At 36.1% G+C, this 144,179-nt stretch overlaps 1 long non-coding RNA gene across 1 annotated transcript; it reads left to right on the top strand.

Moving 5' to 3' along the window:
* The first annotated feature begins 63,903 nt into the window (after positions 1-63,903).
* On the top strand, positions 63,904-84,080 carry LOC147917414 (uncharacterized). The gene is made up of 3 exons (XR_015551697.1): positions 63,904-64,026; positions 66,715-66,828; positions 83,672-84,080. It is a non-coding gene; the product is annotated as an uncharacterized LOC147917414 (long non-coding RNA).
* The last annotated feature ends 60,099 nt before the right edge of the window (positions 84,081-144,179 follow it).

The raw sequence follows: 144,179 nt of genomic DNA, 5'->3' as shown, positions 1-144,179 counted from the left end.
TTCCTTTTGGTCCAAGCTGGTGGTGTTTCTGTTGGAATAAAGTACTTAAGATCCTTGTAAGTCTCCTGTCTATGTCATAGAGATTCATGTCATTAGCAAGAGGCTTGTCCATAGATCTTTCCTAGATAATCTCATCCCCATTTTCGGCTTTTGCTGAGATGGCTGAGGGACAATGCCCTTCAGCTTCCTGGATTCTTTCAGGTTTAAATGAGATCTGTGATCCACTCTTAGTCTCTTCAAAGATCCTTTTATGTAACTGAATACGCTGACCTTTTGATCTTTCTGAGGTACAGGCAAAAGTTGTACAGCCACACCGTTGGCTTTTTGTGTGGAGCATGCTTCCTAGCAGTGAACCTGTTCATTTGAGCATCTTTTGCACTCTGGATAATCTCAAAATTTCTCATATCCTCAAGTCCTTGTTTCTATTCATTTAACAATTTTTCCCTAAATGTACCTCTTTCTTCTCACTTTTTACTATAAGTATCAAGAAGATCATCCAACACTTGTTTGGAAATCTCCTCCGTGAAATGTCCAAGTTTATCACTTACAAGTTCTACTTTCCACATAACTGCAGAACACACTTCCACTAAACTTTCTGCCCCTGTAAAACAAAGGATCGCCTTTCTTCCACTTTCCAAAAACGTTTCTCATTTCCTTCTGAGCCCTCACTGGCAGTACCTTTCACGTCCATATTTCTAACTGTTTATTCATGATGATTCATATATTCTCTGAGGCAATTTGGATTTTTTTTCTACTGTGCTCCTCAGTTTGTTATGAGTCTTCAATAACAGAGTTACTAGCATCCATATTTCTTATCATAGTCTGTTTAAATCAATCTAGGCATTTTTCTGTCATGCTCCTCATGACGGATGAGAAAAGATACCTTAACAAATTATAAATTTAAAAAACTTGGGAGGCGGAGTCAAGATGGCGGCGTAGGCAGACTCTGAACTCACCTCCTCCCGTGGACACAGCCAATTTACAACTACTCGTGGAAAAATTACCCCTGAGACAGAACTGAAAACTGGATAAGAGGAACTCCTGCAACAACGGACAATCCTAACTGGGGTAGAAGAGGCAGAGACTCCCTTCTGGAGAGAAAAACGCCGCCTTCACAAGCCGCCAGCTTCACGGCCGCCGGGAGCAGCTCATAGGTACGCAGCCTCCCTGGAGGCGCGGGGCCCTGAGCCGGGGAGCGCCCCCACTGGGGGCATTTTGTGGACCCAGCACAATCGAGACCAGCAGCATAATATCTGACTTTGCCTGCTACTAAAGCATTGGGTAGCACCCCCAGAAAACCCGGTTCACAAAGAAACTAAAACTGGCTCTTAAAGGGCCCGTGCACAAACTCACCCGTTCCAGAAAGCATCCTAAAATCACCAGAAAGAAAGGTGCACAGTGCTTCGGTGACAAGAGACTCACCTAATAGGCCCTGAGTGCATCTCGGTGAGGGGTGAGACCTCTCCAGGGACTGGGACATTGGCGGCCATTGTTGTGGCCTGGTGTGAGCGTGCTGACACAGACGCCATTGGAGTTCTCCCTGAGACCTGCTGGCCCAGGGTCTGCTCCACCCGCTAGAGCACCGATTTAATCCAGCTCAGCCAGGGCAGGCAGCCCACCCTAGAGACTAGCCCCACCCAACAACAAGCCCTCAGGCAACGTGTGGGCCTGCATAGATTGGTGACTGGATTCTCTGCAGCCTGGCAACTGAGCTGACTTGAGCGGGGCAGGGTGTGCACAAGGAGCGGGTGGAGAGTGTGGGGCGGTGGCAGAGTGTGTGGGGCTCCCGCCTTGGAGAGACTGGGTCCGCTTGGGGAGGTCGGGCGCCACACGGGCAGGACTGTGTTGACTGTGTGTGTGGACCTGTGGGCGGCAGGGCTTCTCAGCCACAGAAGACTTGTACTTCTCAAAGACCCACATAGGAGGTTTGCTCCACCTTCCAACACCTGAAACAATTGGGTGCTCCTGTGCCTGAGGCCAGCCCCACCCAGCTGCAATCCTCAGAGAGCTGACAAGAGACCTAATAGGCTAGAGGCTTACAGCAATTGTAAGGCCCTGAGCCTAACAACCTGCCACGGTGGGGGCCTACTCACTTAAAAGAAATACTGCAACACAAATGTGGTATTAGAACTTGCAGCCAACTGTGCTGGAGCTCCCACAGCTGATAAAGAGACTGAAGGGCCCACAACAACTACAAGCAGCTGAGCATTACAACAGCTGGCCAGGAGCATAACTCAGCCTCCTGGGCGCCTACAGGGAGAGCAAACAGGCCACAGCAGAAGGATACACGTAGCCCACATAGGGGTCACCCTGGAACATTGAGAACTGAGGGAAGCACACTGGAAGCCTCCTAAGCCATCACTTACATAAGGTCACCTATCCAAGAGCAGGAGACGTAGCTGACCTACCTAATACGTAGACACAAGCACAGGGAAAGAGGCAAAATGAAGAGGCAAAAGAATACATTCCAAGTAAGGGAACAGGACAAAACCCCAGAAAAGGAACTTAGTGAAACAGAAATGAGCAACCTACCTGACAGAGAGTTCAAACTAAGAGTGTTAAGGATGCTCACTGATCTGGGGAGAAGAATAGATGGACTCAGTGAGAATGTCAACAAAGAAATGGAAGATATAAAAGAACCAATCAGAAATGAAGAATACAATACTGGAAATGAAAAACTCATTAGAGGGACTCAAAAGCAGAGTAGAGGATACAGAAGAACGGATCTGTGAGCTGGAAGAAAGACTAGAAGAAAGTACCCAAGGGGAACAGGGAAAAGAGAAAAGAATTAAAAGAGTGAGGACAGTCTAAGGGACCTCTGGGACAACATCAAGCGCACTAACATCCGTGTTATAGGTGTCCCGGAAGGAGAAGAGCGAGACAAGGGGCCAGAGAATCTATTTCAAGAAATAATAGATGAAAACTTCCCTAACCTAAGGAAGGAAACAGACATCCAGGTACAGGAGGCACAGAGAGCCCCAAACAAGAGAAACCCAAAGAGGCCCACACCAAGACACATCATAATCAAAATGTCCAGAATTAAAGATAAAGAGAGAATCCTAAAAGCCACAAGAGAATGTCAAGTTACATACAAAGGAAACCCCATAAGGCTATCAGCTGACTTCTCAGCAGAAACCTTACAGGCTAGAAGAGAATGGCATGATATATTTAAAGTGCTAAAAGAAAAACTTACAGCCAAGAATACTCTACCCAGCAAGGTTATCGTTCAAAATGGAAGGAGAGATCAAAATTTTCCCAGATAAGCAAAAATTAAAGGAGTTTGTCACCAAGAAACCAGTGTTACAAGAAATGTTAAAGGGACTGATTTAAGGGGAAAAGAGAAGACCACAAATAGGAAAAATTATCTATTTCCACGATTAGAACGTAATGGATACAAATGCACAAAAAAGAGGTTGCATATGATATCAAAAACATAAAAGGAGGGAGGAGGGGAGTTAAAGAGTACAGCTTTCAGACAGAGGTCAAACTAAAGTGACCATCAATTCTGTATAGAAGAAGTAAGGAACAGAGAAGGACTACTAAAACACTGAGAAAAAAAAAAAAGTTAAACAATGGCAGTAAGTACATACTTATCAATAGCTACTTTAAACGTCAATGGACTAAATGCTCCAATTAAAAGGCATAGGGTGGCTGACTGGATAAAAAAACAAGACCCATATATATGCTGCATACAAGAGACACACTTCAGACCTAAAGACACTCACAAACTGAAAGTGAAGGGATGGAAAAAGATACTCCACGCAAATGGCAATGAAAAGAAAGCTGGGGTAGCAGTACTCATATCAGACAAAATAGACTTTAAAACAAAAACTGTAAAACGAGACAAAGAAGGGCATTACATAATGATCAAGGGAACAATCCAACAAGAGGATATAACACTTGTAAATATCTACGCACCCAATGTAGGTGCACCTAAATATATAAAGCAATTATTAACAGACATAAAAACAGAAATAGACAGTAACACAATAATAGTAGGGGACTTTAACACTCCACTTACACCAACGGATAGATCATCCAAACAGAAGATCAATAAGGAAACATTGGCCTTAAACGACACACTAGAACAGATGGACCTAGTAGATATATACAGAGCATTCCATCCAAAAACCGAAGAATACACGTTCTTTTCAAATGCACATGGAACGTTCTCCAGGATTGATCACATATTAGGCCACAAAACAAGTATCCATAAATTTAAGAAGATTGAAATAATACCAAGCATCTTTTGTGACGACAAAGGTATGAAACTAGAAATCATCTATAGGAAGAAAATCAGAAAAACCACAAATACATGGAGATTAAACAAAATGCTACTGAACAACGACTGGGTTAATGAAGAAATCAAAGAAGAAATCAAAAAATACCTGGAGACAAATGAAAATGAAAATACGACATGCCAGAATGTATGGGATACAGCAAAAGCGGTTCTAAGAGGGAAGTTTATAGCAATACAGGCCTATCTCAACAAACAAGAAAAATCTCAAATAAACAATCTAACAATGCACCTAAAGGAACTGGAAAAAGAAGAACAAACAAAGCCCAAAATCAGTAGAAGAAGGGAAATAATAAAAATCAGAGCAGAAATAAATGAAATAGAGACTAAAATACAATAGAAAAATTAATAAAACCAAGAGCTGGTTCTTTGAAAAGATCAACAAAATAGACAAACCTTTAGCTAGACTCACCAAGAAAAAAAGAGAGAAGGCACAAATAAGTAAAATCAGAAATGAAAGAGGAGAGCTTACAACAGACACCTCAGAAATACAAAAGATTATAAGAGAATACTATGAAAAACTATATGCCAACCAATTCGACAATCTGGAAGAAATGGATAAATTCTTAGAATCATACAACCTTCCAAAACTGGATCAAGAAGAAGTAGAGAATTTGAATAGACCAATCACCAGTAAGGAGATCGAAACAGTAATCAAAACCTCCCCAAAAATAAACGTCCAGGCCCAGCCGGCTTCCGTGGTGAATTCTACCAAACATTCAAAGAAGTCTTACTACCTATCCTTCTCAAACTCTTCCAAAAATTGAGGAGGGGGAAGCTCCTAACTCATTCTACGAAGCTGACATTACCCTGATACCAAAACCAGACAAGGACAACACAAAAAAGAAAATTACAGGCCAATATCACTGATGAACATCGATGCGAAAATCCTCAACAAAATCCTAGCAAATCGCATACAACAATACGTTAAAAAGATTATACACCATGATCAAGTGGGATTTATTCCAGGTATGCAGGGATGGTTTAACATTCGCAAATCAATCAACGTAATACACCACATTAATAAAATGAAGAACAAAAATCACATGATCATCTCAATAGATGCAGAGAAAGCATTTGACAAGATCCAGCATCCATTTATGATAAAAACTCTGAATAAAATGGGTATAGAAGGAAAGTACCTCAACATAATAAAGACCATATATGAGAAACCCACAGCTAATATCATCCTCAATGGTGAAAAACTGAAAGCTATCCCTCTAAGAACAGGAACCAGACAAGGATGCCCACTGTCACCACTCCTATTTAACATAGTATTGGAAGTCCTAGCCAGAGCAATCAGGCAAGAGAAAGAAATAAAAGGGATCCAAATTGGAAAGGAAGAAGTGAAACTGTCACTATTTGCAGATGACATGATTTTATATATAGAAAACCCTAAAGAAGCCACCAGAAAACTTTTAGAAGTAATAAACGAATATGGTAAAGTTGCAGGATACAAAATCAACATACAAAAATCAGTTGCATTTCTGTACACTAACAACGAAGTAGCAGAAAGAGAAATTAAGAATACCATCCCATTTACAATTGCAACAAAAAGAATAAAATACCTAGGAATAAACTTAACCAAAGAGGTGAAAGATCTGTACACGAAAAGTATAAAACATTTCTGAAAGAAATTGAAGAAGACACAAAGAAATGGAAAGATATTCCGTGCTCTTGGATTGGAAGAATTAACATAGTTAAGATGTCCATACTTCCTAAAGCCATCTATAGATTCAATGCAATCCCTATCAAAGTTCCAACAACATTTTTCACAGAAATAGAACAAAGAATCCTAAAATTTATATGGAACAACAAAAGACCCGAATAGCTAAAGGAATCCTGAGAAAAAGAACAAAGCTGGAGGTATCACACTCCCTGATATCAAAATATACTACAAAGCTATAGTAACCAAAACAGCATGGTACTGGCACAAAAACAGACACACAGATCAATGGAATAGAATCGAAAGCCCAGAAATAAACCCACACATCTATGGACAGCTAATCTTTGACAAAGGAGCCAAGAACATACAATGGGGAAAAGAAAGTCTCTTCAACAAATGGTGTTGGGAAAACTGGATAGCCATATGCAAAAAAATGAAAGTAGACTCTTACCTTACACCATACACAAAAATTAACTCCAAATGGATTAAAGACTTGAATGTAAGACCTGAAACTGTGAAAGTTCTAGAAGAAAACATAGGCAGTACGCTCTTCGACATCAGTCTTAGCAACATCTTTTCAAACACCACATCTGACCGGGCAAGAGAAACAATAGAAAAAATAAACAAGTGGGACTACATCAAACTAAAAAGCTTCTGCACAGCAAAGGAAACCATCAACAAAACGAAAAGACAACCTAACAATTGGGAGAAGATATTTGCAAACCATACATCTGATAAGGGCTTAATCTCCAAAATATATAAAGAACTCTTGCATCTCAACAACAAAAAAACTACCAACCCAATTAAAAAATGGGCAAAAGACCTGAACAGACATTTCTCCACAGAAGATATACAGATGGCCAACAGACACATGAAAAGATGTTCAAAATCACTAACTATCAGGGAAATGCAAATCAAAACTACAATGAGATATCACCTCACGCCCGTCAGAATGGCTATAATTAACAAGACAGGAAACAACATGTGTTGGAGAGGTTGTGGAGAGAAGGGAACTCTCATACACTGCTGGTGGGAGTGCAAACTGGTGCAGCCACTATGGAAAACAGTATGGAGATTCCTCAAAAAATCAACGATAGAACTACCATATGATCCAGCTATTCCACTGTTGGGTATTTATCCAAAGAACTTGAAAACACCAATTTGCAAAGGTACATGCACCCCTGTGTTCATTGCAGCCTTATTCACGATAGCCAAGACTTGGAAGCAACCTAAGTGCCCATCAAGGGACGAATGGGTAAAAAGCTGTGGTATATATACACAATGGAATACTACTCAGCCATAAGAAACGATGAAATCCAGCCATTTGTGACAACATGGATGGACATTGAGGGCATGATGCAAAGTGAAATAAGTCAGAGGGAGAAGGTCAAATACCGTATGATTTCCTTCATTAAGTAGTAGATAATAACAACAATAAACAAACACATAGGGACAGAGATTGGATTGGTGGTTACCAGAGGGNAAGGGGAGGGGGAGNAGGGTGAAAGGGATAATTGGGTAAGTGTGTGTGGTGATGGGTTGTAATTAGTATTTTGGTGGTGAACATGATGTAATCTATGAAGAAATAGAAGTACAATGATGTACACCTGAAATTTTTACAATGTTATAAACCAATGTTACTGCAATAAACAAAAAATTTAAAAAAATAAAAAAAAAAAAAAAAAAAAAACTGACAAATATCTTAAAATCCTCAAAATCCAGAGAGTTAGCGTACTATTTTTATTAATGAACTGCCTGAAAAGCCTCTATAATACTCCCCTCCCTCCACTTGCTAACCTACTCTTTGATTACTTCATTGCATTCCAATAATTTTGTAATATATATTTTATTAGAGGGAAGAAAAGGATAGTTTGGTTATTCCTCTAATAGCAATGATTGATTTTTTTCTTATTTTGCTACATTAGAAATGTTTCTTTATGGTTCATAACTTGTTATTGGAAATGTCATGTAAAATTTGGTAAAACCTTTTTCAAGTATTTTCTTACCTGAATTGTAAGATTTCAGGGCACAGATGGTTTTCTTGTGTATTCTCCAATCTTAAATACTATTTGCATTGTTCATGGTCATTAATCAGTTTGTCATTGATTCTTTATTACAGCTATATATTATGAAGATTTTTTTGTTAATATCACTATTTTATGTCAACTGGGAAATAATGTTAAATATATTTCCCATATGTTAATATGATTTCACTTCTCTTCATGAATTGGATTATCAAAAAATACAACAGCCTATTCAATACAACAACCACTGATTTAGTGATGAATATGTATATATATATAGGAGCTTTATCATTGGAGCACATGTTTTTCAGGCCATTTCAGTTCCAAGATGGCATTTTTGTGAACCGTTTCAAGGCTCTGTGAGACTTCATGAGAATAAGATGCAGCAGATATACTAAGATATGATCTGACACATTGGAATGCATAAAATGTGTGACCTTACACAGACATACTCCCTCTTTGTAGTATTTCTACAGATACAGAAATTCTGATAAATTCTCTTTTGTATGATTCTCATAGCATATTTGTTGTGATTATAATTGTATAAACGGCATCACTGAGTGTTACTAGAATAGAAGAGAACTCCTGTTTTGACTAGCTGGCAATAAGTATGGAATCTTCTGCTAACAATCTTATACACATGATTACTAGAAGAAGTGTCACAGGCTAAATTCTGGTTTAGTACATTTCAACTCTTCTTTCTCCTTTATTACCTATAGTTTTATTCCTGGATGCCATGGAGTATGTCCATTTGCAACCCCTGACCCTGCACCTTTGTGTCACTATGGCAGATGAATCATCACATCGCTGGTAGGAGTATAGGAGAATGGCTAGCAATAACTTAGCCATACTCAGAAGTGATACATATAGCCTATTAAACTCAACCTAATCATATTCTCAATTTAAATTATCTTAAGTTGGGTCTCAAAAGTACTTGCAGCCATTTCAGCACCACCAAACACAAGAAGAATTATGAGGAAGGGGAAGACAAAGAGAAATGGCAGTCAGCTGATTTTAGTTAAAATGTCTTACTTTGGCAAATTCTATAGAAAGAAAATGAACACGTGAACATAGTTTTAAGACCTCTCTCAGGTCTTGGAAGGGGCCCATGCAAATAAGGGGACATAAACCTTCAAGGAAAATTCCTTCTACTAAGAAAACTTATTCATTTTAGGTCTTCTGTAACTCAGCTGATGGCAACTCCATTTTTGAAGTAACTCAGTTCAAAAACGTTGGAGTAATTTTGACTTATCTCTTTAATTCAGGTTCTATATCCATTAGTAAATCCTTCAAAATATACACAGACTCCAAACACTTCTTCCCATCCCACTCTGTCACTGTGACCTGAGCTACCATCAACTCTCATTTGTGTTATTTTAATAACCTGCTACCTCACATCTCCTATTTTGCTCTTACTCTCCTTTAATCTACTCTCAACATGGCAGTACGAATGATATATTTAACACTCGCTTATATGTACTAAATGTGCGTCTGATAGTGGCGCTTCTCTGCTCAACACCTTCCCATGGCTTGTTCTCTTACTTAAGTAAAAGCCAAAGTCATTATCATGGCCTGTAAGGCCCCCTTGGTTCTTGACCTCATTTCCCTTTCCTCTCTCCCTCCCCTTTGCTGCTGCAGCCACACTGGCCCCTTCCCTTCCTTGCGCATGCCCAGCATTTATACAGCTTGTGGTTTTAACCCTCATAGTTAGTTCCTGCTGGCTGGAGGGACCCTGTCTGTAAGTTCCTAGGGCTTGTTCTCTCACTTCCTTCAGGTCTTTACTCAGAAGTCACCTCAAGGAGGATTTCCCTGGCCATCTTATCTGTAATTTCACCCTTGTTGGCTGCCACAGATTCTTCAGATTACTTTTCTTGCCTTATTTTATTTTTTTAATAATTATCATTTCCTAACGAGTGTGTGCTCTATTTATGTTTGTTTACATGTTTATTTTCTTGTGTATACTCTATATCTACCACTAGACTGTAAGCTCCACGAGGCAGATGTTTGTCTCCTTTGTTCATTGTGTCCCTCAGTGCCCGGAAAGGTGCCTGTCACAGAGCAGATGCTCAGTAAATATTTATCAATGAATATTCATTACAAAAGAATGAATTTTTGACCCGGGAAATACACAGTCATCTTTTGTTTATCAACCTCTTGGATTGTTCCCATAATCCCAATGGTATTGTACTTAGTTAACTTTCTTCTTTACATCATGAATTCTCTTAAGTCAGGGTCTGTGTCAGGATCGTCTTTGTATTCTGAGTGTGTAGTGTATTGACTGTAACATAGTAAGCATTTGAATAATATTCATTAAAATAATCCTCAAGCTAAATGAACATATTGGCTAAATGCCAATAATAAATTTTATTCTGAGACAGAGAAGTAAAAGTTGTTCTCTCTTTAAGGGAGAACTCCAAATAAAAAAAGAGTTGACAGACCAAAATCTTTAATTGGAAAACCCAAGTCAAAGGATCCTTGGAGTTCTATGTTCAGCAAGAAAGTAGCACTTTAGTAGCTACAGATGTTACAACCAGAGAAGAGTCCATAAAGGATTAGTGGATTAAACCAGCTGTTTGCAAATCCTGAAGCCTGTCATACAAACACTCTTGGACCTAAGAGGCCTTTTAGTGTTTTTCTTGTGAGTGAAAAGAGGAGAATAACTTGAAATGTTTAGGAGATCCTCTTCATTTGTGGATTACATTCCAGAGAAGCATCTCTAAAATGTATAAAGAAAATTACGTTCATAGGATATTAATAAGATTAAGTGTAAAGAAACAAGAAGGACCTATTAGGTGAAATAAAGTTAAAATGATTTATTTACCACAGGATTTCTCCCAGCCTTTAATATGTGTTGTGATTCACCAAGGAGTGGGTACAGAAGCCCGTATTTTCCAAAAGTTGTTGTTTACAGAGCCCTTTTATTTTTATTTATTTTTTTCCTTCAGCACCTTTATTTTGAGACACGTTTTAGAGGTAGCCCCATGAACAGAAATCCTGATGTGGCATATGGTTCTGTGGAAAAGGTGTCAACGACAGAGTCCCTTGCTTTAGGTAATGTTGACACCATGTGCTGTGGCAAGGTACCAGCAAGACCACCTTCATATCACACAATGCCTAACAGTCATGCTGTTAAGTTCCTACTACTGAGGTACTGTATTTCATTGGAATAGTCAACACTTCTTTTTTTTTTTTTTTTTGTGAGAAAGATCAGCCCTGAGCTAACATCCATGCCAATCCTCCTCTGTTTTTGCTGAGGAAGACCAGTCCTGAGCTAACATCTATTCAATCCTCCTCCTCCTTTTTTTTATTTTCCCCTTTTTCTCCCCAAAGCCCCAGTAGATAGCTGTATGTCATAGTTGCACATCCTTCTAGTTGCAGTACGTGTGACGCGGCCTCAGGATGGGCAGAGAAGCAGTGGGTCGGTGTGCGCCCAGGATCTGAACCCGGGCCACCAATAGCGGAGCGCGCGCACTTAACCGCTAAGCCACAGGGTTGACCCCTCAACACTTCTTTCATTTAGGAAGACGTGTCAGCTGATAGTCCACAGGATCTTCAAGTGCACCTTGCGATGAGTTATTCTGAGAAACTACTTTGTTTATACCAGAGTAGTTCCCCTCTGGATTCTGATGGTCTGAAACTACTGTAATTGTTTTGCCAGCCACTGTAAGTATTTTCAGGCACAGTGATGTGGTCAAAATACTTTGCAAATGTGAAACATTTTTCTGCTAACCTTGTTTGGGACTATCTGCATTGCCGCTACATCATTAGCAGAGGCTGCTTTTTCCAGTGGGATATTCCCTGTGTCTGAAATATTGCACAAGATGGTACAGCAGCTGTGTGAAAAGCTGGTTGATTTCAAAGTGATCTCTCGTGATTGTCCAAGTTCCAAAATAGAATGTGTGTGATTACAGCCTCAGTAAAAGGTTATGGGCTATAGGAGGGCTGGCTCCAAATCAAATGCCAAGTAATGCCACCATGTATTGTAGTTTAGACTTGTCTAAAGCTGAACATTTGGGAAACACTTGATTTAATTCAATAAATATTTATTGAGCATCCACTATATGCAAAATAGTTTGTTTGATGCTAACCGCTGGAGCAAAGTAACAGCCTCAATTAAGCATTTATTGGACACCCAGCAGGATGGTCCCTTCAATATCGCTGTAATTCCATGCAGTGAACATTCAGCCAGGCCATGTGAGCAACGAGTGAAGACAGTGAGTGAGTGTAATTGGGAGAGGGTCACTAATGCTGACAGCCCAGTCACTCCAATTCCACATCAATTCTCCTGCTGATGAATCTGTATAAGGCAAGTAAGACATGTGGTTTCGACAAAGCTGTATCCTGACAGAGGAATATGCCAACAATTTCACCAATTATGGATTAATTTACAATGAATTGGAAACTGAGGGATTAAAACCAAACAGAGAAAAGAGTGTATCTAAGCCAAGGCTATCATTTCCAAGAACCAGGAGAGAACACAAAAGCTAAATCCACTGTCAGCAAAGTGAGAGCTCAAAGGAGTAGAGGTGTGGAGGGAGCGAGACCTGTGTCAGACTTCGTGACTCAGTTCAGGACAAGGTCCAGGGCTGGAAATGGAGTCAAACCACGCTTGATATTTGATAAATACCAACAAGAGATGAACTCAGGTTAGGACTGGAAACCAAATCAGACAATCCAAAAAAAAAATTACAGAAGAGAACAACATGGGCAAAAGTTAACGTGGTGGTTTGGATGCTAGGAGAAGAGGGACGTAGAGAGAGGAAAACATCGGAGTTTACCGTTTTGCTTTCATTTAGAGATTAATGCAGAGAAATGTCAGGCTTCGGGGACTCCTCAGAAAGTTTAGATTCAAGACTGATACATGTGATTTTTTTTCCTTTCTGAAAATGGGCCCCTGAGAAAAGCAATCTCTGTGGTGGTAGCCATTCCATCATCTACGCAGGAGAGAACTATCCCATCTGCTCCAGTTCACCTGGAGGTGTGAAAAAGATCATTCTAGAGAACTGAGGGCAGGAATTCCCACTCAGCATCCCTTCCCCACCTATTTCTTGGTGCTTGTCCTCGTTTGGGCTGCTGACCACTTTTTCTCGCTTTATCTACTGTAGTGGAGGTAGGTGGCTCTGTGGTGGCGTAGACAGATGCTTGTGGGAGAATAATAAGGATCGTCTTAGGTTTAATTTCAACTGTGTGATCTAGAGTCAAAATAAATATTGCACCCAGATCTATTTTTGGTGACAAAGCTTATATTGTTGCCAAAATACAAAGATTGTATTGCCGACGTATAATATTGTAAATGTTCTTAGTAGCCAAGATTTCACATGATCTCTGCATTCAGATAAAGCTGAGGGATAAAAACTTTATTGAACTCCTTTAGTATTTGATTAAGATATATGAACGCAATTCAAGAAATATTAATCGATAGCCCTGGAAGACAAGATGCACATTTCCCTCCATCATAGAGTTTACAGTTTAGCGTAAATACAGATAATTAGTAACAAGTACTTAAGTGTTACAAAAGAAGGCTTATTGAGAGATTGACGTCTCCTTAAGATGCTTAACCTAGTCTAGTGAGTTAAGGAAATCTTTCCTCAGTAACTGAAACTTAGGAAGTCTGGTAGTTGGTAACAAGAAGCTGCAGTGGTGCACTTTCTCTAGGACAATACAGTGAACAAGCTGAGCAAAGAAAACGTCCTGGTGTCAGGAAACCTCCATGATAGCATTTGTGAATAAAAATCATAGGAAGAGAGTGTGATAACAGGTGGGGCAAGCTGATAGTAACTATCACTCATGGACGCCTGCAATGTGTCAGACGTTTCTCATACCTTAATTCATTTAATCCTGCTCATCGCCTGAGAAGATGGATACTCCCATCCCCTGGGAAGACCGATGGAATTGCCCAGTCCTGAACATCTAATTAGGTAGGGACTGCTTTCAAATACAGGTCTGATTTCAAAGCTCATAACATCTTTTATCGCAAATCCCTTCATGAGCACCTTGCTGCTGCTTAAACACACATGTAGGGAGATGTGAGGAGTTGGATGGTTGTAGCAGATGCCGTTTCAGCCCTGCATCGCATCCCTTGGCCGTTTCTGATTTGAGCCACACCTGGAGCCCAGTCCCGGTGCACACCAATTGTGCAGTTCTAGCACCCAGAGCATACCATCTTTTTCTGCCTCAGGGCTCCCCCTGAAGCTGTGGGGATCTTCTCAGCCTGGGTGAGTTTGTGGGGGTTATAACAGCCCCTGAAGTAACCTTTACTCAGTGGAGGAGGGTAGTCTGGTAGATCAAGGCCCCCGTCTTCTCTCCTTCAGGACAGTTCTGAGGCACCTTCTGTGTGGTTCCTTAGAGGGCCCCTGGGGGACTGAGACCCAGCCGTCCACAGAGGTAACGAGCTCGAGAAGGCGCACTTCATTTTTCTTGCTTCCCTCCCTCGTGGTCCCCACTCCTTTTCTCTTGCTTCCTGAGATCATTGCCCGAGTAAGTCACCTGCACCCCAGTCCTTGTCTCAGGTTTTGCTATCAGGGAAATTCAAACTAAGATCACAGTTTTAAGCATTGAATTTTTAGTCACAATTTTATACTGCATTCCTATTGGAATCTGTTAGATCTCAGCAAAAAGTAATATGATATTCTGCTTGTATTTTACTATTGTATGGGAGTCCGCAGATCCTCCATTTTTTAAAAAAATACAAGAACAAGACATGCATAAAACATGGCATAAAATCTGAAGGAAGAGGATCATTGGAAACATCTATTCTAGAAACTAAACTACAGAGTTAAAAATATCAAAGGCCAAATTCTAAAAGTGCTAAGTATATTTATGAAGCCACCATTGTATCTGGAAAAATTATTGGTGCCAATCCCACTGAGTTTGTGTAATTGCATTGATATTTATTTGATCATCTCACTGATGTTATAAAATAAAGAGTAACTTCCTATAGCCATTTTTAACCGATACCTCTTGTAAATGACTTTTAAAATGTAATTTGTGTTATTTAATTCAGTGTGTTGTACTGATGGCACCAATGATTTAGAATTTACCTGAGGTAAGTGAAATACCTCATGATCTAGTTTCCTTACAAAATGCCACACATTTTTCAGAAAATAGTCTTCTAAGCTTTCTTTCTGTCACTCACATATACTTCAGAAGCAATTGCTGTCGTAAAAGGTTAGTCTTTGAAGGGTTTCTATGTTTTTCTGTCTCCTTTAAGTGTCAAATATGGGAACATAGAAAAAGCAGACATCTTGTATTGAAGGATCTATCATTCATTGGAAGGTGAAGGATGAGGCCAGACTCATTCAGGTGATAAATTGCCATCCATTTTCTCAGAAAGCTTTGTGACATAGTTTTGGAAGTCCTCCCGTGATGTAAGATATTACCTCCTCCTTCCTGTTGTTCCTCTTTCTCCGTTTCCTCCTCCCTGTTCTAGAAGGCAATGAGAGTTCAATTACATCTAAGACCTTTTTAAAAATCAAACACATCTGATATATTCAATGAAAGTCAATGCCTTGATAATCTAGAACTTTCCAAAGAACATAAGTTACTTTATGAGCTTCTTCCCGTAAAATTCATTAAAATGAGTTGGAAGCAAAGGTAATTATTTGTTCGACACACTGAGAAACAGGTGTAGATGCTATTTGGAGATCCAAATGAACATGCCCCTTAGTGCATTAGGTTTATGTGCAAAGGTAGGCTCACTTAATTGTCATGTCTGAGAAAATTTGGCTCTTTTATAAAGTAGGTTTTGGAAAATAACAATGCTAGTCATGCATGAGCTATGGTGATAGAATGCTAATGGGCGAGCAGAGAATGTCCACACACTGCATCTGCATTTGGACTTTTTGGAGATGACAAATTCCCCATGCCCTGGGTTCTGCTCCCTCCATTAACACTTTGCATGATTACTTGTGGCACACGGGTCTTGATACTGCCTGGAGCACAGGACCGCAGACTGTCAGTTCTGACAGAGCATGTATGTGTAAGTGATGGGAAATATAGAAAATTGGATGTGATATTTTGGAGGAATTTGGGAAGACAGGAAAGGGCAGGAAAGCAATGCCTCCAAGATCTGATACCATGATTGCATTTTAAGAGAAAAAGCAAAATTAAGAAATATTTGTCTTAAATGTTCTCTGCTAAGAATTAACACCTGACTTTGTTTTCTTTTTCTTACATTTTTATAAATTTTAATCTAATGGAAGAGAGAGAGGAAGGAGGCTAACTTTGTGAATGCTGTTGTCTGACATGTGAATTGTGATCTTTTTAGGTCAGGAAGAATATAAATGTTCGAGAGAATGATATTCCATGAAGCAAGCAATATGTAAAGCACTTGATTATCTAGAAACATCATTTATGCCATGTAGGCTATTACTTGTGGTACTACGTTGGCAATCTAGAAGGAGCTTCTGTTATGAAAAATGCTGATGCTCTCACAACCCAGCCACTTGTTTGAGCATCCCTGTGCTTTGCTTAGATGAAAAGTTTATAAGGTGTGTAAGGGCTGTCCTCGCAGTGATGGGAAAAGACATGTCATTCTTCCCTGAACAAATTATATCAGTTATAAGGACTAGTTTTGCTCAGAGCTATATTGCTTCTGCAGAAAATAATTTGAAATAGTTGGTTTTTTTAAATGTGATTTTTGATAATACAGATATTTTGAGAAAACTAGTTGTAAAAGAATAGAAGAACAGAACATACTAGTAGAAGTTAATATAATGTAATTCCTACTGCTCAGGGAGGTTTAGAAGCCGGTACACCTACAAGTTGTTAACTTGGCCTGTACACGAAATAGTCAACTGATATTTTAGAAAGATTTACTACTTACTATGCAGAATGTTTTTTCATTCAAAAATATTGCTTATGCATCTCTTTTACTACATCTTGGAAGAAATGAAATTAAGTTCAAATCTATAATTGGCTCTGCCATCCCTTAAAAAGCTTACAATCTAGTTGTGAGGACAAGGCATATTCACAAGAATAAAACAGGGCAGCTAAACAGAAGACACTAAACTATGGTAGCAGGCTGTGCAATGCACATACATGAGAAATATAGTTATTTTATGTGCAATTAATATTCTTTTCAGGGCAGTTTTTTTCTCATCTTCTCATAACTTCTTCAGTGAAACAATGATGATCCTCTCTCTTTATTCCTATCATCATTTGACTAACTTTTTGATATTTCTTAGCAAAAGAAAAGAGGGCTTTTGTTTTACTCAGTGTTGATGGCTTGCTTACCATAATCCTTTGGTCTAATTAACTGCATATAGAATGAGAAGAGCTTAGAGGGCCGTTATAATAAACAACCCAATATAAACTATCCTGTTTAACGTCTCTAATGAATGTATTTTTGCTTCCTCCTTCTAATAGTGTTCCTTAATCCTCTTTATTTTACGTATATACTTTTGCTTGTTGGTTTTCTTGGCTTGGAGTTAAGTCCAGGCTTCATAGAAAGGAAATATTTATTGAGAAGCTAAAAGAGTAGTGTGCAAAATTTGCAGAGGGTTTTACGTTTGATATCAGTGATATACTTCATTAAAGACAACAGGTCAGATTTAAATAGCCATTCAGTCTATATTAAAACTCTATATGAGATCTGAATGTTGATAGCATTTATTAGCCATATTCTAGAGTCAAAAGTAAGCATTTTTGAGAGACATAACTTTGTTCTCCTGGTATAATAGTCCATTTTGTTAGTCCTAGGCTCTCAGCTGCTTCTCAATGAGATACAAGCATAATTCAGAGAAAAATAGACTTAAGAAACCAAGACTATTAGTAGCAAATGATGTAATAAGAGTTAGAGGGGAAAGAATATGAGCCACAAAAGGATTTTTTACCAGGCTACTCTGTGGTCCATTCTCATCGCAGGCAGACACAAATCGAGACTCAGCATTACATTCAAAAGTTACCAACTGTTAAATTGGCAACTTTATGACGGAAAGAGAGGAGACTTAAAAATTCTTGTAGCTCTGAATAAAAGTCATCTTTACATTGATATCTGTAGCATTTTAATTTTTCCTGAATAATTGAAAAGATTTTTGGTGCAAGTTCTTTGAATTATGATTAGTCATTAAGTCCAACAGATAAGTTGGAAATAGTGTAATTTTTCAAATGTTATAAATTGAATATTTTATCTGATATTTTCTGGATTTTTTAGTATGTAATCACTCACAGGTTAGATTTAATACTTAGCCAATGTCAGATATATTTTAGATGCATATATAAATTGCCAAATAGACAAGCAAACAGTATTCTAGTAGATGGGTAGAAGGGTGTCTACTCACCTGAAAGATGCTAGAGTAATCCATCTCTCCTTTTGTTGAAGAAAGTCTTTTCATGATAATCACCCAAAGTATTTAGTGCTCTGAATAACAGCGCTTGGAGGAATTCACTGGGCATAAGCATTCGGTGCACAATTAGGTTAGCCCTGAACAGGTCCTGTGAGATATTATAGATGGCTGGTCACAAGGAAATTTCTGCCTTTCAAATTATGATATTGTTCAGTGGAATTATGATAAGAAACAATTTCACCTGAAAGAAAAAGGTAAATACACAATGAACAGAAATCATGTAATCCATTTTTATTAGCAAGATATTTTTTAAATGCATTAAAAAAGAGCATCTAGATACTCATTGGTTTTCTCAGGAGGCTATGCATTCTCTGTGAAAAAATATCAATGAATAACCCATTAGAAGTAATGTAAATTATTAAAGTGAAAAAAATTTGTCACATTTAATAAAGAATGTGTGTAAGTGAAAACTATTGTTGCTGTATTTGTCACATATAAGATCGAAGGTCTCTTTTATTTGAGAGTATTAACTTAAATTGATAAGTAAAAATGTTCCGTTTCTCAAACTATTCCCATATATTCCCACACATTAATTAGCATTCTTTGTAAGCTTAGGTGAGTCCTTTAATTTTTCTGTACCCAGTTTCTTTTATGCAGAAGATACACCAGTCTGGCATGAAATGTCATTCAATTCATCCTTATGCAGATAAGCAGAGTTTTACTTTCAATTTCCAAAACGGATGATTGTTTTCTCTTCAAGGTCCCTAGGATGGAGCCGGCCTGGTGGCTTAGTGGTTAGGTTCGCCCACTCCACTTCAGTGGCCTAGGGTTCATGGGTTTGGATCCTGGGCGTGGACCTATGCACCGCTTATCAAGCTATGCTGTGGCAGGTGTCCCACATATAAAGTAGGGGAAGATGGGCTTAGATGTTAGCTCAGGGCCAATCTTCCTCGCATACACACACACAAAGTCTCTAGGATGGATTTTTTTTTTAAAATATGTATTTATTTATTTTTCCCCCAAAGCCCCAGTAGATAGTTGTACATCATAGCTGCACATCCTTCTAGTTGCTGTATGTGGGACGCGGCCTCAGCATGGCGGGAGAAGCTGTGCGTCAGTGCGTGCCCGGGATCCGAACCGGGGCCGCCAGCAGCGGAGCACGCACACTCAACTGCTAAGCCACGGGGCCGGCCCTAGGATGGAATTTTTAAGATCCTTTTCAATAGTAATTTCATTTTTTAATCACCTTTATACAACGTATATATTTTTTCATCTTTGCATCTAATGTTAAAAAATGTATGTTATAGGTTCAACCATTTTTCTTTAACTCTGATCTTTATAGGTCTATGAAATAGCAGTAGAGGCCCCTTGAAATTACTCTTCAAGTACTTTGCAGACAGTTCTGCTTCCCTTCAGGTGAAATGCTTCTGTCAGGATGACCATTTTTTATGAAATAGCCCTGCGTTGTTTCAGTATATGTTAAATAATTCATTCAGGTAGTACCTCTGGTTCTGAAAAAAAATATCCCTAATACGACAACTGCTTTTCCTCAAGCACAGGTCACCCTATTTGAAACAAGCCAAGAAAAGCTGAGGAGGTGTTTGTCTAGAAAGTTAGGTTTATGAAATCATACCTTAAATAATTTCAAATCTTCATTCTTTAGTCTCACTTAGAGACGTTATTCTGATTAATGAGGTAGCTTATTAAAATGGCTGTACATGTTACTTAGACCTGGTCACCTTAGACCTTTTGGAAATCAGTCAGTTTGGAAATCAGTTCACCATAACACTGACACAGACTTCCTCAGGTCTACGTTCTACTTATCACTCTGACACCTGCATGACCTTGAGTAAATCTTGAGATATGCGACCTTGAGTAAATCTTTTCAAATTTAGTAGCCTGTGTTTCCATATATTTAATGAAATATTAATTGTGAGGCTGTGTGTGTATGTGTATGTGTCCTTGAGAGTGGTTTTGCTTGTAAAAATTACTTAGTAGAAATTAGTTTTGGTTTAAGACATTAATCTTCAATTTTTGAAGTTCTAAACAAAAAGCTAATCCTTAAACATTAAGTTTGGACAAAATTTTTATTATTCTACTTCTAAAATGTAACATATTCTAGTAATTACTGCCAAAGATGGCTGAATAATATTTGGTCCCATTCAAAAATTAATATTGGTTCTTTAGGACTTAAAATAATTTTGATATTATGTGTAAATATAATATATTGAATTTCTCTTAAATATTTCAATTTTATGATTGACGAACTCTCTAAAGCACTAAATAATTCTTATAAATCTAATATATGAAACCTATAAATATGGTAAAATGTAAGTTCATTTAATGTTCTAATAGTTAAAATTGGTTCAATTTCAGCTTAAAATCACAAGTTTAAGGAAATAATTCAATTACACATTTTAAATTAGAGTTATTAAAGCTATTACTCTAATATTCAAAATTCTCTTAAATACCCAAAAACAAATATTCATATATTTCTTAACTTAAAATATTGCTTTGATTTTTAAATATTTTTATAATTAATTATAAGTCTTCCTTTGGTTGAAAGATGGTTAACTATTATAGAAATGTATATTATTTCAACCAATTTTGGGAGTACTTCCCATATAATTTTGGGGTAACCTCTCAATTTCAAAGGATTTCAAGGACAAAGGCTGGATTCTTATTAAAGTTACTCTATAACTTCCAGATGGCGCTGGTCACATGTTTGCATTCAACTTGTAGATTGCTTACATAATTCCTTTTCTATCCATAACCTCATATAAATTGCTCTCATGATTTGATTGTTTTGTTTCTTTGACTCTTAAAATATGTAAATATATTTTCCAGCTAACTCTATAGACATTGGGACTTGTTGAAATCTTTAATATTTTCCTATTTCTAGAACCACACTGATTTTATAGATTTTATAATAATAAATGATTGAATTTTAGATATCTTTCATTGCTTCAGATAATTAATTAGTTATAACTTCCAGGATTATCCTAATGTCATAAAAGAAGATCATTTAGCAACATTTTCAGCATTAATATTCAACTCACTTAAAAATTGATTGTGTTTGTACTATGCAAAAGAACGTTTCTAGGAATTTGGAGAAATAAAACGTTCATCAGGATCTGCTCTTTCAGGGAGCTAAGATCAAAGAGGAAATAAACAAACCCCTTAAAGTAGAATTCAAGCACAACAAAATACATGGTGTTCCCATAGATATCAAAAGAGTACTAACCGAATTTTGTGGAAGGAGCATTTACTATTGACTAGGGAAAACTAGGCAGGCATCTTAGAGAAAGAAGTTTATGGCTGAGCTTTGAAGAACTGACAGACAGAGAAGAGGGTGAGAGGTGATGTTATGGAAAACTTGAAAGTAAAAGACCTTGAACAAGGCCAAAAAGTTAAAAGATCATTAGATATATTGTGGGAACAGCTGTATAGAGAAGGGATGAGAATGAGGTAATACTAATGAAGCATGTAGATACCTCTAATGAAAATAATATTGAATACCAGGCAGTCTGAACTTCATGCTGTATGCACAAGAAACATAGCTCTGACAATAATGGATTGGGTAGGTTTGAGATTGATATGTACCCAGAAACTAAGAGCTCAGGAAAGAAGACAGTGGTAAAAGTATAAAATGAGGGAACCATTCATATTAGGCTTGTATCTAGGTAGTAGAACTTGGTGATTTTGCAAATAATTAAGTGGTGAAAGAGAAGAGAGATCTGATCCTTAAGATTCAGGAAAAGATGAGCAGAGCAGGAGGAGCCAGGACAAAGGTCTATGAAAAAGTAACCAGATTTGAAGAAAGACAACCATGCTTCAGAGAAGCGTAGAGAGAAGGGAAATATGAGGGGTGGTTGTTGAAGGTATTTAATGCTGTAAAAGTGAGATAACACTTTTAGACAGATAGTATCAGAACTCAACTTCATGGGTGGAAGAGAAAAGAGAAACAGAAGAAGCAGAATCTATAAATGCAGTGTTCCCTTTCAGTAAGTTTCGTATTGAGGAAAATGAAAGGGATTTGACAGGAATTTGAGGGGGTTCAGTAATTTGGGGAGTCATGGGGTAATGTGAGAATATTAGGAGATGAGACCCAAGGACCCAGTGAAAGGGAGTGATGGGACCCCAGGAGGGAAACATTCATGAGTAAACCCAGGAGAAGACACGGAGGGATAACTGTCTAGGTAGAGGATGTGTGAGGGTGGAGAGGGGGCTGGAGGAGTGGTCTGAGACAGGATACCCAACTTCTCCTGAGACAGGAGGAAAAGAATGAAGAGTAGATCCAGATTTCAAGGAATTTGAGGTAAAAAGAAGAAGAATAATTTAGGGAATTCATATTAGTTGCACTCAGTGCTGTGAGTGATTAGTCAGAAGAAAGGCATAGGTAGGATCCTTTTCCTTTCTAAGCCTCTTGTGATAACTGTGTTCTGTTATCACATCTAGATGAAGATGGTATTTAAGGTGGTGGTTTTGGCCGTTTTGGTGAGTTACTCAGTTTTCCTTGGTCTCTCCCATGTATAAAGATTATTAAACTTTGATTTTCTCCTGTTCATCTATCTTCTGTCAATTTAATTCTTAAACCAGCCAGAGACCCTAAAAAGATAGAGGAGAATTTCTTCCTCCTCTACAACTTTTTGTATGTAAGTTCAGCTAACTTGAGTCTGAAAGTTACATTTGTCCTTTCTATCTTATCTGAAGACAGAATAATGTGGACAGTAGAGATTTTGAGAAATGAGTAGTATTTTACAAATCTCCTTAGTAAGACTTATGGAAGTAAGTTTCTCCATCGCTATATAGACAATTAGGGATATCTCAGATATGAAACATGAAGAGAAAAAACTTTTTTGCCAAGCTTTGATTCAACCTGAAAATAGACATATCGTGATCAAATATTTTTCTATTTTATTAGTGGGGGCTGTAGTGGAGCAGAATTTGCCACCCCAGAATACATCTCTTTGGCATAAGGATTATTTTAGACTGGTTGGTTTTAAAAAACAGACGTGGGAGAAGCTCTGAAAACCAAGTAGAAGTTACCCTTTGTAAAAGACATTTACATTTATAAGGGAAATCCCCGTTTGTATGAGTGTCTTCCTCACTGTACCAGGAGGGGGATGACCTTCTCTATAAACTCTTATCAATGCAGAAGGCAATGACTTAAATCTGCATAACAAACTTACCCTTGTTCACTGCACCTTTCCTGGTCACCTCCCATAACTGACTCCCCCCACCCCCAACATCTTTTTCTATCTTTAGCTGAAGGTGGTATTTAAGGTGATGGCTTCAGCCATTTTGGAGAGGTACTCAGTTTTCCTGGGTCTCTCCCCTGTATACGGAAAGTATACATGATTTTAAACTTCTGTTAGATTTTTTCCTGTTAATCTGTCTTATGTCAATTTAATTCTTAGACCAACCAGAAGAACTTAGAAAAGGGTAGAGGAGAAATTTTTCCTCTCTGATAGGGTAGTTAAATCAAATCTATTTGAACATATTTAAAGGGGCCTTTCAGCTTGGGGTCCCATCTTCTGTCCCATCTTTACAGTCTTGAAAGGGTTAGGCAATAGGAGTGTAAGACATGCATTAGAAAAATCCTTGACTAGGGTTTTAAAGTTTTCTCATGAATGTAGGATTTTAATTATTTTATCTCTGTCATGATAATGTAGCAGGAAAAACCTGGGACCCTGTCACTGTAGCTGAATCAAGGAACACAGTGACCAAGAATCGAGGAAAAGAAAAATGGTTTAATTTTGCCAGCAAAATGAGGCTGTGGTGGTCTCATGCCCCAAAATCCACAGTCCTCATGAGGCATTAGGAGTTGGTGTTTTTAAAGGAAAGTCTGTGGGAAAGAATGTATCGTTGGTGACTGTGATTATTTGTTGGAGGAGGGATCCCAGCCCTCTGGCACCAAGCCAGCTGTCATCTCTATCTACAGCAGGAGATTTAGGGCTCCATCAATCAATCTCACATCACCCCAAATTTGGCCTTGGGGAGTGGACGGCGACTGCCACCAATTAAAGATACAAAATTTATAAGGTTGTAAATAGGGGAGGGGGTGCTGTGGCTTTGCAGTCCCGTATACTTCCATCAGCCTGCGTTTAGCCGAGATAAGGGAAGCTGCAGGTGTCCTCTGTCTGTCTGTCCCTGTGATGATGGTGGATTTGGAGCCAGGAACCGGGAGTTGGGGAGCTTCAGCTTCTTGATGATTTTGAGATCTCAGTCTCCCTGTAACAAACCTCAATAACTGATAGTTAGCTAGAATTTCAGTTTGTAGCCACCTGGGCTTTTAACAATTTATTACCTCCATTTGCCTTGTGGAATTCAGGGGCTTAGAGAAGCAGGGAAAAGGAAAGGGAATGAGTGCTTTTGGTTTTTAACCCCATATATGTTGGGTTCAATGTAGGGGAACAGATATCAGGGCCAGTATCAATAATAGACTGAGCAGCTGAGTTTGTATGCAGTTGGACAAAAAGGTGAACTGAGAAAATAAAAATCAGTTTTACTATTGATAAGTCTGGGGTAATACACATAGATAAAGCCAGATTCAAGGTTAATAGGAAACAGTATTTCTCCCAAGAGCATGCTATAGTTATTAAGTGTCATAACTACCTCCTTCTTTGAATGAGTATTGCTTTCTTACTCACTGAGAAATGTTGTTCTCCAAGATCTTAGGCTGTTAGAAACTTTGCTGTTTGAAATTATATCAATATGAAAGAAACATCTTATTGCCAGGAGCCTCTAAGTCACTTTGACATAGAGAAATAACTTTGATTTACAACCCAAATGCACAGCTTCAGAGAGAGAGTTTCTGGACACTACATTCCATATCTATGTTAACTTTGTAGTTTATAAGGAATAGGACCAGGGACCAGGTTCTTTGGTAATTTTCATATTTTGGGTTATTTTTCCATTTCATCTAGGTTGTTAAATTATTAGCATTAGGTTATACATTCCCTTGTTATCCTTCTAATGTAGGTAGGATTAATACTGATGTCTCATCTTTCAAATTCATTGATTTCTTTGCTTATCTTCATTATTTTCTTCTTTCTTCTTAACTTGGCTTTAATTTTCTTTTTATTTACTAGTTTCTTAAGGTGGACACTTAGATCTTTCATTTGTGAAATTTATTCTTTTTTAATATAAGCATTGAATGTTATAAATTTCACTCTAAAGACTGCTTTAGCTTCATTCCAAACAATTCGTTTTAATACTTATGTTTCCGTGTTCATATATTTATACTTTTTATGACTTCAAATCTCTTAAATTAAATAGCCATATGTTATGGCTTAAAATATGGTCAATATTGGTGAATATTTGTGTGCATTTGAAAAGAAAGTTTATTATGCTTTGTTTGGTAAATGTGCCTTATGGTATGTTCTGTAAATGTCAGTTAGGATAAGTTGGTTAAAGTGTTGTTTAGTTATTCCACATCCTTACTGATCTTCTGTCTACTTCTATCAGTTGTAGAGAGAATATTGTTGAGCTCTTCAATTATAATTGTAAATTTTTCTCCATTGAGGTCTGTCCATTTTTGCTCCATGTATTTTGAAGCTCTGGTATTGAGTGGATACACATTTAATATTGTCATGTCTTCTTGATGCATTGACTTTGTAAACATTAACTAATTTCCTTCATTATCCATGTTAATAATTTGCTCCAAAATCTATTTTATCTGATAGTAAAATAGTCATTCCAGCTTTCTTTAGTTTAGTGTTAGTCTAGTACATCTTTTTCCATCCTTTTAATTTTTTCCTTTCTTTAACTTTATAGTTAAAGTGAGTTACTTATATACTGCATGTTGCTGGTTTTTGCTCTTTATCAAGTCTGACAATCACTGTCTTTCTTTTGGAGTATTTGGATCATTTACATTTCATGTAATTATTGATGTAATTGGGTTTCTTGTCTCCTTGTTGATTAACTTAATGTTATTTAATGTTACATTTTATCTCCATTATTGAATAACTCGTTTCTTGGGAGTTTGTTCTAGAGTTTACACTATCAATTTTTAACTTATCACGGTCCACCTTGAAATGATATCATGTGACTTTGTATATAGTAAGAAACTTACGACAGTATCCTGTACCCCTCCTCACACTTGTGCTTTTCTGTCATACATTTTTCTTTTATATGTGTTCCAAATTACACAATTCACTGTTATGATTTTTGCTTCAGTTTGCTGTCTGTTATCTTTTAAACAATATTAAAATGAGAAAATATTTACATTTACTAACACATTTATAATATCCTGTGCTTTCCATTCCCTTGGGTAAATCCAAGGTTTCATCTACTATCCATTTTATTCAGCCTTAGAGACTTCTCTTAACATGTATGGCAATGTAAGTCTTCTGGAAAAAAATATTTTCATCTTTTTTAATTTTCATATTTTTAATTATTTTTGCTTGAAATTTTTTTCTTTCACATTCATTTTTGAAAGATTTTTTTCTCTGAATATAAAATTCTAAGTAAAGAGGTTTATTTTAGAAATTCAACACGTTAAAGATAACATTCATTGCCTTTTAGTTTTAATTGTTTCTAATGAGAAATCTGTGATCATTCTTTATTCTGCTCTATGTAATATTTTTTTTCTGTCTACTTTGAAGATTTTTTTCTTTATCTTTGGTTTGTAGCAATTTGATTATGGTGAGCCTTGTTGTGTTTTATTTTGTGTTTATCCTGCTTTAGAATCTGTGGGCTTATGGTTTTCATCAACTTGGGAGTTTTGGGCCTTTGTTATTTCAAATATTTTCTGCCTTCCATTCCCCAGGACTCAAATTGTACATATGGGTTAACTGCTTGATATTGTCCACTCAGTCTCTGGTTTTTCTTTTTCAGTCTTTTTTCTTTCTATGCTTCATTTTGTATAGTTCCTATTTCTATTGCTTCAAGTTTACAGATTTTTTCCTTCTGCAATTTTTAATCTGTTGTTAAATCCATCCAGTGTATTTTTATCTCAGATATTGAATTTTTTATCTCTCGATCTTCTATTTAGATCTTTTAAAATATCTTCCATTTGTCTCCTCCTCCTCATCATTTCTATAATACATTCTTAAACATGAGAAGAGTATTCATGAGTTGTTTTACCACCCTTGCCTGATAACACCAATATCTCAGTCATTTGTGTCTGTTTCTTTTCCTTTTTTAATAACTAAAGAATGTTTGTTTTTCACTAAAACTTTATCTTGAGGACATAACCATATCACCACCCTTCACCACAACTTGAAGAAGAGTTAATACAGTGAATGTTATAAAGCAGATATGAACGGTTTGAAGGATTAGAACCAACAATAGCTGACAAAGATCACCTTCCATCTAAATCATCATAAAAAGGTTTAAGGAAAAAAAAAGGGAGGGCAATGGGGGTTTCAGGTTAAACAAGATCCTCACATTTCATCTAATACATTCAATCCTGGCTAGAGTGTACCAAAATAGAAACAGGATTTCTATAATACAAAACTTCCACTACAGAACACTGTACACACCTGTGTTCCAGCCCACCCCATTCCCCTAATACTTCCAACTCAACTATTTCCCACCCTTTGCGCCTGCTGATGAAGGAGCATGTAGCTCTTCTCTTTTTTTTTTAAAGTTATTTTACTGGGGTCATATTGGCTTATAACATTGTGTAAATTTCAGGTATATATCACTATATCTCAGTTTCTGTATAGATTGCATCATCTTCACCACCAATAGCCCAGTTTTTATCCAGCACCGTACATATGTGCCCCTTTACCCCTTTCATCCTCCCTCCAACACTTTCTCTTCTGGTAACCACTAATCCATTCTCCTTATCTATGAGTTAGTTTGTTTATCTTCTCTTCTCCTTAATCCAGTCTTTGTTATAAGGCTGGTATGTCTGGGTATCAGTTTGGTGAACAAGGCAGCTGAGGTCAGGCAGATCATCAATAAAATCAAACAACTGACTGATACCATATGTGATAGAGGGGCTGTTGATATCCATTCTCTTCAGATGTTCTTCATCCATTTTACAAACACCTTTCATGCATTCTTTCACAGATTCATAGTCAGCATAAGTTCTGCCCTCTGGCCTCTGGGTAGGCTGTACCAGCAAAATGGTGTGAGACATCTTGCTGTTGACATCACGTTGGCACACCAGCTTAGGCCCAATGCTGCTGACAGCCGATCCCTACAAGAGAAGCCCTGTCTGTTTCTATTGCTTATTTCCTGCTAATGGATCATATTTTCTGCTTCTTGCATACTTCAAAACATTTGGTCAGATCCAAGGCATTGTGATTTTTATTTTGTGTGTTAGAGATTTTGTTATGTTTCTTTAATGTTGGTTATTATTCTGGTAGGCAGTTGAGTTACTTGGATCAGTTGTGGTCAGCTTAGAAGACATTACTCTTGGCCCTTGGTGTAATTAAACCCCACTACAAAGAAATATCCTTCTGTGAACTTAACTGGATGCCCATGTCTTATGAAGCCTCACCACTCTGGCTGATAAGAACACAAACTACTCCTAGCCTTGTGTGAGCTTTGGGAAATTTTAGGTTTCCTCATTTTGGTTGTTTTTCAGATTATGCAATTTCCACTTACAGATGTGTGGATCTGTACTCAGCTAGACTTGAGGGAACTCTCTGAAGATCTCCAGAACTCCCTCTGTGAGGCTCCCTATTCTTTGGTGCTCTGCCCCGTACATTCCAAATAGATTGACCTCTCGAAATCTGATCTTTGACCTTCAGCTCAATGAGATCAACCAGGCTTCATGTGGGTTCCTCCTCCCTTTGTCGAGGCCTGGAAAGTGACTCTGGGTAATAAACTAGTATAATTTTAGGGTTCATCTTGTTGATTTTCCTTCTCACAGGGAATATAGTCCTTAACTGCTTATTGTCTAGTGTTTGAAAATCATTGTTTTATATAGTTTGTCCAGTTTTCTAGTTGTCTAAGGTAGGAGTGTAAATCTAATTTTTGTCCCTTCAAGTTGGCTGGAAGCAAAAGTCCTCCAAAATCCATTTTAATTCTGCTATTAACTTTCACTTTTCTTAATTCTTTTTGTGTCATCATTCTCCATTTAGAATTTTCTATGATCTGTAATTCACAGTCTGTTCAATCCTTAGAGTTTCTTCTCATTTAATTAATGCAAAGTCTTTTTTGCTTTTTAGGATCTAGGATGCACATGAGGCTTTCAAAAAATCATGGTGTCGGGGTAAAAGATTACTAATTTTGAAAAATAACCAAAATTCTTAACAACTCAAGCAAAAACACTTATATCAGATTATTACCACAGACTCTGTCAAGGACTGACACCATAATTCTGTATAGGTTCTTACTGAGGTTAAGAGCATTTAACAAATCAAAGGCTATTTTTCTCTGCCTGAATGTGTTTAAAGGAAAAACCAAGTCCTTGCTTTCAATATTCATGCCTTGGTTAGTGCTATGTGCCACTGTTGATGCACAGGGTTGAACTTTTTAAAATACTCAAGCTGTGAACTCACATCATATCAGTGGTTCTTATTCCGGACATGGTCCATGGATGCGTTTGGGGGCTACTTGAAGCCTTGTAAATTGGTAGAACATTTTGTGTATGTACATTAGTTCTAAACCTCCCTGTAGCGGTATAGGGCCCAATAGTACAAAAAAGTTTAAGAACTGCAAATGATATTATAAACTAGCTGTTACTTATGCATATATTGGATCTGAAGGAATCACTAGAAAATTTAATGAAATTTTTTATTTTACTTTATCTTTTCTTTTATTCACTGCTTGATTTTTTAAAAAATATTTTCTGTATATTTAGAATTTGTAATTACAAAGAAATGATTTGCAGCTCTCAGGGCTTGTTAATCTTACTCAAGGCTTCAGAGATGAAGATGACAATTTTTTTTTTTTTAACTTCCATTAGGAATGTGATCCCTGTTATTATTTTAAGGAATGGTTGGGAATAATGATTGGCAAAAAATAACTAAAAATTGTATTTTTTCACTAGAATTTCTGAGCCTTATCAGAAGTTTCTGCTACTTCTCTGAAATCTCAATATTATTCAGGGGGAGATAACTATGAATAAAAAGTCTCTATTCCACCATATGCTTTTTCTCTAGTAATGATGATATAATGGTGATATTTCTTAGTGTGCAGGGCATATTGATTCAAAGGAAATAATCTGTTAACTGCAAAATAATTGCAGTAAAGAACTTTAAATCTATGTTTCACAGAACATGTCTTTGTATTAAAAATATCTTTTCTTAAAGCTTTTTTTCTTCTCAAATTGACACAAAGGAGTTTGGCCTTTTTACCATATTACTGAAATTAAAATATGGATGTTTGGTATAATTCAACACATTTATTGAGGCATAATTTAATTTACATACCATGAAACGCATGCATTTTAATTGTACAATTTAATGGTTTTTAGTAACTTTATAGAGTTGTGCAACCATCATTACATTCCAGTTTTAGAACACTTCTATCATCCCCAAAATTCTCTCATGCTAGTTTGCAGCTAATTCTGCTCCCATCCCCAGCCCTGGGTAACTCCCAATCTGGTTTTTAGCTCTAGATTTGCCTTTTCTGGAAATTTCATAAAGATGGAACTATAAAATATGTAATTGTCTGCATTTGAATTCCTTCCTTTAGTATAGCGTCTTTGAGTTTCATCCATATGGTAGCATGACCCATAGTCTGCTCCGTTTTATTGTTCTGGGGTACATTCTAAATCAATCTAAAGTCAATAATTGCCACTAGCAGGATATTTTTGTCAATTCATTTTCAAAATATTATACATGTATTATGTAAGGATTTATTTTCCATGAATATGAAATATTTTAGAGAATACCTTTGAAAATATTTTAAGAGGATTTTTACATGTAGCTTAGTAAATAAAGGGAATTGTAGGTAACAAGTATTTATGACATACCCACTCTGCTATAGACAATGGGATTACATAGATATTTAAGATGTTATATCTACTTCCCTAAAGTTACTCTACAGAAAAACACCATTTTGCACACCATTTCATATCCATTTATTTCTTGCTGTGTAACAAAACACTCTTTATTAGTAGATTAAAGCAGAGTTCACAAATTATAGCCCATGGGCCGTGATCTGTGGCCTGTTTTTATGTGACCTGTGAACTAAGAATCATCTTTACATTTTTAAATAATTGTTTATTACTAAAAAAACAGAGAAGCATATGTGAGAGAGACTGGATGTAACTTGCAAAGGCTAAAATATTTATTATATGGACCTTTATAGAAAGACAAAGTTCTGTCCCCTGGCTTAAACAAGTATTATTACCTCTCAAGCTTCTGTGGGTTGACTCAGTTCAGGTGGGTGGTTCTTGCTTTGAGTCTTGCCTGTGGTGGCAGTCGGCTCTTGACAGGGGCTGCAGCCATTGAACTTGGCTGATCATTCACTTGGCTGGCAGGTGATGCTTGCTGTCACCTGGAAACCCAGCTGGGACTGTCTACCAGAAACTTACACTTGGCCTTTCATGTGGCTTACACTTCATATTCTCACAGCATGGCATCTAGATTCTTAAATGGAGCATCCCAACAGTAAACAATCTAAGAGATCTATGCAGATCTATGCAGAAGCTGCAAGGATTTTTTTGGAAGTCATGGAGTATAATTTCTGCTGCAATCTGTTGAATACACAGCATCAGCTAAGATTCAGTGTGGGAGCTGCTTATCACCTTGGAGAGTGAACACTGGGAGGTGTGGTTCATTAGCAGGGCTTGGGAGGGGGTCTTCTTTGGAGACTAACTTCCCCAGTCCCCTCTGGATCCCAATGATTCTCTTTTCTCCCAAGTGCAAAATATACTTGGCCCCTCCCAAGACTCCCAAAGTTTTGTCTCATTATGTTATCAGGATCAGGTTTAAAGTCTAGAATTTCATTATCAATCAGCTGAAGGTGTGAATGAAACTCTTCAAATAAGATGCTTCTTAATCTGAAGATCTGTAAATCAAAGAGACAATTTACCTGCCTCCTACACACTCAGCATTAATGGAGGGACTTGAATAATGCTATAGACTTATCCATCTAAAACAGGAAACAGAAGGCACATAGAAGTCATTGTTCTACAGCAATTCTGAAACCCAGCTGGGCTCAGGTGATAATTCACCCTGCTTTGGGTGTAGGAAACCTATGCTGATTAAGGGCCAGTTCTGCCCCCTGGGATTTGTTTACTTCTGGGTTTGGCTCCATCCTCTGGGCTGTCTGCTCCAAACTGAGTCATTCCTTCTTTTCCATAAGAAATACTCCAGGATGGGCTGGCCTGGTGGTGTAGTGGTTAAGTTCGCTAGCTCCGCTTTGGCAGCCTGCAGCACTGGGTTTGCAGGTTCAAATCCTGGGTGTGGACCTACACACCGTTCATCAAGCCATGCTGTGGCAGCATCCCACACACAAAAGAGAGGATGATGGGCACAGATGTTAGCTCAGGGCTAATCTTCCTTAGTAAAAAGAGGAAGATTGGCAGGGGATGTTAGTTCAGGGCCAATCTTCCTCACCAAAAAAAAAAAAAAAAAGAAATACTCCAGGCTTTCTGCTGAGTAGCTTTCACAGCTCGCTTCCTGCTCACAGAAATTTGAAGGGCCTGAGACAGCTTTTCATTTTAACTGTCTGTCCCTTTCAATACAAGCTGGTATAATTATTTTAAAATTTTGTTCATTTTTATATATCATCGTGGTATATAATTTTGTAAGTTGGCCCCATTAAACTAGGCTGACATCTGCATTTCTTTCTGAGACAGTCCCTTCTCTAGCTTGGATCACCTGCATGATTTTTAATAGTCCTTGTCTAGTAGAGGCTCTACTAGAGGTAAGTCCCTCTGATTCATAGCAGACGTTTTCTCTAAGCAGGAAAGACTAAGAAGCGTACACTTAAGATCTTTGGAAAACATTTTATCTAGTTGAGAGAGTCTAGAAGGCATGCCCTTATTATTCTTAGAAGTCATTTATTTTTCTAGTTGAGAAGATTGCAAGGAGGTCCCTTAAATCTTTCTGAAGCCTTAACAAAGTGTCTTACAGAGGCTCTCTCAATCTGAAATTTATCCGGAGGCCACATTTTACAAAAAGAGCCCTGAATTTAATCTTTGCTCACATGCCATTTCTTACTTTGAGAAACTTCTGCTGTCTGGAAAGACTAGGTATGAGAAATAACCCTGCATTTTAAGCAAGTGATGGGGTTCAGGGCAGGCTGCCCTAAGATGTGCCACTTTGGCATGTGGAGTATTTTGAGCTGAGGGCAATCGAGGCCTTGAGGGCTCAAGGGAAACTTTTACCTCTCCCTTCAAGAATTTAAATTGAGAGCCTTGAACATAATGAGGGTTATTATCAGAACTAACATTTTATGACCTATCTGTATGATAGGGCAAATATTTAATCACTGAACATCTGTTCTTCTTATTGTCCTGTGAATTGCCATCCTCCTCTCTGAAGCCCTGGGGTCCTAGCCCATTCCTTGGCTCAAGATGGCATATAATATAACTCATTTTGCCTTTCTGTCTCTGACTCTCTTACATCTGTGGGGTTCCTGTATGTACATAATAAATTGGATTTTCTCCTGTTAATCTATCTTATGACATTTTAATTATTCTACCAGCCATAAGAACCAAGAGGAGAAAGGCAGGAATTTTCCCCTCCCCAACACAAGCAAGTTTTTGTTTCTTATATTTCCTTTAAATTCTGATAAGAACTTTAGCGGTATCTTCTATAGCTCCACTTTCTCTGTCTACGTTTTTACATATTCAGCTACAATAAAATAAAATAAAATAAACCAGGTGGCACTTTTGATATTCTGCCAAAAAAAAATCTCCTGAGCTATCTAAAATATCTTGTGGAAAACTGACATAAGTGGAGCCATTTTAAAATAGAACCGGCGCAGCTATTCCAGAGGAACTGCCTTGCTCGTCTTGTTCCTTGAAACTTGGACTGGGCCAAAGCGGCAGTTGTTTTACAAGCAATTGTTTGAGAAGTCAGCAGGAGACCAGACATCCTGATCACAAGACTGGTGATTGTGGAATTTCTGAAGATAGAATCAATAAGCAATCATGGATAGCCAAGAGTAGCTTAGCGTGTCAGCCCCAATGAACTCTTCTTAAAAATGTCTCATGTTATCCTCCTCCTTTTTCCCATAAAAACCCTGAGCCCCTCTCCTGTAATTGGGACATTATTTGGCTTTCTACCTGAGTCTGTGCTCCCTGAATTGTAATTTTTTGATCCCAAATAAGTGCTTTGCCTCTTGAAGTGGTTTCTGAGTTTTACAGGTTGACAATCTCATTAGGTTTCTTGATACCACAAACAGTAACGCATCATGGGGAAAATGGTCAGGGAAGTCCACCCAGAGTGCAGACAGTGAAGGAGTACATTATCAGTGGAGAATTTAAAAATGATACTGAAAATAACTAAAAGTAATTCTTCTTTATGTTATCCCCTTTGAGCAGCAATTCTAAAAATGTCACTGAGAAATTTCTCCTCTGTGCTGGGGCAGACCACTCCACTACTCTCCTGTGGTTATGTTGGGAGAGCACTTCCATGATTATATTATATGGCAAAAGGGATTTTGCAGATGTAATTAAGGTCTCCAATCAGTTGAGTTCATCAAAGAGGTAATATCCTGGGTGGGACTGACCTAATCAGATGAGCTCCTAAAAGAGGATATAGAGGTTAGAAACAAGAAGTCAGAGAGATGCAATCCTGCTCACCTTGAAGAAACTCAGTCATGTTGTGAACTTTCTATGAGGGCCAGGTGATTTCAGCTTTGTGAAACCCTGAACAGAGAGCCAGACATAACAGGTATTGTGAGATAATAAATAGGTGTTGTTTTAAGCCACTAGATTTGTGGTAATTTGTTACACATCAATAGAAAATTAGTACATTTGGGTTACAATTGTTATGCTATAGTTTCCTATGGGAAAATGGTTAGGAAATGTGAGATGATGGTAAGTAATAAAATTAATTGCACTATGACATAAATAGTTAAAAACTATTTAATTGCTAAATGTTTCTAAAGTAGAGCAAAGGTGCTCTTGGAGGTAACCGTAATGTTCCTTGGAAATACAGAAGATGAAGCAATTGCTTATTCCTGAAGGTCTGAGGCAATCTGCATCATGTTGACATTTGAATTAATTAGGCCTTGAAGGATGAGTAACGGCTGGGCTGACAAAGGAGGAAAGGACTTTCTAGAACGAACAGCATGAATTGTCCCCCTGAGTAAAATTTAGATGCTTGAGATTATGGAAAAGAAACAGATCGAGCGTTAAAGTGGTCTTAATGTACAGTTAACGTCATTGTAAATAGTCTAATTTTAGAGGATAAAATATTTTGTTTGAGTTTATGGATAAAAATAATTTTTAAAAAATGTAGATCCTTTCAGAAAAAAAGCACTGGGAAAGATTAAAATAAGTCCTTGTGTTTCTGGACTTTCTTACTGGTTAATAATATCTAAAGTGTCAAGCTGGGACAGGTCAAAGAATTTGAAACTAGAAATAATAAACATTTACTCAGCAATGACAATAGGCTTCACACAAATGATATTTATACCCAACTTTAAAGGGCTGCATACTTTCTATAGGTATATATGCTGTCCCATTAAGAAGTTTTATAAGAAATCATGAGATTTATGGTATATGAGATGCTGTTTTACATTTAAAATGTTGTGTCAATATTAAACTATACATACTCTGTGTAAACATATCATAACCCATAATGAAATTATTCTACGTTTGACCATCTCTTATGTGATTTATAAAGTAATGCATTATTTTCATAAGAAAGCCATTTTGGATTAATAGGAAGTTTGAAATATTTCTATTGCTTATTTCATTGTACATCATTTTTATGTGAAATCAATAGAAAAAACACAGCAAAAAAAATTCAGTGACAAAAAATTTAATGAATTTTGGACATATAACAACAACATGAGATACTAAGCTAAAAGTAACAGACTATTATTGTGCTTTTTCCCCTCTAATTTAACAGTGCCGCAGGGATGAGACCAGACACGTGAACAACCAGAGTAAGAAAAGCACGAGCTAGTGCTAAACTTAAAGGTTAAGTTTTCATAATGGATGTATCTAGTGAAGCTTCTAGAACAGAGCTCATATTTTTTCTCTCTTCATCTCCTTTTTCAACTTTAAACTTGGCTGCTTTACTTCTTAACTACTATGGCTTCTTCTTTCTCAGATGAGGAAATTGAGGCTCAAAGAACCTCACAGAATCACAGAATCTCATCTTTGGAATGGAAGGCAGAGGTCATCTCAGCTACTCCTCCCCTGGTTTATGTCTCCAAGTCATAAGAACCCATAATATTCAGAGTGACAGCCTCTGAATATTAAAGATGGCATTACCTCTTAGAGGTAGCCCTTTTAGGCTTGATATCTAGAAAGCATCCTCTTCTTGAATCAAAAGACCTTTGGAGGCACACAAATTAAGTCTAATGTCTTTCGCATAAGACAGCCTATCAAATATTTAAAGATAGCTCTCATCATTGAAGCCACTATCCACTCGGTTAGTTCTTTGAGTAGGTTAGTGGTTGAGGGGGGTTAAAGTTCAAGTCTCATTCTTCCCATACTTTTTTTACCTCCTTGTACTATCTAAGGAGCAATTCAGGCTGTGTAAGTGGGAAAGGTAAGTCATCATTGTCTTCCATGAAAATCTTCTCATAAATTTTTACTAATATTTTTATATAGTTGAAGTTCCAAAAAATGCTATACAAATGTTTACATCCAGAAATTGCAATAGAGATCGCATGTGATATTAAAGTTATTTTAGGGCTGGTCCCGTGGCTTAGTGGTTAAGTGCTCGCGCTCCGCTACTGGTGGCCCGGGTTCAGATCCCAGGCGCACACCGGCGCACCACTTCTCCAGCATGCCGATGCTGCATCCCACGTACAGCAACTAGAAGGATGTGCAGCTATGACATACAACTATCTACTGGGGCTTTGGGGAAAAAAAAAAAGGAGGAGGATTGGCAATAGATGTTAGCTCAGAGCCGGTCTTCCTCAGCAAAAAGAGAGGAGGATTAGCACAGATGTTAGCTCAGGGCTGATCTTCCTCACAAAAAATAATAAATAAATAAAGTTATTTTAGTTTATACAATTTCCAAAAGGTTAGAATGAGGAAACTTACAACGTGTGGAGAGCATCAAAGCTAGTTGAGACAACTTTCTGGAATAACTGGGTGTACCCGTTCTAGAAAGAAATGAAGGAATATATTGCATTTAAACCTGCTTCCTATTTGACCACCTATAGAAGCCATGCAGTATGTACAGATTGGCTCATGCATTTTTTCACTTTACTGTAATGGTCAGTTATGACATGATTTAAAGCTAATAGATAGGAAAATATCATGACTGTGCCTTTCTAAACTGTCCAGGGAATATAACAACACTTGCAAAGGCATTTTTAGCCAGAATATTGTGACAGTCTTAACAGTTGACAGATGTGATTTGGTCCTATATTGTCATCGTTATTATGAGTGGGGAAAGATGTGCCATTAGGGAAGAGAAGGCCTGCCAGCTAATTAGCACAGTAGCTGCTCCATCAGCTTTGCTGGTTCCCTGCAAATAGTATAGTTCAGTATATTCAAATTTATTTGGCAGAAAGAAATGAAGCTGCCTTTTGCATTTGAACTCGTATAGGTGGAAACTTATGTTATAGTGTGCTATGGTCTGAATGTTTGTATCCCCCCAAAATTCATATGTTGAAAATCTAATGCCCAATGCAATGGTATTAAGAGGTGGGGCCTTTGGGAGGTGACAGGTCATGAGGGCAGAGCCCTCAAGCATGGGACTGGTGCCCTTATAAAAGAGACTCCAGAGAGCTAGCTAGCTTGCTGCTTCTGCCACATGAAGATACAGTGAGAAGTCTGCGACCTGGAAGAGGGCCCTCCCTTGACCATGCTGGTTCCCTGATCTCAGACTCTACCAACCTCCAGACTGTGAGAGAGAAATTTCTATTGTTTATCAGCTACCCAGTATGTGATCTTTTGTGATAGCATCCTGAATGGACTAAGACACAATGCAAAAGAAAGTGTGAATTATGTTCAAGGTAGATCTGTATTTCTTTACTTTCGTTTGTTTATTTCACATTCCTGTTTACACCTCAGAGTCAAATGTAAACGCCACAAAGTATGGCATGTCTGACTATCAAAAAAGATGAATTTAACCTTAGAAAATAAATAATATATTTACATAGGTATATGTTATTTTATCCATTTTCAATAAATACAAGGAAAATGCCTCATTCTTGCATAATATAACAAGAAGGTCTTTGTGGAACTAATGTTTCTAAATGATTTTATGTGGAGCACTGAGATGAGTTTATAGTAAATCAACAGTTCAGTTATTAGAAGTATATAATTTTGCTACATTCTTGTTAGGGAAGAAATTGTAGAGGATTATGAAAAAAAGTCACTTCTAGCTCCGTGAGTCTAGGTTTCCAGGATTTTACTCTAAGCTCTACAGACAAAAAAAAAAAAAATGCATCTGAACTAGGATTATGAATTTCATATTCTTGTTAAATATTCTTATTGATTTTTAGTTTGCAAATTAAGCAAATCTTAATTTGGAAATATTAGCTTCCTATGGTTATTTAACAAATTGTAAACTAAATAAGTGTAGAAAGTTGTGGACTTGGTCGATGAGACATATAAAAACCAAATGTAATAGAAAAAATCTTCAATGAGTTTATGCAGCTGAGTAGTCCTTTCCCCTTTCGTCTCTTCTTTGTTGCTCACCTGATTCCACAGAGCTGCAGTTACAGACATGGCATACCTCCTCCGTCCCCTCTCTGTGGTTGACTTATTTCCCCTGCTCAGAAGTACTCAGAGGCCTCCTATATCTTGAAAGAGGAAACCTTTACCTGATCTTGCCTATCACAACCTCTATCGTTAAGTGAGACTTCTACATTCACATGCCACACACCCACAGGTCCATAAATGTCTTCAAGAGCCCTGGCTATTCAAAGCATTTTAACCAATGTCAAGCCTGCCTCCTGTGCTTTCCATGTTATTTCCCATCTTCACTTTCAGGAGTTGTCAGTATCCTTTCTCCATCTTATGTACTCAACCTTTTCTTTTCAAGTGGAATTTCTTCCCCACTAATTGTTAAAAATATTTTTGTGTTTGTATCCATTAAAAATCAAACAACACATGAATAAAATTCCCTTAGTTTCCAACCTACCATCCATCACTGCTATCTCATTCCTTCCTTTAAGAATCAAACATGTTTTAAGAATTATCATTTTTGTCTCTTCAATAAATGGTGTTGGGAAAACTGGACAGCCACATGCAAAAGAATGAAACTGGACCACTGTCTTACACCATACACAAAAATCAACTCAAAATGAATGAAATACTTGAGTGTAAGACCTGAAACCATAAAACTTCTAGAAGAAAACATAGGTGGTAAGCTCTTTGCCATCACACTCAGCAATGATATTTCAGATTTGACACCAAACCCAAAGGCAACAAAAGCAAAAATAAAGCTTCTGTATAGCAGAGGAAACCATCAACAAAATGAAAAGGCAACCTACTGAATGGGAGAAAGTATTTGTAAATCATACATCTGATAAGATGTTAATATCCAGGATATATAAAGAACTCATACAACTCAACAGCAAAAAAACAATCTGATTAAAAAATTGGCAGAGGATCTGAATAGACATTTTTTCAAAGAAGACATAAAGAGGGCCAACAGATACACAAAAAGACGCTCAACATCACTAATCATCAGAGAAATACAAATCAAAACCACAGCGGGCTATCATCTTACTCTTGTTAGGATGGCTCTCATCAAAAACAGAAAAATAGCAAGTGTTGGTGAGGATGTGAAGAAAAGGTACCCTTGTGCCCTGTTGGTGGGAATGTAAATTAGCACAGCCACTATGGAAAACAGTATGGAGCTTCCTCAAAAAATTAAAAGGAGAACTACGATATGATCCAGCAATTCCACTTCTGGGTATTTATCTGAAGAATACAAAAACACTAATTCGAAAAGATATATACACTTCCATGTTCACTGCAGCATTACTTACGATAGCCAAAATATGGAAACAGTCTAAGTATCCATCGATGGATGAGTGGATAAAGAAAACGTGGTATACGTATTCAATGGAATATTCAGCCACAAAAAAGAATGAAATCTTGCCATTTGCAACAACATGGATGAGCCATGTTATGCTAAGCAAAATAATTTAGAGAGAGAAAGTCAAATACCATATGATCTCACTTATATGTGGAATCTAAAAAACAAACCAAGATCATAGATACAGCGAACAGATTGGTGGTTGCTGGAGGTGGGGATTGGGGGTGGGCCAAAAGAGTAAAGGTAGTCAAAAGGTACAAACTTCCGGTTATAAAATAAATGTCCTGAGGATATAATGTACAGCGTAGTGACGATAGTTAATAATACTGTATTGCATATGTGAAAGTTGCTAAGAGAGTAGATCTTAAAAGTTCTCATCACCAGAAAAAAAAAAAAAAAAGAATTATCATTCTTATTTTTCAGAATTTCCTTATCTCAGTATGTCCCACTCCTTCCTCAAGCCAGTGCAATCTAGCCTCCTGTGTATTTTTTGCCCTGGTACAGCACTCAGTAAGTTCACCAATGACCTCTCCACTGTGTATCCTGATGGCTATTTACAGTAACATCTCATTCCATATTTCAGAGTCGTTTAAACCTGATGACCACCCTCTCCTTCTTGAAAACTTCCTTTCCTGAGTTTCCATGTTAAAACGCTTTCTTGTTGTTGCTTTTTCTTGTTTTCCTTCTAAATCTCTATCCATTTCTTCTCTTTCTTCTTTGCATGTTATCTCAAGGCACAGCCCTGGGGATTCTTACCTCCTCACTCTTCACTCACTTTTCCCCTGGTGACTTGATCCATATCCATGCTCAGATTACCACCTATCTGGAGATGAAATCTGGTCTCATTACCCTTCTCTTCCAATGCTACCCTTTCTATTGTTATCTAGCTAAAGAATGGCACCATCCAGTGGCATAAGCCAAAAGCACAAGAACAAGCCTGCCACCCTCCTTTGTCTCCCTTGTGACCCTTTATTCAGTGCTTTAACAAATCCTGCCAAAATTTCCCCTTAAACATCACTGGAACTTGTTCCTTTATTCTCCATCTCCACCATAATCACCACCACCCTTACCCAGGCTATTGTGATCTTTTGCCTGGATGATGCCATAGTGTCCTGACTCTCTATTTACATTCACTCAGCCTTTCTCCAAATAGTTCTTTATATTGCAAACGTTAATTTGATTATGTTGCCATGCCTCCTCCCTTAAAATCCTTTGATCATTTCCTACTGTTCTTTGGATAAAGACAGTCTCTTTGACAGGAACTGTAAGACCCTATATTGTCTGTAATGACCAAAGAAACTCTTGGTTTCTTTGCTCCAATAACACTGTGCTCTTCAATGCTTTGTATCTAATATGCTTTCCCCAAATACCTCTTTATTTAACTCTTTATTTATTCTCAAATTGCAATTCAATCATTGCTGTCTCAATGTAGTCTTTTCTGTCTCCATGATAGAATCAATCACCCCATGATAGTCTTTCAGGATCCTGATAACACTTGTTTTTAGCATTTCCTCCAGTTAGAACTTCACATTTTTATCAGTGATTATTAAATATCTACCTTTGCTAGTCAAATATAAGCTCCATCAGGAAAGACATTAAGAATTTTGTTCTTTATCATTGCATAATTAATATTCAAGTGATAATTTATTGTGTGACAATGAATGCCTCCTTGTGTTAGTTTTCAACTGGTTTCTGGAGAGTTCATAACTTTGGGCTCCATTCCACTTTTAGGATCCCGCTTTTGACCCCTTGGTCCCAGCATTTGCTTCTGTTCTCTCCGGGTTCTTGACTCAGAGCATCCTCCTGAGGACTTCACTTGTATTTGCCCTCTGCCACTCTATTCCGAGAATTTGTAGACTAGATAGTCAACCCAATCTACCACAATTCCAGAATTTGGACAGAACCTTGTTGCTTCTTAGAGCTGCCATTCTCCTTTTCCCTTAGGAAAAGTTTACTTACTTCCTTTTTATTTATTCATACCTTATTTCCCTAAAACTTTTAGCTTCTGACGCTACAAATTTCTTATGGGCACTGTCAATTATTTCAATGGTGTTTGAGTTTTCAAATCTAGAACATTTTCTCAATGAGATTTTTGAATGTGTTGCTTACCTCCTTATCTTCTTCTTCTTGCCCTTTAATTATAACTATTCCTTGAAAGTCAGTCTCTTTGATCCTTTGAATTCTCTTTCTTTATTTCTTACCCCTCTGGTAACTCATCTATAGTTATGGCTTTGTTTTTATTTTTATTAAGATGTAATTCACACACCATACAATTCACCCATTTAAAGTGTACAATTTAGTGGCTTTTAGTTTATTCACAGAGTGTGTATCCATCACCACAATCATTTTTGAAAAATTTTTATTACCCATAAAAGAAACCCTGTACCCCTTAGCCATCACCCTGCAATCTCCCCATCTCTTTCTCCCAGTCCTAGGCAACCACTAATCTACTTTCTGTTTCTAAATATTTGCCTATTCTGGGCATTTTTTTCATTGGGATCACACAATATATAGTCCATTGTGACTGGCTTTATAGTCATGACTTTAAACTACATCACTAGGAAAATTTCTCAATCGTTTATTTCTAGACATAACTCCTCTTCTGAACTCCAGTATTGAATTAACAAATACACATTCCATATAAATCACTCTTACTTCAATCAACATACCTAAAGTAGAATTTTGGCTTTAATTTTCAACTAGCTTCCTTGTTTTTATTCCTTGTTTTTGTCAATGCACATGACATCACAGACACTGTTACTGTCACCCAAAGCTCACACCTACTGTAACCCTATCCATTCAGTCCCTAGCACATAGGTATTTGTTATACGCTTTTTGAATGAATGAGAAATTCAATGACTGGGTGCATCCATTTATGTTCTCTCTACTCTCACAACAATTATCCAGCCCTTCAGTTCCTCAGGCCTGCTTCCGACTGTCTTTCCACTCCAAAGCTATGCAGCCTCCAATTTATTATTCTTAAAATATCACTTTCTTATTTAGCATATACTTATTGAACTTTTGCTGGGAAATCAGACTTGTGTAAGTCAAAGAATATGAGATTTAATGTCATAAGACCTGAGTCCAAGTCCTGATTTCATTACTTTCCTGCTGTGTGATTATGGGTAGGTTACTTTAGCTTTTTTTGACTTAAGTTCCTTATCTGCAAACTGGGAGAAATGATATTAGTAGTGCTTGTTCCACAGGAGATTGAAAAGTTTGTACTATGTATTTGTACTATGTTACTTACCATAGTACCTAGTATATTGCAGGTACTCAAAAGTATTGGTGGAAAAAGATATTCAAATGTGATTGTGTATTTTAAAATACTCTCTAATTTAAAAAGATGAATTTATTAATTTACTTAACCCTGCCTTAAGCACCAAGAGAGAAACAAATGAACAATCTAAACCATTTTCTAGGAATAAGAAATTCTGTAATCTGTAGGCTTAATATAAAGCTGAATGATACACTTTCATTACAATGCAATGGCTCAATAAGAAAACAGTTCCATGTTTCAACTGTCAGAGTATGTTTTCAATGTGCTTTGAAAAGATTAGAGCATTACTTCTTTTTGTACAGCCTGGCTCTAGAAGCTAGGCTACTCTTAGTACCACTGGTCCCATGAAATGAGAGGGCTTGTGACCCTCTTTCAAGACCATATGAGGCAACAGGACCAGCCCCTGTTCTGTGTTTCTGCTGTCACATCTGCTGAGACCCTCTGACAGGTGAGTTGTTTCTCCTCTGCGGGGTCAACCAGGATCCTTGGGCACTTGCAGACTGCCAGAATCTCTCCCTCCCTCCCTCCATAGTTCCTTGTCAGCACGGAAACTGTAACCCACAGGAATAGTGAGCAACAGTCATTCTCTTGGGCTAGGGATCCCCTCTTTTCCTCTATGGAAGGGGTTTATGGATGTGTGCTAACTGTGCAAAGAATCACTCATTTTGAAGACAAGGAATTGCTCTAGAAATAAGAATTTAATCAGAATAATAGAATCCCAGTTGCTTAAATTAGTAAAATACTCTTCTGGCTCCCTTCAGTGGGGCTCTATAATCTAATCTTTATGTATTTTTATAATCTATTTTCACTTTATCTTGATGTTAACCACCCGATCCACCAACAATCATCACCTCAGTGACCCCCCCAGGCATAACTTTTTTCTTGCCTTTTCGCTTTTTTTTAAACCACTTCTATATGCTGGAAATATTTTATCCTTTGCTATGAAGGCTTTCCTTACTATGGAGATCCACAATCTTCACCCCTTTTCTCAACCTCTGTAGAATTTATACTGAGCACCATGCACTTTTGGCACTGACTTGCTTTCTCAATGAGATTATAAAATTCTCAATAGCTTTTACCCCTCTTTGCATGTTATAAACATAGAAGGCAGTCAATACATATTTTTGAATGGATAAATGGAAATTTGCTATAAGCTGAGAGAAATAGATACCATTAGGAAAAATTCTCTCGCAAAGTTGATTTGAGCAATTTTAATGAAAATTATAAAACAAGGACTTAATTTTAAAGCGAGAGACAGAAAAACACCTAAAAGAACAACGAAAAATTTATCAGTTAATTGAATTCTGAAATTAATCATTTTTATATGCATGAAATGTCCCTGTTTCTACTCTAAGTTCAAGTATGAATGCCGATGTTGAATTCAGATAGAGCTTTGGTGAATGAGCACCAAGCTCAAGGCCAGGAACAGGCTCACCATGCTGTTTGTCTGCTTCCCAGTCAATATCGTGGAAGTTGCAGGTGTAGCCAAAAGGTCATTTCATCACCCCACAATTGGCATTACTAAGGCTTCTGGAAATATGATTCTGCATCGTGATGCCATATCCTAGAATTCTTAAGTTTTTAAAGCAACAGGAAATGATATCTCTTCCCTGAACCACCTCCTGAATCATAGAAAAGTGGCATCATAATGTCAATGACATTGAGTGTCCTTGTATAATATTGACAGGTTGAAAACTATATCTAGGTGACAGAAACCTACGCATAGATAGATATGACTTTAATTTACTGGACACACTAAACCAGATCAATTAATATTGATTAATTGGTCTTGCATCCAATTAAGTGGTTTTGTCTCCACCCTGGTAATATCATCGAACTATTGCATCTGTTTGTGTTTGTGTGCATCATTGATAATGATATTGAGACCTGTGGGCTTTGCTCACCACTAGTTCAATGTTGTGGATGTTTTAGAAAGATAGAAAGTATGGCTTCTCCCCTCCAGGAACACTTGACTACAAACCTCATTTGAGACCTCTTAACCCAGTGATTGAATTGAAGACTGCTTGTTTAAAGCAAAATGTACTGAAACACTGATATGACCACTGTTGAATTTTTAAACTCATTTTTATTAATTGCATATTGAATATGCACACAAGGCCTTCTAAATCAGAGTCACATTATTATCTACTTAAAAAGCAAACAATGATCATGCTGTTCCCCCACACTTGGATACTTACCCCATGGGTGACTCTATGAAGAAAGCAAGGTCAAATGTCTTATGCATACAAATTTCAAAATTTGTCATAGGTGAGGAGCAGACAACATTGGTTTTCTCGCTTAATATTTAGGAAAGAGACAGCTGACATTTTCTCTATCCTGAGATGAGATGGAAAGAATCCTAGTTTTTACTCTAACCTTTTGAAACATAAATGCATCCTTCCAAGAGTCATATAAACTGTAGGTGTCTCCTACTTTTATGACCTAGAGATATCGTCAAGTCCTACGTCCACACAATTTGACATGGAAATACCTAGAGAGATAGTGCACTTGTCTTCCTGGCATCTTGAAGCTTAACCTAGGGACCTAGTCCAGAGCATTTGGCACTCTTGGATCAGAGTAATTGACTAGACAAATGGCTACTGATCTAACTCTTACAGTAAATGAAGAGTAAAATGCTTCTAGGGGAATTGAAAGTTCCCTATCTCATGTACATTTCCACGTCTCAGGAGGTTAGGAGTTTTCACAAAAGCCCTGAGAAATCAAGGGGCATTTTACCTCCCCACAGGCCAGATTCAGAGACTGGTGCTTTTCAATATATTGATTGTCACAAGAAGTGTCCATGATAGTTTCTGAAGTTGAGGAAAATGAGACTTAGCAAGTTTAAATAATTAGTCCAAGTATTGGAAGCTAGAGTAGTAATAGGTTTGGTAAAAATAAAAATTCTACCTGGTTCCAAGCCCATCCTCTTTCCACTGTGCCAAACTAAAGTGAAGGAGGACAATTTCAAGGCATCTCTTGTCCCAAGATTTCTTTGACAAATAAAACAGATTTCATTTGATTTATTACTTTCACTTTACAGAAAGTTAAAAACTAAAGAAATATGAATTCACATGGTTGCCTGGGGTCTGGGTCAAACCTAACAAAAAAAAAAAAAACAAGATGAAACTTTTCTTCCATTTTCAAGGGAAAATTTTGTTTCTGATATCAGAGAGGGGATATTTCTAAAAAGCAAAACTACTTCAAAATATGTTATTTTCTGGCTCTAGTGACTTCCTCAGATGGACACATCTTCTCTCTCTTTTCTATTCTTCCAAGTTAACATGAGGAGACCCAATCTGAGAGCCAAGAGAAGTCCTGCAAAGAAACTGTACAATAGCACATCACAGATCTGAGAAGTTTCTCACATATCTGGAGCCTAAGGATAGAATTTAAATAAAGGAAGCGTGCTAAAGCTGGGAAGCTAGGTGTTATTACTATACTAAGGGTACTTTTTCAACCTTAAGTCGAATGCAAGGCAAGAGATAATATCTTTCTTTTCTTGAAATAAAGAATTCCTATAACCTGAGCAGAGCAGATCAACCAGCAAACTCCTCATCTCCTTAGCACACATCCCTCATTCCACAACCAAACAAAAGAAATCAATCAAATCAAATCAAAACTAAACCAAACAAAACATAGTGGCTTTATAAGATATGATTAAAATTTTCCTTGCCTTTTTGAAAATGAAAAAAAAAAGGATCAAATATTCATAAACTAACTTTTACAATTTAGAGAGCCCTAGAAATATTTTTACACAACAAATGATATATAATATTTTACCATCTGTCCTCAAAATATATAGTTTTATATTTTAATAATTGTGAATAATTGAGAACATCTATTCATGGAAAGTCAAATGGCTGACTGATTCAAGGACTCATGTGAAGAAGAAAGGAAAGAATCATACAATCATTTAAATTGGAGTTGAGATCTTGTCCTGTTTTATTTAATTTGACATCATTTTTTCGGGAGGGAGGTGAGAAAATATGGGTGTGTATATTTTCTTGATATTCTCCTAATAAATTATACATGATAGGAAAAAAGCTTAAAACCTTATAAATCTAAAGTTCTAAAAATTTATTTGTAAAGCACCTATCAAGATTATTTTATTTTTAGAAAATGCTACAAATTATACATAAGAGCTGAGAGAATTATGTGAACAGGGACATAGGGGAATATATTTCTCCTCCAAGTACACTAATATTTGTACCTCGTCACTTTCCAAATCCACTTGATTGTGAAGCTTTCCATCACACAAAGCCTTTTCAGGCTGACCGTCTATACCTTAGAACTTCTCAGTACCTCAAGAATCTACTTGATTTTTATTCCTCAGGCTCAGATCCTTAGATACATATCCACTTGCCTTTATCCAACAGTATATTTAGTTGATTCATAATTTTCCAGTTTTGTCTTTTCTTTTAGGTTGAAAGCCCCTTGACATCATGTGTTTTCTATTACATGCCATGTAGCTCTACAAAAAACCCAGTGCGACTAAGATGTTATTTGCAGAAAGAATTGTTGAAAGAAATTTTTAGAACTACAAGACATAATCCACCAGCCCTGAATGAAACATCTTAAAGCAATTCACTTACGTAGATATGGTTCCCTCAGAGAGATCTAAAGAAGTGGACACTAAATGGAGGCTGGTTTTCATCAAATCTTAAACATACGACTGTCCATTGACCTTGCCCTTGGGAAAATCAATATGTTATATTGACAGGTACTCATTTGACTAGCTAGGCATAACATTAGGAAATTTAAATTTAAAAATAATGTTAGCATGCATCAATGCATATCAGTAGAGTCATATTTAAAATAACGTGTATAATAGAGATCAGTTAAAGCAGAAGATAGGAAATTCTGAAAATCCTCTAATAATAGAAACTCCAAATGATTTATTCACTAACTACTAAATAATGAAGTTGAAACTGGTTTTTACTTTTCCCTAATGAACAGTGTCACTACAAGGCACTAAATTACCCCAATTACAACTTGTTTAATTTGGCAATTTAGAGGCCAGTGGAATGAGAAAGTAAGAGAAAGGAGCAGTCCTCCAAAGTATGAGTTAAAACGGATCCAACAGACACCAGGGGACCTCATGTGGGTGCTTTTACAGTTCTTACATAAATTGCTTCTCTTATAAATTGCTTCTCATACATCAGAAGATTTAATTTCTTTCTTCCAAGGAAATAATACCACTTTATTTCCTTCTTTGAAATGTATAATAAAATATCATTCATATGAAACCTCTTAAAGACTCAATAAGATTAAAAATAGATCAGGATTAAATAGAGTATCAAGATTGCTATTACTAGAGTAAAGTGTAATTCATTGTACTATAGGCGATAGGAAAGAGATTTTAGGGGCAGATTTTTCTTTCCCAATCACAGCAAGTCACATCAGATTTAGTGAAGAGTCTGAACTACATATAAAGCAGCTGAATTTATCTCTTCATATTCTAAGGTTCTCTGCATCACGGATAATGTTTGTCTTTTAGTGCTATATACTACCACTCCTCTCAAGAAACACGTCTTACTAACCCTCGATGATCTTGAAGACTTATTCTGCCTCTCACCATATTCTTTCTCCAATGAGTAATGTTCTGTGGTTCATTTTCATCTTTTCTTCCTTTCAAAAACCTAATAATTCTTAGAAGCTATCTCAAGCTCACTCTTACCTTCCCAGATTATGTCATGACCCATTCCAGTGCATCTTGCCCCATCTATATGATAGGAAAGAAAGTTCCTTTGAGAGGCAGGTGAGTGTGGCAGCAAGAAAGTAAATTTCTAGATAATCTCTAGTTTGTGGCCTATTTGCTAGCAGTGAAAATCACTTTGGAATTTGGTCATTACTTTCTCTCTGCTTCCTTTCATACTAACAGCAAGAATATATAGCTGAGCTAGGGCAGACAACAAAGGGCTGGTTTGATTGTGAAACTTTGCAAGAAACACAGCTTCTTCCTTTTTAAGATTGCTTTCTCTATGGGTTTTTATAGGAAACAAACACTCAGAATAAAAGATATATACTCACTATAGTTTTGATTTGCATTTTCCTAATAATTACTGATGTTGAACATCTTTTCATGTGCCTTTTGGTCATCTGTGTATCTTCTTTGGAAAAATTTCTGTTCATAGCCTCTGCCCATTTTTTGATTGGGTGGTTCATTTTTTTGTTGTTGAGTTGTATGTGTTCTTTATATATTTTGGAAATTAACCGCTTGTGGGATATACAATTTGCAAATATTTTCTCCCAGTTGGTGGGTTGTCTTTTCATTTTGTTGATTGTTTCCTTTGCTGTGAAGAAGCTTTTTAGTCTGATGTAGTCCTATTTGTTTATTTTTTCTTTTATATCCCTTGCCTGAGTAGACATGGTGTTCTAAAAGATACTGCTAATACCGATGTCAAAGAATATACTGCTTATGTTTTCTTCTAGGAGTTTTATGGTTTCAGGAAAGCAGTATGGAGATTTCTCAAAAAATTAAAAATAGAAATACCATATGATCCAGCTATTCCACTGCTGGGTATTTACCAAAGAACATGAAATCAATAGTTCAAAAAGATATATGTACCCCTATGTTCACCGCAGCATTATTCAAAATAACAAGGACATGGAAGCAACCCAAGTGCCCATCAATGGATGAATGGGTAAAGAAGATGTGTTATATATATACACTGGAATACTACTCAGCCATAAAAAAGACAAAATCGTGCCATTTGCAACAACATGGATGGACCTTGAGGGTATTATGCTAAGTGAAATAAGTCACACAAAGAAAGACAAATACCATATGATTTCACTCATATATGGAAGATAAACAAACACATAGATAAGGAGAACAGATTGGTGGTTACCAGAAGGGAAGGCGGTGGAAGGAGGGAAAAATGGGTAAAGGGGAACATATATAGGATGATGAATAAAAACTAGACTATTCATGATGAACACAATGCAGTCTCCAAAGAAACTGAAATATAATAATGTACACCTGAAATGTACACAATGTTATAAGCCAATATGACTTCAATAAAATAATTTAAAAAGAAAAAAGGGTATATACTGCATGAGAATTTAAGTGAGCAGACATAAAAAGAGTGAGTGACTCCCTTCCATCCCTTGGTTCCTCTTTATCTCCTCTGGTTCTTCATAGAGGTGATTACCGTTCTTAATCAGAAAGCTACAGCAGCCTGTTCCTAATAAGGAAAAAAATAGTTAAATTGGAGGTGGAAAGAAACCAGAAGTTCTCTGCCCTTTATATGGATAGTAAGAGCATATGCCAATTACTCCAGGCTCTATCTACTGCCTTATAAGGCAATTTGTAGCTGAGCCTGTTATATAACTTTGGTACTCTAGTATTTCTGATGACATCATGATCCTACAGCAGGTCTGGCTGGGATCTACCAGAAACATTTTAGCAACAGTGGTATTTTGGCATCAGAGTGAATTCTTGGTGGAAATGTCTAAGAATGAATGCATTTACAAATAACTCATCTACCTGGAGAAGAACAGCAGATACCAATGCCCAGAGATACAAGCATGTTTGCAAGCATGTTTGTGCTTAGTGAATTAAAAAAAAAAAAAGATGAAACTGCATTTTGCCTAATTGTTAAACATAGTTGTTCTTTCTTTCACTACCTTGTCTTATCATGTGAATTAGATTCTTTTCTTATTTTATAACCTTCCAGAGCATCCTTTGCTTCTCTTGGTTCTGGTCAATTTACCAAATTCCCGTCTATTGTTTTGTACTTTGTTTTTAGTTTTTTTCCTCCTCTTATTCCTTTGGGATATTCCTACTTTTAGATGGTTATGGAAATTGGCATAGTAAATTGAATTAATTACCATTTTTTTCTTGGTGAAGTTACACATGGCTCACTGCTCTCATTTATTGCCACCTTACTATCTGGGGATCCTCATTCTGTTCTAAGGTAATGGACTAAAGTAGATATATAGGGAAATTAGCCTCTTTTAATATCACTGGTAAACCTTTCGCCAAATTGTATTTTTTAAACTGCTCCTTTTCTAATACAACCTTCTGATCAAAAACCTTGGGTAATTTTTTTTTTGTACACTAGATATAATCCCAATATCTTCATTGTCCATTTATGATCCTTCACAACCTTGTGCTAATTTGAAATTATCTCTTCTAGAAGCAATTAATCTTACATATCCATTATCCATGACTTGACTTATATCCTGTCAAATTCTTGGAGAATTCTTCCTTTTTCTTTCTTCCTTTTCCTCTGATGTAAATCATAAGCATTCTTTGTATTCAACTCAAATTCCACCACTTTGATATAATATTTTAACTCTCTCCTTCTTCTCTGAACTTGTATATGATTTATATTCTCTGCTATCCATTTTAATACTTTACATAAAGTCTTATTTACAAACTATCTCCATATATTGAATACTTTTTCAACTAGATTGGAAATGTCATAAGGAATGAGGTCATTCTTTTTTTTGTTTTTATTACTACTTTAGTATGGCTTTTCTTTCTTTCTTTTTTTTTTTTTTGGTGAAAAAGATTTGCCCTGAGCTAACACCCACTGCTGCTGCATCATCCTCTTTTTGGCTTGAGGAAGATTAGCCCTGAGCTAACACGTATGCCCATCCTCCTCTATTTTGTATGTGGGTCGCCACTACAGCATGGCTGACAAGTGGTGTAGGTCTGCGCCAGAGATCTGAACCTGTGAACCCAGGCCACCAAAGAGGAGCGTGCGGAACTTTAGCCACTAGTCCATAGCGCCGGCCCCTAGTATGGTTTTTCTGATAGTAATTGCTTAGGAAATACTTATTGTTTGTTTGCTAGACTAATAGAGCAGATTATACCATATAGAGTGCAATCTAGTGTAGAAAGTTCCTAGTGGTTCCTAGTTAAAGAAAATAGCTCAGGTAAATGAGTTAATACTGATGATGTCCATTAGGGCACAGAATGCAAGGAATGTATTCATGTGAGGAGATAATGATTTACATTTTAGATTTTTGTGTCCTACATGACATGCATTTCCCTTTGCTTTTTGAATAGATGTATTGACTGGAATTATGGACTGACTTTAAAAAAGGCAAAGATTAATTTGGCAGATAGTTATTGGTGAGTTTTTATTAATCTCATTAGCTAATAATCAGAATCCCAAGACTTTAAAAAGCATCTGTCTTTTTGATCAGGGCTTATATAGCTCATAATACCTACCACAATAAATAATGTTTCCTCCCAAAGTTTGCTGCGTATAACAAATACTAGATTCACCAGTATTGTGTGGCAAGGGGTGCAGAGGGAATATTAATAAGAGAAAAGGGGTAACTCTTTGCCTTTTGTTCTTGAATTTCACTCCCATTTGCTTTTTGGCAGGTCTCATCATCTTATGACCTTCAACATCCATCACTAAACTCTAAAAAGTGAAAAAATGGCAACTATGCTAGATATATTGGTGTTAGGGTCTTTCAACCACATCTAACAATAATAGATAAGCAGGTTGCATGATACCTAGAGAGAGATGCCAGTCATTCAAAGACAATATGGTTATTGCAGAGTATAATTATCACTTACTTGTTCAGGCTAATATATAAGGAAAACAAGATCATTGAAGAACTGTAATATTGCTCTATCCTGTTGTATGTACAGCTCCAGAACATTGAGGCAAAAATACCACCCACTTCTGACTGATGTCTTCCTAACATGAATAAGTTGAATTTAAGATATTCATGGAACATGTAAGTGGGGAAGACCTTTAGGTAATTGAGTATATCTGTTTGAATCTCAACAAAAGTGTTAAAGATAACTATAGCTACAATATTTTGTTAATGGATATGCAATATAAAAATATTGTGACAAATTGTGAATTGTGACATCAACAACATATAATGTGTGTTTGGGGGCAAGTTAATGTGTAGAACTTTTCTATGCATTTGCAGTTAAGTTGTTATCAGCTTAAAATACACTATGATATCTATAAAATATATTATGAAAGCCTCATGGTACAAAGCAAAAACCTATAATAGATATGCAAATGATAAAGAGAAAAGAATAAAAACATACCACTGCAAAAAATCATCAATTCATGAAGAAAGACAGCAAGAGAGGAAGAAAGGAAAAAAGGAACTACAAAACAATTAGAAAACAATTTTAAAAATGGTAATAGTAAGTCCTTACATATTGATAATTACTCTAAATGTAAATAACTTAAATTTTCCAATTAAAAGACATAAAGTGCCTGAATGGATTTAAAAAACAACAACAACAAGATCTAACTATATGCTTACATACAAGAGACTCACTTAAGTTTTAAGGACACTCATAGACTGAAAGTAAAGGGATGGAAAAAGTTATTTCATGAAACTGGAGACCCAAAAAAAGGCAGGGGTAGCTATGCTAAAGTCAGACAAAATAGACTGAGTCAAAAGTGGGGTAACAAGAGACAAAGAAGTTCATTATATAATAATAAAGGGGTCAATTCATCAAGAGGATGTAACAATTACTAATACATATGTACCCAATATCAAACCACCTAAATATACTAAACAATTATTAACAGATCTGAAGGTAGAAATAGACAGCAATGCAATAATAGTGAGGGACTTTAATACTCCACTTTCAACAATGGAAAGATCATCCAGACTGAAAGTCAATAAGTAAATAATTGATTTAAACTACACTTTATACCAAATGGATCTAACAGATGTATACAGAGCATTTCACCCAACAGCAACAGAATACACTTTCTTTTCAAGTGCATGTGAAACATTCTCCAGAATAGATCATGTGTTAGGTCACAAAACAAGTCTTAACTAATTTAAGAAAATTGAAATCTTATTAAGTATCTTTTCCAAACCCAATGATATGAAACTAGAAATCAACAACAGGAGGAAAGCTGAAAAATTCACAAAGATGTAGAAATTAAACAACACACTTGTCAACAAACAATGGGTCAAAGAAGAAATCAAATAATATGTTGAGACAAACAAAATGGCAACACAACATACCAAAACTTATGGCATGTAGCAAAGCAATGCTAAGGGAATTTTATAGTGATAAAGGCCTACATAAAGAAAAAAGGAAGATTTCAAACAATCTAATATTACATCTCAAGGAACTAGAAAAAGAAGAACAAAATGAGTCCAAATTTAGCAGAAAAAGGGAAATAATAAAGATTAGAGCAGAAATCAAAGAAATAGGGCTAGAATGATAATAGAAATGACCAATGAAACTAAGAGTTGGGTTTTTTAAAAGATAAAATGGGCAAACCTTCACCTAGACTAAGAAAAAAAGAGAGATGACTCAAATAAATAAAATCAGAAATGAAAAGGAGACATTACAACTGATACCACAGAAATACAAAAGATCATAATAGACTACTATGAACAATTATATACCAACAAGTTAGATAACTTAGAAGAAATGGATAAATTCTTAGAAACGTACAACTTACTAAGACTGAATCATGAAGTAATAGAAAATCTAGACAGACCAATAGCAAACAAGGAGATTGAATCAGTAATCAAAAATCTCCCAACAAATAAGAGCACAGAACTAGATGGCTTCACTGGTCCTGTGGTAATACCAATCGTTATTAAACTTTTCTAAAAAATTAAAGAGGAAGGAACACTTTAAAACTCATTTTATGAGGCCAGTATTACTCTGACACCAAAGCCAGATAAGGACACTACAAGGAAAGAAAATTCTAGGCCAATATCCCTGAATAACATAGATGCAAAAATCCTCAACAAAATACTCCAAATTCAAGAGCACATTAAAAAGATAATACACCATAATTCAGTGGGATTTATTTCTGGGATGTAAGGATGGTTCAACATCAACGAATCAATCATTGTGATACACCGCATTAACAGAATGAAGGATAAAAATCATATGATCCTCTCAATATATACTGAAAAAGCATTTGACAAAACTCAACATCCTTTTATAATAAAAACTCTCAACAAATTAGGTGTAGGAAGAATGTACCTCAACATCATAAAGGCCATATATGACAAGCCCACAGCTAACATCATACTCAGTCATGAAAAGTTACAAGCTTTTCCTCTAAGATCGGGAACAAGACAAGAATGCCCACTGTTGCCACTTCTATTCAGCATAGTACTGGAAGTACTAGCCACAGCAATTAGGCAAGAAAAAGAAATAAAAGCATCCAAATTGGAGAGGAAGATGTAAAATTATCTCTGTTCTCAGATGACATTATCTTAAATATAGAAAACCCTAAAGACTCCACTAGTTAGGACTAATAAATAAACTGATTAATTAGAACGAATAAATAAACTCAGTAAAGTTGCAGGATAAAAAATCAAGATACCAAAATCAGTTGGATTTCTATATACTCACAACAAACTATCTGAAGGAGAAATCAAGAAAGTAATTCTGTTTATAATAGCATCACAAACAATAAAATACTAAGGAATAAATTTAACAAAGGAGGTAAAAGACCTGTACACTGGTAAGACATTGATGAAAGAAATTGAAGAAGACACAAACAAATGGAAAGATACTCCATGTTTTTGAATCGGAAGAATTAATATTGTTAAAATTTCCATAACACCCAAAGTGATCTATAGATTCAATGCAATCCCTATCAAAATTCCAATGGCATTTTTCACAGAAATAAGAAAAACAACCCTAAAATTCTTTAAAACCACAATAAACCCCAACTAGCTAAAGTAATCTTGAGTAAGAAGAATGAAACTGGAGATGTCATACTTCCTGACTTCAAACTAAATCACAAAACTATAATAATCAAATCTATATGGTGCTGGCATAAAAACAGACACAAAGAATAAGATACTTAGGAACAGGATAGAGAGACCAGAAATAAACCGACACATATACAATCAACTAATTTTTGATAAAGTCACCAAGAATATACAAAGGGCAAAGGATAGTCTCTAATAAGTAGTTTTGGAAAAACTGGATATCCACATGCAAAAGAATGAAACCAAACCCCTATCTTAGACCAGTTACAAAAACCAACTGTAAATGGATTAAAGACTTAAATGTAAGACCTAAAATCCTAAAACTCCTAGAATAAATCTCAAAATTCCTAGAATAAATCAAAAGGAAAAAGCCCCTTGACATTAGTCTTGGCAAGGATTTCTTGGATAAGGCACCAAAAACATAGGCCACAAAAGCTAAAATAAGTAAGTAGGACTACATCACATCAAAGAGCTTCTGCACAGGAAAGGAAATTATAAATTGAAAAGGCAAGAAAGAATCGGAGAAAATATTTGCACAGTGTAGGGGTTAATATCTAAAATATATAAACAATGCTTTACAACTCAATGGCAAAAAAAGTAAATAATCCCATTAAACAGTGGACGAAGGACCTGAATAGACATTTTTCCAAAGAAGACATACAAATGACCAATAGGTACATGAAACAGTTGCTCAATGTTACTAATCATCAGAGAAATGCAAATCAAAACCACAATGAGACATTACCTTATATTTGTTATAATGGCTATTATCAAAAAGGCAAGAGATAAATATTGTCAGCGAGGTTGTGGAGAAAAGAGAACCCTTGTACACTGTCGGTAAGAATGTAAATTGGTACAGCGATTATGGAAAAAAGTATGGTTGTTCTTCGAAAAATTAAAAATAGAACTACCATATGAGCCAGCAATCCTACTCCTGGGTATATATCTGAAGGAAATGAAATCAGTATCTCAAAGAGATATCTGCCCTCTCATGATCACTGCAGCATTATTTACAATAGCCAAGATGTGGAAGCACCTTAAATATTTTTCAAGGGATGAATGGATAAAGAAAATGTTGTGTATATTCCAGCCATAGAAAGGAAGGAAATCCTGCCATTTGCAACAACATGAATGAAGCTGGAGGGTACCGTGCTAAGTGAATTAAGCCAGATAGAGAAAAAGAAATACTGAATGGTATCACCTATATGTAGAATCTAAAAAAAAACAACAGCCGAAGTCCATAAAAACTATGAATGAAATGGTGGTTGCCAGGGGCTAGGAGGAGAGGCAAATGGGGAGATATAGACCAAAGGGTACAAACTTTGAGTTATAAGATGTATAAGTTCTGAGGATCTAATGTACAGCATGGTGCCTATAATTAATAATACAGTATTGTGTAGTTGAGATTTGCTGAAAGTAGAACTTAAGCATTATCAACACATACACGAAAAAACAGTTAACTGTGTGGTGATGGATGTGATAATTACCTTGATCTTGATAATCATTCCACAATGTATATTACATCAAATCATCACATTGTACATTTTATATATATACAATTATGTTTGTCAATTATTCTTCAAAAGTTCAAAAGTTGGGAAGAAACCAGTTTGTTTCTAACTCCTGAAAAGTCCATGCAGTAATTCAGGGATATGGGCTCCTTCCCACTTGAGGCTCTGTCAGCTTCAGCGTGTGGCTTCTGAGATTACTGTGGTCATCTTCATCAAGCCAGCCAGAAGGTCAAGGTCATGCAGCATATAGGAAGGAGATTTTTAAAGTACTGTTTAGGCAGTAGCATACATTATTTGTTCTCACATTTTGTTGGCTAGTGCTTTGTCACATGGCTGACCTGAACCCAGCTGACTACGAAGGAGTTTGGGAAATTTAGTCTAGCTGTGGGCCCAGAAATAAGAGGTTAGATGAACAATTTTCAAGTTTTTGCCACATTCACTGATGTAAACTGTTTTATTTTATTGGCTTTAAAACTATATAATTCTAGATCACATTGGGATTAAATACTGTAGGAGAAATCCTAAGGTTTTGAACAGAAATTTAAGATAGTTGTATGATGACTTTATGCATTTTACCTTTTTAAAAATCAAACATTTTTATGCCTACCTTGGAATAAAATTAAACTACCTGCTTTGTAAATTATATATGAAAATAATTACTTTTTACTACACAAGGAGTACAGTAAAATAAACCTCTGGAAGCACTTTAATGTTAGTTCATTTACTTTTGGCATTGAAAGGTTGAGAAATTAGCATTTATTAAATGTTGAAGAACTGTAAATGTCGAAACCAAGTAGACATAAAGCGTATTGCTATGTTCTTATAACATCTTTTAATAAATAATAAGAGAAATTCGGTTTACCTATGACAGAATTGAGAAAAAAACATACTTTTCATAAAGACAAATGTGAATAACACATTTACATAGATAATTAATATTCCTAATACAAAGAAAATTTTAATTTAATGGAGGTCTATTTTCCAAAAATACCTCCTAAAATACTACTTAACAAATAAAGGGAGAGGAATCTAAGTAGCTAATTGCATTTTGAAAAAGATCAGAATGTTTTCCTTGTTTTTTCTCTGACTCTACTCTCTCTTCTTGCCCCCACTAATGAACCCCTCTACACATACATATAAGACAAGCGAATAACTTCAGCAGCAGAAGAAAATCAAATACAGGTACAATATTTTTATTTGCTTCCATTCACACAGAAACAAAATAAAATAAAATTTGAACCTTAAATAAAACATCAAAAGAACAGTGAATGTCCCCCTCATTCTATGACACAAGTATGCTAATTATTTTCCCTTGAAAGTCTATTTGAATTTTTCTAGTGGCACTAAGTATACAAAATTACTAGTCATTATAGTTGTGATTCACCCTGAATTCCTAAAATTACATAAAACAAGATGTAATCTTCTTTCCTTTTAATAAGTTAACATCTAAAGAGAGTTGTTTTTGTTTTTTAGAAACTGGGGCATCATGCCTGAACTTTGAATATTCAAATTTGATATCCTATTTATACACATTATATGAATGAAAAGCTGTAGGGACTAAAGTATAGTGGAGGGAGGAAAGTGACTGAAAAAAATCAGGTCTGTGTGACTTATTGTGAAGATTTTAGCATTAATAACTTTATATATTAAGAAAAACTTAAAATACTATTTAGAGATTTTAAAAATGTAGCTATATTTAGACATCCACAAGAACTATAAGCAGAATGCCCAACACGTTCTAATCATTGAACACTATCTTGTATTTCATCATTTCTATAGTTTTCATTCCAAAACTTGAAAACTTGTGTTTTGCATGCCTCACTCTGAGTGACCACAGTGTAGTGTGAAATTACATCATGTGTGTATTTATGTTCTTTAAACTTCACAACCAACAATGTGTTCTTGGAGGGAGAGAAAGAGAAGGGAAAGGAGGGGAAGATAATTAAATAATGTAAGAAATTCTACCTGCTATGGTACTCAAGGTATTTAGACTTCAAGGTGAGTCTAGGAAGGAAAGGGGGATTTTTGCAGTTGGGGGTGGGAGCTGGGATGGGTGGGGGCACAGTGTCAGTTTCAGAGGGCCTCTCATAGTGTATCTTGTAGCCTGAGTGTAATTTTAGTGTTTGAGGAATCATAATTGAAATGTTAATGACTCTAAGTGCCAGTCAAAACTTCCATCTGTTGCCGGCTGACAAAACATCTGTCTGATCCATTGTTGGAGGAAAAGCTAGCTTTGGTAGCATTATTGAAATATGATGATCTCTATATTACAGTATTTTTATGGGGTGGTCAAAGGGATTACTCATAGTAATTTGATTATATACAATTTAGGAATTCAGAACTCATTTTAGAAGATTTGTCCTGTGTAAGATGAGATTCCACTGGATGGGATGTGTATAGTGCTGTATCGTTTTTCCCTGCTCCATTAGTATGTATGTATAGTTTCCCATATTAAGTGAGTTTATTTGTATTCTTCTCTTTATTCTTCCAAAGAAAACTTATTGTCATTCTTTCAGCATCATTTGTATGTCCTGTTCCTCATTTCTTTACTTGAATCACTTAACAATTTCCAGAACCCAATCTTTAAAAGAGTCACAAGACAATGAGATATGACATACAACCAAAAAAACTTTTCTTAAAGTACAAAAACATCAAAAAATTGTAAGCCTCAAATATTGCTGGAGAAGAATATTACAAAAAATGCACATTAAAATTTATGAAATATTTTATATTTCCAAAGAAGTAGAGAATAATATCATGAACCATCTAGTGTAGAAAATGTAACCGTGGTCCCTCCATGACCAGTTCCAACAGACCTCATCTCTTATCACAGAGTGATTAAGAATTGTTTTTCAGAAAATTTGCAAGGTCACAAAGCCAGAGCATTTTTAGAAGAAATTGTGACTTGAAATGACCATGGGACCAAAGATCTCCCTCCCCTCAGAGCCAAAGGACTGGGACATGATTGGAACTTAAAAGTCAGACTCATCAGAAGTGAGAGGTTCATCATTCAGGAAGATCTGGCATTAAAATTCCTTCCCCACCTTATGATAGCTGTTGAAAATCTTACTATAAATGTTTAAAACCTTACTATAAATCTTTAGAACTTTATCATAAATGTTTAGAACCTTACCATAAATGCTTGAAGCCCACCAATCAAAATCTGTCCCAGCAGCATTTCAGCCTGTTCTCCCAAACCTCTTAACTTTCACCCAAAATCTTGAACTGGGGAGACAGATCTGAAACGATATGCCCCTGTCTCCCTGCAGATCAATCTCGGGAAATAAAGATGATTTCTTTTCCCAAAAGCTGATACCATAATTGGCTTTTTTTATGTGCTTCAGGCAAGAGGACCCCAATTTTGTGCAGTAATAAAACTGTTCAAGTAGGGGAATAATTTGTAAAGATTTGAGCTTAAAGAAGATATCTCTTATAGTTGGATTAGAAGAGCAAGAAAGAGAAACCTGGGGAGTTCAACAGGAACCTTTATAATAATGAGGACAGCAGTCACCCAAGTAAGTGTCATGGCTGTTGCTTGGGCTGATCCACATTGTGCTGGAGGGGTGTTAGAACTTTCTACATTTTTAGTATATCATTGAAATATCTTTGAATGTTTTAAAATAAGCTTAATATATTAATATAATATTATGTAAATGATTTATAAATCAATGTACATATTTTGATTAATCCTAATATTTATTTATTCATGGTGGTGTGTTTTCATTTTGGAAATTCCCAAGCCAGATATCAATAATCAGATTAAAAGGGGTAGCTAATGGAGACTTCATGGAGAATTTTGGAAATTAAACCTTTATTTTCTTTTAACCATTTCTTACTGCTTTTAATATGACTGAACTTTTCTCCTGTAGACTAAAACTATAGAACAATTTTGGAGTTGATTTTGTAGTGACTTACTATAGCATTAAAAGCTTTATCTGTAGTTGGTTATGGTGTATAAACCCTTGTAGAAGCTGAAAGGCTGCAAATAATGTTGCATGTCTTGTTAAATTTAGGGCATATTCATGTAGGTTATTGTGTAGCGAAGGGGCAGAAAATTTTTCCCTTCTTCCTTTCTAGGTTCTTTGGCTAGTCTAATAATTAAATTCATATAAGACAGATTAACAGGAGAAAAATTTAATTATATACATAAGGGAGACACATAAAGACATGAAAACTCAAAAGGCCTCCAGGTAATTGAGGCTTATATACATTCTGGGCTAAGGAAAATGGGTAGGGGTCTGGGGATACAAAGATCAGGAAAGCCATTCACAGGAACGCAGAGGGGATGTTTGGAAAACAAAGGTGCTGAAGGGGAGGAAGACTATCCTCTACCCACTCTGGGTCCTTTCTGGCTGGGCTATGAATTAAATTGACATGAAACCAAATAGCAGGAGAAAATCAAACAAAGCTTTATAACACGTATACATGGGAGAGACCCAGGGAAACTGAGTATCTTGACAAAATGGCAGAGGTTCTCTTCTTAAGTAGATTCAGGTAAAGAAAAAGGAGGATGTTGGGAGTGGGGGAGTCAGTTATGGGAGATTACCAGAAAAGCACAGTAAACAAGAATAAGGTTATTATGCAGATTTAAGCCCTCACCTTCTGCATTGACAAGTTTCTGGAGATGAGGTCATCCCCCCTCTTACCAGTACAGAGAGGGAGATACCTTTACAAATGGAGATTTCCCTTACAAACGTAAAAGTTTGGTAAACAGAACTTTGATAAGAATGGGCTTAGCAAGGACCCTCCCAGTCTATCGATACCCAGGGTTATCTATGGTGACGGCCTGTCCTGGGGACAGGCCTCTTAAATTCTTTTAGGCAGTTTGGGGGAAGGTCAAGTGTCCTTCATGATTCTTCTGAGCCTTTATTGTCTTCAGCTCGAAATAATCTGCATGCTAGAGTGGTACATCTTGGGGCAGCCTGCCCTGAACCCCATCAATGCCCTGTTATGCAGACATTTTCTTAGGTAAAAAACGTATCTCTGGTAATAGCTCTCTTCGTGGCACAGGCCCCTTTTCCAGCATAAAATTTAGGCAGTTTGGGATGGGGGAGTTAAAGGGCTTTTCCTGAATCTGCTTAGTTTTGATTGCTTTTAGCTCAAAATAATCCTCATGCCAAAGTCGCATGTTTGGGGGTGACAAATTCTACTCCCCTTCAGTGGGAAAAACCCATTTCTCCTGTTTGTCTCTCCTTTACTCTCACACTACTACCACACTCACAGCACTTCTGATGCTAGATGCCGGGTTTTTTCCCCCATACCAAGCAGTTCTCTGTGACACCAGCTGGGTGTCCTACAATTTAACTCAATTTTTACACTATCTACCTGGAGATAGCATCAGATCCCATGGGTTAAGGGCTCCATCTCACAAAATTGCCCCCACTTCTGATGCCTATCACAAGTAGTAGGTCCCCAGGTTACCCACAAGTTCTGTCCAACTTGGCTACAAATCAGAGGTTCCTGTGACCTCCTCCCCCTTGGATCTGATTATTTGCTAGAATAGCTCACAGAACTCAGGGAAATGTTTCTTTATGTTTATTAATTATTATATAATAATGGATATGATAAAGGATACAGATGAATAGCCAGATGAAGAGATGCATAGGATGAAGTCTGGGAGGGTCTTGAGCACAGGCGCTTCTGTCCCCGTGTAGTTGAGGTGCACTAATCTCCTGACACATGGATGTGTTCAGCAACCTGAAAGCTTTCCAAATCCCATACTACTGGAATTTTTATGGAGGCTTCATTATGTAGGCATGATCCATCACTAACTCAATTTCCAGCACCTCTCCCCTTCCTGGAGAATGGGGCGTGGGGCTGAAAATTCAAAGCTTCTAATCATAGTTTGGTCTTTCTGATGACCAGCCCCCATCCAGTCCAGGAGCCCTGCCAGAGTAACCTCATTAAAACAAAGACACTCTTATCACCCAGGAAATTCCAAGGAATTTAGGAACTCTGTGTCAGGAACTGGGGTCAAAGACCAATTTTAGAACAAAAGATGCTCCTAGTGTTCCTATCACTTAGGAAATTACAAGGGTTTTAGGAGCTCTGTGCCAGGAACTAGAGGTGGAGACCAATAAACCTATTTTCTATTATTTCACAGTCATGGACTCTAATCACAGTTGCTCTGTTGACTTTGAAGTTGCACCTTTGCAGTCTTGTAGCATTACACAACCTGCAGGAATTGCACTGGATGGACTTATACCTATAACAGAAAGAAGTAAGCAATGGTTTGCAAATGTTGGGGGTGAGGTGACGTAGAATTAACAATGTTTCTAAACTCCTGAATTTACGTGAATAAGATGTTAGTATTATTGACCTGAGTAATTGGAATAATGGATGACCGTCAAGAAAAGAACCTCTGTTAGTCGCAGTAGGTAGATCATGTTGTAAAATTAGTCAAATCTGTTGTCTTGATTATTATTTATGAGAAATTATTTATGAGTTCTTTGATTATTTAAAAATTAGATGAGCCTTTCAGCATCCTAGTGAAACAGGTTTGTGTTTTCACTTTTTCACAATAACCTGATATGGTAAGAGTAAAGAATATTCTGAGTCACAGAGAAAACTAATGAAGAAGTGGGAAGAAAGCCCTTTCTTAATTTCTATGTCATTGATACGTTCCCTTGAGTCAAAGAACTAACCAAACACAAGTTTAAAAATTGCAACGCTCCATTTATGATCCTGTTTCATTTAAAATTTTATTTTCGGAAAATGTTTACTGTCTTGTAAGCTGTATTTTTACTTACATATGATTATTTGAATCTATTTTCTTAGGGATATATGATTATGAAAAAATTCTAGTTTGGTTTCACAGATTAAGAATCTGGCCGATGAGCAGTAAGCCCCTTTCGGAGATGTTGTTGCAATTCATCTAAATCCTAATGAGAATTCAAGTTTTCTGCTTACTTTTAGGATTATATTTTGAAGAAACAATATTACTTGCGAATACAGGCTGAATCCTTAGAACAGTGTTTCTCAAAATACAGTTCACAATCACCTAAGCTGCTTGTTAAAGGGTGGATTTCTAGATCCAATGGCTGATTCACTGCATGAGAATTTCTGCACGCAGGGCATAAGACTGTGTTGTAAAAGCATCATCAAATGATTCTTATGAACATTAAAGTGGGAAAACCACTCTTTTATAAAGTGTACAAAGTTTTCTGGAAAATGTGATATGAAAAAAATCTGTCTGTACATTACTTCCATACGTAGTTTTCTGGAAAACATGACATGAAAAAGTATCTATCTATATAGATAGATATATATGTTTGCATATATCTATAAAAACATGTATATAGATATAGTATATGTTTTAATGTATATATTTATATCCGGGATGTTCTTTTTGTTTTTCAGGATTTTAAAGATTTCAATTTTTTCTGTTAATATATTATTCCTCAGTATTATAAAACTATATTAGCAATATATATAGAATACGTCATTAGTTGTCAAATAGTAACATGTAAAAATCTTAAAGAAAAGTCCTCTCAGGTATAGAGTGTGGATATATATGTGTTAAGTTAGTGAGAAAGGCATTAACTGACAATTACTACAAGTAATATATATCATGCATTATGCCTATTAAATGCATCACTATAAAATTTTTTCAGCTGTAGCATAACCTATGAAATGGTGATATAACCCCTATTGTGTTGTAACAGTGTTTCATTACACCACTGAGCCATATTATTGTGTAATCAAAGTTTTCTGTACAAGTGAAAGACTTGTAAGGAAAAGCAATCAAACTAGGCATGCAGAACATGGGTATTTCCTATCTATCAGATAAATACGTGTCTGAAATATAGAAGAGTGAATAGATCATTATTAACATTGTAAGAATTTCATTCTTGGCATTTTAACAATCTTCAAGTGTAGCAAAATACTTATTTCTATGTTCATAAATCCAATTATTTGACACTCATTTTAAGGCATTATTTTTATTGCGAATGTGTTTGGTTTTTTCCACTTGTTTTAAAAACACATTTTAAAAAGTATCCCTTTGATAGTCAATGTTGCCCTTTCATATTCGAATTAGGCATGCCAAAATCTGCCTACTTATTTAGTAAATGAGGCAATTTTCTCTAGTCAGAGAAGGAAATGTGTAAGGAACACATTTTGAATTCTTAAAGATTCTAAAATGTCTAGATGAACACATCCACAAAGTTCCTGGGTCTTTTAAAATACTTTTTTCTCTCTTGATAATTTTTTAATTATAGTCTAACATACAGATAGAAAAGTATGTACAATTCCATAAGTTATCACTGCATGGACACACTTGTAATCTTTACTCAGGTCAAAAAATAGAACATTGCTAGTACCAATAGGCTCTCCACATGTCCCTTCCCAATTATAAATTCTGATCCCCTCCCCAGAAAAAACCTCTCCTGACTCCTAATACCATGATTCAGTTTTGCCTCCTGTATATGTCTGTTGGTTCATGTCAGCAATTACCTCAAACACATATTTGATTATTTACATGCTATTTACTTGTATACAAGAAAAAGAAGGATGGGGCCGGCCTGGTGGTGTAGTGGTGAAGTTCACACACTACACTTCAGCAGCGTGGCGTTCACGGGTTTGGATCCTGGGCACAGACCTATGCACCGCTTATCAAGCCATGCTGTGGCAGGCATCCCACATATAAAAAGTAGAGGAAGATGGGCACGGATGTTAGTCCAGGGCCAATCTTCCTCAGCAAAACGAGGAGGATTGGCAACAGATGTTAGCTCAGGGCTCACTAAAAAAAAAAAAAAGAAAAAACAAGGATAGACTAGTTTCTTCTAATAAATTTCTGCAAAAACAGAATTTATATACAAGAAAGAAGGAAAATGGAGAAGGAAAAACTGCAATTAAAATAGCACATTTTATTTTCCTTTCCTTCCATGAAATGCTGAATATCTGGCAGTGAGCAAAAAGATCGGTCATGGTTTTCTGTCTTTGGACGCTGAAGCGATCACCAAAGAAACCACTTTCAGTTGTTTAAGGATTCTCCAGAGAATCTGGTTTTAGCCACGGACATGTAAGTAACAGGATGCCTCTCTGGTTGACTGCCAGTGTCTCTTGATTTGAGCTCTTCTGTCCCAGTTATGCTAGATCTGTACCACTTCCCATATACACTCACACACTTAGATATGCATTGCGGTTGGATAATATGTCTTAGAGGTGGAAATGAAGTATCATAGGCAGTATGTGTGCTCAACTTGAGTGAACACTGCCAGTTTTCCAAAATGCTTATACAAATTTAAATTCCCACTGGTACTTTATGTGAGTTCTAGTTGTTCCATATCCTCTCCAACACTTTTAAGTTACCTCTTCTAAAGGGTGTGTAACAGTATCTCATTGCAGTTTTAAATTACATTTCCTGACTACTAATGAAGCATGAGGTTAACAGCCTTTCCTCTAGCCTCAAGGAGAACCTGAGGACTTGACTATTCATTGAATCCTCCTTGCAACATGAACTCATTGAGTTTGTGGGAGTGTATAGTATCCTATATAAATGTTATGTACCAATCCAATCACCTGTACCTCATTGTTGAGATTGTTCATTGCGTAATCAATTACTGACAAGTGACACGTAATCGATGAGGTACAGATAAACAGGCAAATGGCAGCTGGGTATACACTCCTGCAGGGGCTGTAGGAAGACCATTGTATCTAGAAACGATAACTTTACAGTTGCTTTCCAATGCCAATTGTTCTTCTCCCTAGACTACCTGCAACCCAGATGGGGAGTGGGATATAAAAAATGGCACCTGGGAGTTATAAGCTTTCTATGCGCTATTCTGTGCATGTTGTGTTGCTATCCTGTATCCTTTCTTGAGGTTTTGTTGCTGAGTAAAGCCTGTTGTGTATCATGAATTTCCTTGTGCATCCATAACTATATTGCTAGTTGATCACAGTGGGCTTTGTAACTTATGAGTTGAGGATCTTTTCATATAATTTGTGGCCACTTGTTGGTACTAATTTAGAAAGTTTCTGTTCCCTTTTCTTCCATTTTTCTGTTGAGTTGTCTGCCTTTTTCATATTGATTGGAAGGAATTTGCTATAAATTTCCTGTGTAAGCCCTTTGCCAGTTATATTTATTCTAAAAACCTTTTCTTTGTCTTTTCATTCTCTTAATGAAGACTTCAGTCACAAGAAATTCTAAGTTTTAGTATATTCTAATTTACTAATATTTTTCATTTTGATTAGTGCTTCTTGTATCCTGTTTAATAAATCTTTTACTACTCTAAGGTCATGAAGATATTCTCCAATGTTAACTTCTAATATCCTGTGTATTTTACCCCTTACATTTAGATCTATAATCCACCTGGAATTGTTTTTTTTTTTTTTTTTTGTGAGGAAGATCAGCCCTGAGCTAACATCCATGCTAATCCTCCTCTTTTTGCTGAGGAAGACCGGCTCTGTGCTAACATCTATTGCCAATCCTCCTCCTTGTTTTTCCCCAAAGCCCCAGTAGATAGTTGTATGTCATAGTTGCACATCCTTCTAGTTGCTGTATGTGGGACGCGGCCTCAGCATGGCCGGAGAAGCGGTGCGTTGGTGTGCGCCCGGGATCCGGACCCGGGCTGCCAGTAGCGGAGCACGCGCACTTAACCACTAAGCCACGGGGCCGGCCCATGGAATTGATTTTGGTGTGACATGAAGTAGCTGTAAAGTTTCATTTTTCCTGTGAGGATCTCAGATTGATCCAGCACCACTTATTGAAAAAATTGCATTTTCCCACTTCTCTGTAGTGCCACCATTATTATAGATGAAAAGTACACATGGATTTAGATCTGTTTCTGAATGCTCTATTCTGTTTTATTCATTCATTTCTATTTTTGACTATACCAGTCTAAATTATTATACTTTTATAGTGAGTTTTGATGTATGATATGGTAGATCTCCTAACACTGTGCTTATTCAAGAGTATTTTTCTCTTTATGGTGCTTTGCATTTCTATATAAATTTTAGAATCAGATTGTCCATTTCCATACACATATATACACACAAATATACATGCAAACACCATTACTATTTCTGGGAGTAAGGGAAAATTGCACTGAATTTATAAATTATTTTGGGGAGAATTGACATCTTTACATAAAGTAACAAGGTTTCCAATGCGTGAAAATAGTTTAGCCATTCATTTATTTAGATCTTTTATACTTTTCTCTCACTTAATAATATTTTGTGTAAAAGTTTTACGTATCTTTCATTAGCGATATTCCTAGGTATCTGATGCTTATTGATGCTATTTTTAATGGTGTATTTTATAATTTCATCTTCTTTTGTGGTTAATATATAGAAATCTATTTGATTTTTGTATATTGACTTGATTCAACAATCTTTCAAAATCTATTCTAATTCTACTGTTTATCAGTAGATGTATTGGAACTTTCTACATAAACAAATCATATGATCTATTAATAGAAACTGTTTTATTTCTTCCTTTCCTATCTGTTTGCCTTTAATCTGTTTTTCTTGCCTATTTGCATTGGCAAAGACCTGTAGTACAACACTGAGTAGAAGTAGTGAAGACAGATTGTGATAGTTTGGAGTTGTTTTAAATTGTAGTAAAATATGCATAACATAAAGTTTACCATCTTAACCATCTTTAAGGGGATAGTTCGGTAGTATTAAGTACATTTACATTATTGTGTGACCATCGCCACCATCCATCTCCAGAACTCTTTTTATCTTGCAAAAGTGAAACTCTGTACTCATTAAACAATAACTCTCCATTGCCTCCTCTCTCCAGCCCCTGGCAACCACCATTCTATTTTCTGTCTCGATGAATTTTACCTACTTAGATAGTAGAAGAAACTCTAGGTACCTCATGTAAATGGAATCATATAGTATTTGTCTTTTTGTGACTGGTTTATTTTATTTAGCATCAAGTCCTCAAAGTTCATGTGTGTTGTAGCATAAGTCAGAGTTTCCTTCTTTTTAAAGGCTGAGTAATATTCCATTGCATGCATATACAACATTTTGTTTATCCATTCATCTGTTGATGGATCCTTGGGTTGTTTTCACCTTTTGGCTACTACAAATAATGTTGTTACACACACAGGTCTAAGTTTGGGTTTTTTTAAGCAAACATTTACTCTCTTTCCACTATGGATTGATTGTACTTTCTTGTTCCATTAATGTTGGGGTTGGTCCTATGTATTGTTTTGACAAATGCAATGCTAGTATACATTTTAAACACTACATGTTTATCATAGTAGTTTTATACAATAGTTAGTTTATATTCGTAAATTTCTTGAGAAAATTGCCTGGCCATGTTATATAAATATTTGATTTTATTACTTTCACAGAATAAATGTTATGAGTTTTCCACTGTAATCACTTCTGTTCTGCATTTCTTCACCTCATAGATTTACCCATACATCTACCCTTTCATTGGCCTTTATTCTTTCCTGCCTCTCTCAGCTTTCGTCTGGGGTCATTTTTCTTGTATCTGAGAAACACTCAGCATTCTCTTCAGTGCAGATCTGCTGGTGATGGGTTCTCTCAGTTTTTGTTTGAATATTTCTTTAGGTTGTGTTCATTTTTAAAGAATATTTTTAGTTAATAGAGAATTCTATGTTGGAAGTTGTTTTCCCCATCCATTTAAAGTTTTCATTACCTTTTATGTTGACATTCTTTGTTTCTGTTGAGAAATCTGTTGTTAGTTTTTCTGTTGCTCTTTTAGAGGTAATAACTTTTTTCCATTTAACTTTCCAATTTTTTCCTTTTCATCAGCTGTATTCTTAAATGCCTAAGTGTGTTTTTATTTCTATTTATGCAACATGGGATTTATAAAACATTTAATATGTGGCTTGATGTTTTCACTCAGTTTTGGAAAATTCTCAGAGTTTATACTTTATATAGTGTTTTTGCACTATTTTATCTCCTGGTCCTTCTGGGTCATTCTTTTCTAAATTTTCCATCTTTTTGTGTTTTTGTGATTTAGTCTATATATTTTATTCTGAATAATTTTTTAATTTATTAACTCTCTCTTCAACTGTGTGTACCAATTCATTGAAGGTCATATTTCAGTTATTGTGTTTTCAGTTCTAAACCCTTCTATTTTATTCCTTTTATGGGGTAAAATTTCCTGTCATGTATTTAATTCCTTGACATGTTAATCACAGATTTTTTAAGTCCACATATGAGAACTCCATTCTTCGGTGGGGCTGTTCTTACTGTCTTAGGGTACTGTTTGTTTGTCTGTTTGTTTGCTCTTTGTTTTTCAGTCCAGTCTTTATTTTAAAGCTACGGTAATCAAGAAAGTGTAATAGTGACGTAAAAATAGGCTAATTGATAAATAGAACAAAGTCTAGATATAAACTCTCACTTATACAGTAAACCTGTTTTCAATGAAGGTTTTGTAATCATTTCCTATAGTGTTATAACAAATTATCACAAACTTGGTGGATTAAACACTACATATATTCTGTCGTAGTTCTGGAGGCCAGAGCCCAAATTGGGTCTCACTGGGTCAAAATCAAGGTGTCGTCAGGGTTGCAGTCCCTCTAGGGCTCTAGGGGAGGATTTGTTTCCTTGTATTTTCCTGTTTCCGGTGCTTGCCTGTGTTTCTTGGCTTGGGCCCTTTCCTCCATCTTCAAAGCCGTTGGATCTTCTTTCTCTGACTCGACTTTTTTTCCCATCACGTGGCCACCTTCTTTTCTGTAGTAAATCGCCCTCTCCCTTCTTCTTATAAGAATACTTCTGATTACATTTAGAGTTTATCCAGATAATCCAGGATTGTGTCCCCATTCAAGAATCTTAATCAGTCTGCAAAGTCCCTTTACCACATGAGGTAACATGCACAGGTTCTAGGGATTAGAACTTGGATATCTTTGGGGGTCATTAGTCAGCCTACCTAGGTGCCAAGGTAATTCAATGGGTTAGGACTAATATTTTCAACATGTAGTCCTGAAACTATTGGAGAGCCATAAACTAGCTAGCTAACTAGCTAGCCAGCCAGCCAGCCAAAGAAAGAAAGGAGGAAAGAAGAAAAAAAGGAAGGAAGGAAGAAAGAAAGAAAGATCTCTTTACCTAATATCATATAAAAATTTTAACTCAACATGGATCACTGACTTAAATGTGAGAGATAAAACTATGAAACTTTAAGAAAAAGTAGAGGAACATATCTTTGTAATTTTGGATTTTTTCAAAGATTTCTTAAATATGACAAAAATCATGAGATATAAAACAAAAATCAATAAATTGGACTTCAAAATTAAAAACTTTTGCTCTCAAAAGACACCATTTTGAAAATAAAAAGGCATAAAGACGGCATAATATTTGCAAAACAAACAACTTGTGTCTAGAATACATATATTCAGTAATATAGAGAGAATATATATACAAAGATATATATAAGATATAATATATACCTGAAAAATGACTTGTGTCTAGAATACATAAAGAACTCTTACAACTCAATAAGAAGACAGACAACTCAATAAAAAATGGGCAATGATTTCAACATTCACTTAAAAAAAGATGATATATTGATGACAAACAAGCACATAAGTAGATGCTCAAAATCATCTTGCCCTCCATACAGATGAGATTTATTAAGATACTCAATCATGGAATTGTCTCTGTATTCTTTTGCAACCAAAACAAACCTCTGCTTTCTTGACTCTCCCTAAATCACCTAACCAAAATCCAAACCCTGTAATAAGTACTTTCCGACACCCTCCTACTGAGATTCCACACAGTTCCCCATGATATGCACTATTACTCAAAGCAATGAGGAGTAAACCCAATTTGTTGGCTGGAAGGACGGTATCAATAGTAGTGATTACATCTAACCCTGTACTAACATGACGCTAACAATTTCCAACATGTTATGTAACTATGTTTCAGTCTTACGTTAATCTAACACTAACGCCTCCTTTGGTGCACTAGAACACATTCACACGAGCCTCCTCAGGAGCTTTATTCCAGAAATCCTCCCCTCAAGTGGTAGCATAGAGTAGCTGGTATCAGCATGGACCCTACAACTAGATAGCCTGGATTGAAATCCCAGATCTGCCACTGTTTGTGTGACCTTGAGTAACTTAGTTATCTCCTCTGTGTCTCAATTTTCACTAAAAGTAAGAATAATAATAATACTTAGATCATAGGATTGTGAAGAATAAATAAGCTCTTTTTTGTAAGTGATTTATAAGAGAGCTCTGCTGATTGTTAGCATGATAATAACTTTAATTAATATTCCTCTTCTGCATCGTCAAATTTCACTCTCTATTAGATCATTTCCATTAATGTACAAACACGCTTCTTCATTTTCTCTCTCATTTCAAAATCACAGATCTGCCACTATTAACTCCACTTTCTTCTCTAGCGACTGCCCCATTTTTTTTTCTTTAATCTCCTTTACAGCCAAATTCCTGGAGGGTTAACTCTACTTCTTATCTCCTAGTCCTCTTCCACATTTCTCCAGTTTTTTCCCCCATCACTCTTCTGAATTTGTTTTTCTCAAAGTTACAAATCATCCCCCCCCATGTTGCTAAATACAATGATTAATTCTCAATTTTTGTTTTACCTGAACTATTAGTGTTTCATATAGCTATACTGTTAATTTGTTTCTTCTCTTAGATACTCTTTCCTTCCTTCGCTTCCAGTGGTCCACACACTCCCGTCATCTCATTGGTAACTCCTTTTTGTGCCCTTTTCTAGTTTTTCCTTTTTCTTTGACTTTTCAATATTGGTGAGTACAGGGCTCCATCACTGGTCTTTTTCTCTTTGTTGTTAGTGTCCTCACTGTCTTGGTGAGCTCATCTCTTCCCATGACTTTTAATGCCATCATATGCCAGTGGCTCTTAAATGTGTATCTCTTGCCCAAACCTATCTCCCAAAGTCTAGAATAATATATATACCAATACTCTCTTGACATCTCCAATTTGAAATGCCTCTACATCAATATCCTGACCTTCCTTCGCCAGATGTGCTCAGCCAATAGTTCTCCCCATGTTATCCTATCCTTCAGTTGCTCAGGATAAAAACTTGGTGTTATCCTTGACTTCTCTCTTTCTCTCACACCCCAGATTGAATCCTGTTGCTTTTGCCTTTAAAATATATCCGGAACTTGACTGCTTTTCATCCCATCCAGTGTTACCAACTTGGTGCAATCCCTCATCATCTCTGGCCCGCATTTCTTAATAGCCTCCTAACTGGTAGTCCTCTTCTACTCGTGGTCATTACAATCTATTCTCAGCAGAATGTAAGTCAGATCACATCACTGCTCTACTCAAACCGTCATCATTTTATTCAAAGTCCTTAAAACTATCTCTGAATCCTGTCTCTTCTCCCTGTTCCCCCTACCTAGCCCATTCATGGCTCTGATCTCCTCCCATGTCAGTTGTCTCCTTCTCTTCTTTGCCTATACTCTAGTCACATCGGTCTCCTTGCCGTATCTTGAGCACTATAGGAAAGCACTCATTGTAGGGCTTTTAGACTCCAGAGTCTGTCTTCCTGCAGTGCTCTTCCCCAGACAGCCACATGGCTAACTCTCTTACAACTTTCAAGTTATTGCTCAGATTTCCCCTCCACAACGAGGCCACTTTCCATCCTACCCTATTTAATCCTTTAACTGTGTTTTTTATGCAGATATATTCTTGGTTCTCTTTATTCTGCTATTCTCTCTCATATTTTTAATAGCACCTAAACACTGTAATATACTACAGACTTGACTTATTCATTGTTTTATCACTTATTTTTTGTCTCCCCTGCTGGAATATATGCTCCCTAAGGGTCAGAATATTTACATCTTTTCCACTGATATATCCCAAGAACCTGATTAGGCACATGAAATAAGAAATATTTGCTAAATGAATGAATGAATAAAAACAAAATGGGGCCTGGCCCAGTGATGCAGTGATTAAGTTTGCACACTCTGCTTCTGCAGCCCAGGGTCTGCGGGTTCAGATCCCAGGCACGGACCTAAACCCTGCTCATCCAGCATTGCTGTGGCAGCATGTTGTGGCATCCCACATACAAAAAAAATAGAGAAAGATTGGCATAGATGTTAGCTCAGTGACACTCTTCCTCACCAAAAAAAATAAAAATAAATAAGAAAATAAAAAGGGTTTGACAGATGGGGATCTGAAACACTGTCTTCCTCCTGCCCCCCTCCAAATATACGCTAGTATCTTTGTCTGGGAAGTCCAGTGGAAGAAGTAACAGCTTGTAAAATTTGGATGAGCAAGAACAAGAAATGTAACAACTCTTTCATCATTCACTGACAAATGCAGACTACTTGTGATTTGATATGTATAAGAGTTTAGACACTCTGTTATGCGTTAGTATTCTAAAGAACCGTTATTTTTAAACCTCTTTATCATTTAGAAGGGTTTACTACATTCCAAATATTAATAATTCTGGTTTAAATTTTACAAGTTTCCTCAAGTTTATTTACTTCACAGTCTGTGTATGGAGTATCAAGAAGCCACTGGGTTATATGTGCATCTACTTTGTGTTTGTGCAAGACACAGTTATCGTACAGCTCAGCTGGGGCAAGTAGCTCTCTGCTTGTCTCCAGGAAGGCTTGGATGACTGATACTGACCCTTGGCCAACATAAAGATGAAGCAAGGTAGCTAGTGACATTTGAATTTTGAAACTCTCCTGGAGAGACCCAGGGCTGGTTTGTTTACATTGTTTAGGGATGTATTGATTAGTGGCTTACATCAAGTGTAACAGGTCACATACTCTAGCTTTGTTATAAGACTCTGCTGGAAGCATGCCCAACCCCTCCTGAAACCAGGATTCCTCACACGTGTCTTCCCATTGATAAAATGGAGCACATTTTGTGCTAATAATGATAGACCCTAGGGAACTGCACCTGGAAGTCTCTTGGGCTCCCCAGTCTTGCCTGTTCTTTCCTTCTGTTGATGCGCCACATCTTTTACCTTTATTAAAGGCTTAATGTGTACATGTAATCTAGAGAGTCTTGTGAATTCTCTTATACTTGTATAATTAATATGGTGTTTATGGTTTCTTTCAAGGAATAAATTATATTTTCAATTCTAATTTATAATTTTTTCACTGTAACTTTTCATAATGTTTAATTAGAAAAATAGATAATATTTTCACAGGTTATCTGCTGTAATAAAATCCTACTTCTCATAAATTGTCATTTTTTTCTCATTCTTTTGAAACCGGTAAAATAATCAAAGACTTTCAGAAAGATAGGTTGCAAGTCAGATTTTCATTATTATGAGATGATTTGGCTATAGTTTGATTACATCTTAGCTTCTGTATGTCATATAAACTTATAAGGCCGTGCTGTATTATTTTTTGAGTGTGAGTCTCTTTTTTTCCTAAATAGCAGCATGGAATTATATTTTACTATAACTTCTGTAACTCTAATTGTCAAATATATTTTTAAACTTTGCTTCTTTTAAATGAATTATTTTTCCAATTTATCCACAAAGTCTAGTAGGAATACTTCCTAGAAATATACTCTTTTTGTTAACGTGCTGCGTATTTTTGGATGATTTTCACACAGCCGGAGAATTCCTAAAATGAACTTTATGGCAAAGTCATGTCATCATTGATCTCCTGCTCAGCAATCCTTGAAGCACTAATAACTCAAAATGGTTACAATATTTCATTACCTTGGAAATTGGAAGTGATGGCTGTGACCTTGATGTATGAATTGGTGACCCAAAACATGTAATGGATTCAGAGTCTCGGGGTGCTTGACAATTACATTTGTGTAACCTCTTGGGATCAAAGTATTTTGATCCTAAAATGAATCCACTTAAATTTGTTGATAAGCTGCATATTTAAAAAATTACATTGTTACTCTGCTGCCTTTTATCTATTTGAATACACGTATAAAATTTCTGATGAGGCTATATTTGTTGAATCAAAAACTATAAAGCATCTTGAAATAATGCTATACTTTAAAGGAATATTTGGATAGAAAATTTTAAATTAGAAATAGTAATAGTTAGCTAACAACCGTGCCTATTGGTTTTCTGTAATGCGTGCCCTTTTCAAACCATATGTTTTCTTTTTATCATAACATTTTCTTGCCTTTTACTTTGAAATAACCCTTTATTTATTCCCAAATTTTATGAATCCTTTTGTGGCAAACACTGGCCATGTGATCACCATAACCATCTTCCCGGGCTTCCTTGCAGTTGTGTGTGTGTAGGGGGTGGAATGGGACTGAAGATGGCCAACAGAATACTGGTAGAAGGGATGCACACCATTTGCGGTCCCAGATCTCTTAGGAGATCTTCCACATTCTCTCATCTTCCTCTTGTCTTCCATTCGGATGCGGAAGATTCAGCATAGGACTCTACAGCCCGAGGGTACAATAGCACCACAAGACTGAAGGACCCTTGATTACTGACTTATGGCTAGTAGGAGAGCTAGTCATCCAACAACATCCATACTATACTTTGCATGAATGAGATATGTACTTTTATTGTCTTAATCCACTGAAATTTTAGGATTTTTTTTTTTTAAAAAGGAAGTTAGCATGTCCTAACTAATACAGCTTCTTACTTTATATTTAAAAAAAAATGTATACCATCTCTAAATTGTCACTTTTGTGATATGAATTTTGGCATATCATGACTTCATTGATTAAAATTTTCTAAATTGTGTCTTATCTTAAAACACAGATACACTGACAGCAGATGTAGAAATGTAAGGTATATTTTGATTTTATTGCCTTATTTGGGGAAGGGTAGAGTGAATGAGGGTCAAGATAATGTGTAATTCCTCTTCCTTCTAGAATTATGACTACAATTTTAATAAAAAATGTTATCTGATTATCAAAACAAATGAAATCCTTTTAAAATGGCTATCCTATGCTTTCGTATTACCCTTAAAGACTAGAAATCCAGCCCCAAATCTCTTATTTCAATACATTTTCCTAGGCTACTCTATTCCTGCTTGTGCATCATATCCATGATTTACTTTGCTTTTGTAAAACACTGTAAAATGAGACACAATTTCTTCCAATATTTACTCAATACAAATTCATTAAGACTTAATATCTGCTGGACAATATGTTAAGTGCTGAGCTATACAACAGTGGACAACCATACCTGGATTCTGCCCTAATAAACCTGGGATCTAGTAGGGAAACAGATTCCCAATATTTAATAATACAAATAAGCTACAATTACAATAAGTAAATGGACATGTGGAAGGAGATACGAGAGTGTGTTACAAGGGACCTAATCTAATGTAGGGGGATGGGGAATGCTTACTGAGAAAGGGACATTTGTATTGGGATATTACCAAAAAAGAAGAAAAAGAAAAAAAAATGTCCCAGACCTAGTTAATTTTGCAAGGAAATAGTCCTGTCAGTTTAGCAAGTTAGGTTTCCATGATCCTGATCACAAAGCATGGATCTATATTATCCAGAGGGGGATTTTAGCTCAGAATTTTTATGATGAAGAAAGTTCTTTGAAGAATCATATTTACTTAAGGAATTCTATTCTGAATTCTCCTATGATTTGTTAAGATGAGGTCTCCAAATTTCACAGCCCAAGATAAAAGGTAATAGCAATTGAGATCACTTTAACTGCTGGAGAATTGAGACTTTCTTTTATCAGAGGGTGAATTGAAGTGATTTACATTGTAATTTAAAGTTTAGGATTCAGAGACAAGAATGATTTTCTCACATTTAATCAGACTTTAACTCAAACTAAGACTAAACTCTGTCCATTCGATTACCTTAGCCAGAGTGAAAGATTAGGAAATAAGCAAGAGACTGAGCACGCTCACTGTTGCAGTTCAGACTGCCCTGTATACCTCACCACCTCTCATACTCTCAGCTCTCTTTAACCTTATCCATTGCTGAAGCATCAAGCTTTGCACTCTGTACTCCTCTGTGCTTTGTACTAACAGCGTTCTGCTGCAGAGTCCCCTGAAGCCCCTATTGGAAGATGCCTAAAGAAATCCATTCAGCCCTCACACATGAATGAGAAGGTTTATGCCCTATGGGGCAACTCTTCACTAATGGGACTTGGGAGCTGGTGGATAAAATTTCCCCCAATTCCATCCCTTAAGAGGACAATTGTAAATCATTATCAGAAGGTCTTGGCCATACTGAATAATGATTTTCCATAGCAGTGATCAGTTTGTTAATGCATCCTAGAATTGAATTTCTGTCTTTTCCTGTTTTACTTTCCTCAATCCTATTTATCAGGATCACTTCTAAAAATAAACTACCTGGCTGCAAGCCCTATTCTCAGGTTCTGCTTTCAGGGGAGGACGCTAGACTAAGACAATTGTTTCTCAAAGTGGCCATAGAAAGCACGCCCTCAATATGGAGTACTGTAATAGGAGCACTCAGTGCTCAGATGATGAGGGTCCTGTTTTGGGCACTGTACTGGCAGATACTTTAGTGAGAAGCAACACATGCTCATGGACTGATGCCACTCCATTCCTCTGCCAAAATCAGCTCAATATGTTAGTGCTAAGCTGAAATGAACTACTGCTGCGTTTCAGCCACACACATAGCTGGCCCTAAAAGACAATAATGAAAAGAAATTCTCCCTGTGGGCAGATCCGTGGGTAATGCACTTATTTATTCACTTTTTATGGAGGGAGAAAAGGCATGGGTATACACAGACTGTTGGGCAGAGGCGAACGGCTTAGCTTATTGATCAGGAGCCTAAAAGGAGCAAAATTAGAAAATTGGAGCAAGAAAGGTAGGGGGAGAGGCATTTGTATGGATTAATGGGAAAGTCTCTCATTAAATCTTCCTAGAGAACATCTATAGCAGAGGAACAACTCAGTAACCAAGTAGATAGTATGATTTGTTCTGTGGGTGTCACCATCCCTCAAGGAGACCACCCAGCTGCTAAGGGACACCTTTCACCATGGAGGGGATTCATCCTTTATGGAATTGACAATTACTCTGGATATAGGTGAGACAACTTCCACTAGTATAGAGTCTTATTTAACTCACCAGGAGGCGAGAGCACTTGGTTTGGTATCAGACCTACTAAATTAATAGCCTTTTGACTGGCTTCCTGGTAGAAGTAGTTGACCCCTGGCAGATGACCCTAGTTGTACAGAGACAAGGACTGGGTAAAAGGATTTGGAAATTAGAGCTCCATTTTTGGAGACAAATTACAAAATGATGAATCAATTCAATATAAATATATTGATCCTCCCTATGTTCTTAGTACTGTTGGACATTGTAGAAAGAACAATGAACACGACACTGGGTCTACCCCAAGTAGGTCCACCTGCCCTCCTAGGCTAGGTCCCATTGATGTTCTTTCCATCACAATTAGCTGGAGGTTCAGGTTACCAACGAAAAGAGAAACCAAAATGTTTTCAAGTCCTCTTTCCCCTTTCAAATACAATGCTAAGCAGGGTTCCAATATTATCAACAACACATTGTGCCCACTGTCGAGGGTAAAATTCTTCCATAGTGGTTTGTCCTTATTGGCCTTGAGGGAGACAAGGAGGTATTTGCCCACATCCCAAAGCCAGACTGGAGGAAATAGGCAGCTCTTTTTTTCATTAGCACCCTGAGAGTAAACATGCAACTCTTCTTAATATGAAATCACAACTCAATTTCATCATTCAAAGGATGTTGAATGCTGACATTTAGCTCCTGGTTTTTGCCCCCAATTGCCAAGTTGTTCTTTATTTTGTAAGAGAAGAACAGAAAGCAAAGATATATGATCTCAAAGAAGGTTTCAGCAAGAGATTTAGCAAATGTTACTTTTTCCTCCTTTTTTGGTATAGTTTATTTTCTGAGAAATGTGTCTGTAGTTTTTGGTGTGTCTGAAGAAAATTGTCAATAACCACTGTATATAGAATCTTTGTATCAAATGCTGTTGATTGCCTACCCAGCATCCATTTCCCACTTCTTTTTGGCTAACTAAACCCCGATTTTCAGACACCCATCCTTCAGAGTAGGACTTTACATCCTTAACTTAGGGATAAATTATAATTTTCATTAGTCTAATATGTGGTTATCAAACTTTTTGTTCTCAGTTTTTATGTGGGTTAAATAAATCCATATTTACCACATTACAAATTAAAATCCTTGGAATTTTAAGATTATTTTTAATTTACTTGAAGATAACAACAATGAATATGCCATGTTAACATAAATAACATTTAAAAAATATTGTCTCAAATCAAATAAATTTTGTGAGAAAGGTGAGATTATTTTATACTTTTGCAAATCTCTTTAATATTTACCTTTAATAGAGATTCTCATAGCTACTTCTGCACTCAGTCTGTTGTAGTATGTTGTTTTAGTTGATGTACATAAAGAAAACCCAGCCTCATCAAGATGCATAGTTGGAAATAGGAGAAGTATTTTAATAACCTAGGTAGAAAATTGTGGCAATTCTTCTTTGATATTACATCAATCAACAAGTGGTATTTTCATAGAGATGGTTGCAATGTGGAATCTGAATGATTATCAATGAACATTTCATACTCTATTATATTGAAATCCATTGGTCTTTCTTGCACTTTGGATAATTATGTCACATCATGTATTGGTTATTGGAAAAATATTGACTCACTGAGTCCACAAATCTTCAAAAATATTAAGATACTTCATTACACAATATTTTAAAAGACTACATTTATATATATCATTTGTAAATATTACCACGAATCTCATCAAGAAAACCTTTAAGTATGGAAAGCTATCAATCTCATGTAGGCAGATACAAGTTTTCCAAAATTCTAATTTTTAGTCAAAAGCTCAAATTTTATCATTATCAACAAATGCTGTCAATTTTCCTTGAAGTAACAGGCTCACTTTGTTTTTTTAAGTATCTGCCAAATATCTATGTCTGAATTCTCATGATTTTTCTGTCATTCTTTCAAGCAAAACTGGGATTCCATTTGAAACTGAAGACAAAGCAGTTCAAGTTTCCCTGGATTAGGATGAAACTATGCCTGTACCCACAGGCTAATGTGGGAAATAAAGTAACTGAAGTTTGTGAGATTTCCTTTGTGGGAGATCAAGATTGGCCACCCTGAAATATATCTCTTTAGTTTGATTATTTTCTCTGAAGGACATTTGACCTCCCCCAAACTGCCTAAAGAATTTAACATAGAAGACTTGTTCCAGGAAGGAGTTACTGTCATATGATGGCTGTAATATAATGTAAAATAGATGTTACAATAGGAAAGACACCAACAAGTCCATCTTATCAAAAATTCTGTCTCTCCCAGGCCACATTCACTAGGTGGCCCTGCAAACAGTTGCCAGACAAACGTTTACATTTATAAGGAAAATCTCCATTTGTAAAGGTATCTCCCTCTCTGTGCTGGGGGGATGGAGGAATGGCCTCTCTAGAAACTTACCAGTGTGGAGGATGAGGTCTTAAATCTGCATACCCTTGATTACTGTAATTTCTGTCTCCCTTCTGTCTCTCTCCCCCACCTCCAACATCCTCCTTTGTCTTTAGCTGAAGATGGTATTTAAGATGAGAATCTCTGCCATTTTGTTGAGAAACTCAGTTTCCCTGGTTTCTCCCATGTATACATGTTATTAAACTTGGTATTATTTTCTCCTGTTAACCTGTCTTTTAATTATTTGGCCAGCCATAAGAACCTTAAGGGAAAGGGCGGAGGGGGATTCTCCTTCTTCCCTGACACCTTGCAGAACAGCAGGAGGACCTCTGATAAAGAGCAGCTTGCTGACAGCCCTCTGCCTAACTAAGCATCATGCAGGAGCATTGGGAAGCTAAAATGACCGATTGTAAGTTTCACATATAGACTAAAAATCCACTTCATGCAACACATAGAAACCCCCCGAATTTGCACATGCAGCCCATGAAGAAATATGAAAGACAGTCACCCCTGCACAGAAGACTCTTAGAACTTCTGCCCCCAAGGCCACATGCTCCCCTCCCAGTCTTGTTCTCACAATATGCTTTGGAAAAACGCTTAGAACTGCATGTAGGCAAGATAATTTTTAAGCAGTAGAAAGAATAACTTGTTAGCAGAAAACTTATGTCCTCTGCCCAGACTGTTCCTTCTGTCCCAGATAAGGAAGGAACTGAGGATTTCTTACATTCCTCAGGAATGTTGCATTCAGCAGATCCGCTATGGAGAGGAGTCCAATGTGCTGCAGTCATCCATCCCCTAACACTCCTGAGTCCCCTCCCCAACCCTGTTTGCCTTATATAAGTCATTCCCAAATCAGTTCCCCTAAGATGGGTTTTTTAAGGACAATAGTCCACCATCTTCCCATTTGCTAGATTATGGCTTATTAAAATTCTTTCTCTACCACTGCCTGCTTGGCTTTTTATCTTGCGGTGAGCAGACTGAGCCATTGCCTGGTATCACATGGAAAACATACCAGTTCATCTTACAATATAATCAAGTGCTTTTCCCTGAGAGAACCATTGTACTTCATTATGCAGCAGAAATGTTTTATACCTACTTTCTGTTTCCTCATACAGTATATTAAAAAGTTGTATACTGAAGGGTTAAAGTCTAATAAAATAAATAATAATTTTCTTGTTTCATCAAGGACATTCTTAAGTTAAACTCGCTTTTTATTTTTTTAACAGCAAGTGCATGGCAGTAAAGAATGTGATGACCACTATTACAGCTTGGCACCACTGCCTCAATTTGTGCTAAAGTGCTCGCAGTTTTACACATTACTTGCCCCATCATTTAATATAGTGAAAAAGGCAAAAAATATCTTAGTATTATAACGAAAATGAGTTTGATCTTTTAAACCCCCTAAAAGATTCTTGGGGACCACATTGACCCATGGGTGGGTTCATTTGGTTTAGGAGTAGCATGTTACCCAGTTCTAATCAATGATACATGAGAAGGAGTCTGCCAAAGGGTCTTTGGATGAGTTTCCTAACTCTTATGTAGGCACAATGAAAAACATAGCTCTTTTTTCCTACAGGAAACGTCTTCTCTGGATGCTTACATATTGGATGCGAGTCTCAGAACTGCTTCAACCAACCTGAAACCATGATGGTCATTGAGGCCAAAAAAAAGCTGACACTGAGAGTGGCAAAATTTAAATAAACAGTAATACTAAGGGAAGAGGCTGGATCTTTTATGGTGTCATTGAGCTACTCGGAAGTAACTAACTATAGAGCCTGCTAACCACCATCTATTGTTGCACGAGATGATAAACAGCCTTACTATTTAAATACATTGGAGTTTGGATTTTCTGTTACTTTTAGTAGAAGTCATTCTGATGGATAAGTTCCATCTTCCTTTAGCCCAAAAACTTGAAAAACAATCACTACACGGTTATAAGAGAAATTCTCCCTGGGCCACCTATTATATACAAGCAGTAAACTTAATCTCACAGGAAAATCTCTGTGATTAAAAGTGGGAAATTATGTCGGACTGCTACAGAAACAAGTGTACTAGATATTGGGAGACTGCTTAGACTTCTTAAATTACCTATGACTAGAGTTAGGTTTATTTCTAGATTATGGGATGGAATTGAATCTCTAGAAACAAGCTAAGAGACTTCGATTTACAAAATTATTAGATATCAAGGTAGAGAAATAAAAAAAACCTACAAAGAGTTACTAGATCAATTAACATTACCCATATATTTAGATGTTTAGTAGCTTGGGGTGTTGATTTACCAGCTTCTAGCTGTATCATAAGAGACTGAGCTTATCCTAGAACATGCATGTTGTGAAAAAAGTAAAATATCTTGTAAACAAGTTAGACAACATCTGTTATGAAGTTTCTCTGTGGACAGCATTGATTTTAATTCGAGTAATACTCATTGCCCTCACTCTTGCCTGGAGGTAAAGTACCTTAATGAAACTTGTCAAGTGAATTGATGACCAAAATAAGACAAAGAAAAATATCTACACTGTGGTAATCTTTTGGTTTGCACAGGGGAAGTTTACTCAAATGCTAGTATTTCTAGTAAGTGTTGAAATTGTTTTAAATAAGCACATTCAGCACCACTTAAAATGGCAAAAAAAAAATTGCATGTTTTCTCCCTTAAACCACGTTTTCATTGTAAAAATAACATGTATGCAGTAAAAAAATTTAGTAAGAATAAGAAAGATGGAAAATGTTCACTCATAATCAAACTACCCATACACAGTCACTGATAGTTTTTATATATTCTCAGTTTAGTCTTTTTTTACTTAGCATTTTTTTACATAGTTAAAATCACAGCAATGTATACATAACTTATATTTTATACCTTCCATATTATACTACTATTTAACTCAGTAAACTAAAATAATTGTAAAATGAAACATTGAATGAATTTGCACAGATGACTTAGCTACTTACCTCTTGTTGAATATTCAAATTTTTTCTCATTATTTACTATGACACATAATGCTGAAATGAAATCCTTTGGCAGAGTTTTTATATTTAATAAACAGGTAGGGCTACCACTTTGTTATGGTTTTCCAAGGAATAATTGACAGATCAAATAATATGAAAAATAACATATGGTTATTTTTGTGTAAACTAAATGCATTTCCAATATACTGTACCTATTTACACAGTAAATTTACAGTGTAGGCAAGAGTGACCATTTTATCAATTCTTCCTCATAGTATTACAACTTTAATATTTGATAATATAAATTGAGTAGTTAATAATATAACACTACTAGCTTCTATAATTGTTATAACCATCTAGTCAAGTGTGTCTAATGTGGGAAAACCCTTGGGCTGTTCAAGGATTTAGCAGATTACAGAGTGTCATTTCATTCTTTCTATTTTTGTGTTTGTTCAATATTTAAAATTTGGACAAACATGAGGATATAAATAACAAAATAGGGTTCAATAGGTCCTGGTGTGGTAAGTGACTTGAGTCACACAAGTATAGGGTTGGATCTTTTTTTATCTAAAATTTTGATATTTTGTTCATCCTATATTTTTTGCATTAATTTTTACATTTTATATTTTTAAAATCTCTCATTAAATATTATTTATTGTTATTATTGAGTTTTTTTGTCACTTCCTTAAATTTTGTGTCTGAAATGAGTGCCTCACTTTCTGCATCCTAGTTAGAATTATTGCCTCAACATTGCCCTGAAAGTACTTTGTATAAATTTTGTCAATTTAAGTGTCAGATATTTTCCTCAAACATCTTAAACTTAACGTTTAAAGTTACTTTATTCCTAAGAATAATTCTTGTTCCATTGTACTCTTCAGCAAGATTACACAATGTAATATAACCTCAATCAATTAGAGATGCTGTGGTCATATGGGCATACAGCACTTTATAATTTATGATATATAAAGGAAAGTAAAGAGTAGACTTTATTAATAAAAATGCGACATCACAAAAACAACTATTCTAATTTTTAGAAAAGAAACAATACATACCTTGCATAATTATCATGAAACTACAAAAAGAATTCCTGAAGGTAAACTATGCAGACTGGAGACGTCCAACAGAACTTTCTGCAATGGTGGAGATGTTCTCTACCTGTGCTGTTCAGTATGGGAGCCACTAGCCAATGTGGCTATGAAGATTTGCAATGAGTAAATATAAATTTTATTGAATTTTTATTAATTTAAATTTAAACTTTAATAGCTACATATGTCTAGTGGCTACTGTAATGGATAGTATGTGTAGATCCTATGCCATGTCCTAAAGGATGAGCTATAATATAAACTACTTACTTCAATTTACGTTTGATCTAAAATGTTACCCAGGCCTATGAATTTTCCCAAACCCAGTGTCGGCAGCTCAGGATGGAACCATATATATCTTTTATAAAATAAGGAACTTGGAAACTTGATGTGGAATATTTGACAAATAAGTCCCATCAACCACCTTTTTCACGAATGCTTTATGGCTTCTAAACACGTTGCAAATTATTCCCAGTCTTGTGTGTTTTAGGAGCATATTTTTCTCCACAGGATCCTCCTTAGAAGTGATAGAAAAAGAGATTTTCATCTGTGTCGAGATGATAATCCTGAAACTTAGGCTAGCTGGGAAAAAAAAAACCCACAGAAACATCACTGTATAATTTGCGTAGAACCGACAAAGCGCGGAAAGCCTGCCGTTGATAGTCTGCTGGAGAATTTGTTATTATCAGCTCAGCATCAACTTGATGAGCACCTGAGTGCTGTGTGATGGCAGAGCTAAAACTGCTGTGATCACGTGGAATACCTTGTTAGTTTCCATCGCAGGAAATAACGAAGAGCCCGCTGGTACATAAAAGGAAGGACAGGTCTTAGGGGAAATACAGTGCTCCTCTTGTCAGGCATGTAACTGTATTTAACAGTGTTGACTAATGATATCAGACGGCAACAGTTAATTATCTGAAGAGATTTTAAGTAGCTTACTTTGAATGATTAGTTACTTTAAACGATAAACAACATTCAAAGCCTCCTCTTCTGATGGATTTTGCAAATGATACCTGGAAATTAAAAGAAAGCGTGGTCTTTGTTAACAGACAATAGAACTCTGTGTATGGATCTGTGGACTACTGTTTGTATGTGTTTCTGTGAGTTTCTCCTTGTATTTTGAACGAATATCAAAATAGTTATTTGCATGCTACAACATGACCACCATGGATACCAGCTTAAATTAAGCGAAACGGTCCACTTAAAAAAAAAGAAGAAGAAGACACTTGAAAAGCAAAACAAACAATTTTAGTAGAAAATATATAAATATTTTTTCATGAATTCAGGGTGGGGAGGGATTGCTTACACAAACCATAAAAGTGCCAGCCTTTAAAAAATAAATAAATAAATAAAATCCTACTACACTATGTTAAGAATATTGCACAGCAGGAGACGCGAAGAAGGAAGGAAAAAGACAAGCCAAATCTGGGAGAAGATTTTTTTCATACATAATATGTGACCGTCAGAGAATTATTATTTCCAATATATAAAAAACTACAAATCAATTATAAAATAAACAAGCCAGTAGAAAAATGAGCAAAACACAATAATAAGAATTTTACAGAAGAGAAAATAGGAATGGTCAATAAACATAAGAAATGATTTTCAATTTCATCAGTAATTAGGAGAATGTTAATTAAATCCATAGTGACACAGCATTTTACACAATCTAGGATGACAAAGTTAACAAGAGCTTCTGAGTATGTGGATGAAAGAAACCTCATATACTGATGTTGGCATGTAATTGGTACAGTTACCTTGGAAAGAACCTGGGAGATATCTTGTGAAGCCGAATATAGACATCTGTATGTTTCAGTAATTTCATTCCCAAGATGATAACACAGCTATATTCTTGTATAGGTGTATCACAGGGTATATGCAAAAATGTTCCCAACTAATAGTAATTGTATTCGCAAAAGACTCAAATGACTCAAATTATTTTGACAGCAGAATGCGTGCAACGGGATGTTACACAACAATGAAAACTCAACGAACAATTACCTGCAATAATTTGGATGCAGTTAAAAAAATATGTCGAGTGAATTCTTTTTCTAAAGATACAATACAGCATTTCTTTATTATAAATGTCATGAAACCCCCAAATTAAAGAGTATGTTTTTTTGTGATTAATATATACTCTTAAAAAATAACAGGGAAATGATTTTCTCAAGTCATAAAAATGGTTGTAATTGAGATGTATGCCAAAGTACTGGATAGAGCTATTATTGGTAATTTTTAATTCTTTGGTTGGGATTTGAGGTTACAGATTTTTATTTAACAACTGAAGATATGTGTTAATTAAATTTTTATATTTTGCAAGTATTATATTAAAAATTAAGGTCATTAAAGCTTGGTATATTATAAAACATTCCATAATTGGATCTAGTGCTGATTTGTTTTACCAATACATTTCTTCTTTTTTTCCCAGTAACTTTATTGAGATCATAATGGTTTATAACATTGTGTAATTTCAGGTGTACATTATTATTTATCATTTTCTGAATAGACTTCATCATGCTTACCCCTAGTAGTCTAGTTATTGTCCGTCACCATACATATGTGTCCCTTACCCCTTTCACTCACCCCCCAACTCCCTTCCCCTCTGGTATCCACTTTATCCATGTATTTGTTATCTTCCACATATGAGTGGAATCATGCAGTATTTGTCTTTCTCTGTCTGGCTTATTTCACTTGACATCATACCCTCAAAGCCCATCCATGTTGTTGCAAATGGGATGATTTTGTCTTTTTTTTATGGCTGAGTAGTATTCCATTGTATACATGTACCACATCTTCTTTACCCATTCATCTGTAGAAGTGTACTTGGTTTGCTTCCAGGTCTTGGCTATTGTGAATAATGCTGCAAGGAACACAGGGGTACATAAATCTCTTTGGATCATTGATTTCAGGTTCTTTGGATAAATAAGCAGTAGTGGGATAGCTGGATCATATAGTATTTCTATTTTAAATTTTTGGAGGCATCTCCATACTGTTTTCTGTAGTGGCTGCACCAGTTTACATTCGACCAGCAGTGCATGAGGGTTCCCTTTTCTCTACATCCTCTACAACATTTGCTGTTTTTTGTCTTAGTAATTATAGCCATTCTGACTGGTGTGAGGTGATATCTCATTGCAGTTTAGATTTGCATTTCCCTAATAATTAGTGATGTTGAACATTGTTTCATGTTTCTGTTGGCCGTCTGTATATCTTCCTTGGAAAAATGTCTGTTCATATCCTTTGCCCATTTTTTTTTTTAGGAAGATTAGCCCTAAGCTAACATCCAATGCCAATCCTCCTCTTTTTGCTGAGGCAGGTTGGCCCTGGGCTAACATCCGTGCCCATCTTCCTCTACTTTGTATGGGATGCTGCCACAGCATGGCTTGACAAGTGGTGCCTCAATGTACGCCCAGCATCTGAACCCACGAACCCCGGGCCACTGAAGCGGAGCACGTGCACTTAACTGCTACGCCACCAGGCCAGCCCCCACCATGCATTTTTTGGTTGGGTTGTTGTTTTGTTGTTGAGTTGTATGAGTTCTCTATATATTTTGGAGATCAACCCCTTGTTGGATAAATGATTTGCAAATATTTTCTCCCTGTTGATAGGTTTTCTTTTCATTTTGTTGTTGATTTTCTTCACTTTGCAGAAGCTTTTTAGCTTGGTGTAGTCCCATTTGTTAACTTTTTCTTTTGTTTCCCCTGCCTGAGTAGACATGGTATTTGAAAAGATGTTGCTAAGACCGATGTCAGAGTGTACTGCCTATATTTTCTTCTAGGATTTTTATGGTTTCAGGTCTTACATTCAAGTCTTTAATCCATTTTGAGTTAATTTTGGTGTATGGTATAAGATAATGGTCTACTTTAGTTCTTTTGCGTGTTGCTGTCCAGTTTTCCCAACACCACTTATTGAAGAGATTTTCCTTCCTCCATTGTAGGTTCTTGGCTCCTTTGTCAAAGATTAACTGTCCATAGATGTGTGGTTTTATTTCTGGGCTTTCAGTTCCTTTCCATTGATCTGTGTGTCTGTTTTTGTGCCAGTACTATGCTCTTTTGATTACTATAGCTTTGTAGTATATTTTGAAGTCAGAGATTATGATGCCTCCAGCTTTGCTCGTTTTGTTAGGATTGCTTTGGCTATTTGTGGTCTTTTGTTGTCCCATATAAATTTTAGGATTCTTTGTTCTCTTTCTGTGAAGAATGTCATTGGGATTCTGATTGGGATTGCATTGAATCTGTAGATTGCCTTAGGTAATCTTAAATTGCCTTAGGATGGACATTTTACCTATGTTGATTCTTCCAACCCATGAACATGGAATATCTTTCCATTTCTTTACGTCTCCTTCAATTTCTTTCAACCAGCCATTTGTGACAACATGGATGGACATTAAGGGTATTATACAAAGTGAAATAAGTCAGAGGGAGAAGGTCAAATACCATATGATTTCCTTCATTAAGTAGTAGATAATAACAACAATAAACAAACAGATAGAGACCGAGATTGGATTGGTGGTTACCAGAAGGGAAGGGGGGAGGGAGGAGGGCGAAAGGGATCATTCGGCACATGTGTGTGGTGATGGATTGTAATTAGTATTGTGGTGAACATGATGTAATCTATGCAGAAATAGAAGTATAATGATGTACACCTGAAATTTATACAATGTTATAAACCAATGTTACTGCAATAAACAAGAACAAATAAAATAATGTCTTATAGTTTTCAGTGTATAGGTCTTTTACCTCTTTGGTTAAGTTTATTCCTAGATACTTTATTCTTTTTGTTACGATTGTAAATGAGATTGTACTCTTGATTTCTCTTTCAGCTAGTTCATTGTTAGTGTATAGAATGATTTTTGTAAGTTGATTTTATACCCTGCAACTTTGCTGTAGTTGTTGATTATTTCTAATAGTTTTCTGATGGATTCTTTAGAGTTTTCTATATATAGACTCATGTCATCTGCAAATAGGGAGAGTTTTTCTTCTTCCTTTCCAATTTGAATTCCTTTTATTTCTTTTTATTGCCTAGTTACTCTGGCCAAAACCTCCAGTACTATGTTGAGTAGGAGTGGCGAGAGTGGGCACACTTGTCTTGTTCCTGTTCTCAGAGGGATGGCTTTCAGTTTTTCCCTGTTGAGTATGATGTTGGCTGTGGGTTTGTCATATATGTCCTTCATTATGTTGAGATACTTTCCTTCTATACCCATTTTGTTAAGAGTTTTTATCATAAATGGATGTTGGATCTTGTCAAATACTTTCTCTGCATCTATTGAGATGATCATCTGGTTCTTATTGCTCATTTTGTTAATGTGGTGTATCACATTGATTGATCTGCAGATGTTGAACCATACCTGCACCCCTGGAATAAATCCCGCTTGATCATGGTGTATGACCCTTTAATGAATTGTTGTATTTGGTTTGCCAATATTTCGTTGAGGATTTTTGTATCTATGTTCATTAGTGATACTGGCCTGGAATTTCCTTCTTTGTGTTGTCCTTGTCTGGTTTTGGTATCAGGGTAATGTTGGCTTTGTAGAATGAGTTAAGAAGCATTCCTTCTTCTTCAATTTTTTGGAATAGTTTAAGAAGCATAGGTATTAAGTCTTCTTTGAATGTTTGGTAAAATTCTCCAGAGAAGCCATTTTTGTCCTGGAATTTTATTTTTGGGGAGGTTTTTGATTGCTGTTTCTATCTCTTTACTTGTGATTCATCTATTCAGATTCTCTATTTCTTCTTTATTAAGTTTTTGGAGGTTGTATGAGTCTAAGTATTTATCCATTTCTTCAAGGCTATCCAATTTGTGGGCATATAGTTTTTCATAGTATTCTCTTATAATCCTGTGTATTTCTACAGTGTCTGCTGTAGTTTCTCCTCTTTCGTTTCTAATTTTGTTTATTTGAGCCTTTTACCTTTTTTCTTGGTGAGTCTGGCTAAGGGTTTGTAAATTTTGTTTATCTTCTCAAAGAACTAGCTCCTAGTTTCCTTAATCCTTTCTACTGTTTTTTTCAGTCTCTATTTCATTTATTTCTGCTCTGACTTTTATTATTTCTCTCCTTAAGCTGATTCTGGGCTTTGCTTATTCTTCTTTTTCTAGTTCTGATAGGCCCAGTTTAAGGCTACTTTGAGATTGTTCTTGTTTTGTCTTGTCTTGAGGTGGGCCTGTATTGCTATGAATTTCCCTCTTATGACTGCTTTTGCTGCATCTCATGAGTTGGTATGTTGTATTTTCATAGTCATATGTCTCCAGGTATTTTTTAATTTCTCCTTTGGTTTCCTCGTTGATTCAATGGTTGTTCAATAACATGTTGTTTAGTCTCCACATATTTCTTTTTTTTTTAATTTTTTGTTTATTGCAGTAACATTGGTTTATAACATTGTATAAATTTCAGGTGTACATCATTATACTTCTATTTCTGCATAGATTACATCATGTTCACCACTCAGATACTAATTACAACCCATCACCACACACATGTGCCGAATTGTCCCTTTCGCCCTCCTCCCTCCCCTCTTCCCCTCTGGTAACCACCAATCCAATCTCTGTCTCTATGTGTTTGTTTATTATTGTTATTATCTGCTACTTAATGAAGGAAATCATATGGTATTTGACCTTCTCCCTGTGACTTACTTCACTTTGCATAATACCCTCAATGTCCATCCATGTTGTCACAAATGGCTGGATTTCATCATTTCTTATGTGTGAGTAGTATTCCATTGTGTATATAACCACATCTTCTTTATCCATTCGTCCCTTGATGGGCACTTAGATTGTTTCCAAGTCTTGGCTATTGTGAATAACGCTGCAATGAACAAAGGGGTGCGTGTATCTTTACGCATTGGTGTTTTCAAGTTCTTTGGATAAATACCCAGCAGTGGAATAGCTGGATCATATGGTAGTTCTATCCTTAATTTTTTGAGGAATCTCCATATTGTTTTCCATAGTGGCTGCACCAGTCTGCACTCCCATCAGCAGTGTATGAGAGTTCCCTTCTCTCCACATCCTCTCCAACACATGTTGTTTCCTGTCTTGTTAATTATAGCCATTCTGACAGGCATGAGGTGATATCTCATTGTAGTTTTGATTTGCATTTCCCTGATAGTTAATGATGTTGAACATCTTTTCATGTGTCTGTTGGCCATCTGTATATCTTCTTTGGACAATTGTCTGTTCAGGACTTTTGCCCATTTCTTAATTGGGTTGTTAGTTTTTTTGTTGTTGAGATGCATGTGTTCTTTTTTGTGTGTGTGTGAGGAAGATCTCCCCTGAGCTAACATCCATGCCAATGCTCCTCTTTTTTTTTTTGCTGAGGAAGACTGGCTCTGCGCTAACATCTATTGCCAATCCTCCTCCTTTTTTTCTCCCAAAGCCCCAGTAGATAGTTGTACATCACAGTTGCACATCCTTCCAGTTGCTGTATGTGGGATGCGGCCTCAGCATGGCTGGAGAAGCAGTGCATCGGTGAGCACCCAGGACCCGAACCCGGGCCACCAGCAGCGGAGTGCACGCACCCAACCACTAAGCCATGGGGTTGGCCCCAATGCATGTGTTCTTTATATATTTTGGAGATTAAGCCCTTATCAGATGTATGGTTTGCAAATATCTGCTCCCAGTTGTTAGGTTGTCTTTTCATTTTGTTGATGATTTCCTTTGCTGTGTAGAAGATTTTTAGTTTGATGTAGTCCTATTTGTTTATTTTTTCTATTGTTTCTCTTGCCCGGTCAGAAATGGTGCTTGCAAACATGTTGATAAGACCGATATCGAAGATCGTACTGCCTATGTTTTCTTCTAGAAGTTTCATAGTTTCAGGTCTTACATTCAAGACTTTAATCCATTTGGAGTTAATTTTTGTGTATGGTGTAAGGTAAGGGTCTACTTTCATTTGTTTTGCATGCAGCAGTCCAGTTTTTCCAACACCATTTGTTGAAGTGACTTTCTTTTCTCCATTGTATGTTCTTGGCTCCTTTGTCAAAGATTAGCTGTCCATAGATGTGTGGGTTTATTTCTGGGCTTTCGATTCTATTCCATTGATCTGTGTGTCTGTTTTTGTGCCAGTACCATGTTGTTTTGGTTACTATAGCTTTGTAGTATATTTTGAAATCAGGGAGTGTGATACCTCCAACTTTGTTCTTTTTTCTCAGGAACTATTCGAGGTCTTTTTTGTTTCATATAAATTTTAGAATTCTTTGTTCTATTTCTTTGAAAAATGTTGTTGGAATTTGATAGGGATTGCATTGAATCTATAGATTGCTTTAGGAAGTATGGACATCTTAACTATGTCAATTCTCCCAATCCAAGAGCACGGAATATCTTTCCATTACTTTGTGTCTTCTTCAATTTCTTTCAGCAATGTTTTATAGTTTTCGGTGTACAGATATTTCACCTCTTTAGTTAAATTTATTCCTAGATATTTTATTCTTTTTGTTCCAATTGTAAATGGGATTGTATTCTTAATTTCTCTTTTTGCTACTTTGTTGTTAGTGTATAGAAATTCAACTGATTTTTGTATGTTGATTTTGTATCCTGCAACTTTACCGTATTTGTTTATTACTTCTAAAAGTTTTTTGGTGGATTCTTTAGGGTTTTTGATACATAAAATCATGTCATCTGCAAATAGTGACAGTTTCACTTCTTCCTTTCCAATTTGTATCCATTTTATTTCTTTTTCTCGCCTGATTGCTCTGGCTAGGACTTCCAATGCTATGTTAAATGGGAGTGGTGAGAGTGAGCATCCTTGTCTAATTCCTGTTCTTAGAGGGATAGCTTTCAGTTTTTCACCATAAAGGATGATATTAGCTGTGGGTTTGTCATATATGGCCTTTATTATGTTGAGGTGCTTTCCTTCCATACCCATTTTATTCGGAGTTTTTATCATAAATGGATGCTGTATCTTGTCAAATGCTTTCTCTGCATCTATTGAGATGATCATGTGATTTTTATTCTTCATTTTATTAATGTGGTGTATTACGTTGATTGATTTGCGAATGTTGAAACATCCCTGCATGCCTGGAATAAATCCCACTCGATCATGGTGTATAATCTTTTTAATGTATTGTTGTATGCAATTTGCTAGTATTTTGTTGAGAATTTTTGCGTTGATGTTCATCAGTGATATTGGCCTGTAATTTTCTTTTTTTCTGTTGTCCTTGTCTGGTTTTGGTATCAGGGTAATGTCAGCTTCGTAGAATGAGTTAGGGAGCTTCCCGCCCTCCTCAATTTTTTGGAAGAGTTTGAGAAGGATAGATTTTAAGTCTTCTTTGAATGTTTGGCAGAATTCACCAGGGAAGCCTTCTGGTCTTGGACTTTTATTTTTGGGGAGGTTTGTGATTACTGTTTCAATCTCCTTACTGGTGGTTTGTCTATTCAAATTCTCTATTTCTTCTTGATCCAGTTTTGGAAGGTTGTATGATTCTAAGAATTTATCCATTTCTTCCAGATTGTTGAATTGGTTGGCATATAGCTTTTCATAGTATTCTCTTATAATCTTTTGTATTTCTCAGGTGTCGTTTTAATTTCTCCTCTTTCATTTCTGATTTTACTTATTTGTGCCTTCTCTCTTTTTTTCTTGGTGAATCTAGCTAAAGGTTTGTCAATTTTGTTTATCTTCTCAAAGAACCAGCTCTTGATTTTATTAATTTTTTTTACTTTATTTTAGTCTCTATTTCATTTATTTCTGCTCTGATTTTTATTATTTCCCTTCTTCTGCTGAGTTTGGGCTTTGTTTTTTCTTCTTTTTCCAGTTCCTTTAGGTGCATTGTTAGATTGTTTATTTGAGATTTTTCTTATTTGTTGAGATAGGCCTATATTGCTATAAACTTCCCTCTTAGAACCGCTTTTGCTGTATCCCATAAATTCTGGCATGTCGTATTTTCATCTTCATTTGTCTCCAGGTATTTTTTGATTTCTCCTTTGATTTCTTCATTGACCCAATCGTTGTTCAGTGGCATTTTGTTCAATCTCCACATATTTGTGGCTTTTCTGATTTTCTTCCTATAGTTGATTTCTAGTTTCATACCATTGTGGTCAGAAAAAATGCTTGGTATTATTTCAATCTTTTTCAATTTATGTAGACTTGTTTTGTGGCATAATATGTGATGAATCCTGGAGAATGTTCCATGTGCATTTGAAAAGAATGTATATTCTTCGGCTTTTGGTTGGAATGTTCTGTATATATCCGCTAGGTCCATCTGTTCAAGTGTGTCATATATGGCCAATGTTTCCTTATTGATCTTCTGTTTGGATGATCTATCCGTTGGTGTAAGTGGAGTGTTAAATTCCCCTACTATTATTGTGTTACTATTTCTCTTTTTATGTCTGTTAATAATTGCTTTATATATTTAGGTGTCCCTTGTTGGGTGCATAGATATTTACAAGTGTTATATCCTCTTGTTGGATTGTTCCCTTGATCATCATTTAATGCCCTTCTTTGTCTCTTTTTACAGTTTTTGTTTTAAAGTCTATTTTGTATGATATGAGTATTGCTACCCTAGCTTTCTTTTCATTGCCATTTGCATGGAGTACCTTTTCCATCCCTTCACTTTCGGTTTGTGAGTGTCTTTAGGTCTGAAGTGTGTCTCTTGTATGCAGCACATATATGGGTCTTGTTTTTTATCCAGTCAGCCACCCCATGCCTTTTAATTGGAGCATTTAGTCCATTGACATTTAAAGTAGCTATTGATAAGTATGTACTTATTGTCATTTTTTAACTTTTTTTTCCTCAGTGTTTTAGTAGTCCTTCTCTGTTCCTTTCTTCTTTTCTTGCTCTCTTCTCTTGTGGTTTGATGGCTTGCTTTAGTATTATGTTTGGGTTCCTTTCTCTTACTTTTTTGTGTATTTATTATAGGTTTCTCGTTTGTGATTACCATGGGATCCACATACAGAATTGATGGTCTCTCTAGTTTGACTTCGGTCTGAAAGCTCTACTCTTTGTCTCCCCGCCTCCCACATTTTATATTTTTGATATCATATCTAACCTCTTTTTTGTGCATTTGTATCCATTACCCTCTTATTATGGAAATAGATAATTTTTCCCATTTGTGGTCTTCTCTTTTCCCCTTAAATAAGTGCCTTTAGCATTTCTTGTAGTACTGGTTTCTTGGTGACAAACTTTTAATTTTTGCTTGTCTGGGAAACATTTTATCTCTCCTTCCATTTTGAATGATAACCTTGCTGGGTAGAGTATTCTTGGCTGTAGATTTTTTCCTTTTAGCACTTTAAATATATCGTGCCACTCTCTTCTAGCCTGTAAGGTTTCTGCTGAGAAGTCAGCTGATAGCCTTATGGGGTTTCCTTTGTATGTAACTTGTCTTTCTCTTGCGGCTTTTAGGATTCTCTCTTTATCTTCAATTCTGGACATTTTAATTATGATGTGTCTTGGTGTGGGCCTCTTTGGGTTTATCTTGTTTGGGGCTTTCTGTGATTCCTGTACCTGGATGTCTGTTTCCTGCCTTAGGTTAGGGAAGTTTTCATCTATTATTTCTTCTAATAGATTCTCTGTTCCTTTGTCTCACTCTTCTCCTATGGGACACCTATAACATGGATGTTAGTGCACTTGATGTTGTCCCAGATGTCCCTTAGACTGTTCTCACTCTTTTTCATTCTTTTCTCTTTCACCTGTTCAGCTTGGGTGATTTCCTCTAGTCTTTCCTCCAGCTCGCAGATCCATTCTTCTGTATTCTCTACTCTGCTTTTGAGTCCCTCTAGTGAATTTTTCATCTCCAGTATTGTATTCTTCATTTCTGATCAGTTCTTTTTTATATCTTCCATTTCTTTGTTGAGGTTCTCACTGAGTTGATCCATTCTTCTCCCAAGATCAGTGAGCAGCCTTAACACTCTTTGTTTGAACTCTCTGTCTGGTAGGTTGTTCATTTCTGTTTCACTTAGTTCCTTTGCTGGTGTTTCGTCCTGCTCCTTTACTTGGAATGTATTCCATTGCCCCCCATTTTGCCTCTTTCCCTGTGCTTGTGTCTATGTATTAGGTAGGTCAGCTACGTCTCCTGCTCTTGGTTAGGTGACCTTATATAAGTGATACCTTATGAGGCCTGGCAGTGTGCTTCCCTCAGTTCTGAATGTTCCAGGAGTGACCCCTATGTGGGCTACGTGTGTCCTTCTGTTGTGTTGTGTTTGCTTTCCCTGTAGGTGCCCAGGGAGGTTGAGCTATGCTCCTGGATGGCTGTTGTAATGCTCAGCTGCTTGTAGTTGTTGTGGACCCCTCAGTCTCTTTATAGGGTGTGGGGGGACCCAGCACAGTTGGCTGCAAGTTCTAATACCACATTTGTGTTGCAGTATTTCTTTTAAGTGAGTAGGCCCCCAGTATGGAAGGTTGTTAGGCTCAGGGATTTACAATTGCACATATTTCTGACTTTCACAGTTTGTTTCATGTAGTTGATTTCTAGTTTTCTAGCACTGTGGTCAAAAAAGATGCTTGAGATGATTTCAATCTTCTTAAATTTACTGAGGTTTGCCTTGTTTCCCAACATATGGTCTATCTTTGAGAATGATCTGTGTGCACTTGAGAAGAATGTGTATTCTGCTGTGTTTGGATGGAATGATCTGTATATTTCTATTAAATCTGTCTGACCAAGTGTTTCACTTAAATATACTATTTCCTAGTTGACTTTTTGTCTGGATGATCTATCCATTGATGTAAGTGGGGTGTTGAGGTCCCCTATTATTATTGTGTTGCTGTCAATTTCTCCCTTTAGGTCTGTTAATAGTTGCTTTATGTACACAGGTGCCCCTGTGTTAGGTACATATATATTAATAAGTGTTATATCTTCTTGGTGAAATGTCCTTTTTGTCATTATGTACTGCCCCTCTTTGTCTCTCATTGCCTTTTTTAACATGAAGTCTTCTTTGTCTAAGTACGGCAACACCTGCTTGCTGTTGTTTGCCATTAGCTTGGAGTATCATCTTCCATCCCATCACTCTGAGCCTATGTTTGTCTTTAGACTTGAGATGTGTTTCCTGGAGGCAGCATATTGTTGGGTCTTGTTTTTTAATCCACCCAGCTACTCTGTGTCTTTTGATTTGAGAATTCTAATTCTCAAATGCTCAAGAGAGCATTAGAATTCTAAATTTACATTTAGAGTGGTTATTGATATATTAGGGCTTAATATTGCCATTTTATCTCTTGTTTTCTGTTTGTTCTTTGTGTCTATTGTTTCTCTTCCTTTGTATTTCTGACTATTTCATTTTGGTGGTTTTCTGAGGAGGTTTTGTCCATTTTCTATCTTTTTGTGAATTGTGGCTCTGCTCTGATATTTTGTTTAGTGGTTATTGTGTGGTTTGTATAAAAGATCTCATGAATGAAATAGTCCATTTTATCCTAGCCTCTTATCTCCATTAACCTAAACAGGTTCCATCCCTTTCCTCTTCCTTTCTGAGTTCCTATTGTTACCAATTATTCTGTTTTTTAATGTTTGTGACCAAGTTGAAGTGTTTACAGTTACTTTTAATGCTTTCTTCCCTTTGTCATTAAGTTATAATTGAGTATTTGCTTACCTATTCTGATAGAGACCTAGAATTTTCTGATTTTGTCTATTTATCTCCATACTCAAAGTTTTGTAGGCCTTTGTGTTTTTGTTTGTGGTGTGATTGCATCTTTAATAATTTCTTGTAGGGGAGGTCTCGTGGCAATGAACTCCCTCAACTTTTGTTTATCTGGGAAAGCTTTTATTTCTCCATCATATCTGAGGCAAAGTTTCACTGGATAGAGTATTTTTGGCTGAAAGTTTTTGTCCTTCAGTATTTTGAATATATCATCCCACTCTCTCCTAGCCTGTGGGGTTTCTGCCTAGAAATCCACTGAAAAGCTGATAAAGGTTCCTTTGTAGGTTGTTTTCTTCTGCCTTGCTGCCCTTAATATTGTTTCTTTGTTGTTGACTTTTGCCAGTTTTACTATTATATGCCTTGGAGATGGTCTTTTAGCATTGATATAATTAGGCATTCTATTAGCTTCATATATTTGTAAATCTGTTTCCTTGCCCATGTTTGGGGAGTTCTCAGTTATTATTTCTTTGAACAAGCTCTCTGCTCCTTTCACTCTCTCTTCTACCTCTGGAATACCTATAATCTGTATGTTGCTTTTCCTAATTGAGTCAGATATTTCTCAAAGAATTCCTTCATTTTTTTAAAATCTTAATTCTGTCTCCTCTTCTATCTGTAGCATTTCTATATTTTTATCCTCTAAGTCACTAATTCTTTCCTCCATAACATCAGGTTTATTCTTTAAGGATTCTAGATTAGTTTTTATTTCATCAATTGAGTTTTTCATATCCAGAATTTCTGCTTGATTTTTTTTTTTATTGTTTCAATCTCTTGGGTGAAGAGGTTCATTTTATTCCTAAGCTCTTTGCACTGTTTTTCTGTGTTCTCTTATAACTTGTTGGGTTTCTTTATGACAGCTATTTTGAATTCTCTGTCACTTAGGTTGTAAACCTCTGTGCCTTCAGAGTTGGTTTTTGGCAAATTGTCGTTTTCCTTCTGGTCTGATTTGTTGCTGCAGTTTCTCATGGTGTTTGATGAACTAATCTTTTGTCAGGGCCTTTGTGGTAGTATTAGGTGGCAGATTCCACCTGTTACTGCTAGGGGGAAGCAGGAGCAGAGTTCTGGTCCCACCCCATCTGCTGGAAGTTGTAGGCGTACTATGGGTTCTTGCATCAGCCTAGAGAGTGTTCAGGTGCTTGTGTGGACTGTGCTTGGTGGGTGGGGCTTCCTCATGGGGACCAAGCTAAGGTCACTCCTTGGGGCCTCAAGGGTATGGCGGGCTCCCCCACAGCTGGGAGAGTGATCACCAGTGGGTTAAGGGCCGTTTATGCCTCTTCCTGCAGTTTCCCCGGGGCTCATTCCCACTTTCCGGGTGCTCGTGCCAGGCTGGAAAGCAATTGTGTGCCTGCATTGGGTTTCCAGGAGAGGGTAGGGAGTGCTCACCTATCTCCACCATTTCCCTGAGGGTCAGTCAATCCACCCGCAGATGTACAGCTGTGTGAGTCTCTCAGGTACCCTGTTGTGGGCTTCCTCCATTGGTCAATGAACGTCCATTTAGTTGTAGTTCAAAATGGGGAGAGACAAAGGGAACAGCTTACTCTGCCATGTTGCTGACGTCCCCAATAGATTTCTTAAAGGACTTACACAGTAAACAACTGTTTCCTGTAAAAAGATCATCTTCTTCACTTTATCCTGATTATTTTCTGAGTGAAACTATATTTCATTTCTTAATTATTAAGAAGATTAAATATATTTTAATATATTTAATATAGATTTAATACATATGTGATGTTAACATTAACTATTTGTGGTAATGTTCTATCAGACAGACTCGCTTTATTTAACCGTTTATATTTGTTCCTCTTCACTGTATAATTTCAATATACCAGAAATATATTCTTAGCAGATTTAGCCTCATTTTCACTGATTTAAAAAGAAAATGATAAAATCATCTCTGCTACTTTTCTAAGTACATGGTACTATCTGTCGTAATTGGGTTCTAAATGCATGAACCTAATACAGAAATACAGGCTGATGAATTATTTTGTGATGAAATGATGTAAGCTTTGCACTTTGTTTCTTTTTTTCTCATGATTTTGAATAGCTTGCTGATCCATGCTTGCTCAGGTCTCTATTTTTGCCTATCATCCAGCTGATATTTCTAGAATAATGGTAAGCAAGTGAAAGATTTAAGCATTACCAATATAAACTAAATATTTTGTTATAAATTTACTTTAATATTAGAAAATTATCACATAGTTTATGTAAAGAAGTATTACATAGTTTCTTATTAAGATACAAATTATACTCTCAAAGAAGGATTTTTCTGTCACTTAAAGTATTTTACAGTGATAGTTCATTATTTTTCAGTAATTGTATTTTTATAAAGGAAAATAATATAGACAAGATTTCCAAACTATACATTTTTACTAGTCTCATAACTAAAAAAGTCATTACAATTGGTTTAAATAATTTGACATTTCTGTTTGCACAAAATAAATCTAAACATTGGGCGTTATCCAGGTAATAGGAAACTGCCCATTCTCATATTCTTTGTCCTTCTGTTTTATGACTTGAATTTGAGACGAATATTGCATTCAATAAATGATCCTTCTAGGCTGAACCAACTAGATTAGTTACAGCTCAGGGAGTAATTTGCAAGATAATATTGCTATTGTTGCCTTGTGCTTTCCTATTTGCTGTTTTTATTTTTATATCAGTGAAAGTACATTCCACACCAGAGCTTTATAAAAAACAAGAATCATGCCTGCAGCAAAAGTACACTTTGTGTACTTAGCACCAAGCAAGCTATTCCACCAATAAAATTCGATGTTTGTATTCAGCTGTTAAAAGGACTTGATATTCAGAAAGTACATTAGAAAATGCATGAGTCGAATCAGGTGAACCCAAAACTTCATCTCAATCAAATCTATTTCATCTTCACATATTAATGTTTATTCAATTAGTATGTCAAACGTAAATGAATTTAATCACCAAAGTTGGTATACTATTCCAATATTTGTTATATTTTAAATGCCTACATATTTATTACCTTATTAGGTTTACCTGATTGTATTAATTAAAAATGCAATTAAATTGCTGTTGTTTTAAAGTTATATATATGTATAGCTTTGTCTTATATACATCAAATCCCATAATCATAAAAAAACTGATCCAAATATGCTCTCAGTTGACCTGTTAAGCTGTAACTTTATTTGATAGAGTATTAGCCCAGGAAAGTTTCTTCCTAAACGTACCATCTGTAATTTATAGTTATCGCCTGTATGTTCTTAGCCAAACACTCTATTTCATTAATATTTTTCTGACAACAACCTTGTCAGGCAGACATAATTATCTGCAATTTACCATTGAAAACTTTAGATTAAAGAGATTGAGAAATTTATCTATGAATTTAAGCCAAGCGAAGGAGAATTTACACTAAAAAAATTTGCTTATTAACTAGTTTTGTGGCCTTTTTAATATGACTTTTATTTGACTTGTAAATTTCACAAGCATTTGACAAGAAACAGAATTAAATGTGTAATATTAACTTGAAAGTTTAGTGCTTGCTACAATTTTCATGATAAAATAACCTGCCGCTCATCTGGCAAATGCTGCAGAGGAGGGGTGCCATCTGTATAAGTCTGCTAGATCCGCCATTACAGAGTACAATAGACCGCATGGTTTAAACAACTGAAATTTATTTCCTTACATTTCTGGAGGCTAGAAGGCCAAGATCAAGGTGTCAGTTTCTTCTGCAGGCCTCCCTCCTTGGCTTGTAGATGGCCATCTTCTCCTTATGTCTCCACATGGTCTTCCCCCCAAGCATACCTGTTTCTTAATCTTCTTATAAGAACACCAGTCATATTGGATTAGGACCCACTCTAATGATCTCATTTAACATTAATTACCTCTTTAAAGAAGCTGATTCCAAATATACTCATATTCTGAGGTACTGGGTGTTAGGACTTCAACATATGAATTTTTAGGGTACAAAATTCAGCTCTTAACTCTATTGAGGACTCTGGCTTTTGCTTTCAATAACATATTTGCTCTACTGTGTGGATTAAGTATAATTAAAATACATTACACTGCAATTTGAAAAAAAATATTTTTAAAAGGAATTAAGTAAAGATATAATGAGTAGCCAAATAATATGTCACCATGTTCATGTTAAAATATGTAAACTTTATGTACAAGAGAAACCAGTTCAATCCTTCACTCCCAGGCAATTTACCCACTTTTTAAACACACATTTAAACATGTTTGTTACCTGGCTTTCCAGCTTACTGCAAATTACAACCAGCAAATTATAAAAAGAAAGAAGTAGGCCAATTAGAGGCTGGAAAATTGATAGCAACTTGAGCTATGGAATTCCAAATAAAAAAGGAGGGAGATATTGACACACAAGCACATAAGCACATAGGCACATAGAAGCTTTGGGTCATTTAATATAGAGGCAAACATTAAAATACCTCAAAAGCTTCTATAATATCATTATATTTTTATAGAGGGTAATAACTTGTAATAATAATGGTAAACCTGGCTCAATAAGAAAAATGCGAAAAAATGATCCATTGTTAAAGAACACAGATAATATTTAATGTAAAATAAGACTACATTTATTGAGAAAATGTTAAGATTTAATGTGTGTATAGGTTCTGTTTATATTAAACATTTTGCCTTCAAAAGATCTATTAACTTGATCATAATATATTATTTTTTCAAGTTACCAGGTTGGTTTGCTAATATTTGGGGAAGTTTTAGCATCTATGTGCATAAATGAAATTGATATGTACGTATGCCTTTTCATTGTTCTTTTGTGGTCCATAATCTCATATTTACTGTATTGTAGAGTGATTTGGAGAATATTTCCTCATTTTGTATGCTCTATAAGATTGGAGTGATTTGTTCCTTGAAAGATTAGTAGAATTTGCCTTTAAAATTTTTGAGCCTGGGATTTTCTTTGTGTGAAAAATATTTTAACATTAAAGTTTAAGAGAATAATCAATTATTCTTCTTATATCAATTTTAGTAAATTATATTATTCTAGGTATTTTACCATTTCTTCTAAACTTTTAAATTTCATGGCACATTTTTTCTATAATCTCCTTTGACTTACGGAATTTTTAATCCACTTAACATACTAGAAGCTTAGAACACAATGTGCAGGATCCTCTCTTGGTTTCTATGCTATTGTTTAGTATTTCACTTTTGTCATATATTTAATTTGAATGTATTAGTTAGCTGTTATGAAATGACAAGTCACCCTATAACCTAGTGGCTAAAAACAAACATTTATTTGGCTTACAATTCATGGTTCCAAAATTGACTCTGGACTCAGCTGGTAGTTCTGGTCTCAGCTGGGCTTCCTCAAGTGCCCACAATTAGCTGTGGCTCAGCTTGGCTCCTCAACACCTGGGGTTGGCCGGCTATTGGCAGAGGCGTGTTGGTTCTCCTTTATGTGGTCTCTCATCTTTCAGCAGGTTAGCCTTGACTTGTTCATATGGAGCTGGTAGAGTTCCAAGAGAGGGAACAAAAGCACACAAGGTCTTTTGTGGCGTAGGCTTGGGACTGGCACATCCCTTCTGCTCTATTCTATTGGCTAAAGCAAACCACAAAGACAGATCTGATTCAGCAAGCTGGAAAATGGTCTCCATCTTTTAACAGGAGGAACTTGAAAATCACATTACAAAGGGCACAGATACAGAGAGGGAAGAAGGACTCTGACCATTTTAGCAATTAATCTGGCATTATTTTTTAATATTGAAAACATTTGTTTGTATTTATCTGCATTTTTACCAACTCCTTTTCTTACCATTCTCTCATCTCATATCATACTCTAGGATAATTTCCTTAGTTCTCTGATATATCAATTAGAATTTCCTTTAGTGAAATTTTTGTTGTTGTTTTTTAGAACTTTGAAGTTTTTGTTTATCTGTTTACAACCATTCTTTTCTTTTTTCCCCCCAGAGGAAGATTCACCCTGAGCTAACAACCGCTGCCAATCTTCCTCTTTTTTTATGTGAGCCACTGCCACAACATGGCCTCTGACAGAAGAGTGGGGTAGGTTCACGCCTGGGAACTGAACCCGGGCCGCTGAAGCAGAGCGTGCTGAACTTAACCACTAGGCCACCAGGGCTGGCCCCAACCATTCTTAAAAGAGAAATTTTTCTGGGAACCCCATTCCATGTTGTCACCTCAGCATTTCTAAGAAAATTTTCAGTGTCATCTGGACTTCATTATTGAGATGTCTAATTGTCATTTTTTGTATGTCTGTTCACTGGAGCTGCTTTTAAGATCATTTTGGTGCTTTTGTGTTCTGTAGCTTCAGTGGAATATACAAGGGATGAGTTTCTTTTTTATTTTTGTACTTTATATATCTCTGGATTTGCAATATCATCAGTCCTGGACAATTTCCAGCCGTTGCCTCTTCATTCTAATCACCTATTCTATATACCAAATTGACATCTATTCTCAATGCTAATTAGATGTATATTATCCTTTCTCATTTCATTCTCTGAATCTCTTAACTTGTTCATATTTTTCATTTCCTTGCTCAACATACTTCATTCTAGATAATCCCTTACAGTTTACTTTCAGATTTATTCATTTTCTCTAACCAGCTGTTCAAACCATTCATTTAGTTCTTAATTTCAACACTTTTTTGTATTTCATTTCTGAAAGTTCTTTCTCATATTTTCCTGGCTATTTTTTATAGTCTTTTCCTCTAAAATTAGTGTTTATTCAGTTTTCACTTTTTAAAAGTATTTTATACTTAAGTTATATTATACTCTGTATCTGATTATTATACTCTCTGGGTTTATAAGTGTTTAATTTGTTCTTTCTGTTGACTTTCACTCATGATTTTATTATTGTGTTCAGTAATTTTTTTATTGTAAGCTTATATTTTTTGAAATTCTATCACGGGACATCTTGCAGAGTCTGTGCCTTTCTCGATTGAGGATTTGTATTTTAGATTCCATCAGGAGCTAGGGGTCACTATAGTCTAATATCTTAAGGACCATTGGCTTAAGGTGGGATTCTCAGATCAACCTCTCATTCTTGGAAACCTTGAGGCTTAGCACCCTGATGATCACTGCAGTGCTAATGTTGGCATTTACCTCTAGAGCCACCCCATCTTAGTGATTCCTAGTCTATGGCTTGCTTACCAGTTACTGTTGCCTCCCTGGTTTCAACCGTTGTGTGAGTGTATTTGTGTATAAGAGTTTGGCTGTAGAGATTTAGATTATTTTCTGGTAAACAAAATGATACAATAAATTATGTTTGTTGTTTCCATCAAAGATACAGTTGTATTTTACTACGAGAGCTCTTCAAGTATCTAGTCTACCATCCCGTCATGAGCACAAACAAACAAGAAGATTATCATCCAGAATTATTACATGCAAAGCACAATTTAAAATGATAACATGTAATTATCAATAAATTTAATTTATATGAGATAAATATATGATATATATATGAATAAAGTAGTGTTTGACAATTTGATATTATTATTTTCATGGTTATATCTCTGTTCTCAATGAGATATCAAATTTTCAGATATTACTGGGGATGTGATTGAATCAACAGTGTGTAACAAATAGTTTGGGGATCATTGTGGGAAACAATGAGGCATATTAACATACACAAAGTCAGAGAGATGACTTATAACCCATGTCCTTTGAGCTAGTTAAATTCTCTAAGCTTCAAACAACTCTTATTTAATGGTGAAAATAATAACAATCTTTTAATACTGTTTAAAAGATTAATTGAAATACTAAGCTAAATCTGAAGCAAGGCATATCTCATATGTTCAATAAATAACATTCTTTATTTGAAGAACACTTACTTTTTGAGCACCCATGTGCTAGGCATCACTTTGCTATTTCTTTGGTGCAGAGTATGGCTTCAGAGATTACAAATTTTTTAAATTTTTGAAATCTTATTGTGGAGACAGTATAAAACCACGTAAAATTAATTCAAGAGAACTTAGCTCATATTCAGTTTTTAAAAGTGCACCTAAGATGAGATATCCTGATAATACCTCAGGAAGTGACTTTATGCACAGCTCCCTTTTCCCCGCAAAACTGAATGAAAAAGCAAAGTCAGTGTTTTTTAAACCAGTGGCCACCTAGTAAAAACTGTACATTGTTGTCCATGCCTTTAAAAAGCAAAATCACGAGGATGGTATAAAAGTGATAACCGGTGCCTTTTTAACTTTTTGGTGATAAACACTTTTTCTCTAAGATTGAGAGTTACCTCCACCCTCTCTGCATAACCAGGAACAAGATGCAGAAGACAGTGGGGAGGTCCTAGGGGAAGGAGGATAAGAAAAGGAAGATTCCCAGAAGACCTTTTGTTAGATAAGAAGTGAAGAGAGCATTCAGATTCTGATTTAAAAAGGAAACAACTCTCTACTCTCTACTCTCAACTCTTTACTGCTCTAGCCCCACAACAATAATTTTTATGATTCTCTCTACATTCAAAGATTGAAAGATTATGACGTCTGCATTTAAAAATTCAATTGTTTGCCAATTAAGTGGATGTTTGCTGTTAAAAGCTTTGTGAAAATGTATTAACCTTAAAAACTCTATAAGTTATATTACTCATGGAAGAGAATAATAAAAATTGTAATTTACTAAATATTCTATTTGTCTCATAAATAAGCATAGCTGTAGATGAAGTATGTTAGTTTAGTAAATCAAGCTATGTTATCTTGAAAATGTTCTAAATTTGTGATCTCTACAAATGTTGTCTGTTTTAATTTTATTTTAAAATGGTGTAAGCAAATGAGCTCTGTTCAACTTTATTTCCAAAAAATTGCTTTGGGCAAAATTTTCCAGTGGAAAGTAAGAAATGAGATGGAAAGCATTAATGAGCCAAAACAAAAAAATAAAAGAGACCCTATGGAGTTTCTTTCATTTCTTTCATAAACTATAAATATATTCCATCAGGTGAACTGTAGCAGAATTATAAGGCAGAAAAATGAGATGCTTCCTGGAGGCTTGGGGTTACTAATTTGGATTTTAACTGGAATAAAAAGAATTTAAATTTCTACATTGCACATATTGCCCTCTACCTTTCAGTTTGAGGGTATTACATTGTCTCAGGAGAGAGGAATGCAGTTCGATTTCATGTGCTCTCCTAAGTCCATTAGCTGCATACAACCGCAGGTTTTTTTCTGTGTTTTTAGAAGATGTATATAAAATATTTTAAGCAAGTGTCCAATGACTAATGAGCATTCTTCTTTTACATCATTGGTAAGTGCATGCGTGCTGCTGGTGCTGGTGGTGATGGGATGGGTAGAACAGAGGAGCAGAACAAAACAATCTCTTCTGGAAAGAAGGGAATTCTGTTATGTATTTACCTTTACATTGTCTCTTGTACTTTCTTTACATTTTTTATTTGTGGTGATACTACCCTACAAGACACTCTTTTTCAGAGTACCAGTGCCAAAAGCCTATTAAAATAAACTGATAATTCTATCCGTACTGAGTCATTTGGTGGGAACAAAGATGCACTAAGAATGGCAAGGAGTCAGGGATAAATATACGTATATAAGGAGGGAGCGAAAGGAATTTTCTAATATATCAAGATGGGAATAGCAGTATTTCATTTTTTAATCAGCATTCTTGAGATATAATTTACATTATAAATTCACCATTTTAAGTGTACAATTTAATGCTTGTTAGTGTAGTTTCAGAGTTGTGCAACCATCATCATACTCTAATTTTAAACATTTTTATCATCCTCAAAAGAACCTCATACCCATTGGAAGTCACTTCTTATTCTCCTTTCCCTCAGCACTAGATAACTGTTAACCTACTTTCTGTCTCTAAGATTTACATATTCTGGAACTTTTATATAAATTGAATTATGAAAAAATATGTTATGTTTTGCGACTGGCTTCTTTTACTTCACACAATATTTTTGAGGATCATCCGTGTTATAGCATGTATCACTACTTTATTCATTTCATTGCTGAGTAGTATTCCGTTGTGTGGATATACCACATTTTATTTATCCATTCATCGGTTGATGAATATTTGGGTTGCTTCCACTTGGTGACTGTTACTAATAAAACTACTATGAACATTTTTGTACAAATCTGTGTGTAAACATATGTTTTTATTTCACTTGGGTAGATAACCAGGAGTGGAATTTCTGGGTCTATGTTTAACATTTTTGAGAAATTGTCAAATAGTTAACCACCGTGGTTGCATCATTTTACATTCCTAGCAAAAATGTATGAAAGTTCAAATATTGCCACATTCTTGTCAATACTTGTTACTGTCTGTTCTTTTTTATGATAGCCATTCTAGTGAGTATGAAATGTTATCTCATCATGGTTTTGATTTTGATTTTACTAATGTCTAATGATTTTGAGCATCTTTTCATGTACTTACTGGTCATTAGTATGTCTCTTTTGGAGAAATATTTATTCAAATCCCTTGCCCATTTTTAATTGGGTTTTCTTTTTATCCTTGAGTTATAAGAATTCTTTATATTTTCTGGATGTAAGTCCTTTATCAGATATATGATCAGCAAATATTTTCTCCCACTGGTCGTCTTTCCATTTTCTTGATGGTGTTGTTTGAAGTTTAAAAGATTTTAATTTTTGAAGTCTAATTTATTTTTGTTTTATCACTGCACTTTTGATGTCTGACAAATGATTGCCTAACCCAAGGTTGTAAAGATTTACTCTTTTTCTGTTTTATAAGAGTTTTATAGTTTTAGCTCTAACATTTAGGTTTATGATGCATTTTGAGTTAAATTTTGTGTCGTGTGAGGTGAGGATCCAACTTCATTCTTTAGGATATGGATATCCAGTCTTCCCAACACCATGTTTCGCAAAGAGTGTTTCATTGCAATTTATTGCAATTTTATTCTGCCAAAATACCACTAAATCTCTGTGATCCTTGTTGCTGTTATGAAGAAACAAACACGTGCATCTCATAAACTTCTACTTTTTTTGGTATATGGAATAAATGAGATATTTACTACATGAAAGTGGGCTTTATTCTTACTCTCTCCACAGAAATATGATACTTGACAGTACTCTAGAATAACCTTATAGCATGGTGTTTAAATAACTAAAATATTTTGTAACATGTAAGTATTTGATAAAACAAGAACCTAGCTTGATCCTCAGTCTAGCTTTGAACTATCAGCAGGATGGCATATGCTTTTCTATCATTTTCCATCGTCTAACAGAGATCAACAGAAGAGGGAATACTATCTAAAAGAAGTCATTTTTAAAAGAAAATTTCAAAGCTTCATTATTCATTTTACAAAGAATAAACACTATGAGTAGATAATTCTTATTTAAGAATAAACTTCTGTTTATGAGGACGTAAACACCAGGGCTTAATCGGGGAAACTTAAACTGCTCCTCAGAAATGTTATAACAAGGCTATCTACACTGTGAGCAGGGGTAACCTCTCCATATTATGTTGCTTTTACAGAGAAATTCATTTTTCTTGTTGTAGTTTTAGATTCTTTTATTTCAGAAAATTTGTGCGTGTGTGTGTTTGTGTGTTTGTGTGTGTGTTATGTTCACAATTTACATAGTAGAGACCAGAAGATGAGAGAAATAATGAAGAATCTTACTTTTTCTTCATATTTACATGAAGATCTGGAAAGACACCAAGGTCCACATTGAGTTGATTTGCTGAAGCTCCTTCATGGTGATTTTCCTCTAGAGAAAATGACTAGGACTCCAATAAACATATTGTGTATTCATATTCTGTGCATATTCAGGTTAGGAGGAAATTGCTTTAAGCAAAACTTGTTAATTGTAGGAATGAGGTTTTACTAAAGAGTAAAGTGGAGGATTGAAAAGGTGGTGCAGAGCTCTAAAAAGAAAAAGAAGTAAAGCAGATCTCAGCAAAGGGAAGCTGGACCAGGAACTGGAGAGGGCCAGCAAACTGTTTAACATTATTTCAAAATTTTCCTTGGCCTTTGTTAACAGCATATTTACAATGTAGTTGCAAGAATATTTTTTATTCACTACATTTTGATTCTAGATATTCTCAAATTTCTATTTAAAAAACTGTGTGGTGTCTGGGAGAATTCAGAAACCGTGTAAGGGGTTAAATTCAGATAGCTCTGGGCTGTGTGGAGCCAGCAATATCATTTTGGTAGAAGTCATGCTTCATCTGGGGAGCAGGTAACTGTTTGGACTGTCTGAGCAGGAAAATTGATATGTAATTGAGACCCTCCCAAACCCTCCCCCCTCAAAGGGGTACTTGAAGAAGATCATTCTGGAAAGGGAGGGACAGACACTTTGCTCATATAATGAAACATAAAGGGTATAGGCTTCTTGACATCAAGTAATTCTAGGTAATCTGTTTTTAAATGTCAGTCAAATTACCTCAATCAAATTTCTCTGTTTCCAGTGTTATGTCCTGCAAATTGTTCTCCCTACGGAGGGGAGATCACCAAAGTGATAGCTCTACAAAAACATTTTTACTGATCTCATTTCCTAACTTAAAAATTCCTCAATAACTGATAGTGACCTCCAGGATAAAATCCAAACTATTTCGTGAGATATCCAAGGCTTTCCAGCATCTCACCCCTTCCTTCTCTCTCATTTCCTTATCCTCTCCTTCAGGAAGAGTTTCCTTCAGTGCATCTCCTATCCATCTTCTTAAGATATTGTATTTACTCATAGCAGCATCTATATTTTATTGCCTTTACTTGTTTTTCTCCTTCACTAGTCTGTGATCTCCACAAGAGCAGGATTATGTCTTCCATCTCCATATTCTCAATGCTTGGTTCCTTGGCTAACATGCAGTAATTAACAAGAAATGTTTTTAAAAGAGTTGGCATGTGGTCCTTGTATCTACTTCCTCCTTCTTCTTATGCCTTCCCCTGGGTTAAGCTGTGTCCTTGGCCATCCAGGTCCACGTGATATTCTCAGTCTCCCTTTTAGTTAGGTATGTTCATATGAAGACATTCTGAACATGGGGAGGTGAGTGGAAGTGTTGGGTGCAATTACAGCATGAAATTAAATCCCTAAAAATGGAAACCCTTCACTTTCTCTAAACCCTTGCTGCAGGCTAGAAAACAGATATGGGCTGATGAGTCAGATTTAGCTTTACTGAGAGGGCTTTACCCTGGAAAAGGTAGAACAGATAGAAAGAACCTTGGAAAACTTCATGGAGTAATTCCCCATACTCTTCTTGGGCATGAGGGAGAAATCTTTTTACTTCAGCTTAGTCTGTACTCCAACCAGTAGGTCTGGGAGCGCACCTAGAGACAGTGTCTACGCAGGCTGCTTCACTTGTGGGATTGCGCAGAAGTTCATTCTATTTGCTAATTTAAATGATCTGCAAGAACCACTTTGCATCCTTCTCATCAAGGCAACTTCCCCAGGGTTGACCTTTAAAACAAACAAGTACTTAATTTTGCAGATAGATAGAAAAATACTTTCTTTCTCTGCAGTTTTTGACATAGTTCTTGCTTTTCTAACATTAAATAGAAAGACAATATCCTTCAGCTAGCAACTCTGCAAGTGACTAGGACTGAATTGTTCTCTAGCACTCCTAAGTTACGCCATACACTCCAAATTTTCTGGGGCCTTTCCTTTACTCAAATGCTCTTCTAGCAAAATATCCTCAGAATTTGACTGCAGTGAAGATCAAGTATAACTAACCTCGACTTTGTAGCTTGTGGAATTAATAGACATTTTGTTTTCTCTGTAGGCATAATGACTAAGGTTTATGATATGCTGTATTTTTGACGATGGCAAGCTACTCTCTGGAATATCTGGTTGTGTCTGTACCACCATTTGAGTTGCATGCTCAATGAGAGTCACTTATACCTGTTTCCAAACCTGTGTATGCCAATTAGGAGCCTGCATAACACACTGATTAAAGCTCTGAGTCCTGGATCAGACAACTCCTGTTAAGTCCTGGCCTGCCATGTGCTAGTTGTATGGTCTTGGGAAAGTTACTTCTCTAACTGCTCTATTTTTTAGTGTTTCCTCATTTAGTAAATGGGGATAATAATAGTAATTATGCCATCCAGTTCTTGTGAAGATTAAATGTGTTAATATAAATAAATCTCTCAGAACAGGATATAAACAGTGTTTACAACAAAAAAATTGGCAAGAAGTAAAAACACTTAACAAATGTTAGCTAATTATAATCACGTGATTTAATCAACTGTCACATAAACTGATGAAATTTGATTATTGAAAGAAATTGTTACATCTATAGAAATTAAGTTGAAATCTTTGCAATCATTCCAAAGAGAAAAATATCACACACACACACACATATACACACACAAATAAAATTAAGTCTGGTCAGAGAATTGTAACAGTTAGGGGGGAAAATTCATGATATTCCGTGAGGATTCTGCATTCCAATTGCTTTGCAACTGATCTTAAATAAACCCAAAGAGAAAATGGAATAAGTGTTTTTTATACAATAAAGACAAGGCAGAATCCCACTCCAGGAAGTCATAATCAAAGACAAGGCCTTGATCCCACTGCAAAGAATCAATGAATGAATGCTCATTAGTATGTTTTAGGTTGTAGTAAAATTTTTAGGTATGTATGTTTCTTTTTCAAAAGTTTATCCTATTAACCAAATAGCTACCAATCAACTGACTACTAGTGTTTCTGTGATGCTCTTCTCTTTTCAAATGACCCAATCCTATTCTCTTTACTCAGCCAGTTCCCACCACCTTACCCCGGCTCATCTCTGTTGCCTTTCTTAGGCATAAAGGGAAGATATTCTTTTTCCAAAATTTCGCTTAAAAACTCACATTTTTTCCTTTTTGATTAAATAGTTTATAATTTAAAGAGGATGGTAGTTCCAGAGATTAAATAATGAAATAATTAAGAAGATAATAACAATAGAGTAGATAAAAATTGAATTTATTCAGGCATATAAGTGGACTAACTGACCACTTCAAATATCTTCCACTTAAATATTAAAATTTTAATCCATTTAATCTCCATTGTTATAAGAATGACAGAAAAAATATTTTCAGGTAGTTCAAACTAGATTTTAGCCTCCCTGACAATTGTTAAGAATTCATACTAATCATTTCAAACGGATTTTCCATTTCTGTAATGTATTAATATTCAAAAAGGAATATTTTGTCATTTAATATCAGAAAAAATATGTTAAAAATAAGTATGTGGGACTTGATATTTAAAAATAAATGTTTGAAAATTCCTTTTAATTTTATCACATTAGTGAGTACAAAGAAGTGGAAAATAAATCCTTCCATTTCAAAGACAGTCTTTCTCTTGCTCATCATGTTAGTCCAATTTTTAGCTCCATGCCTGGCACATATTAGGTGCTTATTAAATACTTGCTGTATGTATAAATGAATGAATGACTCAATCAATAAATAAATGAAGATGTGGTTACTGCTCTCACAGAGGTTACCTTCTAGAAAAACAGAAATGGACATACAGATGAGAGGATTATAGGCATACCTCGGAGACATTGCAGGTTTGGTTCTAGACCACTGCAGCAAAGCAAATATCACAACGAAGCGAATCACACAAATTTTTGGGTTTCCCAGTGCACATAAAAGTTATGTTTACACTTTATTATAGTCTATTAAGTATGCAATAGCATTATGTCTAAAAAAATCAATGTACATACTTTAATTAAAAAATACTTTATTTACTAAAAAATGCTAACCATCATCTGAACCTTCAGCAAGTCGTAATCTTTTTGCTGGTGGAGGGTCCTGCCTCGATATTGATGGCTGCTGAAGGTTGGGGTGGCTGTGGTAATTTCTTAAAATAAGACATCAGTGAAGTTTACCACATTTATTGACTTTTCCTTTCGTGGATGATTTCTCTGTAGCATGCAATGCTGTTTAATAACATTTTCCCATGGTAGAACTTCCTTCAAAATTCGAGTCAATCCTCTCAAACCCTGGTGCTGCTTTATCAACTAAGCTTATGTAATATTATAAATCCTTTGTTGTCATTCAACAATCTTCACAGGATCTTCACCAGGAGTAGATTCCATCTCAAGAAACCACTTTCTTTGCTCATCCATAAGAAGCAACTCCTCATCTGTTAAAGTTTTATCATGAGATTGCAGCAATTCAGTCTCATTTTCAGATTCCACTTCTAATTCTAGTTCTCTTGCTATGTCTACCACATCTGCAGTTACTTCCTCCACTGAAGTCTTGAACCCCTCAAAGCCATCCATGACGGTTGGAGTCAACTTTTTCCAAACTCCTCTTAATTTTGAGATTTTGAACTCTTCTCATAAATTACAAATGTTCTTAATGGCATCTAGAATGGTAAATCCCTTCTAGGTTTTCAATGTACTTTGTGAGATCCGTCAGAGGAATTACTATCTATGGCAGCTATAGCCTTATGAAATGTATTTCTTAAATAAGGCTTGAAAGTCAAAATTAATCCTAGATCCATAGGCCGCAGAATGGATGTAGTGTTAGCAGGCATGAAAACAACATTAATCTTGTTGTATATTTCCATCAGAGCTCTTGGGTGACCAGGTGCATTGTCAATGAACAGTAATATTTTGAAAGGAATCTTTTTTTCTGAGTAGTATTTCTCAATGGTGGGTTTTAAATATTTAGTAAACCATGTTGTAAACAGATGTGCTGTCATCCAGGCTTTGTTGTTCCATTTACAGAGCACAGGCGCAGTAGATTTAGCATAACTCTTAAGGGTCCTAGGATTTTCAGAATGGTACTTGAGCACTGGCTTCAAATTAAAGTTACCAACTGCATTATTAGCCCCTAACAAGAGAGTCAGCCTGTCCTTTGAAGCCAGGCATTGACTTCTCCTTTCCAGCTATGAAAGTTCTAGCTGGCTTCTTCTTCCAAAAGAAGGTTGTTTTCATCTACATTGAAAAAGTGTTGTTTAGTGTGGCCCCCTTCGTTAATTATCTTAGCTAGATCTCCTGGAAACCTCGCTGCAGCTTCTGCATCAGCACTTGCTGCTTCTCCTTGCACTTTTTTGTTACAGAGACGGTTTCTTTCCTTAAACCTCATGAACCAACTTCTACTAACTTCAAACTTTTCTTCTGCAGCTTCCTCACCCCTCTCAGCCTTCATAGAATTGAAGAGAGTTAGGGCCTTGCTCTGGATTAGGCTTGGGCTTAAAGGAATGTTGTATCTGGTTTGATCTTCTATCCAGACCACTAAAATTTTCTCCATATCAGCAATAAGGCTGTTTCATTTTCTTGTCATTCATGTGTTCACTGGAGTAGCATTTTTAATTTTTTTTAAGAATTTTCCTTTGCATTCACAGCTTAGCTAACTATTTGGCACAAGAGGCCTAGCTCTTGGCCTATCTTAGCTTTCAACATGCCTTCCTCACAAGGCCTAGTCACTTCTAGCTTTTGATTTAAAGTGAGAGACGTGCGATTCTTCCTTTCACTTGAAGGCTTAGAGGCCTTTGTAGGGTTATTAATTGGCCTAATTTCAATAGTGTTGTGTCTCAGGGATTAGAGAGGCCCCAGGAGAGGGTGAGAGACGGGGAACGGCCGGTCGGTGGAGCAGTCAGAACATACACAACATTTATCAATTAAGTTCACTTTCTTATATGGGCACAGTTTGTGGCGCCCCAAAACAATTACAACGGTAACATTAAAGACCACTCATCACAGGTCATCATAACAAATATAACAATAATTAAAAAGTTTGAAATATTGTGAGAATTACCAAAATGTAACACAAAGACGAAGTGAGAAAATGCTGTTGGAAAAAGAGTGCCGATAGGCTTGCTCGACGCAGGGTTGTCACAAACCTTCATTTGTAAAAAAAGCAATATCTGCAAAGCGCAATAGAACGAAGTATGCCTATATTCAAAAAACAACTTGGTCATAAATGCTAAAAAAATAAAACAAAAAGAAGTGCTAGCATATATTCAATTAATGTTGAAATATTTTGGAATAAATACGGGACACTAGAACTTTTCTCTGTAGAGTACTATAAAACAGAAGTGTCATCAATTTATCACAATCAAGTTCCAATAAAAGAAATGGTTCCCAACATTATACTCCATAGTTAAATGACATACATATTTTAAAATGTTTTAATAATTTGGATTAAAATAAATATTTTATATTGTCATTGAAATACTAAAAATTCTAAATTGAACATTCTAAAATGTTACGAACTTCTTTTCATTTTTTTAAAAAATTTACATCAGCTCAGATATCTAAATATTCAGATATTTAAATAATTAAAACATACTTAGCATTTGGTGGGTTAAAAGAAAGATTAGGTTTAGTTTTTTAGTGCATATATCACCTACCTTTCATTAAAGTGATTTGATTATACAAATTCATAAGGTTTATCAATAGAATTTCCTTCCGAATCAAATTTTGCAATGGTCTTTTGATCCTCAATTGGTTTTGGATGATTTCCGGAGTAACTATTGGAAAAATGATTTTTTAGACTTGACGGTGTTGATGCTCACATCAGCAATGTTCATTTCCCTTGTGTTTCAAATGATAAAGGCAACCCAACAGGCAATTAGTTTCTAATGAGGAGAGGTCTGTTTGACATCTGCTCTGGCTATTATTTTTGCTTGTCTAGATTCAGTTAGAAACTCTCTAAGCATAGAATAAATGCACTTCTAATAAGCCAGAACATCCTGCTTCATTGAATAGAGCAAACTGTCTCTTATTACAGTTTACAGTTTTTTGAATTTTAGTGAAAGTGCATATAATTGGGTTTTCAGTTTAACTGGTATAGGTAATAATGCTTTTTTAAAAAGGTTATAGTTACAATACAATTTGTAAAATGACAGACATATTTCTTAGTTTTCAAATAAAGAATTGCAACTTATGCTATTTATGATAAGATCAAAACTGGCTCTCAAATTTAAATTTTACATTTTCTGTTCTTCTAAGTTTTGACATATATGTAAGTTATCCATAGAAGTTGATAATTATAGAGCTATAACAACGTTATGTCACAATTACTTGGAAATCTTATGCTTTATGACAATCTAATTAGTCAAGATATGGGCTAGTAAATTACAAAAGTATTACCTTTTTTGAACCAATGGTGAATATGTGTGAGTATAGTGGCCAAAATTCATCCAATTTTTGACAAAACCAAAATATCAAAACCAAAAAAAAGCAATTGTGCTAGAGACTTCTTTAAGGAGAAAAGGAGGTTTTTGACAATGGCCTTTTTTATTATTTTAAGGTTTTGAGAGAATAGAATATTTTTTAAAAGCTTTCCAGCCAGAACTAAAGAAAGAAGATCTTATGCATGCATAAGCATAATGGCCGTGCTTTTTTTCCCTTACTGTGCCAGGATTTACAAGTCTAATACAGCGAGTTTGAAACTGGTGGCCAGAAGGATTTTTCTTTGTGTTTCTTACTGAAACTCTACAGGCTTTATTAGCAGTCCCCGAAACAATCTATTTTCTGGTGACAAAGAGTACGTTTTTTAAATTTATTTTTTTCTCCAGAAAAATAGTAAGCAAAGAAGAGCAATTCTCAAGGTCTATTGATAATTTTAATACTAGGAGGTTTAATATGGTCTCTATCATGGATTCTAAACACATAATATACTGAAATATAAAGGTTATTGTCTGGTTTGTGTAATAAAAGCCCCCTGCATTGACAGCTGGGTTGTGTCGAGACACTCTGGGGAGCTTCCCAGGGCTACTGAGCTCACAGAATTAATTTTAGAATCTCTACTTAAGACATATCTAAGGTGATTCAGGAAGGAATCATTGGTGGAGAAACTGCATGATGAGTTCAAGACCTTTACTATTTATCAGTACCAGTTATTCACCCAAAAAGGATACTTTGGGGACAATTGCAATGACACGTAAGAATATGGGTGTTTGTTTTGGAGAATCCTCAAGTAAACATCATGTCCAAATAAGAATGCTCATAATTAGCTTTGATTCCTCCGCTCTCATCAGCTATAACCAAATAATCCTACTGACGAGAGATTTTCACATGTTGAGGTATATGGGGTAAATTATGGTTCAAAACTGGTTGAGCTTGAACTAAAGAAGCCTGACTTACGGCCTATCAAACATACTTTGTACATCTGCTTTAACTATTAAAGTAAAGAATGCACTCTCTTAAGATAAGAATGCGTACTTCCCCTCCTAGCCTGTAGCCCTAATGCCCTATCGGTAACACCCATATTAGTCCCTTTCTGGACATCAGAGTTATGTTGACCTGCTATATGCAACTGAATACCTCTTGAAACTTTGATGCATATGTATTCTGGGGATGTTTAACGTATGTTCTTTGTTCTAAAAAGGTATAAGACTGTACTGAAAACCATGCTTCTCCAGAATGCTTTCTTCCTTTCTGGAAAATGCCTTTCCAGGTTATAATCTTCAATTTGGCTAAGTAAAATTCACTTATCTCTCTTATCTCTAGAATGGTTATTGGTTAAGTTGCATCAACACTATTAATTTTACTCCACATTTTTTCTTTATTTAAACTTCCTTTCTTTATTTCTAGTGTCTTTATTTCTACCTTAATTCAAGCCCACCTTACAGTCTTGCAGAGATCATTTTTCCAATAGCTTATTATCAGTTCGCTGATATGTCAGTCTGTTCCTTGATTTGTTACCAGAGTAATAAAAAAATAACATCATGTGACTATCATGGTAAAAAAAAAGGGAGTTCTACAGTAATTTTTCAGATTTTGGTTTTGGAGGAAATATAATAAATTTAATGGTAATTTTGTGGGTACTTAAATTTCCTAAGTTAGAGACTTCTGGTTTTAACTCCAATGTGTAAAGAACTTATTACAATAAGAAAAAAGCTGAACTAAGCAAAAGTTAACTACTTTTCTCAGACCCATCAGAGAACTGAGGTCACAGGGCAAACTACTACCCTGAAATATGGAGAGACAGGCAAATCCAGAAATTCACAGCTGAGATATACTTTCCTGGATTGAGCAGAAGTCACTTGAGCAATAAACTGATAGTGACACTTAAATGGCAATTTTGACAAATCTCTGGAGGCTGAATATGGACTAGCATGAGAGTGAGAAATTCTTGGGGACCACAGCCTTAGGGAATCCCATACGTTTCTGAGTTTTAACTCCAAGAACCCCACCAGGTTCTCACTGTGAAGATCTGAGAAAGATCCTTTAGTGACTCTGGCAGGGGGAGGGGAAGAGTAACCATATGAAATATTCCTGGAGCATTCTCCATAACGAAGTCTTACTGTAAGGGAAAAAGACTACCAAAACCTTGTTCCACCTAAGGGAAGAATATTTTCCTGGTTCCGTCCCCCTCTAGTCTTCTTGTCTCATCTAAGGTGGAGAGAAGTTAAGTAACACTTGTGAAGGACACAGCCCAGGGACACAGGTCCCCTGAAAGGCTGATTTTAATTATAAAGCCATAGAAAGCTTCCCTTCTCCCACACTTTACCACTGCATCAATGGGGCACTGGTATAATAATATTGAATTACAGCTGAAAGAACTGAGAGACATAGACTCTAAGGAGGAGTTCTTACAGGAGCCTACAGGGAACAGGAGAGACAAAACCAAGGAAACTAGAGGAATTTCAAGCCTCTGGCACCCACAGCTAACATTCAACTCCTAGCCAGATTAACAGAAACCCTCATGATAAAGGCCTTTTTTCTCAGTTCCTGTTATCCAACACATCATATCCATCATTCAACAAAAAATTACAAAGCATGCTAAAAGGCAAGAAAACACACAGCTTGAAGAGACAAAGCAATCCTCAGACCCAGAATCTGATATAACACAGATATTGGAATTATTAGACAAAGAATTTAAAATAACTATGATTAATATATTACAAGTTTCAATAGAAAAAGTAGACAACATGCAAAAAAAGATGAGTAATGTGAGCAGAGAAATGGAAACTCTAAGCATAAATTTAAAAATGCTGGAAATAAAAAATACAGTAACAGAAATGAAGAATATCTCTGATGAGCTTATCAGTAGACTGGACACAAACGAAGAAAGAATCAACGAGATTGAAGACAGATCTATACAAAGTTGCCAAACTGAAATGGAAAGAGAAAAAGGAATAGAAAAAACAAAACAAGACCCAGAACGTTCAAGAGCTATGGGTCAATTTAAAAGAACATGTTGAAATAGCCAGGGGGACAAAGATAATCTTGCTTATGGAGAAATGTGGATAAGAATTACAGCAAACGTCTCACCAGAAACCATGCAAGCAAGAAGAGAGTGGAGCAATATATTTAAAGTATTGAAAGTAAAAAACCCACCAACCTAGGATTCTAACCCAGTGACATTATTTTTCAAATGTGGGAGAATAAAGACTTCTCAGATAAACAAAAACAGGAGACCTGCCCTACAAGAAATGTTAAAGTTGTTCAGAGAGAAGAAAAATTACCCAGGTTAGAAACTTTATCTGCATAAAGAATGAGAGAACATCAGAGAAGGAATAAATGAAGGTAAAATTAAATCTTTTACTTTTATTATTTTTAATCTAAAACATCACTGTTTATAGTGATATTAGTAAATATATATTGGGCGATCATAGCTAATGGATAAATGAAATGAATGACAGCCATGTTCATAAAGAACATAAGGGAGGAGTTGAGAAGATTCTGTTATAAAGTATTACATGTAAAGCAATATAGTGTATTTTGAGGGTGGACTTAGATGAGTTAATGTACCTTTGAACCTGTAGAGAAATCACTAAAAACATTTTTTACAAAAGAAGTATAATTGATATACTGAGAGAGGAGAGAAAAATTGAATCATGTAAAATATTTCATTAAAATGTGGGAAGGTAGAAAAAGAGGCAAAAAGAAACAAAGAACAAGCGCAATGAATAGCAAACAGTTAAAAAACATGGTAGATGTTAATCAAACTGTGTCTAATTACTTTAAATATAAGTGGTCTAAATACACTAATAAAAACATAGATTATCAGAGTGGGAAAAAAAACCCCAACAAATATGTTGTCTACAAGAAACTCTAGACTCAGATAGGTTACAAGTTAGGGGATGGGGGTATATATTATACTAACACTAATCAAAAAAGTGCTGGAGTTTCAGACAGAACAGACTTCAGAACAGGAAATTTATCAAGGGTAAAGAAGGGCATTTCATAGTGATAATAAGAGTTAATTCTCTAAGAAGATATAAGTGTCCTTGATGGGTATGCACCAAAACTCCCTAAGCTTGTTCTTTCATATGTAAAGCAGGAAACATAAAACATCCATTAGAGCATTTTGTAATATTAGCAAATATGTAAAGTGACCATTCATTGGTTACTATATCTTCTTTTCTCTTGGTGTTGTGTACTTGCCCTTCATGATCTGTCCCACTTCCATGTCCACTCTGAAATACTACTACTCTTCCTGAGCATGCATCTTGCAGCCACGCCAATTGCCAATGCTTTTGTGAATAGTCTACACTCTTGCTCATGGATGCACTTTTCATATGTAATTTCTTCTGAGTGGAACGTTCTTCCCTGCCACCAAACTAAACCTGTTCACCTTACAAAATCTTCACAAACTCATAAGAAATTAATATAGTATTAATTGCTATGTTCTCATTGTTTTCATATAAGTTATAGTTAGCTTTAATAGAAATTATTTCATTGCACTATGTATCATTCCCCCCATACCTTTTCTTCTCCTTGTAATGGCAGTTTCTAATATAGAGGGACTGTGTGTTATTTCATTTTTTATCCTGTGCATTTAGCAAAACAACTTTTACAGGACAGTGCTCAATAATGAAAGAACACTAGATTACTCATCATTCCCCAAACACACAATGAATTCACATTGTTCTGTACCTTTGCATGGGTTATTTTTCTCTAATTTGGATCTCTGTTTCCTCTCTATGGCTGATAAACTCTTATTCATAATTCATGATCTTGTTCAACTATAACATTCTTATTATTTCTTTTAGTTGTTTTATAATTTTAGCTTCTATGTTTAAGTTTATGATCCATCTCAAATCAATTTTTGTGCTTGTTGTGTGAAGGGGTGGACATTTATTTTCTCTTCTTTATTCAGTTGTTTCAATACACCACTTGATGAAAAGATTTTTCTTTCCCCATTGAATTACTCTGTTGCCTGTCAAAAATCATTAGATTGCAATTACATAGAGCTATTTCTGGAATCTCTTTAGTTCCATTGATCTGTCTATCTTATGCCCATACCACTAACTTGATTATGGTATGTTTGTAGTAAATCTTGAAGTCGGGTAGTATAAATCCTCAAATTTTATTTTTCTTTTTTGACTGTTCTATCTAGATCTTTTAAATTTCCATATAAGTTTTAATATTAGTTTGTCAATGATGAGAGAAAAGCTTGTTAGGATAGTGATTGAAATTGCATTCTATCTTTGATTAATTTGGAGAGCATTGATACCTTTACAATATTTATTTAGGTCATCTCTAATTTCTCTCCAAGTTTTGTATTTTTCAGAGTAGAAGCCTTGCTTAGTTTTCATTAGATGTATCCCTAGGTGTTTTATTTTTTATGGTATTGTGAATGGTATTGATTTTTAAATTTTATTTTCCAATTGTTTGTTGCCACTTTGTAGAAATACAGTTATTTTTATATTGATTTTGAATCCCAAGACCTTAATGAATTCACCTATTACATCTAGTATGCTTTAAACCTATTTCTTAGGCGTTTCAATGTAAACAATTTTGTTGTCTGTGAAAAAGAAAGTTTACTTCTTTCCTTCTCCTTTCCTCCTCCTTTCCTTCCTTCCTTCTCTCCTTCCTTCCTTCCTCTTTTTCTTTAAACGCATAGGCTAAGACCTCTAGCACAAAGTACAGAGTTGAACAAAAATGGTAAAAAGTATGTATCCATTCCTTCTCCCCAGTCTTAGTAGTGGTGAAGCGTGTCTAATAAATATGATGTCAGCTAAAAGGTTTTCACGGATTTTTTTTCAGATTAAGGGAGTTTTCTTCTATTTCTAGATCCTGAAGATTTTTATCATTGAGTGTTAGATTTTGTCTAATTTTTTTTTTCTCTGTTAAGATAACCATGACTTATCTCCTTTATTCTTTTTAATGAGATTGATTACATTCATTGATTTCTGAATGTTAATATAACCTTGAATTCCTATGATAAACTCTACTTAGCTACGTTATATTTTCTAACTACCTGTACGTTAGATTGCCTGATATTTTCCCATAGGTAATTAACATTCTGATCAGTTGTTTTTACATTTTTTTTCCTCTCTGTAATTCCTTTAGGCTAATCTCTATTGACTTTTCATTAAATGCACTGATCATTTCTTCTGTAATGAATTTAATTCTAGTGTTTAATTCTAGTGTTAGGCCGTTTTGTATTGCAGATCTTAGAACTTCTGTATTCTAATAGTTTTCATTTCTCTGCCTAAATCTCCTATCTGTTTATCTATACTTTCTGTCAGTTCCTGTAAATCCATGCACTTATTTAGAATAGTTATTTTAAAGTTCGTGTTTACCATTTACAATATCTAGGTTATCTGTGAGTTGGATTCTTTTGAACTTTTTCTTTGTTTGCGGGTCCAGTTTTTTACGTCTTCACATAGCTCATTATTCTTTTAACGCATGCCAGACACTTAATGTAGAAGCAGCAGAAATATTGGGTTACACTATTGTTTTGTTTTGTTTTCCCAGAGCATGCAAGCTTTTCTGTGTCTGATGGCTAAAGTGAGATAGTGATCATTGAAATTTTACCAGTTGTTGAATGACTTAGATTAACTGAGTTATAGCTTTAAGATTAAGCTTATTTCTGGTTAGCCCAATCCAAAACATTTAGTCTGTGGCTGCTGCCAGCGGTCATTGCTGTGGAGGAGTTATTCTGTTTTACAAGAATTCAAATGAGTCAGGAGAATGTTAGAGGCATCCCCTTTGTATTTAATGGTTCCTGCTAGTATTAAACTGGGTGTTAGAGTTTTTCAAATGTGTAAGCTTTTTCTGTCTTTCACTATCAACTTCACTGCCTTCATCTCAGCAAAATTGAGAGGGAATGAGATCAGAAAAATTGTTATGCCAAGAAAATTTTTGTTGCATTTAGAATTTCTTAGACTTGAAGCATTCCTGCCAGCTTAACCAGTTCTCAATATCATGCCTAACCTATTACCTCTTTGATGTAGTCTCTGGGTCTTTCGCAGGTCTGTCTAGACCCAGACCTAATGTTTGCCCAGAAGCTGATTGCCTTTGAAGGCCTCTACGGAAATCAGTTTATGAAGGCTTTCTTGCATCCACCACTCTTAGATTGTCCTATAGACAGGTATGGTTTTCATATTTTCTAGATATTTCTTGGTGTTACCACAGAGATAAAGTTCTTCTTCACCCTTTTACACCAAAACTAGAAGTAAAACTCTGCAGTATACACATTTGGGTTATTCTAATATTGATTTCTCAACTGTGCCCTCTGAAGAGTCTCCAGATCCTCAATATGAAGGAATAAATATTCCTATAGACCCGTCTCACTTAACAATATGTCATGGAAAGTAATCCAGAACAGCTTTGAATATAATTTATTTTTTTAATAGGCTCATATTATGTAGTATGAATCTATCATATTTCTTTAACCATTCTCTTAATTGGCGTGCAATCATTTTGTTTCTATATATTTACAACTAAAAACAATTATGTGGTAAACATTCTTGTGCGTATATATTTTAGATACTGACATTTATTTCTATGGTGTAGAATCCTAGGAGTGGGATTGCTAATTGTGTGAAAAGTAATTGTAATAGATGTTACTAGATTTATTTTTTTAAGTGATAATAATTTATATTTTCACCCATAAAGTGGATTGTCCTACATTCCAGCCAATAGTATGAATTATCATTTTTTTACAACTTTCATCATTTTGGTAGATGTAAAATGACTGCTCATAGCTATTTTATTGTGTACTTTCCCAACTACTAGAAAGTTTGAGCATTTTTTAATACATCTGTTATCATTGATGTATTTTCCTTCTGTGAATTACCAATTCATAGCATTTTATCCTTTTTTATTGTTGTGCATTTTTAGGAGTTTTTTGTATATTATAGTTAAGAGCTCTTAGTCTGTTATCTAAACTGCAAATAAGTCAATGTACATTTTTATACACCTGAGTTTGTGGCCTGAAAAACAAACCAAAAAAACCATTACATATATAAATAGGTAGGACATTGAGTGTGTCTGGGTCTGTCTCAGTTTGGTCCTATCTTCCCAGTGTACTAGCTGCTTAATGTCCTCTTTCATTCTCAAAAGTTTCCTGGTGTGGTCAGTTATATGGTTACCTCATATAGAGGAATATTTGAAGGGGCTAGAGATGTTCAAACTAGAGAAAAGAAAACTCTTGCTTACATGTGACACATAGATGTGTGTGTATGTGTGTGTAATCTCTTCCCATTACAGACCTATGAATAGAATTAAAACACTGTGTGGGAAACACACAATGATAGATTCTAGTTTATTCTAAGGAAAAAAATATGCAAGTTTTTCAAAGCTGGATTGGGCCACTTTGAGAAATGTTCGAGCTCACCATTGCAAGCCATACATTTTACATTGAATAACTATTTAGTGGAACTAATATTGTGGCATTAGGTCCCCCAGAAATCTGGTAGGTCATCTTAGTGTATATATTATGATTCTACATGACTGGGATAATGGAAGCGACTTTGAAAATGGTTAAACAGTGTTTGGTATTCTGTAGAGTAAGTGGCAGGGATCACAGGCTTTGGGACATAACAGGGTTCTGATTCTGGTGAGGTCACTTACCTCCTACGTGGCCTTGGTTACATTACCCGACAACTCTGAACTTAGATTTCCCATTCTTATAAAATGATAATAATAATAGTTACTTCATGCGGCAATTTTAAGTTTTAAACAAGACTATGAACATAAAGTATGCAGCCTAATGTTTGGTATGTAGTAATCATTCAGTTCATGGGGACTACCCGTTAATATTCTTAGCCAGGAGGTCCTGTGCTGCACTAGTCAACAGGTTTCTCTGTGGGTCACTGTTGATATATTTATCTTTGAGTTCTTATAGAAGCTTGCTTATTGTGGAGTCATAGACTAAGGTTAGTAAAAGAAGCTCAAAGTATTATATTACTTAAAGTGTTCTTAGATACAGAAGCAGGTAATTAAACTAAGCACAGACAAACTCATATAAAGACAACTTCATTTAGTGCTTTTATAGATCATGCTCAACTACATTTGAGGTCATTCCTGAATAACCTGAGCTTAGATATCCGGTTTTATAATGTCTTCTTCTCTACTTTAGAAACAAACAAACAAACAAAAAAGCACAAGAAATAAGAATCCAAACTCTACATTTGATTAAACTGAGGACATCTTAACCGTAACCTTACCGTTAACAATCAGATACTAAAAAGGGCTGCCACAGGGGTAGGAAAAATAGTGAAAGGGGCTTTTATGGCTACAATTCTTGGATCAAGCTGACTGAGCAAACTTCTTACTCCGAGGAGCAAAACAACAATCGTTGTTTTGAGAAATGGGCATGGGTTTTACTGGCAGGGGTTTCTTTTGATTCTGTTTTTTTTACCCCATGGAGTAACAGTGAAGGCAGAAATAAGTGCATTGGATATGTGGCATGGAAAGAGATGCTATATTACATGTGGCACTGTAGCTAGAGATCTCTATTCCATGAGAAGAAATAAAGTTAAAACAACCTGGACGTGAAGACAATCCTATGTCCTAACCCAGGGAGAATTCTTGCTGATTTGTAATTTTGCTATAGTATCTATCTAACAAGAACCCTAGAAATACTGATAAACATTGCTTTTCATTTGAAGACAAATAATAATCCAAAAAAAAAAAAAGGGAGTCAGTGCAAATATACTAAATGGAAAAAGGAGAAAAAGGCAAGAATGAAATGTATATCAAAATGAATGATGGGTAAAGAAAACTCACTCAAAAAACTTGTCAACAATCACCTAAACTGTGATTAAAAATACCAGCCTGAATGAGCACAGCTTAATGAAACAAGCATGAACTCATTGCTGAGAAATAAAAGCTCAAGGGTATAGGGAGAGACCCCAGATACAGAAGTAGCATGAGAAACAGACGCCAGGGAGTACTTAGAAGATAAAAATAAATTAGTCACAGAAGTAAAGTGACCATTGGCAGTTGCATATATGAAGATATTTGTGGAAAATACAATACAGGTCATGAAGGACAGGATTTTTTTTAAAAAATGATCAAAAAGGAATGAAAATGAACAAATAATTTTAAAGGTTAGAAATAAACCAATATCTATGGAACAAAGGATCCTACATTAACCATAATTAGTGTCCCTGAAGAAGTAAACCAAACAATTGGAAGAGAAAATAAACATTTAATAATATATTTCCAGGGAAATTTTCACAAATAAAAAAAGACTTGAATTTATAGGTTGAAATGACTTACTGTGTCCTGGGGAAAAATTCACACAGAATGATTAACAGTGAGACAAAGCCTGGTGATGATTTTGTCAAATATAAAAAAAATCCTTTTTATTATCCAGGCAAAGTGATCAAGGCACCAATGGGGAAATAAGGTAACAATGCCAGCTGATCATTTTAAAAGCACATTCAACACAGGATGTGGAGCAATGCACCAAAATTACTCTGCAAAAACATGGCCTAAAAATCTTATGCACAGCCAAATCACCATTTAACTATAGAAGATATATGTACATAGTTTCACATGTGCGAGAATTAAAGGAAGGTAGTTTCCATAGACCCCATTTGAAGAACTCAGCCAAAGCAGAGAAAAATGAATAAACAATGCTGAAAGGACTGGTGGTCTGTCTTGAACTCATTTCCTGAAAAGGAAGAGATGGAAACAAATGTGTGAGTTATTCCACAAAATTGGAAATAAAGTTATATTGTTTATAGATGATTAGATTGCTGGGAAACGGGAGAAATCAAACAAAAACCAATGGGAGAATTTGGTAGTTGCCAACTTACAACATTAAAAAACCAATAACAGTTTTTTCCTATAAAAAAAATTTTAATAATGCAATGCATGGTAATATTTGCAAGAGCAAAAGAAATGATAAAGTTGCTAGGGGTAAAATTAAATAGAAATGTTTAAGATGTATGTGAAGAAAACCTAAAGTACCACTCACAGACATAAAAGAAGAATTAACAGACAGGCATACCTATTAAGGATAGAAAGATTCAATAGTATAATGATGTAAATTATTCCTACATTAATCTATAAAAGATACAATTCCAATGCAAATAGAAACTGAACTTTTAAAAACCAAGAAAGGCTCATTATAATATTTGAATGAAACAATAAATAATATTCTATAAAGAAGAATAAAAAGTGAAACAAGCACTCCCAAATAATAGCATATATTATGAATCTAAAGAAATGAAAACCATGTGACACTCATAAATAAATGTCAGGGTCCTCAAAGGAGAAGAATAGATGGTGTAAATAGACCAAAACCATACCGGCATTTACTATATTATAAAGGCAGTCATGTTCATTATTCTGAAAAAGAAAGATTATTCAATAAATGATGTTGATATCATCTGAGACACTAATTTGATGCTTATCTCACCATTTATGCAAAGAAGAATTTCCAGATAAATCCAAAACCCTAAAATTTCTAGCGAATGTGATGGCGGCTCCCCCCCCCCATAATTCTAGAGTAGAATACAGCATCTAGAAATTTTTGATATAATTAAATGTTTAATAATGTAAAAGAAGAAAAATCTTGCATGTCAAAATTCTAATTAGATTCAAAATATATGACAATCCAGAGGATGATTTCATTTATATATGAGTTGTTAAACTGATTAGAAAAAAACTCAAGAAATTGGAGATACACACGAAGAGACAGTTCAAAGTAAAAGAAATGCAAACACAGGAAACTATGCTTAAATTTTCTGCAAATGAGAGATTTAAGAATTAAAAGTAAAATTATACGAAATTTTTCAATTATTTCCCAACATATTGTATATGTGAATGACTATTCCAGGCCACATCAGTGAAAATCATGGTTTTCTCTTTTTGTTTTGATAAATTGGATTTTTCTGAACATAGCTTCAACTTTTCAGATGCTTGTTATGATGGTCAGGTTTATGTAACTTGGCTAGCTACCCTCCCCAGTTATTCAATCAAACTCTAATCTACGTGTCGTGAAGGTATTTTGCAGATGTGATCAAAGTCCATAATTGGTTGACTTTCAGTAAGGGAGATTAACTGGGTGGGCCTAGATAAACTGAGTGGGCCTGATTCAGTCAGTTGAAAGGCCTTACAAGCAAAGCTGAGGCTTCTTTCCCTGAGGAAGAATGAATTCCTGCCTGTAGATTGCAGTTTCATCCTGTGCTGGAGAGTTCCACCTGCCTTTCCTGATGGCATGCCCTAAGGATTTTAAACCAGCCTAGCCAGGCCCACAATTCCATAACCGAATTCCTTACAATAAATCTCTTAATCTCTTGATATATGTCTCCTACCGGTTCTGTTCCACTGGTTGAACCCTGACTAATACACTTGTATTCAATTGGAGTAGCTGATTTTGCTCACAGGCAAGCAGATTCCTTCACATAATAAAGGGTTATGTTCCCGAGCCCTGCCCACGTGGGTCTCTGCTTTAGTTTCCATGTCTAAGCGTGAAGAGAGCTTAAATGTAATGATGTACCACTAATGATCCTGCTTCTGCCTTGGGACATGGCGTGAAATAGATACCTACTAACAACAACAGGATATTTTATGTGGGTATACAATTCTCTAGGAAAACTAAAATAAATTTGACTCAAAATGAGATGAGTCCAATTTATGACACTATACTTATTCATTCTACTGTTGATGAACTTTTGTTTTTTGGGTTTTTTCTGCCTCCCAATTTTCTTATAATGAAAAAAAACTGTTGCAAGGAGGATTCCTGCTCCTATATTCTGGTGCATATGCACAAGAGTTCCTTTAAAGCAATGGTTATCAACCCTGGCTGTATTGAAGTGAAGTAAGGGGCCCTTAAAAAAATACTGGTATCTGGGTTCCGTCCTCATAGATTCTGAACTAATTGGTCTGGGGTTTGTCTAAGAGAATGGGATTTAAAAGCTTTCCCAGATCCGTCTAATGTGCCAAAAAGGCTGACAACCTCCTATAACTAGGGGTGAAATTGTTTGATCGTAAGATGTGAATATGCTTATTTTTAGTAGGTAAAGACAAACTGTTTTTTAAAGTAGTTAACACAATCTTTTATTCTTACCATCAGTGTAGCAGACTTCCCTTTGCTTTCTTAGTCATCTTTGTCTTACTTCTTAATTTTTGCCAATAAGGTACTCATAAAGATAATGCATTATGATTTTATTTTATATTTCCCTGATTACAATTGTTTATTTATATTTTCCTTTGTTTATAAGATTTATAAACTTTTCAAGCTACCTTTTCTGCTAAACACTAGTGCCTATATATTGCCTATTGTTCTGATGGGTAATTTATCTTCTGTATTGATTCATAGGAATTATTAAATACTCTGAATTCTAATTCATTGTCAATTTATACAAATATCTTCTCCAAATTTGTAGGTATTTTTGTAATAAAGAGGAAGACTTCATTTTTGATGTTTTAACCCCAAACAGCTTTCAAGCTGTCTCCTTCTCTTTTTACCTTACATCCGAGCAAAGCAAGCCAATAAGAAAACCCATGTATTCCCTCCCTTGGTGCTTGTGTGAAGCTGAAACCACTCCCTGGAACCCTTACCCTGGCCCCACTTCCTAGCCACGATGCAACCAAAACCACCGGCTTGCTCTCGCCAGACATTTCGACCAGCCCGCCCCTGCCTTGCTCTTCCTAGAAAGTCCAGTTGTATAAATAATACATCATTTCATATCTTTTTGGTATATGCAGCAGCATAAGTCTCAATAGATTCTTGAAATTACCAACTATAATTATTAAAAAATTGTTTTCTTGGGGCTGGCTTGGTGGCGCAAGTGGTTAAGTGTACGCGCTCTGCTGCAGTGGCCCGGGGTTCACCAGTTCGGATCCCGGGTGAGCACAGATGTACTGCTTATCAAGCCATGCTGTGGTGGTGTCCCATATAAAGTGGAGGAAGATGGGCATGGATGTTAGCCCAGGGCCAGTCTTCCCCAGCAAAAAAAAAAAAAAAAAAAAAAAAGAGGAGGATTGGCAGATGTTAGCTCAGGGCCGATCTTCCTCACAAAAAAAAAAAATTGTTTTCTTTCCTGTATTAACTGTGTCTCTGCAAGTGTTAATTCTTCTGTTTGTTCAACTGGGTATCTGCAGTGCATTCATTGGTTTCCTTATGTATCTTAGATTCTTGGTAGTCTGCTTCTATTTATTAATGAGGACCCAGAAGGAAAAGCATTGATAGCTGGAGTAGACATTGTCAGCATAATTAAAATTTCTCCCTACAGTAATGTATTCAGATTATGATCATAAAAATCTTCATTCGGATGGTTGGGCAAGGAAGAGGGTTGTGTGTGATTTTCTTTTTTTTTTTTTTTTTTAAAGATTTTATTTATTTATTTTTCCCCCAAAGCCCCAGTACATAGTTGTCTGTCATAGCTGCACATCCTTCTAGTTGCTGTATGTGGGACGCGGCCTCAGCATGGCTGGAGGAGTGGTGCCTCGGTGCGCACCCGGGATCCGAACCCGGGCCGCCGGCAGCGGAGCGCACGCACTTAACCGCTAAGCCACGGGGCCGGCCCTGTGATTTTCTAATTGTCAGTTTTCTTTAGAATGTTTGGGCAGTTTGCTTTCTGGGTGAGGGACTATATATACTTCATTGTGTCCAGAATTTATCCTCACCGCTGCCTGATTTTATCTCCAACCCCAACAACTTGCCCTTAGTGGAATGCTGTGTCAAATTGCCACTTACTGCCCCAGGGCAAAAGCTATTGGCAGCAAGGCTGATATTTGATGTAACTGGTTTGCTGTTCTTTCGCTGGTGTCCTAATGACAAAATCCAAACTCCACTTTTACTTTTGTGTCCTGATTACTCTGTTCCTAGGGTTATTTCAAAGGTTTTCTTTGATACCTCACTTTTTAGGAAGTCCTTTTGATCACTAAGTGGTTTCAAGTTGCTAATTTCTCATCTGTTTCTATTGATTTTCTTATATTGACCTTATATTTCCAGAAATTCTTCAGTGTTATCCCTGCTAATGACTCTCATCTCAGCTGTCTATCATGGCTATGGATGCATTTGTATTTTTATATTCTTTCTGTCTTTCCAATGAAATTTTAAGGAGGAGAGATAATTGCCTACCAGAGACCTTGAATTGTAAACTCTTATTTTTGTCCTTTTACTTGTTTTATTTACTTGTTCTCTCTTTCACGTTTGCCTAGTTCTAATCTCATGGTACTGGTCCTAAAGCATGACTTTCCTAACTAGGCTTAATTTCTTCAAGACATATTTCAATTCATTAGATTTTATGCAACTATGCTTAGGACATTTTTTCCTCTGTCTGACATAGTTTTCTCAATCTCTAAGAACTCTATCTCAGCCATACCATAGCTTCTGTGTCCAAGTATTGAATAACTTTGTCTTTCCTCCCAGTTGAGACAATGATGCTTATCATTAGAATCAATTTAGATCTTAGTCTTATAATATTTAAATATATGAAGCTCAGTTTTTGAGCATGAATTTGATTTTCTACCTGAAACAGTACAGCAAAACAACCAAAGCACAGCCCTGGCCACGGTGAATTATATAATTATACCTTTTCTTCTGCGAAAACTCTTATCAAACATGAAATTTTATTTACTTAACCTTTACACAATAAACTTCTATATTTTAATGCAACATGTCTTCCTCCAATTTTACACATCAAAGATCCAGTAGTGGTTATTATTAGGAAAGGTAGCAGGAGTCAAGAGTTGTCAAGGTCAACCCCACAAAAGTCAGACCAGGCTTCTAAATTAGGGATACTTGAGACCAAACAAGACACAAATCAAGAAAGAGAGATAGTTAAACTCAAGAAGCAAAGGGACCACAGAGTAGAAATCGGTGCTCTCAAATGGGGAGATCAGGAAGCTCAACAGAAATATGAGCACACAACCTGTGGGCAATAGCAACAATACTTTTGGTAGACATCAGAAGGAGAACCCTTTTATTAGGCATCAAAGGCATGCTGTCACTTTTATCAGAATAATGAGACATTCTTAGAATAAGTCAAAGAAGAAATTAACTCTGATGCCATAGGCTAATTGCATAAAAGACACCTGAAAAATTGCTTAGGTTCCTAGAACTTTATTGTAGTGTTTTCATTAGGGGGAACAGAGGTGATGATGGCAATAGTGGTCTTGAATCTTCACACAGTCAATGGAAGGCAGAAATTAATAGGGTTTTGTGACTGTTAGGATCGTGCATATTTTTTCCTGACCCATCATTGCTCTCTCTAATTCCTCTCACAGATTAATGCTCTGGAAATACGTTACAAGTGTAAAATGCCTGTCCCATTGAGGGAAAGCTCAATCACTGGTATCGTAGCTATGAACACATTTTGGAGATATCACCCTCATTCTCTTCTTTTGGCCTTGGTCACTCTCATTTTGGGAGGATACTGGGAGACCTTCAACGGAGAGTCCATAGTTTTTATAAGCACCCATCTAGATGTTAACAGTTAATCAAGTTTTTAGATTGCACTTCAGAATAAAACATTTCTTTCTGAATCAGAACACCTCTAACTCAGTGTGAAATGTACAATGCAATATTTCCATTAGGAGAAACAGCTACAAATAACTTTGGTCACAATAATTTCATGTTACTATTAGCTAATGACATATAGTATTTATTATATAGAACATTACACCAGAACTCAGAAAACCCACACTCCAAAATTTACATTATCCATTGCCCTCGAAATCTGACCCCCATTTAAATTTTCTCTCCCTTTCTCTTTAAAATTATGATACTGATTTTGCCAAGGGAATATATAGATTTATAATTATTTATAATTTATCAAATAGAATATGCAGTAAAGGGGAAAACAATTATAAAATAAGTAGCTATGGTTACACTGGAATTTATAAAGGTTAAAGTAAAATAAATCCTTTGGAAATGTGACATTTTAAAAATGCATTTTAATGAAATACACATCTCTTATGTGGTTAAATGGCCGGAAAAATCCATTATATTAAATCTTCAAATTATTTTTAATACATTTGGCTTTAACTGCCTTTTGGAGTCAACTGTTTGTCACTTTTATAAGGTATTTTCCATTTGAAAAGGCCTCTAATTTGTTGCATTCATTAAAATCTATGATTCTTATTCAATAAATGAGTGATATATTTGCATTTACACATTAACATGTTTATTTTGTTGGAAAACAGGTTTTGATTTTTAAAAGTTTTGTGGGTAAAAGTGACAAATAATTTCCACAGGAAAAATTTCTATTTTCTTGCAATAGTAGTTTCTTTGCTTGGTAATTTTTCACATATGAGTGATTTGAGTATAGAAGAAAATTAAATAAGAAAATGAGGTGAGTAGAAATTAACCACTCTATAACTTCAGCTATTTCTGCAAAGATTTCACATATTATGTATGGCTGTTAAATATTATTCTCCTTAATTTTATTTATGAGAACCTACTGACCCATTCTTCACATGTAATCAAAGTTCTCTTTTTAAATATAAATGAGGTGTTGTCATTACATCGATGGTAAAATCTTACCATTGTGGTAAAATCTTGCATAAGTTGCATAGGCTCTATAGGTGGAAAAGCATAAAACTCTAATGAAAGAAATCAAAGAAGATCTAAGTAAATGGCTATTTTATGTTCATGGATTGGAATGTTCAGTATTATTATGATGTATAGATTCAGCACAATTCCGATCAAAATGCTGTAAGTTATTTAGTAGATATTGAAAAACTGATTCTAAGTTTATATGGAAAGGTGAAAGATCTAGAATAGCCAACACAATATTGAAGAAGAACAATAAAGTTGGAAGACTCACACCACTCAATTTCAAGACTGACTATATAGCTACAGTAATCAGGACAGCATGATATTGGCAGAAGAATAGACACACAGATAAATGGAACAGAATAGACAGTCCAAAAATAGAACCATACACATGTAATGAACTAATCATTGACAAGGGAACAAAGACAATTCAATGGAGAAGAGTGTCTTTTCAACACATGATGCTAGAACAATCGGACATGCATATAAATTAAGTATCTAGACATAGATCTAATACATTTTACAAAAATTAATTCAAATGGACCATTTACCTAAGCGTAAAACTCAAAAGTCTAAGATTTCTATAAGAAAACATAGGAGAAATTCTAGATGACCTAGAGTTTGGCAATGAGTTTTTAGATACAACACCAAAAGCATGATCTGTGAAAAAAAAAAAGTACAAATTATGAAAATTTTGACCACTCTGACATACCTTACTTGCACATCTTTATATTGTACGTGATGTATTAGGTTATTTTTCTAATTTTTTTCCTTTAGATATATATCTAAAATTTTCCTTCAATTTTCAATCTTGAAAGTGGCAGTGGCTCTTTTGTACATTTCTCTATTCATCAGCTTGGGCCACCATAACAAAATACCATAGACTGGGTGGCTTAACCAACAGAAGTTTATTTTCTCACAGTTCCGGAGACTGGGGAGTCCATGATCAAGGTGCAGGCCAATCTGGTTCCTGGTGAGAGATCTCATCCTGGCTTGCAGACTACTGCCTTCTTGCTGAGTCCTCACATGGCAGAGGAAGAGAGCTCTGGTGTCTCTTCTTCTTTTAAGGGTACTAATCCTATTGGATCAGGACTCTACCCTTATGACCTCATTGAGCTTTATGCCTCCTAAAGCCCTATCTCCAAATACAATGACATTGGCAGTTAGGGCTTCAGCATGTGAATTTTGGTGGGACACAATTCAGTTCATGGCATTCTCCCCCTGCCTCCCCCAAATTCATGCCCTTTTCATATGCAAAATATATTCATTCTATCCCAACAGCCCCCAAAATCTTAACTAATTGATGGAAATTTTCTCTCCAGCTCTCCTTTTTCTTTCTGAGCCCTCACCAGAATCTCCCTTAACGTCCATATTTCTAACATTCATCTCAAAACGCTTCCAGCCTCTACCTATCACCCAGCTCCAAAGCTGCTGCCACATTTTTAGGTATTTGTTACCCTAGCACCCCACTCCTTGCAACCAAAATTTGAATTGGTCTGCTCAGGATGCCATAACAAAATACCATAGACTGGTGGCTCAAACAACAGACATTTATTTTCTCACAGTTCTGGAGGCTGGGAATTTGGTTTCTGTTGAGAACTCTCTTCCTGGCTTGCAGACATCCACCATCTCTTGGTGTTCTCACCTGGTCTTTTCTCAGTGTGTGCATGTGGAGAGAGAGAGAGATCTCTCTGTCCTCTTCTTATAAGGGGCCTAATCCTACTGGATCCGGGCTCCACTCTGATAATCTCATTTAACCTTACTTTCCGCCCCAAAGCCCTATCTCCAAATACAGTCACACTGGACTTCAACATATGAGTTTTGGGAGGACACAATTAGTCCATAGCAATTTCCAGTTGATCTTTGTTAACAATACTTACTCGAATTTTGTAAATAGCAGTTCTTGGCTTGACAAAAAAAATCACAATGAAACCACACACACAGAAATTCTGGCTGTTACTTAAAGGACATTAGAATTCTGATTCAGCATAGGAGTGTGGGTGTCACTGTGAACATATTTGTTGTAAGCTATATTTTTTGTATGTTGTATTGCAGATTCTTCAGGACAACTCCTCTTCATGAAGCCCAAACCCAGCTTATAGGGACCTCCTAGATTGGTAGTCAATGCAGGTTGAGCCTATGGAAGAAACAAAGAAAAATTACACTCTAAATTCAGAAAGAAAAAAATGAAATCAATAACACATATTTTTACCACAACCATCCATCTTTCCTGGGACTTTTATATCACGGCGTTATATTTATTTGGATTTTAACAGTAAATAAGAGCCATATGCTTTATTTATCAGCACAAAAAAATAGGATATTCCCTCATATGCAATAAAATGGGATATTCAGGCAACTAATTTAGATGATTTAGAACCCCAAATATTTTTTTCTAATGAACTTGGTAAATATAGTCTTTCTTTGTTACTTTAGAAATATAGACGCAATAGACTTTTGGCTAAAACCGCAATTTGAATGCAAGGACCTAACTATCTACTTTTTAGAATTTAAATAATTAAGTAGATGTAAATGTACTTGAATTACTTCTGGAACTCCTTATGTTTCAAGCTCACTGCAGAATTGAATTCATAGAAACACTATACACAGTCTAGAGGTAAAATACATACTTTCATCTCCCCAAGTCCACTTAAGGCTAATTTATAGCTCACAGCATGAGCTGTAAGTGCTCTTGCCTTCCCTCTCCAAGTATCCTGCAGCCTTAAACTGTATCAAATCATTTCACTGTAACTCTTACTCTGATCTCCTTACCGAAACACGCACCTGTGTCTTTCAGCTATCTTTCCTGATCCACACTCTCTCTCCGGTATCTGTTAGGCACACTCCTTCTGTTACCTACATTAATTTCTTTGATGTATTTGATAACATGTGAGCATTGGAGGGGAGCTGGGATCCCTCTGATATCAGTGAGCCCCTTGGACACAGAGGGACTGAACAGGCCGGATGAATGGCTCTCAGTCCCCGCAGTTGGAAAAGAAAGGCTGCTTTCTCTGGGGGAGACGTGAGCATAGGGAAGCTTGCTTTTCACCCCCAGAGGTGTCTGAGTTTGCAGGTATAAACACGCTCTGCCTTCCACCACTCGATGATTTTCCATTGCTCAAGAAACACGACAGCCTGTTTGACAGCAAAGGGAACACAAGACCTTAGCACTTTTTGAATGGTTTATTAAATCACAAGCAAAGATTGTGATGCAGATACCTTTAAACTAGGAACATTTCCACCATAATATTCTACATTTAAGTTAAAATTCTATGTTCTTTTCCAATACGACAACTTGTTGAAATGTTCAACCTCACTCCTCGAAAATATAAATAGCTCTTGAAAATATCTAGGTCATCTAACGACAACAACAGAGACAAACATAAAGAAAGTTCCAAGTAATTAAAGGGACATATTGGAGACTCCATGCACTCACATTTGCTCTTGCTTGATCCAGACTGTGTTCAGAAAGCACTCTCCCTTGATAAATATTCTTAATCACTTTTTTCAAAATTGATGCCACAAAAGCTTTTTGTTGTTTTAAAACAATACATTTTTAATTGAAAAATCATTTGAATCAGTTAAGTATATATAGCACTAAAAATTTCTGTCAGCATTATGCATAATAAAAGACAAATGACTCATATGGCGTTTATTGGCATCTGTATAATTAATTCAAGCAGGCTTATAAGAAGGTGGTGCTTCCTTTTTGAAAACCCTTTGAAAAGTTATAGATTGACAAAATATTTCATAGCAATGTTTCAAGTGCCTGATACACCACGATACTTAATAAATTCCCCCTGCTGACGTACTTACACCACTTCCAAACGTGGTTTCTCTGTCACAAGGACGTCATCTTTGTAACGAAAAAATCAGCAATCTTTCAGGATATTCTTTGATTCTTAGCAGATATTAAGAGGACTGACAGCGACCAGACAAGTGTCATGGAAGTTGGTGAAGCAAGCACAGTGGAGGAGGCTCTAGAATCCACCCCCAGACCCTGCGATTCCAGATCCTAGGCACAGAAATTAATCATCATGCAGAAGACAAAATGACAAGAGTTTGGCTGTTATTTTAAAGTTTTCACTGATCTGCTATGGATAGATAAGTGATAGGTTGAAATCTGATAACTCCAAGCCTAAACCCCTGTCCCAGAAGTCTCCACATTGTTAACTTTTGAAGGCTAGCCTTCCTCTGACTCTCCTTGAGGAGAACAGATGCCCCGTCTTCCCTCCTGGCACATTTATGTCTCTGTAGCTGTGGATTTTACATGGTCTAAGAAATCTTTGCCTCTTTTAGACTTCCGAGGGTCCAGCTCCTCTTAAGGGCAAAAGTCTCTCTTCATTACTAAATCATACTTATCCACTTACACATATGTGCATCTACAAATTTGTTGGGAAAAATATTTTAAAAGGCGTTCAAATGGATCAAACACACAAATATACCACATTGACTTATAAGTATCTAAAGCATCACTGTCTCATACAGGATCTAGCCCCATTTTTGTAACCCACTGGTTTCTATAAAAGGAATTCTGCAAAAAGATTTTCTTTATTTTTTTATGATAATCTCAATCTTTCTAATTCTTATAACTCAAAAATTCTGTGTTGTGTTATACTCACATTCTATTTAAAAATAATTAAAATGCAATGTTTTTGTTAAAACAGGATTTCTCAATCTTGGCAGTATCGACATTTGGGGCCAGAAAATTCTTGATTGTAGGAGGATGTCCTGTGCACTGTAGGATGTTTAGCAGCATCCCTGGCCTCTCCCCACTAGATGCCAGTAGCACCCCTCAGCTGTGACAACCAAAATGTCTCCGTTTTTGACAATGTCCCCTGGGAGGTAAAGTCATCCTCAATTGACAACCACTGCTTTAAAAGAAAATATTCCATTATTTACCATTATTAATAATAATGTCCGTAATTAGTAATACTGTCCACGTTTGGTGGACCACTGTGGATGTGAATACACATAAGACTGTAGTCCAAAAAAAATCAACATATTTCATTTAATCCCATTCAGTAGATGTTTCCCGATTTTAGTGAATCTTGTAGAAATAAATGCAAATCTGAAGCTCAACCAAATAATCTTGGCTTCTGGATAAAGATTGTGAGGACATTTAAGTTCCTCTTCCTGTGTTTATGCCGTTCTCTCTCTGTTTCACATGCTAGGGCAAGAGGCGATGATTTGATTATTGTGTCTGCACGGTTCAGTGGTGACATCTGTTGCTTTGCCTCCAGCACCTCACGGAAATTTCGAGGCAAATTAATGACCAGATGGCTTTACCTGGATAAAAAACTTTCTTGGATCTCCAGCCTATTTCAGCACAGTACCTTACGGCCTAAAGGGAAAGCCAAAAGTAATGTAATGTCATTAGGCAGGGTAAAATTTAGAAAATGGGGTCTATTTATTCTTTAAAATTCGATTTCTTCTAGTTTTGCATGTTTTTTCCCTTCCACATAACTGCATCCTCCCTTTGGGGTGCCATTCTCTAGTTAGCATTGACTGCTGTGAGTATTGTGGTTTTTTTCTTCATTAAACCTTTTGTAAAATATTATTTTAGCAACTTTCCAAGCCAATTTGGTTTTACATAAAGAAGGAAGGCGCGCCCGTATTTGAGAAGCAGCTACGTGCTTGAGGTCCTATCTGGCCCTGGCTCCCGTTGCGGCCTACACCGCCATGCACACCTACAGAGAGCGCCTGCAGCTGTGTACCTGCACGCCGCCAGGCCCCACTCCTGTCACCAGCCTCCAGTGCAGTGTGTGCGCCTGTGGCGAGCCCCTGCAGCCACACGAGTGCACGCTGACAGCCAAGGCCCCCACCACTGCTCTTGGGCCTGGATGTGGCCCCGACTCATGTCACTGGCCTGCACGGCTGCTTACGCCCACAGCTAGTCCCTGCAGCTATGCGCCTGCATGCCCCCAGCCCCAGCTCCTGTCACTGGCCCCCACTGCTGTGAATGTGCCCATAGGCACCCCTGTCGCTGCACAAGTTCACACCAACAGCCAAGGCCAACAAAGCTGCATGTGGGCCTGGATCCAGCCCTAACTCTTGTCACTGGCCTGTGGTGCTGTGAGGGCCTGCAGCGAGCCCCTGCAGCTGTGCAGCTGCCCACCACCAGCCCCAACTCCCCTCACCAGCCTCCTCTGCCATGCACATGCCTGTGGCTAGACCCTGATGCCACATGAGTGCAGGTTGAGACCCTGGCCCCTGCAGCTGCTCAGGTGCCCAGAGCTGCCCCACCTGTCATCACTGGCACCCACCATTGAGAACACGCCTGTGGCTAGCCGCTGCAGTCACAATGAAAACGCCCTGCAGAGTCAATGCAATCTCTATCAAAATTCCAATGGCATTTTTCAAAGAAATAGAAAAAACATTCTTAAAATTCATATGGAATCACTGAAGACCCCGAATGGGCAAAGCAATCTTGAGAAAGAACAAACCTTGCAGAATCATACTTCCCGATTTCAAACTATATCCAAAAGCTATAGTAATCAAAACAGTATGGTACTGGCATAAAAGCAGACACATAGACCAATGGAACAGAATCAAGAACCCAGAAATAAACCCTCACACATTCTGTCAACTGATTTTAACAATGGAACCAAGAATACTCATTGAGGAAAGGATAGTCTCTTCAATAAATGATTTGGGTTAAACTGAATATTTATATGTAAAAAAATGAAATTTGACCCATATCTTACACCAGTCACAAAGATTAACTCCAAATGGATTAAGGCCTTGAATGTAAGACGTGAAACCATAAAACTCCTAGAAGAAAATAGAGAGAAAGCTCCTTACATTGGTCTTAGCAATGATTTTTGGAAATGACACCAAAAGCACAAGCAATAAAAGCAAAAATAAACAGATGGGACTACATCAAACTGTAAAGCTTCTGCACAGGAAAATAAATAATCAACAAAATTAAAAGACAGCCTAAAGAAGGGGAGAAAATATTTGTAAACCACATATCTGATAAGAGATTAATATCTACATAAGAAACTTATACAACTCAATAGCACAAAAATCAAACAATCTGGTAAAAAAAAAATGGACAAAGAATGTGAATAGACACTTTTCCAAAGAAGATATACAAATGGTCAACATCACTAATCATCAGGGAAATGCAAATCAAAATCTCAATGAGCTATCACCTCACTCCTGTTAGAATAGCTATTATCAAAAAGACAAGAGATAACAAGTATTGGTGAGAATATAGAGAAAAGGGAACCTTTGTGCACTGTTAGTGGGAATGGAAATTGGCAGTGTCAGTATGGAAAACAGTATGGAGGTTCTTCAAAAAGTTAAAAATAGAATTACCGTATGATCCAACAATTCCACTACTGGGTACATATCTGAAGGAAATGAAATTGCTCTCTTCAAGAGATATCTGCACTCCCATGTTCATGGCAGCATTATTCACAATAGCTAAAACATGAAAACAACCTAAGTTTCCATTGACAGACGAATGGATAATAAAAATGTAATACACACACATACACACACACACACAGGAATATTATTTAGCCATTAAAAAAGAAGGAAATCCTGCCATTTGAGAAAATATGGATGGACCTTGAGGGCACTATGAAATAAGTCAGACAAAGACAAATACTGTAATATTTCACTTATGTGAAGAATCTAAAAATAGCTGAACTCACAGAAACAGAGGGTAGAATGATGGTTGCCAGGGGCTAGGGGCTGGGGGAAATGAGGAGCTTTTGGTCAAAGGGTACAAGCTTCCAGTTATAAAATGGATAAGCTCTGGAGATCTAATATACAGCATGATGACTATACTTAATAATACTATACTGTATACTTAAAAGTTGCTGAGATAATAAATCTTAAATGTTCTCCCCACAACAATAATAACAAAAGAAATGGTAATTATGTGAGGTGATGGATGTGTTAATTAACCTTATTTTGGTAATAATTTTGCAATATACAAATGTGTAAAACATCAAGTTGTACACCTTAAACTTACACATTGTTATATGTCAATCACAT

This window comes from Ceratotherium simum, chromosome 3, assembly GCF_057802395.1.
Source record: "Ceratotherium simum simum isolate JZ-2026a chromosome 3, ASM5780239v1, whole genome shotgun sequence".
NCBI lineage: Eukaryota > Metazoa > Chordata > Mammalia > Perissodactyla > Rhinocerotidae > Ceratotherium > Ceratotherium simum.
This window is presented reverse-complemented; position numbering and strand designations above follow the sequence as displayed.